General features: G+C 44.3%; 1 protein-coding gene across 3 annotated transcripts; it reads right to left on the reverse strand.

Annotated features, from left to right (window-relative positions):
• Positions 1 to 10,305: 10,305 nt before the first annotated feature.
• Positions 10,306 to 105,369, reverse strand: Cyria (CYFIP related Rac1 interactor A). Of its 3 annotated transcripts, XM_026400321.2 has the most exons (12): positions 105,304 to 105,369; positions 64,010 to 64,143; positions 40,508 to 40,587; positions 26,303 to 26,424; positions 24,833 to 24,938; positions 22,688 to 22,824; positions 22,162 to 22,239; positions 21,871 to 21,987; positions 21,685 to 21,764; positions 20,168 to 20,294; positions 15,993 to 16,063; positions 10,306 to 13,930 (listed from the first exon to the last, which is right to left on the reverse strand). In XM_026400321.2, the coding sequence occupies exons 3-12, from the start codon at positions 40,575 to 40,577 to the stop codon at positions 13,867 to 13,869; spliced, it is 972 nt and encodes a 323-aa protein (XP_026256106.1). In that variant the 5' UTR covers positions 40,578 to 40,587; positions 64,010 to 64,143; positions 105,304 to 105,369; the 3' UTR covers positions 10,306 to 13,866. The 3 variants fall into 3 exon arrangements, with proteins under 3 accessions (XP_026256106.1, XP_026256262.1, XP_026256335.1); XM_026400477.2 differs by lacking the exons at positions 22,688 to 22,824; positions 26,303 to 26,424; positions 40,508 to 40,587; positions 64,010 to 64,143; positions 105,304 to 105,369 and adding an exon at positions 22,877 to 22,956 and having other exon boundaries at positions 24,833 to 24,908; XM_026400550.2 differs by lacking the exons at positions 24,833 to 24,938; positions 26,303 to 26,424; positions 40,508 to 40,587; positions 64,010 to 64,143; positions 105,304 to 105,369 and having other exon boundaries at positions 22,678 to 22,689.
• Positions 105,370 to 144,179: the final 38,810 nt, after the last annotated feature.

Here is a 144,179-nt window from a genome sequence, read left to right on the forward strand (position 1 = left end):
CTACCATCTGTAACATCTTATGTAACATAAGATCCCCAATTACCAGTAGCTGTGTTAATCCATCATCTGTCTTAAATATTTTTAGATGTTCTTTATATACTCTATTTAGTTCCCCTTTCTGCTTTTTTGAGTCTATGCTCTCTACTTGCCACAATTAATTTTGTTCTGGATTTATCATATTATGGGACTATCCAAAATCTGTTGGGAATGGTTTTCAGAAGTAGAATGGTATGTAATAATTTATATTGAAGCCACAAAAAATCACAAGTCTGTTAATTAAGAAGAGACAATCAAATTTTCTTCTCTCAATATGTTACACATAGAATTCTTTCTATCAGAATAAGAAGTTGCTCTATTAGATCAGTTTTATTATTGATACTAATAGAAAAGAGTACAGTGAATTTTCAGGAAATTACTAATGATGATATTTCAGAATGCATCTATTCTACCTAATCTTAATTAATTTTTAATTATCTTGTTTTAATACTAAGGACTCATTTACTCTTCAAGTAAATGAAGTTTACATAAAGAACTCTTAGACCAATAAATATGAACAATTATTTACCATTTGTTAAATAAAAAGAAGATATAGAACTATTCTTTTATTTATAATGGAATAGCAATACTATTATTTTGGCCTAAATAGAATTATGTACCTTGTGACTTACTGAGTTTCCCCTCAGTGCAAGATTAGAATCAAAGACTAAAAATCATGCCCCAAAGATCCTTTAAAAAAAATGAAACATTGTCATTGACACACTTGGAATTGGAGGTGATTTCACATGTAACATGCAGTACAGATTCCTACTCCTTTTGGGCTATTGATGGTGTCAGCTGTAGCTGTGGTGGACAGTCCTCATATGCATGGCCAGTGGCCTCCTGCTACAGAATGAACATCCCCCAAAATCCATAGGTTGAATTCCTAACCCCAGTGAGATGGTATTAGGAGGGGAACTTAGAGTGATTAAGTCATGAGACTAGAGCTCTCAGAATGGAATTAGTGTCCTTATGAAAGAGACAAACCAGATAGTGGGCCCTCCCTTTACCCTGCTGCTTTGATATTGGACTTCTTAGCCTCTAGAACGGTGAGAAATAAAATTCTATTGTTTGCAGACCACCCAGCTGCAGCATTATGTTATAGCTGCCTGCATGAACCAAGACACCTACTCACTCCACTTTTCTGTTTCCCTGCTTTCTCTGAAACCAGGGAAGGCTGCTCTGCCCACACCCAGGTGCCACACAGGAGGACTGGGTGGGTATGCACCCCTGGGACAAAGGCCGGCAAACAGTGGTACACGCCTACACTCCAGCCTTTCAAAGAGACAACACTTAGGAGCTCTCTAAAGGGTTCTCGAGGGTTTGGAGAAGGCTGAGCTCCAGGTGCCCACAAAGGTAGCCTGCTCCAGGCACATAGTCGTCAGGAGTCCTCCTCACCTGTCTTCTCTCTGTCCTCCTGCCTCTGCTTCCTGCGTTCACCACTGAGTTCTGTTGCTAGGTTCTGCTTTGGGGGGAATCTGAGCTAAGATATTAGGCTACAAAGAAAAAATGTGCTGAATTCCAAAATGATAACCATACTGGGAGACACAGCCTAACCATGATTCCATTCTAGTGACATTAATGGCAAAATTAGAATGAAAACCTCAACAAACTTTTAATATTTAAAATTACTCTTAAATAATACTTACAGAGATGGAACACTATGCACACCCTAGTAAGATTGGAAGAGCCTAGTAAAAATGATAATGACATTTACCTGCAGAAAAATGCATGTCCTGAAAGAGATTTTGTATGAGTAGAAAAAAAGTACTAAGCAGTCCACATGAGAAAGTATAAAAATAAGAAGTAGGAATGTTAATAAAGAGAATTTTAAGAAGGTAAGACATAATAAAGATAAGAATTACTACAGTAGACACCATTTATAACTAACAAGTATTGATTGGTTACTATATGCAAGGCCCTTTATTAAATTTTTATAATTAACATCATTATACAGATGATTAAATTGATGTGAAAATAAAGTTGCCCAAGTTTATACATATAATAAATTATGAGACCTGAATGAAACCCCAGAGTGTCTGAATCTAGAAGCCTCTCCCTTTCTTAAGCCATTTACTGTACACACACACACACACACACACACACACACACACACAAATTGATAAATCCTGTGTTTGTCAAATCAAGGTAAAGTGGAAGAATCACAGATTCAAAAAATTAGTTTCAAGGAAGTGGATATTTAACTACAGATTAAATAAGTTGCAAAAGTATTGCTAAATATTTTCAATGAGGACAAAGCACTTAATTTTCCTATCAAAATATAAACCACTAACTGTCAAAAGAAATGGATAAACTGCATGAAGAAGGCTCAAAAATATGGGAACAATTGAGAATACTGAGACTACCTCAGTTTATAAAGGGGATAAAACAGTTTCTTGTTTCAGATCTTCAAACAGCATAGATTCTATGATTTTAAAAAAGTTTTGTAATTAAGAAAAAGGAAAAAAAATCTGTTTCTTAAAGAAGCTAGGAAAAACTGTGACAGAACTATAGTCTTGCACACATGCACACATAAACATACAAGAGATTAATATCACTGTTAATTTGGATAAAAATCATAGAGAAGCCAACAGTATACACTATCACTCTGTAAAAGCTTACACAGATGGCTATGTAGAATGCATCTCAGGACATATAAATGGTACAATATCCAGGAACTTGTTCAACATTTCTTGATAACATTTTATCTTGCAAAAACAACATGATTTCATCAGATACTTATAAGAGTATTTGGCTAAATAAACTGTTAATCTTACAAAGAAATTTCCCAGGCCTACCATGCACCAGGTTTGTTAGCAATGATGAGGGAGTGGTGAGAAAAATAGAGATGGACTCTGACTTTATGAAGTTTATAGTCTGGCACAGAAACTAATAATTATAACAAAGCAATTACGAATGTGTGCTAATGATGGGAGAATATTGTGGTTTATTATAATGCATACCTAGGAAAGAAGTAAAAATATAAGGACTCAAGGTGGGGCTTCCCAAGAAAATTTTATTTAATCTGACACGAGAAGATTTCAAAGGAGTTAAATAGGTCAGTGATTTTGGTGGAAGGTGAATTCTACTCAAAATCTTCCAGAAAATGGAAAAGGAGAGTAAGTTCCTAACTCATTCTGTGGGGCCAGTATTGCTCTGCTATCAAAACCAGAGAAAGTCAGTACAAAAAAAAGCAACTACAGACCAGTATACCTCATAGGCAGATATAAGAATTATTGAGATATTTCTAGAAAATCAAATACAAAAATGTATAAAAGGGTAATAAGTCATAACAAATTGGAGTTTTCCTCAGTAATGAAAGGTTGGTTTAACATTAAAAAAATTAATCAATGAAATTCTTCATATTAATAGACTAAGAAAGAAAAATATAATTATTTGAATAGATTAATAAAAATCACTTGACAAAACTCAACATGTATTCCTGATTAATAAAATTTTTTTCAGCAAAATAAAAAAGAGATTTCTCAACCTACCAGATGGCAACTGTATTAGTCAGCTTTTAGTCTCCGAGACAAAAATACCCAAGAAGAAAACTTAAAGGAGAAAAAGATGATTTTATCTCACGGTTTCAGAGGTTTAGTTCATGGTGGGTTGACTCCATTGCTCTGGGCCCTAAATGAGGCAGAACATCAAGGCAGAAGGTGTGTTGGAGGAAAGTCACTCTGCTCAATATGGCCAGGACACAGGAGTGCATGTTGGGTTCAGGGAGGATGTACCCTTCCAGGGCACTCCCCCAGTGACCCACTTCTATAAGTCATTTCCACCTACCTGCCTGAAGTTACCTCCCAGTTAGTCCATTCAAACTAAAATGGACTGATTAGGTTACAGCTCTCACAATCCAATCATTTCAACTCCAAACTTTCCTACATTAATACAGGAGCTTGTAGGAGTTACCTCACATCCAAACCATAATAGCATCTCCTTAAAACCTGCCACTAACATCATTCTTACTGATAAAAACTGAAGTTTCCCCACACTTAAGATAAGGAACTAGATAGGAATGTATGCTTCTATTCAATGTCACACTGGAGTTTTAGTGTTGCAGGTCGAGAAAGATAAAAAAAAAAAGGCGGAGGGGGGGGATTCAGATTGAAAAAATACCATTATTCACAGATTATCTATTCAACAACATCTTATTATTATTATTCAATAACATCTTATTATTATTATTCAAGATTATTCTATTAAACAACATCTTATTAAATAAGATCTGAACAAATGGAGAGATTTACTATATTTATGAATCAGAAGACTCAATATGGCTAACATGTTGATTCTCTCTAAATTGATAAATATATTCTAAGAAACCTCATTAAAAATCTTGGTAAGACTTCTTTTTTGGTAGAAATTGAAATTAACTAGATGATTCTAAGATTCATATGGGACTGGGAAATCTAAAACATCCAAAACTACTATGAGAAAAAAACAAAATTGGAGACTTGGTATTATCTGAGTTAAATATTTAGTATGAAGCTACATCAATCAAGACAGTATTAGTGGTAAGTTAGACTAATAAGTAAATGGCCTTGGATAGAATCTAGCATTAGGTGCTCATTTATGTGGTCAATTTGTATTCAATGGAGGCACAAAGGCACTTCAGAGGAGACAGGGTAATCTTTTGAACTATTATGCAGGAAACGTTGGGATACATATACAAATACAGAAGTTCAAGCTATACCTAACACCATATACGAACAGTATTTCAAAACAATTATAATTTTAAATGTAAAATCTACATTTCCTCTAAAATGTTCAAACTTTTAGAAGGAAACCTCAGAGGATATTTGTGGCTTTGGATTAGACAAAAAAATTTCTTAGTCACAACACAAGAAGTACAATCTATAGCAGAAGGAGAATTGATAAATTGGACTTCCACAAAATCAAGTTATGCTTTTCTAAAGCTACTGTAAAGGAGAATGAAATGACAACCATAGACTGGGAGAAAATATTTAAAAACTATATAACTGATAAAGTACTTATGTTCATAACACATAAATAACTCTCAGAACCCAATAATAGGAAAATAAGACAATAAGCAAGCAAAAGATATGATTACACCTTTCACCAAACAAGACATATGGATGGAAACTAAAAAACATGAAAGTATTCTTTATGTCATTAGTCTTCAGGGAAATGCAAAATAAAACCACAGTGAGATATTACTCCAATTTATTAGAATGCCTAAATTTTTAAAGGCTGTTTGTATCATTTGTTGGCAAGGTTTTGCAGGCATCTGAAACAATCATACACCACTGGTGCAAATTTAAAATGATACAATAAACTTAGAAAACAATTTGATAGCTTCTTAGAAAGCTAAACTATGTAAACCAGACATTCTTCTCATAGGTAAATGAAGCATAAGTTAATAAAAATGCTTGTGAATTGATGCTTTATTTGTGATAGGCAAAAAAAATAAAATGTTTAAAGAATGTATTAACAGACTGCATTCTACGTATATAGTAGAATTCTATTCAGCAATGAAAAGAGACAGCTTATTGGAAGCATGAGCAAATAGATGAATTTCAAGGTATTTATGATGAGTGAACAAAGTCAGGGAAAAAAAAAACACCCACATGCATACTGTCTGATTCTATGTATAAGATTCTGGTCAATACAGATGGATCTATAGTGACAGCATCAGACCAGTAGTTGTTGGAGAATGGCAGGTCTGGTTGTGGGGAAGGGTGACAAAGGGCCTGAAGAATGCTATGGGAGTACTGGCCATGTCTATTACAATGATCATGGTGATGGGTTTGTGGTGTGTGTGTGTGTGTGTGTGTGTGTGTGTGTGTGTGTGTATGAGTATTTTAAAACTAACAAATATATAGTTTAAATAGGTTCAGTCTTTTGTATATCAAAAAACCTCAATAAAACTATTTAAAAAGGAAACTGAAGTAATTTGGGTTCATAATTTGAAAAAAAACAAATTTTATGTATTTGTATATATACAGACACTCACTTCCATTCCACCTACATACACATACATATACACATTGGCCTGGAGGTATGCCCATTATATATTTTAAATGAAAAATCAGTTTACAAATTATTTATAGTATGACTCTATTTTCATAAAAATTAAATTCTTACTAGTCTATGTAGACAACAAAATAATGAATACCAAGATGCCAAAATATTAGAAGTAGTTTTATAAAAGTGGTGTATTGTGGGAAACACTATTTTTTAAAAGATATTTTCCATATGTCCCTTGTATCAAGGCTGAAGCTAAGCTAGTAGAGTGGAATCATTTCTCAAAAGTGCTTTTAGTCACAGCTCACTCTGGCTAATTGGCTAACTCTCTGTTCTCTTATTTAGTGTACTAGTCTTGAAGGCATTTGGGTTTCATAACCCAGCAACCATCCTCCAGGTAAGCATACCTGCCTATGACCAGCATGTTTACATTTCTCTCTCATATCGATGACAATCTTGTCCCTCCTGGCCACCATTGTAAATGCTATGCTCCTGCTGATTGTGTCTCTATGGCATGTAACAATGTTGGCATTGAACTGGGACACCGTGAAACATCAGCTTTGTGGAGGTATGTCACTCCTGGCCCTCTGAAAGTCTTGCCATAGCCTAGGTAGCTTTCAGCATTTAACATGGCTCATGTTTGCCTCCTCCTCCCCATGCTTGGGTTTGGGTAGTATCAAGCAGTTTGGTAATAAACATTTGTGATTACATCTCCTAATTCTCCTTTGCCCAAATGTGTCATTGAATAATAACTCATACCTGAGGCTTGCTTTTTGAATAATAACTCACACCTGAGGCTTGTTTTAGATTGACCATTTGGGGGAAATGTTCCTACTGGAATGTTCTATTGACGTTTTATTGAAAGATTCTGGGGTGATTTGTCTATCTGAGAGTAGCAGACCTAATGAGAACCAAAGGTCCTGGCAGGAGTAACAGGCTCTGGTGGCTGTGGCTGGCCTGGATATCATGGTTCACACTTGCTATTGTGAGAACACAAAAAGGTTCTCTTTCTCCCAGGCTCACAGCCCATACCATGAACATGGCTTGAACCCAAATCCTTTGCAAAGTGGAGCTCCAAACGGTGGGAGTCCAGCAGGTAGGGCTGCAGTTGTATATAAGAACCCGAAGTTGCTCTGCTTTGGGTGGCAGCAGGACCTAGGCTTCAGGTCTGGGTTGAGGAGGGCATTTATTTAAATATGGCCCACTAAACATGCTCCAGGAATACATTGAGGCATGTCATGTACACTGTCTATTAGGGGATGCAAATAGGGAGATTAGAGATTTGAAAATTGAAACCTCTCCCTCATGGAACACTGCATTAACATCTCTGCGAATGTACCTCAAGAAAATTTCTAAGGACACCATTATGGTCAGATGCATGAAAAGCTGAGTACTGGCTGTGTGGAAACTGAATCAGTGATCTGGCAAAGAGGAGAAGAAGTGGGGTAACCAAAGCAAACCAGACTGGGAGTTGTTGGTATTTTGAGAACTCTCTAGAAAGTCTATGTGTTAGGACTTAATGATCAACTAGAGGTGCGGGGCTTAAAAATGATGAGCCATTTCTATAAATTAAGCTTGAATCTAAAAATACCATGATACCCCCAAACATGATTCCTGCATCTTCCTAAAACTACTTTCTGCCCTTTTTGTGTGATATCCCAAAGCCTCAGGAAGAAGGTGAAACGATTTTCCAGCTACTTAGCAACTTCCTTTTAAAGGAACATATTATCTTTGATAACCAGGACTCTAGAGACAAAGTTGAATCAACTAATAAGGTTGCAAATTCTAGACAAATGGCCATGCTCTGTTAGGGACGCGTAGACTGCTATCCAAGGTGCTGAATCAATTTGTCTAGTCATTGAAACATTGTTTCTGTTGCCCTTCTGCTTTTGACTGTGTGAAACTTGGTTCTCTGACAGAGCAGCAGTCTTGTCCCAGACTGAGCAAGACATTGTATGATTAGCATGTTGGCTGCCTGCCCTTGCCAGGACCAGCTGACTCTGACTTTGGATCAAGAACAGCCTGATTTCTCATCTGGACTTCTGGCATATCAGCCACAGTCTGCATGCTCTCTGTCCACAGAGGTTAAATATATGCTGAGCGATAAGTAAATATTTCTTCCAAGAATAAAATTGACCATATGAGGGAGCAGATAATTTGTTATTATGAATGATTGCTGAGCTGGAGAAATTAATTCTGAAAGTTTCATTTCAACACACCCAAGTTTCAGGACCCCAGAGTTTGACCTTTGCAGGAAGCCTCAATTGGCCCCTGGCCTATATTGAACTCAGCCCTTTAAAAGGCACATTCTCTGTCCCCAGAAACTCAAAATCTAATGGAGAAAAAAATACATATTTCCAAGTACTGTGAAGTGACCTATATTTTGGAAAAAATGAACTAAATGCAGTAGGGACCCCAAAGAGAGAATTTGAGCCTGGGTTGGGGTTAGGCAGAAAAAGCCCCATGGAGAAAATGGGAGAATGACCTTGACATTGATGAGCAGGTAGATTTCAGATAGCGAGGAAGATGGTGTGCATATATGCTCCTGGAGGTGGAAATGCCTGTGGCATTTATTTATTTATTTGGGAGACAGTAAATGTCAGATTCCACCTAGTGCTCATTATGCTTTCTGTGCATGGGTCATGTCATTCTCACATTCACATACAACACCACTTGCTCTGTACCCTTTCCATGGATATTATTTAATACAAAAGGAATAAATATCTTTTTCAAAGATATTGGCATCGGAGGAAAATACTTAGGTAAGCTCCCCCAACTACTTTTGACCTTCTCCACGGTATAAGGAGGCTCTTAAGTCTTCTGGTCTTCAAACCCCAGCACCAATACCTTCAGCTCACAGGTAGCTTAGGAATGGTTAACAAAATGTAGCTCCTGACTTAAAACAAAGCCTGTCATGGTGCAAACAAGTTCAATTTGTAAATGAACAGAAAGAGAAGGCAGAGAGAAGGAAACCAAGAAGTGTGAGGTTCAATGGGGAAGACTGGAAAACTTCGCAGAGAAAAGACTTCAAAGTGTTTACAAGAACTGTTCACCTGAGACTGCTCTAGAACTATATTCCGAAACATAAAATCCTATCACAATTTCAAGTGCATTCTGTGGAAGCATTCTGAATGCAGAATGTATTTTCATAGCACCACTTCCCAGCCATGATAGGATCCCAGATTTTTGTGCAAGAGAAACAGGCAAGGAAAGAAGTAGAAGAAGAAGAAAGTCACAGAGACCTGACATGGCTAAGGTACATGCTCTCATCTCTTGAGTTGACATATGAGCAGAAGCAGGAGCACCTAGGACTCCCCTTTACTTACTGCATCCGAGGGGGTCACATCAGTGAAGTTCTAGACTCATTTACACCAGGACTTTGATATTGAATGGATTAATGTATTTAATGAATATGAATAGTTTAAATAAATTCATCAAAAATATTTAGTAGTATTTAACAGCCACTGAGGTTTTGATGCCATGTATAATACAAACCCTTCAAATAGCAAACACCTAGCAATTCTATCTGCATACTGATAAGTCAAAGGGTGAAATTTTGTGTGAATACAGATTGCAAATATTCACATTTCATTCAAAGTTGTGCCCCTCATCCCCATCCTGTGGAGAGAACCCTGAATTACAACCAACTTTCAAACTGTTATTAAAGATTCTCTGAATCTCATATCCCTCAGTTCTTCAGTAGCTATATTTGTCTTGACAGTCTCTCATATACCTTACTCCTTTACATATTTCTTGCCTCTCAACACTCATTTAATTAGGTCTTCCTCCCTCCCTCCCTCCCTCTCCCTCTCTCTCTCTCTTTCTCCAAAACCTCAGTCCTTCTTGCTCCTTTCAGTTTTTTTTTTCTTTTACACAATTTGGCCATTTGTCAATTTACAGAAAGTTTAATATTCTCATTCATCTCCCTTTGTGCCCCCAAATCATCCTAAGTGCCTTTGAATTTTGCACAGAGCACCATAGCACCATAGCAGGTCTCTCTTGGAGGTCCCTGACCCACTGAATGCACACATAATTAGGTATCAGGTGATCATCTTCAGAAATGCAGGGATTAAAAGGAATGCCCTAGGAATGATTCCATGCTTAAGAGCTAAAAGAATTGTTTTAGTGCATTATCTGAAAAATGTATCGAGATGGAATACTTTTTTTTTTTTTTTTTTTTTTTTTGCTGATGTTGCCAAATCCATAAAGTGCCAGTGCACTCAAAAGAAAGAGAAAAGGACTTCTTGGCATTCTGGACAAGGAGGTCTCATGTGACTCTAGATAGTAATCTTGTCTTTTTTGTAATGAAAGGTTCTTGCTGAAATAAATAAGGGATAGATGACACCATGAGTAGCACAATTTTGGAACTGAATTTTGTACTTGAAGACACTGAGGTGTAGAGAGATAAAGGGCAGCTGGTGTAATTTCTTCAGAGCAGGTTTAGCAACGATCTATGTGGGCCAGTCATCATAAACTTATCACACACTTAACCTCGAATGTCATATAACATAAAGGTGTATTTTTTTTAAATATATGTATGTACCAAACTTTAATTTTCACTTCACACTCAAAACTTCTGTACAAAAAGAGGCAAAGCAGGCAAAAAAAAAATTACAATGACTTCAGCAAACAACATATAACAACTTTAAAACAGCTTTGGGTATGCAACAGCCTTTACAGATGTGCTGGAAAAACTGGGATCTAAAGTTTTATGCTCTTGAAATAAAATTCCTGTAGCTATCTAGCATACAAGAATGAATGAGAAGTCCCCGAACTCCATTGCACAAGTGAATCCCAAGATTTGTGGTCCTTATTTTTCTTTTGAAAAAGAATGAGATTCTTTTTCCTTAAATATGATGATGTATCAAAATCCTAGGTTTATCCTCAATGTCTTGATATAATGGTGATGACTAAGAGCAAATATTGATGGAGCATGATATTAACTAATAATTAAAAGATAATATCCATGGTCTTCTTTCTGGGTAATATTCCAGACCCAATGGGTCAGTACTATTCAAAACATCTATTTCTACCTTTTTTTTTTTTTTAAACATTCATTCCTCGTGGCACATAAAAGTTTTCTTAGAACAGAGTTAAAATGCCAGGACAGGAATGTATATAAGAAACATAATTTTTATGTTGTTGTTTGCCCCAAAATAAATATCCGAGTCATGGAAAACACTGTTTATTTGAAAACTATGAGACATCAAATATGAAAGATAGTTCACATTGACATTGACACTGTCGCTAGCATTTTCCCCTAACCCACCCACAAGTCTTGGACGTGTGTGCATGCAGCACAAACAAACTGATTGTTCAAGGGCTCCTGATGCCTGGAGGACAGTCTGTTAAGACAATTTGTCTCCCACAGCAGCTCTGGGGTGGACCCGAGGCCCATCTCCAGGTAGTGATCACAGACATTTAGCCTGTCCTCCTGATGATCAGAGGCAACAATTCAGACCCTGGACATCCCAGAATCCATGTGCTGAGTCTCAACTGTGAGACAAGGTGGCCCGGCTAGACTGAAGCAGGCCAGCAGCCCATACATATGTTTGGTCCCATTTGATAGAAAGTCTAATTAAAAATTATAAATGTGCTCAACTATTTATATATATATAAATATAATATTTGACAGATAATCCCTAACATTTTTTTTCATTTAGCTGGCTGAGGCAGCTGTGGTGTGGACACATGGCTTGGGTTCAAGTCCCTGGGTCTGTGCCTCAAGAGCCCCATGGTGACGGGCAAGTCCTTTCTTCTCTTCAAACTTTAATCTGCTCATAGTCATAATAAGCACTGCAAGCTCTGTACAGTATCTGTCCACACAAAGCCCTGGCTGCCATGCAGGATGGCACTTAGGCTAAATATTTAAGGACTTTGCTCATCCTGCATTACCACATTCTCTGGCTTCCTCCGGGGTCTTAGAATTCCTAGGTTTTGAAAAGCTCTTGAAGTCCATCTAGTATTTTTCTGTTTTGATGAGAGAAGCTCCATCCAAGCAGCCATGCTTATTGAACAACTCTAAGGAAAAGGGCCTTGTCTCCATCGGTTGACTGACATTGACCCATAGACCAGGGACTATTTCCTGCCACTTGACTGCATTTCTTTGTTAAGATAAAACAAAACAGGCATTTGTCCCCGCTTCTTGGACAACATAAATGTATGTATGTACCAAATATACAAGGGAAAGTCAGCTGGGCACTAAAGTCCAGAAAGCAAACGTATCTCATTCCTTGGAATGTTGCAAAGGATGCCAAACCCTGATGGACCCGGGCCCAACATCCAGGATTATCATTCACTTCCTGTTTAGGCAATTCTTCTTCTGGCGGAAATAGGCCAGACTGAGTACTTCTCTACAATGGTCCAGTCCCATCCCATAGAATAAACTCACAGGCCACACGGTGAAAAGGAAGACTGTGGACTCAGGAGGGAAGCATCCTGGTATCCAGCCCCACCTGGAGCCATCCTGGATGACCACCTACGCTGGGTCTCATTTTCCCACTGGAGGTCAGGATAGGCTTCCAAGATTCTGTTCTAACTTAGCTCTGCTCTGCAGAAGAATGACTATAGGCCTCGTAACGTTGGCAGGCAGTGGGGCAGTGCTGACTGGTATCTACTCAGGAAGAAGGATGGCAGAGCCAGCCATTTTATCAGCTTCTAGACTAACAGGATTCTTGGAGATTGTCTGTTTTAATTGCCCACTTTAGAGATGAGGAAGCTGAGATGTAGAGAGCTAAGAAAACTTCCCACTATCATACTATGTTTCATTAGTAAACCAAAGACTAAATCCAGGTACTTGGACCAGAGTTTTCCCACTGCAACAATCTGGCAATTGTGAGCAAGAAGGAGTTGTCTCTTAAAAACCAGGTAACCAGAAAGGTGGATTTTCTTCCTCTAAATTCCCCCAGTTTTTTGATAACTAAAAACACATCCTAGACTTCTGTTCCCACATGAATGGTCCACGTGGGTAGAAGACAGGGAGCCCCTAACAGGAGGAACTGTGTCCTCAGACCTGGAGACAACAGAGATCAGCTCATTTACCTATGACTTCAAAGTCAGAGCTTATGTTTCTATCCCTGTATGCAGAGGGTCTATGCAGACTGGTGCCACCTCTCATGAATATTCTAAAGACAACCACCTTTCTCAGACCAGCTGTAAGAACGCATCTCTCTACCCCCATGCTCCTTCACTATCCAATTAAAATACAGGTGATTTTCCTCTTGCAAAAGTAAAAGGGTATGTTAGAGGGACACAAACCCAGACAGAAAGTGAATATTCTGATTAATAAAACATGTGCAAATGGAAGAGTTGCACATGTAGTTTGCAGGCTGAGGAGAGGGGGCATGCTGAGTTCAGAACACTTGGGTTTGATTCTCCACATGCATTTTTTTTCTTTTCCTGGATTTCTCTCTTCCTCTGTCAGGATAACAGTTGTATTTCTTGTAGCTGATCGGACAAAGGAAATCAAATGCTTTGTGTTTCTATAAGCTCTACTTCCCAGAGAGATAACACATCTAGAATTATAACACTACCACAAACTATTAGGAATTTCTGATTTTTACAGGTGTCATTAAAGGACTCCAGTAGCAAAGATCAAAATCTCCAAATTGGCCTTTGGAGAAGGGGGTTTCATTGCAGACATCAAAGGTAAGGCTCTCAAGTCAATTTATGCTCTGCTAGGTTGAGTCAGTCTGGATACAAATTAAGGTCCATATATTTCAGTGACAGGAAGGAAACGGTTATGTAAATACACAAGTATTAACATCAATCTGTATTAAATTATGTAAACATATACATCTTCTGAGGTCAGCACATAGATCCTCTTCTTTGAGCAGTGTTCTACTGAAGCATTGCTCGAATCTGTTTGGAAGTCGACTCATCATTCAAGTGCTTTGTAGTGAACCTGAGTGGGGACAGAAAGGTGGAGATCAGTGTGCAATAAGGAGTTCAAGAAAGTTTCCCTAATGACATCCCCGTCCTTACCTTGGGAAGCTCACTGAGATAAATCAAACACGAGGGCTCACCTCTTTAGACAGAGAATACACTTCCTGGCATCCTCAGGCAGTTTTAATATCTATCTGATCCTTCCTTCCAAAGGGATTTTGTATGACAGTTATTAAACTAAGTAGATCTTCTGCCTAATCAAGTAATTACAAAAGGAAATGCAATCCACCTCATTTCTCAAGGGCATAAATTTTTACCTGACGAGTGTGGAATCTTGACCACTGAGTTATCCCCATTTTCTTTTTTTCAATTAATTTTATTGGTGCATTATTATTATGCAAAAGAGTGGAATTCATTGGGACATATTTTTACATATCCTTGTTGTCACAAATTTCAAAATATGGATTTCCCCAAACTGAAAATGTTGACGGTTGTCCTCATTCCCACCACCAGGGGGCACACACGCAGATGAACAAACCCTGGGGGCGGGTGAGGGGGGTTTCAATGTACAGTTTCCCCATAACCTTATGTAGAGATTGTCTGTGCAAAGGTAAAAAAAATTAACAAGATTAAGTCTCAACCATGTCCTAGGCATCCCATAGAAGTTTCTATGTAGTCACAATAACTTTGTAGATGAGATAATGGCCTTAATATGATGAGAAAACAGATCTCAAAGCTAATGATTTTGATTTGTGAACAGTTTGCTACTTTTAAGTTGAACTTGGGTCTGGCTACCCTGGCAGCCTGTGCTCCTTTCATCTCATCATGTGTCTGCAGGAGACACAGTTCCAGCACTCAGATGGGACTCCCAACCTAGCACAGCACCCTGCTCTTGAGAAAGTTCTGCTTGATTGAATGAAACTGAAAAGTTCAGGAAATTCAGAAGTTAAAGTCTTCTTACTGTGTACAGAAAGCCAGCCTGGTGTGAAGTGGGCACCAACGGAGAAAGCCTTGGCTAACTCGTGGAATTGGAAGGGCTCTCTATCAATACATGTACTTTGAAGAATGATGGGTTCTGACTGAGCAACTCAGAAAAACAGCACCAACATGAGTGTCGTTGTAAGTGTGTCTCAGTTTGCTCATTTATTAAATGAGGAGAATAGGTCAGCCTTGTGTCTTTTGAGTTGGGATGATTAAATGGCACAATGTGATGGGGGCATAAAACATGAGCACTGTACACAGATGGAAGAGCCCTGATCCCTTCCACTTGGGCTTCTGAACACTTGCTGTATGTACGTAAGTGGAACTAGGGAAATTGAAGAAAAGGCAGCAGGGAGCATAAGCCTTCCTGATGGCAATCCGGGACTGGGATGATTTGTACGTAGAGGTCCCACAGCTAAAAAATGAGACTCCCCTCCCTGAAGGATACTAAACAGACGTGTCCTTGGGAGAGAAGAGGTGTTGGGGCATTACTTGTTAGCAGTGAGCAGCTGGAATGAGCTACAGCTGGGCAAATACTTAGTGGTGTTCTCAGTTCTGCAGCTGCACATTGTCAACCACCTGGGGAGCTTTAGAAGAAGCAAGCAAACAAACACAAATAAACAAAAGAGATGCCTGAGCCTCTGGCCCAGAGATCTGAGTCATGCAGTCTGGCTCAGATGGGGAGCATCAGAGTTTTCAGACACAACCCACAGCAGCCTTGTCTGCAGCCAGGTGGGGGAACCGCTGGAGAGGAGGGAAGAGGGACCCAGAGACTCTCCCTCTGAGGAGCCCCACTAACCATAAGGTGGACAGCCAAGAGTCAGGCCCATGACCTGTGGGGTCACCCAGACCTGGGTTTAGAGCCTAGCTTGTTCACGTGCTGTGAGACATTTGCAAGTAATTTGACTCCTCTAAATCTCATTTTCCCCTCCAAAAAGGGAATGATAAAATGGTGCTGCCCAAGAGGTTGTTGTTGGGAAGATTAAATGTGTTAAAATATGCAAGCTGTGCTCCAGCTCTTTGTCCCCAGCAGCGTCCACATTTGAAACAGATCTGGAGGGGTGGCTGCCCCGTGTCAGTCCTCCCCAGGGCGGGCTCACCTGAGGGCGTTCAGCAGCCCCTCCACACTGTCTGGGGCCTGTTCCTTCAACACCTTTATGCAGCCTTTCATCTAGGAGAAAGCACAGTGCATTGTTAATATCCTAGTAACTCTGCCCATCCATCATCATCTCACAGAAATCAAACAAAAATGATCAACAGGCTTCCCAACCCCTAGTGCTGGTGAGTTAGTTGCTCCTGGGCTTCTAGAGAGTTCTGCAGGATTGTAGCCATTATTAACTTTTACACTATACTGCAGTTGTACATTTTCCTTACTTTGGGGGACAAATACTCAAGACTTTGGTTTTTCTTTTTGTCTTATATTCATAGCCAAGTGCAAGGATACAAGTGCCTCTACTCAGTTCTCAGTGGAGATTTGCTAATTGATTTTATAAACCTAATTTAATGTCTCTAGAATGCTTTCTCCCCAGTTGTTTAACTGGCAAAACCTTAACATTTTTTTTTGGGGGGGTGGGGGATGTCAACTGAAATTCTCCAACCCCAAGAAGCTTCTTCTGACCTTACTGTCCTTACCAGGTAGTGAGAACCACGGCCCATGCAGTCCCAATCACAGAACCTTGGAGGATTTAGGGACCAAGTTAAATTGTCTCCTTCACTAAACAGGGAGCTTCACTAAACAAGTCTCTGTCTTAATCACATTTGAGAAGACGGTTACGGCTGATTGTTCAGATTATCAACCGATGAAGGTGGACACTTGGATTTCTGCCATTCTTGGTTGTTTAGTATTTGCATGAACTTGGGCAAGTTTCTTCAGTTTTTGTGCCCTTGGAATAAGTTATTTATAATTTGGGCAGTGCATGAAAACTAAATCTCTATAGGTCATCTTAAATTATGCATATCCTGTAGCTTCTTCTTTATTTGGCAAAAAAAGAATCTATCTGCAAAAACAATCACTCAGTTTAAACTCCTAAGTTTGTGCCCTATATGTACCAGATTTGGTTATTATCCAAGTTCTTTTTTTTTTTTTTAAATGAAAGGTCACTTGTAAACTTTTTCGGTGGGCATAATCCTGGCGTGTTAAACGTTTTATCATAAAGGACTGATCGGCCATATAAATTGATGGAGGCAGTCAGGACACAGGATTGGAGTCATTTGGGGGTCACTTACAGGTTCATCAAGAAAAAAATGTCATGGTTAATTAGAGATGTGTGCCAGGGTTACAGGACTGGCTGTAATCATGCCAGTTATGTGCCACTCCAATCCTGGAGACAAGACATTTGGTCTCTCTGTTAAAGCTCAGGGTCTATGGGAAGACAGAGAGATAGCCCATCGTCATGGTGTGAGGAGTGTTCTTGTAAACCCACCCAGCGGCAGTGACAAAACAGATGTAGAAAGCGGTGGATACTCTTGAGAAATTTCTAGGTCTGTTTCAGGATGATGAGAGCTGAGGGTGTGAAGAACAAGATGCTGTTGGAGACACAGAGCAAGACGCAGGGTGGGTTCGGAGTACATTAGGAACCCCGGGGGCTTTTACTTGTGGAAAATATCATTTTAGCAGAAATGTGGTCAATATGGAAAAGGACCAGAGAGAAGCAGGAACGAGAACCTCTGAGAGTCTGAAGTTGGACATAGCAGCAGGCCTGGAGAGCAGACGGAGATGGACAGGAGGACCAACCTGACTGACCACATGGGAGGGTGAAGACCAGGGAAGAAGACAATTCCAGGGATGACAGTTCTAGGCTAATGGCTACACTGGGCGGGAGAATGAGGAAACACGTGGCAGGAACTCAGAACGGGGAACAGGCTTGTTAGTTAGGAAATGAGAATCTTTGGTTTTGGACTGGCCACGTTTCAGATGTCCCTGGGAAGAACAAGATGCTGTTCTGGAATTATGCTGTTCTGGGATTATGGGTGAAACCTGGCTAGGGATGGGGTTAGGAGTGATTTCTTATGGGTTTGCATCACAAGATCCTAAGGAAATCATTTGAAAACACCATTTCACCTCAACCACCTTTCCTAGCACCTGATTAACATTTATTCTCTAACTGGTTCATCCCCTTGGGGTCTTGGTGATTTTGTTCTGATGATTTCCCTCCCTGGAGGAACTTTCCTCCCCGCTGTCCATTGGGAAAATCCTACATCTCTTTCAAGGACCACCTCAAATGTTACCCTCTTCTTTGCCCCCACACAGAATGGGTTTCTCCCCCACCTGGGCTTCTGAAACTCTCTGCACATCTATTCTGCAAATAGGGGCATGCTCTTTATGCGTACACACACAGGACCTCTTCCAGGGCCTCAGACTTGATGCCGATACACTAGAACTTATAAACCCAGTCCCTATAACTGCTGAGTTAAAAACAGATTGGTGCCTAGAATAAGGACCTTTTATGTCGTCAAAGAAAATGACCCACTCAAGTATGTGCTCTGCTCAGTAAACCTGAAACTTTCTTAGAGGCACATACAAAGTTCATTCTGAACGAGGCTTTCTTAACCTGCATGAACAGATAGACTTCACCAAGACTAACTGTAAAGATCGACATTACACACTGTTTACAACCTCGACAGAAGGACTCAGTAAGACATGTAAAGCCAAGCCTTTCAAAGGTTAGGGATACAAGGCATAATTGTAGCCAGCATATTTGTAACTGTTGACTCTCTGACAAGTTAACAAATGGCTAGGGAAGAATGTCTTATAAGTATCAGGTAATAAACTCAGTCCATAGTCAGATGATATCTATAGAGTTATTCAGAGAGTTATTTATATTCAATATGTAGTATGAAAATATTAAGGCTTTACAAAGAACATATTTATTGGTATAAAAATGCCCATAATATACTGTTATACAGATTGAATATGGTTTAAAATTGTGTATCCAAGTTCTAATTTACAAAGAACATATTTATTGGTATAAAAATGCCCATAATATACTGTTATACAGATTGAATATGGTTTAAAATTGTGTATCCAAGTTCTAATTTGCTAAGTTTACACACACACACAAAGAAGGGACATATGTATGCTAACATATTAACAATGGTCTCCTGTCTATGGTGTAATTATTACAGATACATTAAATTTTCTATATTTTGGTTTCCAATATTTTAAATTTCTTGTATTAAATATTTATTTTCTTATCAAATAGTTATGACTATAATAAGTATCATGAAAGTTTTATAAAGAACCATGCCTAGGAACCCAGACCTGTAAGTGAGTAATCCAAGTTCCATATTTTGTTGACGATTTTCCTTGTATTCTTCAGACTTGTGGCCCCTCTGGGCTGCAAGCTTTCTCTCGACAGTGCCATGCAGTAAACAGGCCATTTTGTGTAGATGGGTGAACACCAGGAGCCACCCACATCACAGTACGTTAGGACCAACAGGATGTACTCTGCACTTAAACACCTGCACACCCATTTAAATCAATGATCATTCATTCATTCAGTAAAAACCGGAGGAACATCTATTTGAGTGGCAGGTGCTATGTGCCAGATACAGTGCAAGACAATGAAGCAGATTTTAGGTATATAGATCATGAGCCCTGTCCTTGCCCCCAAATGTGGAGTTTGTGGGAGGGTCAGAAAATACAAACTGGTGAGTGCTCTGAGGACCACTGGAGAAGGCAGACTCTATCCACACAGGGCATACGAAATGTGTCCCTGGATAAGGGGAGAGTTAAAGAGTACCTGAATGGAATCCACCAAGCAAAGAGGGGAAGAAGGGTCCTCTTGCAAGGAAAATGGATGATGCATATTGAAATAACTAGAAACGGCAGGGAATTTGGGAGGGGCCGCAGGTAGGGAGTGAGTGATGGGAGACGAAACTGGGCCATTTGGCATTTAACCATGAGCTCTTGCAATCCAGCATCTCCCAATTCTTTTCACATTAGTGCACATGCAATAGAAAAAAATTGTATTGGTGGGGCACATGGGGTCAGTGAAGGGGCAGCATCCAGATAGGACAGGTCACCTGTGTCCTTAGCGTGCTTTTAGTCAAGGGACTGATCAACATCTCAGCATCCTTGCTCCACTTTTGAGATTGTCCTAAACACATGAGCATGAGCAAGAGTGGCCTCTTGCTCTGAGGGGAACCACCCCAAGGGCTTGGAACTCGGAGAGGCCACTCTCCTTGGGGGATGGAGGCCAGAAGGAGAGATCAGAGTCTGTCTGGGAACACTCGTGGGCTCTTATTGGAAAAGAACATTGCCAGCTATTCTTACATCGATCTTGGATGTCTTGCAGAAGGCTCCCACGGGGTGCACGTGGTCATAGAGGATGATGACCCCCACCATCACCCTCATGCAGAACATCAGTGTTTCTTCGCTCGTAAACCTACTCCTGTACTCCCTGCAAGAGAGAAGACGTGGCAATGGCGTCACTTCCTCAGGGAGCCTGAGCCCTTTGGACTTCACCACTGGCTACTCCACTAATGCTCTATGGAGAACAACCCCAGGCCTGCAACAAGCAGTTAGCATGCTCTCGAAAGAGACTCTGATGATAATTCTTGAATATATCCAACTGGCAATTCAGTACAAAAATAAGGGAAATTGGAGAACAGTAAATTCTCTTCTCTTCTGCCCTTCAGCAGCCAGCTCACCAGTTATGCCGCTCCCTCATCCATTCATCTTGAATATTTTAGAGCAGGTCCCTCTGGCTGTTCAAGGTTATAGAGAATCATAGCTTCATCACAGGGCAAAAGGGTCAAGCTCATTTCTACAGAGCAGATCTTGTGTCCCCCGTCAGAGTAACTTCCTTTGTTAAGACGCAGGCTGCAGATTGAACAGGACTGGCAAAGATATCTCAAAGAAATTATGTGCTACTTATTGATCTGAGAGTATTTGTGGAGTCTGAATTTTGTTCACTTATTTTGATAGGGTCCCTGGTGAGTGAAAGGATTCAGGCCAATTCTAGAGACTTCCTTAACATCTATTGCATTATGAATTGGCCCCACTATGAGAACGATTACTACTTCTGTCTTGAAAAAAATCTCAACTTTGATATAAGTGAAATATACGAAATGAATGCTCTCTTACATTTGAACAGACATCAAATTTGATAAAGGAGCCTTGACACCTTTGGCCTCCCAAACACTCTGCACAGTACATGATGTTTGGTCTTCATTAGATGAGGAAACCAAGGAAGGCCCCGGGAGGTCAGGTCATAGGCACAGCATGGGGTACAGACGTAAGTGTACTACAGAATTTTAAGTACAGATTTCCCCACACCTTTGTTTCTTCATCCTCAATAACTCAACCATTTTTAAGCCTAGCACCTAGTAACTAGCTTAGATACCAAGAAATTGAGGGGATAGAGGGAGAGTAAAAGAGAGAGACAGAGACAGAGTCAGGGAGAGGGTGAGATCTATTACCGCTGTTAGGACAACCTTACTTCTATTCTTGCTTCTCATATCTCTGCAGTGTTTAGGACGGCTATCTCTCTAGCCCTCCATTAATTTGGTGCTTACATATCATCTACAGCATCTTTGAGTGGTGGTTCTGCCTTCTAAGAAGGAATGCCACCTTGGGGAAGTCAATCAAGCAATTTGGGCCTCAGTTGCTTCCTCTGCAAAAGGTACAAGATTACATGTACCACCGAGTTCTCTATGAAATTGAAGCAGATAATATGCCCATAAATTGTAACATGCTGACTCAAGTGGTACACGTCCTCATCAGCATCATCTCAACAGGCCCCAGCTCTGCAAACGGTCAACCACGAAGTGACCTCTGATTTCACTTACGGAGTTTCCAGCATGACTTTACAAACACTTGTCATAGTGCTGAGGCAGTCTGTGGTGTTCTCTATTGGCAGGGTTTTGTTCTAAAGAAAGACACAAATGTATGTCAGCCCTGTTAGCAGCTTTATGCACAATGAAGAAAGAAAGAAAGAAAGAAAAAAAAAACACCTGTGGCTGAACTTCACTTACTTCGGAGACAAAGTGCATTGTGGCATTGCTAAGGGTTTTCAGCATTGGGGTAGCTTCTGCATAGAAGAGGGACATTCGATTGGCCATCTCGTTATTAACTTCATTCTCAATGTCTAGCTGATGAAAATAAGAAGAGAAGATGCAATGATAAAGATAAAGTCGAAATCCTCCAACACTCTCTTCTGGAAGTGGAATGACAGGCAAGGATCCTCTTCTCTCCTGCCCTCCCTGATGAGGAAAGCCAAGATGCTCAGATCAGGTGGCAAAGGCCAGGGAGGCCCAAGGACTCACATGCATGTTGTTGATGCGGTTGCGACTTATGGTCCTTCTGTAGTAGCTAAAGTCATTCTGAATGGCTGGGTTTCTCATCTGAAATTCAGAAGAGAGGAAAGATGGTCATCCCTTGGCATCAGGCAGGGATGAGTGTCAGGAGCCCAGACACTGGGTTTCCTAAATGTGCCAGGAATTCTCTTTGTTATTCAAGAGTCAGAACTTCTGGTTAAAATAAGGACCAGGAACTTCATTATTCTAAAATCCACCCTGTTTGTACTGTGGGCTAGATTTCAGGGAAAGTATATTTGTTCTCAATAAGGAACAGACACTTGAAAAGGTTTTCTCTTATTTCATTTGGCAGATTTTGAGTTTCCATATATAAATCATCATCTTAAATTACTTTTACCACATGGAATGCAAACACTTGCCACAGCACATGTCTCTGGGGAAGGAGCTGTGTTTCACTCCCCACCCCACCCCCGCCAGCAGAAGTGGCAGGTACTCAGTGTGAGCCTGTGTCCCTATCACACACACTTGGCCTAACCTTCAGCTCATCAAATCGAAGGGTAAAATGTAAAATTTCTGCAAACTCCTTTGCCAGGGCCTGTTCCCGTTCCAGGTGCTGGGTTGGTGTGTAGGGCGGACAAGTCAGGGATTCCAATAAACTCTGAAGAGCTTTTTCTGAAAGTCAAAGGGATAAATATAAATATTTTTTGGTGGCCCAGAGATATACCTCAAAAAAGCACAATTGTCATCCCCAGCTGACAGTCTCAGAGACAGCCTGGGTGGGTGCTTCCTCTCCATGTCTTCCCCCTGTCAGTGTGAGATGAGATGCATGTGATGACACAGAGGGACCTTCCGTGGCTCAGCAGGCCACCTGCACTCAGAACGCCCACGGCCACACAGGTTGTAAGAGTCTCTCTAAGCTCAGCTCACATATTTAATGCTTCCATTTCCTGACGCTGTTAGAAGACCACAGATATGTGTTTTCAGGTCATGCTCATGAGAACCATTTGTGACACGGGATGCAATGTGACAGCAGCTTTGAACACATGGGTTAGATTTACCTGCTCTACAGAGAAAGAATTCTGTGCATATTCTAGCTTTTTTCTGCACCTATATTCTAGCTTATTCACAAGAATTTTATTCACACATACACACATACAACATATGTACATGTATGTGTATATATGCATATACATACATATGTAAAACTATATATATCAGCATAAAGACATTTAAAAATCAATCCTCTGTAGCAGGGATTGAAAACTATGGTCTAAATGCTGAATCTAGTTCATTGCTTGTTTTTGTGAAAAAAAAAAAAAACTTTGATTACAAGATAGATATGGTCATACCTTCCTGAGTTGACTAAGGCTACTTTGTGTTATAAATTAAGAGTTTAAGCTGGGCATGGTGGCACACACTTGTAATCCTAGTGACATGGGAGGCTAAGGCAGGAGGATCACAAGTTCAAAGCCAGCCTGAGCAACTTAGTGAGACCGTAAGCAACTTAGCAAGACACTGTCTTAGAAAAAAAAAAGGGCTGGGGATGTGGTTCAGTGGTTAAGTGCCCCTTGGATAAATCACTGGTACCAAAAAAAAAAAAAAAAAAAAAAGGCAGAGTTTAAGTAGTTGCAAAAACACAAGACTCAAATGTTTACTATTTGGCATTTTACAGAAGAATTTGACAGCGCTGTCTCTACATAGTCCTTACATGTCTTTTACAGCCTCTTTACAGGGATGCCTCTAGCCTTTCCTAAATATTCCCTGCCATGGAAATACACTGTTTGGGGAAGCAGCCAGTTATGCCATGGCCTGGTCTAACTGATGGACCTTTTTCCTTCTCTTGAGCCGAAACTGGGCTCCTTGGGATTCAGTTCATTGGATCTAAATATATGTGTTAAGAAAACAGAAAAAAAAAAAATTTGAGAGTCTATGGAAATCTCTCCCTGGGTCTCAGCTTCTAGTCCTCTCAACACCATGACCATTATTTCCCCAGAATGTTTCAATTTCTAACTTCTGCTTGAAATGTAGCATTCATTTTATAGCAAAAGTAAAGTAGAACATGCTTACTGCCCTTTTCATTCTAGAAATACTATATTAACTAATGAAACCTCATACAACTTTACTGTTGGGGACCATGATGACATCATATTGTTGGTCACCCTGAGCCTTCTATCAATCAGAACTTGGTCTTACTCTTGTTCTGCAGAGCCAGGTACCCATTCAGGGGTGTGTGTGTGTGTGTGTGTGTGTGTATGTTTGTTTGCTTTTAATGCTAAAGGACAGGACTACATGTTTGTTTCCTTGTATTTTACTTATTAAACTTTTAACATGAGTCTAGGCAATTAAGTTCTTTTGGGGTTAGCAGAGAACCTGTATCTTCCAACTTCACCGCTATTCAAAGATGAGATTATCCAACAGGAAACTATGAAAAGTTGGACATAGACGATCACAGACAATGCAAAGTCCACTTTAATGTGCCAGTAGAGAAAGACACACTCTCTAGGTGCGAATGTTTAGGGGAAGAAACTCTGGGGTACGTTAAAAGACATGACCAGAGTCGTAGTTCATGAATGACTTTCATAAGACCTAGTAGGTGGTTGAATATGAAAAGCTATTCCTGTTAAGTTTTCAAGTAGCAAAATAGAACTTCACACGTGGGACATGAAAAAGAAACACTCACCTAGGCGTATAGAAAACTCATAAAATCTCTTTAGTCTCACAACCAGAGGACACACTGCATTCCAAGCTTTTTCTTGAAGCTGAATGTCGTTGGGGTTTTGAATTGCCTACCAAAAGACATAGTAGAAAAGTTTGTTAAAAAAAAAAAAGAAGTAATAAGCACCACATCAAAATGCCATAATATGGAAAAATGTTTTAATCTAAAAAAAATGCAATCCCTGCTGTACTTTGTGAATGTGTACTCCTAAGTTGACAATGACTCAATGGACTATCCCCCAAGACACTCATTTTGAAAGAAAATTTTAGCACTTGAACATAAAACAAATGGTTCTACAGGTAGATCTTGCTTCATTCTTTTTTTGTTGTTATTTTGAATTAAATTTAAAAAGTATATCTGAATTGGATCAGCCCTCTCCAGTATCACTGATTCTTCTAAAGTAGAGTTAGTATTTACTATAGAGTACAAATTCTTGGGTATTTTCTTTTCTCTATAATATGCATTTTCTTCCTGCCAGACTGTAACATTACCTAGATCACCTAAATTAAATGGTGACCCCTAAGTAGGAAAACCCTATCTTAATAGCCTGTTGCTTTCTGAGCAAGGCTATCTTGTCTGAGTTTCAGCAGCTTGAGGATTATGAGGACAATGGAGTTCTCTTCAGAGGAATGGTGGCAGTGGCAGTAATATATGTGTGTGTGCACATGCGTGGGTGTGCATATGTGTGTGTGCACACATGTTGATGTTTCCACAAAACTAACGTGGTGGTGCACACCTGTGTCCCAGCTACTCTAGAGACTGGGGTGGGAGGACCACTTGAGCCCAGGAGTCCGTGGCCAGCCTGGGCAACACAGTGAGACCCCAGGTCAAACAAAACAAAGCAAAGGCCCAAATCTCTGATGCTTTCAAGTAAAAGGATTAGAAGCTCCTTGCCTTGGAGGCATTATGAAGTCTGAAAATCCACACTGGTTATTTTCTTTTTTACTTTGTTGTTTTGTTTCTCATTAAAAAAAAAAAAAAACAGCAATTCCTAAGACGACAGACCTTCGGTCCACTTCCACATGGTGTTTTGTGGCTGCTGTGTGTGACACTGATGAAACCTGCCAAAATCATTCCAAAATGTTGAAAGTCCATAGAGTCTCAGACCTCCTAATGTGCAATTCAAGTGTCTTCATAGACTTTATGTGTACGTTTCCCTTACATGGAGTCATCCACTGATGTTACTGCCCAAGTGTGAGTCCTGCCATACCAACTGTAGGTTTGGGTAGAGAATGGCTAAAATTGCACATGGTCCCCAGCACTGTGCGCAACTGTGAATGGACTGGAATCAAAGGAACAAGTACCTTGTTCCTCTGGTACTCTAGGAAATATTAGGGTTATTACTTAACCTGTGCATGTGCGCATGTGTGTGTGCTGCATGTGGTTCCCCTCCCCTCCCCGGGTGTCATCCGTTCTACATTATCGTTGGCATACGTCTCGGATCTCCGGCCCTGCGCCTTTGTAAGCCTGCAGGTCTGCGAGGATGCTCTCGGAATCCTGGAGGACAGCGCTGATCTGGTTCCATATTTCTCTCTCTCCTTCCGTGGGCTGGGCATCTACACAGCAAGGAAAGGAAGAGACACAGAGGGCTGGTGGTTACAAACAGCTGTGAAAGAGGGTCGGAGGTCAGTGTACCCACTGGGCTCTTGTGCCTCATTCCTGCAGGTCTGATGGTTACTCCTACCACAGAAAGTGCTAGAATGGACAAGTAGCACCATGTTGGCCCAGACCGAGTTCACAACATCACCATCTTTCTGCACCAGTTAACCCTAGCATGCTGAATCCAGTGGGTATTCACTTGTCTGTTTACCTGTATAGAATACATGTTTTGCACACCTGTTATAGGTACTGAGTAGTAGAAGCAGTGACATTGTCTTTTAGGGCTAAGTTTCTTATTGTCTTTTTATTATTTTTTTCATTAAAACTATTTTTTAAATTGTGGCAAGATGATATACAATTTACCACTTGATCATGTCCAAGTGTACAGCTCAGTGGTATTTGTAACATTACACAGCCTTCACCACCACCCAATGCCATGACTCTTTCATCTTGTCAAACTAAAATGCTAACTTGGGTCTGCTTTTAACAGGAGAAGCTACAGGATATTTCTTTTATGATTAAACATCTATGAATCTGAGCAGAGAAAGAAAAAACATTCTCCTTCCTACTTTCATAGAAACAAATTAACAAATTGGGTAATTAACCCTTCGGGGTCACGTCCACAGCACATCATTCCAGAACAGACTGACATGGAGAAAGCACTGAGACGTCCCATTGAATGTGAACAAGAGTTTTGGCAAAGACACGCAGGGAGTTCATTTTAAAGACACCTGCTCTCTTTCCAGGTGTGGTAGCACGTGCCTGTATTCCCAGCAGCTTGGTAGACTGAGGCAGGAGAATAGTGAGTTCAAAGTCAGCCTTAGAGGCTTAGCAAGGCCCCAAGTAACTCAGTGAGACCCTAACTCTAAACAAAATGCAAAAAAATGGCTGGGATGTGCCTCAGTGGTCACACACCCTTGGACTCAGTCCCCAGTAGTCCCTGTCCACCCCCCCCGCCCCCCCGCAAAAAAAGGCACCTGCTCTCTTTATCTTTGTCTTGATTGTGACTGTTACAAAAAATGTGACACCTTCAAGCTTATCTAATCGAAGGTCATATTCTAATAGCACCAAGCACTCCACCGCTCTTTATTGATTTCCCACTTGATTGTGTCTCCAGAACCTATAGGTTTTTCTCCCAGGGGCACTTCGTTCGGGCTGGTGGGTAGGGGATGAAAGGCAGGCAACACTGGGTTTTATTTCTCTCCGAAGATGCTATAAAACAGGTTAGCTACCAAGGCTGGTGAGGAAGTTAGTCTCTCCACGGAAAGCAGAGACGGTGCTGAGGATAGTCTATTTTCAAGTGTTCAAATGCTAAGAGGCTGACTGCTCTCAGCAGATGTCACTAGTGGAGGGCTGAGACTAGAACTGTAGGGCGGAGCCTCCTCAGATCCAACCCCTGTTTTCACTAATCTTTGTGGGAGTACAAAGGGCTGATCCCACAAAAGGGTGTGTGACCAGTCGCTAGTGTTCTTCTGGGGGGTAAAGGGTGGAATCCACAAACCATGAGCACTGGTGTACTGACAGGGGGCTCAGAGGCCTGGTCCTCAGCAGGGCTGATCTAGGGTGGCACTCCTGTCACCATCTGCCACACCCACAGGCTCCAAGCCAGACCCTTAAGGAGTAACGTCTACCTAGAGTTTTAGACTCTCTTACTCACCAGATCCTGCCTAAAACCTAAGAAATTGATAAACTCTCCTGGGAAATGAAAGGTGACAGTCATCAATGTATGGTAGCTCTCTTAAAACAAAACAAGACAATAATAGGCTTTCACAGGCGTCTAGACACTTTGCAAACCATGCTTTCTAGGAATAAGAGGATTTTTAGCCAGCAAATAAGGAGGCACTAAAGTTCACGTCAGGGTTCAGAGAAGGAAGAGATGCAAGTGGCTGGAGAGAGTGGAAAGGAAAATGTCGGGGAAGGACTAAAGCAGGGGCCACAGGAAGAAGTTCTCCATGATGAGGTCACTGTGTGGAAAGAGGGTTGTGGCTGTATTCATGCAGCTAGGCCAGGAGGGAGACCAGCCAGGATAGAAAGCAGAGACTTCCCAGGGCACAGAAAGGAAAATGAAATGTATCAACCCTTTTATCTCTGTATCCTTCCTTCCTTTCCACACACACTTGGTAAGTTTTTTCAGGAATGATGTTATCCCCCTATATGAATCATTTTATATTGTATCTTTTTCTTTCTTTCTTTTTTGGTGCCAGGGATTGAACTCAGGGGCACTTGACCACTGAGCCACATCCCCAGCCCTATTTTGTATTTTATTTAGAGACGGGGCCTCACTGAGTTGCTTGGTGCTGCACTTTTGCAGAAGCTGGCTTTGAACTCATGATCCTCCTGCCTCAGCTTCCCAAGCCACTGGGATTACAGGCAGGAGCCACTGCGCCCAGCTATTTTATTTTTTTTTTTCTGATTTCTCAAAGTTATATGGATGTCTTAAACAGAAAACTAAAAATCCATAAGCTAAGAAGACTATAGCTAGAGAATTCCAGAACTCCAGCTTCCAAGCGGGGAAAATGTTAGAAAGAAAACACAAGAAAAATGTGCACAATCTAGAAGATAAACAAAAATCAAACACCCATTAATTCCATTCTTCTTCTTTTTGATGAATGTATCAAAAATCATAAGCTAAATGAATTTCTTATGGAGATATTTATTTGGAGAAGAGGAGAAGCACAAGTCTGTAACCAAGATTCTGAGAACCCAGACTACTGAGTGTAGGTATAAAACGGTGGCCAGGAAAGAAGGCTTCTCATCTCAGCTGTCACATGGCCCCATCTTAGCAAATCTTAGGAAAACAGAGTTAAAACTAAGTGGGCTAAAAGAGCTCAGCTGGAAAAACCAAAATACATCCCGTTGGTGGTTACTTAAAAACAAAAAAAAAAAAGAGAAAGAGAAAGATTTCACATCAATTTTTTTTTTTAAAATAGAGAAATTTCTTAGGTACTTAAAAATAAATTTTTCCAACAGTGTGGCCTCAAAGTGGTGCTGAGTTAGAGACGGTCAGCTCCTCCCTCCACACAGTTGAAGTGACCTTGTTTGATACAAATAGACTGGACTTTGATGTGACCACAGAGAGTTGGAGGGCCGTGGTGAGCACCTTCCTTCCGACAGCAACACGGCCCTGGTGCTGTGAAACAGGACCCTCAGCCCCTGTCTCGCTCTCTGGGAACTGTTTCTCTTGGCAGGGTTCCTAGCCTCCCATGAGAAATGTCTCTTGTGTGGTCCTGTTTAGCGGTGATGGAACGGGGTGGGAGAAACCAAATCCGTCATGCTCCCTTTCATCCAGGCTTAGAAATGGGTTGGCTCATTTTCTTCCATAATTTGTTGTTCTTAATGGATATGTGATTTCTCCCTCCTTCCCTGTCACAGAACTGAAGTCACTTCCTCTTCCAGACAATAATCAGACCCTTAGTGCTGGGAGCACAGTTCTGCCTTCTCAGCCAGAATGCGGACGATTTCAGGGGATTAAAAAACCAGAAGCATCAGCTTCGCAGGTGGAGAGTGACAGCTGGGAGAAGCTCACGTAGGTCTGTCTGTCTGTCTTGCTTTTCAAATGGGAAAAGGAATGCTTGACCCTAGGTCACATTTAAAATTGGCCCAAATCTCTATAGAAGTCCATGATTCATCCCCCTTTCAACTAAAGAACCAGATAATCAGAACTAACTAATGAGAAATTTATTGACTAGATGTAAGACTTTGGTCATATTTATTGCATTTTGACATCATATTTCCAGGGTCTAGAACAGTACCTGGTACGTAGGACATGTTCAAGAAAATTCTGCTGAATGGATGATTTAAATGTACTCCTCACTTTGTGTTTTGGGATGGTTTTCCTGCTTGGCTTTTAACTCTGAGATATTTGGAGAAAAGATCTGTGTTCTTATCCTCCACAGCCACACAATGCCTCTCCCACTGGAGACACAATCAACGTGTTGATGAATCAATGACTCAGTGAGGAAACTGACCAGCTGGCTGAGAAGGGTGGGCGCTGAGAGGCAGGGAGGTAAAGAAGTCAAAGAAGGTGCTGTTGCTTCCAGATCCTCTTGTCTCTTCTCCCCAAGAAATGCTTCTATACTATCACATCTCTTACCATTAAGATACATGCCTTGACCTGCAGTTAAATTGGCTATTCACACCTTCATTAAACACACATGTTAATTATCCACCTACAGCCTTCATGTCTCCTTGGTGTGGTTTGCATATCATGGGTGTTTCTTCTGTCTGGTAGAATGAAAAACTGCCCTGTGTTTACTCCTCCAATCCTAAAACATTTTGCTTTCTGGAGAATTCCTGTGAGAGGCTTTGGAGGTCTAAACTTCTGGCATTTTCCATATTCAGATGTAACTGGTGATCACATTTTAAAAATTTATTGTATTTTCAGATGTCATGAAATGACATCTTGAAAAGGACCCTGAAGAATTAGTGGTTGAAAAGGTCACCTATATTTAGTCCACCTATAACCCCTTAAAGCATTTGCTGAACGAGCAGAACTCTAACCACGGGCTCTGTTTTTCTATTTTTAACACTAAGAATGACCTTTCATTAATGAAGGTACGCACACATGCGCTCTCGCTCTCTCGCTCTCTCTCTCTCTCTCTCTCTCTCTCTCTCTCTCTCTCACACACACACACACACACACACACACACACGGGGATGCACACCAATACTCAAGATGGAAATGATCTCTGTTTCCAGTGGCAGCCAGTGAAATCTTTGATGGTGTTTCCTCTAAGAACCACATTCTAAACTTCAAATCACCGTCAATTATTTCATCAAAATTGAGCAGAACAGTTAAACAAAGCTGGCTTACTCCTGCTTCACAACGAAGCTGTTAAAATCCCTGTGATTTACACAGGCAATTTCAGAAACCGATACTAGGAGGAGCCCTGAAGCGAGTGTCCCCCAGCTGGCCATTATCTACGCAATGATTTAAGGCCGTTCTGGACTTGCTGTTGTGCAAAGCAGAAAAAGGATCACGGGCGCTGTGACCTTGCACACACACCTATTATCAAGAACACACAAGGGCCACGGTTGTAGCTCAGTGGTAGAGTACTTGCCTAGCATGAGTGAGGCACTGGGTTCAATCCCCAGCACCACATAAAAAAATAAAAACAAATAAAATAAAGTACTGTGTCCATCTACAACTAAAAAATATTTTTTTAAAAAAGAACATATGAAAGTCCAAGTGTCTGGGATTTTTAATGGAAAAGAAATGATCTTGCTGATTAAGATAAGGAGTCTTGCTGGCAGGGGATGTATCCATCCTCCTGTGGTTGGATTCCCTGATGATGGGGAATGGTTAACCTCATGGTTTTGGTGTCACCAGGTGAGGGGGAAGGTCTGTGGAGGACCCTGAATCTTATTTAAGCCAAATGCTTGGCACTCCACTGTGCTAACGGAGAAGAAGGTGGCCAGGTACTCTGTTTGTCAGGAAGGTCTTTGGGGAACCTCCCAGGGGAGCATGAGCAGGCCTCAAACTGGAGAAGGGCTGCCAAACCAAAGTGTTCTTATCTTTGTACATCAGCCCAGGGCTCATCCTGTCTTCAAAAGCACCAGGAGCCCACAAACCTTCTCCTAACAGTCTACTTAGGACTGGATGGAGAATTTGACAGTGAATCAAATTAACCTAAAATAATATGAGGAGAAGACTCAATTTATGAGGAAATGCCTCTGGTTTTGATGGAAGCCCTGGCATTTCATCAATGGGATATATATATAGCTCTCCCTGTGCCCAGATGACTGCTGGATAAACAATGAAGAAAGTACAGCAAGAAGGATTTGCCAACGCCATAAATTAAATCTACAGCCCTTCTCCCCCACCCACTTCCTCAGTCCTCATCCCTTTCCCCTTCAAGAGGAACTAAGAATGCAAATAATTATCTATTATTAACATTTGAGGATGTGAAATGGTAATGATTTATAGCAGAGTACCAACTGCTTAGGGACACAGCATGAAGTTGCAAGAGTCCATTGGAAAATATAAGTGAGAAGTGAGACGTGGTTGACATATTTATTTGCACAGGACATTAGTCAGCACACACCAAAACCAAAGCCCTTCCCATGGAAGCAGCACCCCAGGGAATGAAAAGAGGTGGATATTCTGGAAGTACTGGCTGTTTCCTTCACGCGACTGGGATCCCCGGGTCAGGGCAGCACTCCAAGGATGGAATTTTGAGATGTGGACTACAGCCAGCCAGCGTGCCACTCAGCTCCCAGCCCCCAGGGCAAAGAAGTGAACTCCCTGGGCCCAGATCAGATCTTGGTCAAGGAGAGACAAGCTACAACAGCCCTCTCTCCTCCCTACCTGTAGGGTCATAGTGAGAATTATTATATACATTGAAAATAGGAAAAAACAAAAGTGCTCGAAATTGCCATAAACTGTTTCCCTGGTGATTTTTGTTTTTTCTTTTGTCAAGTGAGGATACTGGACCAAATGGCCACTGACCATCTGATATTTTCCCCTTCTCCCCTTCCAAGGTCTCTAGCCTTCTCTGATGAACTTCAGCAGATGCAAGTGTGTCTGAGGACAGGTGAAAGAAGAGTTCAGTGGTGGCACGAAGTGGGCCTGAGTGAACCATATCAGGCCAGCCTGCCTCTTGACACCTCATTTTATAGAACTGGATGCTGCAGGCCTTTTGTGGAGATTGCAGCATTTCCTGACCACCACCCTGCTGCTGCTGATGTTCTTAGTAGTCCTATGATGTTAATAAATATGGGTTTGTCTCATGAGAAAACCATATGTGTAGCCACTAACTTCTGAAGAACATTTTTTTCAGCCCAGTCAAACATCTGCAACTCTTGCTAGCGCAGCACCTGCTATCCGTTCCAGCTAGCAGACTTTCTTCCCTAACACCTGTACCACTTATCTGTCTTATTTCCTCGTTAACGTGGAAAACTCCTTGAAGAAGAGGTCCTGTTCTTCTAATGCTCCTCTTCCATGTGCGGTATCTTATCCCTCCAGAGCTCCCTGCCCACTGAGAACCCACCTTCACTGTTGCTGCTTCTACCTGGAGAATGCAAAGGATTCTTTGCGTATCGTCACTTAATTAACATCTATCAAAACCAGTAGTCCTAAGATTATCTTTCATGTCCAGTCTTATGTTGCTGGATAAGACACATAAAAATATAAGTATGTGATACCATCCAATTCCTCACCTCCAGAAGATGTATACTAGTGAGGAGATGAATATACACTTGCAGAAGAAAACTAACTATGCTTGATTGCTGATAGTACCTCAGAAAATGGCTGATGTCCCTGCTAGAGCAATTATCGCCATTGCATTTAGACGCCGGCTTTGTCTTCCTCCCCAAGGAGACTGAGAGCTCTGCAGCTGTTCACACCCAACTAACAGGGTGGCTGGTACACAGAACAACCTTCAGGATAACATGAACGATGGGATCATAGTGACTGTAGTCAGGTGATCCATTTCCACAGATAAAGAAAATTATATTGCAATCATCTGTACTTTGTTTTTTTTTTTGTATTTTTGTACAGATGTGCAATACACACAGGCACACACATCCCACACAACATGTTAGTCAGTTTTTTATTGTTGTGAACAAAATATCAGCAAGAAAAACTTAGAGAAGAAAGGTTTATTCTGTGTCATGGTTTCAGAGGTTCAGACTATTGTGGGCCAAATCCATCACGCTGGGCCTCAGATGAGGCAGAATATCAGGTGAAAGAGTGGAGGGCTGCTGCTCACCCCATGGCGACCAGGAAGCAGAGAGTGAGTGGGGAGGACAAAGCAAGAATAAGCACCCTTGCAGGGCATGGCCCCCATGACCCACTTCCTCTAGCCCCACCCACCTGCCTATAGTTACCACCCAGTCAGTCCATTCAAACCGGGGGGAACTGAGTAGGTTACAACTCTCACCATCCAATCATTTCACGTTGAAAAATTCTTGCATTTACACAAGAGCTTTTGGGGGACACCTCATATCCAATTTATAACACACACGAAGGAATATTATTCAGTCTTAAAAACAAAGAAATTCTTGCCAACAATAATAGGAATGATGTTATGCTAACTAAAATAACCCAGTCACAGAAGGACACACACTGCTTGATCTCACAAAATGTATCTAAAAAGTGCAACTCATAAATGGAAAGTGTAAAAGGGTGGTTGCCAGAGACCTAGGGGAGGGGAAATGGGGAGCTGCTAACTAACAGGTCGTAAGTTTCCTTGGTGCAAGATGAGGAAGTTTTAGAAATCCTGTGTCCAATGTTTGCCTATAGTTAATAAAACTGTTGTGCATTCAAAAATCTGATAAGAGGATAGATCTCATGGTAAGTGTTCTTGTCACAATTCAAAAAAAAAAAGGGAAAAAGCAATAAAGCAATCAAAATATATCATATGAATTTGTTTCAACCCCGTGAAGTGGTTTCAATCTTCCATCTCATTTGGAAAAGTTCAGGGAAATTTCAATATGTGTTGTATATTAGATGATATAAAAGAACTAGTATTAATTTTGTCAGGGGTAAATCTGAATCCATGCAATAAAATTTCATACTATTAAGATGTAAAAAAAAAAAAAAAATCCACAGAGAATATTGCCCTCCTACTAACAGAGAACAAGTTAGATAATCTACAAAATCTTTGTTATATTTAACCTACAAGAGAGCTGAGGTTGCAAAACACTGAATGAAATACCATCCAGACAGTAGGCAGACTGTCCTAGGAGGTGGGGCCACAGGCACTTTCACATTTGGCGGAGAAGGGGCAGGGGTGGGAAGCTTTAATAAATGTAGGCCATGTTCTTCCAGTCTGAAGGATGTGTGCAGACCGGCCTGGAAGCTGAGCAGTCTGGGAGTCCTGGCAGAAAGGGAAGCTGTGTCTATCTGCCAGGGTTTTTCCACGGACCTTCACCCAAGGCTAACAGGATAAATGGAGAGCAGGAAGGAAGAGAACACACAGACAGTGTGGGTCCAGGGCCCTGGCTCTGCCTTGAGGGATCTCAGATCAGTGATCCCACTCTTGGTGCCACTTGAGCATGAAGCAGGGGCCACCTCTCTGAGGGACAAGAGGAGCACCGAGGGAAATGCCCTCGAAGGCTCAGGTGGCCAGAGCTGCTGTAGTAGCCCAAGCAGGAAAGCAAAGTCGTTCCTGTTGAGTTGAGGGAACCACTCTCTGCGAGGCTCGGGGACAATCAATCTACTGCTTGTCTCTACCCATCAGCCTATTCTAGATTTCTCAGGGGAACGTGGTCTTTGTGACAGGCTTCTTTCACTTAGCGTAGAATAGCACTCTGTAGCACTTCATTGCTTTTAGCTCAATAATATTACATTAAAAGGATGTATCTATCACATTCTACTTGCCCATTTATCAGTTGATGGGCATTTACTTTGTTTTTAACTTTTTAAAATCTATTTTTCAGCTAATATAGATAATGCTGTTATCATACACAAGTTTCTGTGTGGACAAATATTTTTATTTTTCTTGGGGGTTTATGCATAGGAGTGGAATAGCTGAGTCATATGTTAACTTGATATTTAGACTTTTGATGGAACTTCAGACTGCTTTCTAAAGCAGAAGTACCACTGTGCTTTCTGACTAGCCAGTGTATCAGATTCCGATTTCTCCATATCCTCACTGGCATGTTTTATCCTCTCCCTTTTGATGAGAACAGTCCCAGTGGGTGTGCAGTCGCACCTCATCGAGGTTTTCATTTGCATTTCTCTCATGGCTAATGACAGTGAACGTCTTTTCATGTGTTTATCGGACATTTGTTTGTCTTTGGAAAAACGTCTACTCAGATCTCAAAGGAATCTTTGATAGAGCAAATTGCTTACTGATTGGGGGGAAAAAAAGCTTCTCTGAAGTGAGGTGGTTGTGCATAGATTTTAATCTACTTGAACCTCTACTGTCTCGGAGAGCCTTCACTCCAGGCTGTGGCTCTGAGAACTCCAAAGGTGGCTTGGTGTGGCTCCCCTGTCCTAATCACTCGTGGGTAGGTGTGTCACTCCATGCATTAGATAAAGGCAGGCCCCAAGGTGGCTGATCCGCAGAAGCACCTGGAAAGGTGGAGAAAAGCAGATTCTTGGGACTGGACCACAGAATCAGAATGTGGGGGTGAGGTTCAGGTAACTATATCAGAAGAGATCCACCAGATGTTTCTAATAATCATTTTGGCCTGGGCACCACTGGTGCCACTTCACTGGAGGGCCCATGCTTTCCCGTGGCGCACTGGGTGCCATCTTGGAGGGTCTGACTGGGCTCTTCTGCTATGATGGACATGCTTTCTCCTCACTCTGTCCCTCCAGCTACCATTCACCAGAGAGACAGGGAGCCTTGCTTATCTCTGAGCCTTCAAAAGGAAGTAGAACAATGACCAGAATGTAGAGAAAGGAAAAGAAAAAAAAAGCAGAGGGATAGAAAAAAATAACAAAAAAAGACGTTAAGTGTTGTGGAGAAATACAAGTCCAAGGTGCAGGAGTAACCGCCAAGGTCAGCAGGAATTTCAATCAGATCTTTGCAACTCAAAAACCCAAGGACAGATGTGTCTAATTTTATATTACGTTTTGACCCAACCTAATTATATCTATTTGACCCAGTTCAATTATATTCCATTGCTGACTTCAAAAAGAATATTCAATGCTCAAAGCAGAAGTGCCAAAGTCATTTAAGCTGTCACTACATGCTGTGCAGCCTCACCCTTAACTCTTTCCCATGCACCCTTCACACACAAAGCCACACATCTTCCATCTGCTTTCCTGGGGGCCACCAGTGTCAGCTCACTGCCCATTTGATCATCCCCTTCATGCTCTGTCTTTTCTGACCACCCTGTAGCACCTGAGTCGTCTGCACTCCTCCTGAGCATGGTGTTCTCCTGCCTGCTTGGGCTGAGCTGGCTCTGAACCTTCTTCACAAGACCAGCCTCTATTACCCAGGCTCACGTGTGTGCCACACCCCTGTTCAACACAGGCTAAGTGGTGGGTCACAAAACTGAGCGAGGCTCAGGCTCTGTCCTCAGGAATCTCAGTTCAGTAAGCTGTCCCCTAATCTCTACAGTGTGGCCTCTTCCCAGGACCCTCTACCTACTCAAGCCCCCTCCCAGCATGAGCATGCCTAAAGTTCCCATCTGCTCACGTCTTGTCTGCTTCCTTGTTTTCCCACGGATTTCCACTCTTCTCTTTGAAGAAGAGAGCTACAGCCTTCAGCTCCTCAGGTTGGCAACTGTACTCTCACGGTCTAACCCAAGCTAGCCTTCCATTTCAGCCCCCAGTTCTTTCCAAAAGGCACTTGGTGGCTCTGTCTAAATTGGACTTCTTGCTGTTCTTCAAACATACCCTTCCTATTCCAGTCCCCATGCCTTTAATCACACTGTCCCATCTGTTGGAAGACTCCTCACCCCATCTGTGCCTTCAAAAACAACTCATCTTCGGAAGCCTTTTCCAAATGCCACCTCTTGCAAGAAGAGACCTCCTGGTCATTCCGCAGCCTCCCATTAGTTGTGTGTTCTTTTCCCTTCTTTACTCCCATGGCACACTGGGTCTCTCTCCTTAGATGGTCTTCACCTCTGTGCCTACAGCATTCTCCACTCTTGCCAGAGGCTTCATTAGACAATGACTGTTCCCAGTTGCATGGCTCATATGAATAGTCACAGCTACACCCAACCTTCCTAAACAAGATTGACCTGAAATCTACAGACTCAAGGGCAAATCATGCCTGCAGCCCATCTTTCCTATCCCTCTAATTTATTTATTTTAGGATAAAAAATACCCAAATTAATATTTTTCTACGGGATGTCTTAGTTTGTGGATCCGTCTCTAATTAGGAATAGATTATGACGGCTGTGGAGTTCCAGGAAGCTGCTCGTGATGAGCACTTAAAGAAGGAGGAGAGCTAAAGAGGCCTGTGTCCCCATTTCAGGTCCCTAATCAGCCTCCACGTGACTTCGGCCCAGTTAGTTATCTTCCCAGACTCTTGGCAGAATAAAGTTAATTTTCTCCTTGGGACTGATGAGAAAAATAGACTTTTACACATTTTTCTAAATTTACAGTTTTATATTTTCCTTAAATCTTGTAACTCTAGCCTCAGTGGTGAGCCACCAGACGTGGGATCCCAGTCTATTCTTACTTCTCTTGAGGATATTCAAATCTCCACGAATGGAGGTTTTGTACCAGGAACAGCATCGAAACTTGATTTCTAAATGCTGCATTTTGCCCCCATGACCTTTCCTTAGATGAAATGTTCAGAGAATGCCCAGAGTACAAGAGTGAGCAGATCACAGTGCTTGGCTAGCAGGGAGCAGGGGCACAGTCCCTCTCAGTGCCGCTTGCCTGCTTTCCAAGTGGGGAGGGGATTCCTGAGGCAGAGCCTCAGAGCTCCAGGGACCACCAGTTGAAAACCCCTGCTTTCTCCCTGCAGCCTTGACATGTTTCACTTTAAATGTTTTTATAATCAGACTTGAAAAGAACTGGTCTTTTTTTTGGTACTGGGGATTGAACTCAGGGGCACTCGAATTCAAAGAGCCACATTCCCAGCCCTGTTTTGTATTTTATTTAGACACAGGGTCTCACTGAGTTGCTTGGCACCTTGCTTTTGCTGAGGCTGGCTTCGAACTCGTGATCCTCCTGTCTCAGCCTCCTGAGCTGCTGAGATTACAGGCGTGCTCCCCTGCGCCCGCCCGGCAACACTGGTCTTTATGGGAGCGTGGAAAGCCAGAGGTCCAAGAACAACCAAACAGGCAAGTGGGATCACTGACCTGTGGCAGGTGCATATGGAATTTAGGGCTTCCAGAAAGGCTACTCTGGGTGCTGATATGCCCCAGAGTTGCCAGTGAACAGAGTATTTCCTTGCTGTTTTTAGCCTTGGTGTGCTGAATCCAACAATGCAGAATGCACATGGTAAGAAATGGATGGGTGCAATTAAAAATGTAAATAATAAAAAGGGCGGTAAGACTGTCCACAATTTGTTTTGTAAAAATTCTTTAAAGTTATTAATATATAATGAATGACTCATTCATCCATCCACCCATCCCAAGCCAAAGAGCAACAACAACAATAAAAGACTGGGTGAAACCAGAAGAAACCTGTAGGTGAACATAATCCAGATTATGTTTTCAGATATATGGGTTTTGGGGACACTTTTCCTTTTCAAGTAACCTTTTAAACACACCAAACATCGTGAAAAGATACACCTAAGGAGCTTTTACCTTTTGTTTTAGTGCCCCTTGGAAATGTTTTCTAGCACTTAATAAATCTGGTTAATCTATATATAAGGAGGTTTAATCTAAACGTAAGGAAGTTCCAACTATTTTCATTAGTATTGATAAAATGCTTGAAAAATCAAAACTTAAAGTAGATTAAAGCACAACAATGTTAATACTGAAGAAGAGACATTCAACTGTGCTTGCTATTGTGAAATTATAATTTTAAAGTGGGTAACACAAGTCAAAGGCAGAAACTTGAGCTAAGTTGGAATAAACATAAACATTTGCACATGTTTACCATCAATAAAATAAACTAAGAATCTGTCATGATTCTTAACAATTTTTACCTGAGGGAAAAAAATAATGCTTTTGATAAAAAGACATCAACTTTTTTCATAAAATGTTTATTCCAAATCCTAAAATAATTTTATACAATCAAAAAATCCATAAAGAACAGATGGATATGACTAACAAAAAATAATCTGTATGCCTTATTTATGGTATTGATCACTTTTTTCTTCTAGTGATATTTGTTTTATATTTTTCTACATAAATGAATATGCTTACTTTTTTGGACTATGACACAGTAATTCATACCAAGTTTTAGAAAAGGTGCATGATGATTTATGCTACACCTGTAAAAGCTCATCACTTCTAAAATCAAAGAAAACCAAGGACATTCTAAAAATGTTTTCTACTAGGCTTCCAAAAAACAGGAAGAAAGAGAAATAAACTGATTTTAGAAATGATTTCAGAAAGAAATGCAGAATACCATTTGGATTTGGTTTAAGTATCATATAAAACCTTACTGTTAATTTCCTTACCAACAAGCTATAAAAAGCGAAAAGTTTCCATTATTATGCTATAATTTTTGGAACTTACTTTCAAAATCCAGGAAAAAATGGGGATAGTTTTCAATTTCCCTGGTAAGGACTTTGAGCAGGTTTCCCATCCCAGCAAACCTAGAAAGGCAACACAAAAACAAAGACACTTAGAGATATAAAAAATAGACCTTTAGCTACCTCTGAAGACCAAAAAGAAGACACCTCCATGCCTTAAGATGAGTAACTCATTCCTGAATTGGTTACAGATAAACATCTCTGAGGTGCTGTATCTCCAAAATATAGGTACATCTGGACTAAACCATGACAATGATTTTAAAAAAAAAAAAAGTGTCATAATGTCTCTCAGGAGAATACACTTGCACCTTGTATCTCTTTCACTACATATAAAAAAATTAACCAGAACATCCTATTAAAAGAATTAGGTATTTCAATTTTAGGAAGTAGAGTTTTGTGTATTCTGCACAGTGCTTCCTTTCCCCTTCACGGATCCTCTGAATCCTCACAGTTAATACTCCAGCTCTGCCTCATTTCCATTGCATGGTCATTTCCATTGCTGGGGAACATACCATGTCAATGGATAAGCAGAAAAAAAGAGGGTATTTCTAAAACATCTGTCTAGAAAGGTAAGTTTCTTAAAATTCATGGGAAACAATTCAGAAAACACAGACTAGGGGTTCCAGGGACTTGCCAGTAGGTATAAGAGACAAAACTTCTCAGAATGTAACTATAGACAAATCAAAGGTCTCATAATGGGACATTTCAATGGTAAAGAGACTGGACACTTAATGAAGAGTAAAAATTAAAAGGCTAATATCCAAAACTTACCAATGAAGCATCAGTCTAAGACATTTAAAAAGTGTTTCAAATCAACAGAGAAATAGAAATTTGTTACATATTTTTTGGGGAACTGGATATTGAGCCCAGGGGTGCTTTACCCCTGAGCTACATGTCCAGCCCTTGTGGTGATTTTTAAACAGTAAAATTTCCACTATTCTTAGATGTAGACATTAAACTGTCGTCTACACCGCTCCAGACTAAACTCACCCATTCATTCACTCATTCATTCAACAAGTGTTTTTGGAGCAGTATGCAGGCTCTGGGTCTGAGCTACTTAGAAAGCAATCTTCTAACTCTGCTATAAGTGACCCTTGTGACTTCCATACCCCATTTTTTTGAAGGATCAATATTAAAAAATCATGGCCAGTGAACTGCTGGGCTGCAATTTTGTATGCTTATGGCTTCTGAGAGTAATAATGTTGATATGGAAATTTTTAAAAATACACCACTACATGAGAAAGACGTATCAAGAGAAAAATGCACTTAAAAGATGACTCTATGTGAGAGAAGATGCAGCAAATATAATCTGGCCTCCTTGCTCTTCCACTGAGAAACCACTCACACATCTGCAGACCTCCCTCATGGGAAAACCTACTGCCACGAAAACAGAAAAGAGACCATTGAGAGAGTCTAGCGTTGTTGGATAGATCAGCTCTCTTTTCTGGGGAGTCAGTCTTAGAGCTTCCATCAGATCCTAAAGGTCTGCTCTCCATGAGCATGCTCAGGGCAGGTACGGGGAAGTGTGTGTCGCTGAATTCAGAAAAGAGGAGACTGCAGAAGTCTGAAGTGAAGGACACAAGCTCAGGGTGCTGAGCGAGCGCCTGCAGCTGGGGGACATGAGAAGTGAGAAGGAAGGGAGGCCAGGGCCTGGGCAGGTTCCCCCAAAGAAGGTTTATTTCTCCAGGCTGTAAGATTATTTCCAAACAGGACTTTAATTTTGTTTTTCTTTTCCAGAGTCCAGACGGAGGGTGTTTCTCTCGTCACTTTAGGCTGCCGGCACGACTCTGCCAAGGGAGGCACCCATCTTCACGGGGTGACACTTTTGGACGTACTCGTGGTATTTCCTGTGACCACTGCTTTGGCTCTCGGCTCAAAGGCACATGTACGGGGCAGGCTGTGGCACTACTGGGTGAAACACTGACTCTAAAAAAAATCATCCTTTGCTAATATTTCCAATTTCCCAAAAGAGGAGAGAATTAATATCCCTCCCCCGACATTTTGGATGAAAAGAATGAAATGACACTATCAGCTGCATTCCCCGAGCATAAAACCCAATGAAGGCAACCAGGCCTTGTTTAAAAAAGATGTGAGAGTAGTTTGCAGGGAAGGTTTTGTTTTCTGTGAACAAGATACAACAAAGGGCACAAGCTCAGGGTGCAGAGCAATGTGCATGATTACCTTTGCCCGGGCACACCAAGATTTCGGTGATCAGTTTTCATGATTAAAGATCTTATAGAAACACCCAGAAGATTTATTTATTTTTTTTTAGCTATGACTAAGTGGAAGAAGAATTCCTAAGTCAACACCACCTTCTTCTACAACAAAGAGCAGAAGGTAAGAAAATAAATAAAATAGTAGCCCTACCAGTTTTGTTTTCTAATATTTTTTTCTTAAGGTCCAAGATGACAATCTCAATCCCTCTATCAGAAGGGGTCAGTTTGTTAGCTTTTTCCTTCAGCAAGTACCTTCCAGATCCTAGGATAGTTAGTGTCCCTGGTGCAAGAACTTTTAGAAAGCAGACTTGGATGATTTATAACTCAACATTTTGGGGATGAAGAAAGACCAGTTCACTCAACTTTTTTTCTGGACAATGCATTATATAAACAATAATAACATGCATCTGTAATATCACATCTTTGCTAAAAATGTGTTGGCCACGTTTATCCTCAACGTAAGCATGGGTAGGGGAGGTTTTATTAGAGCCATTTACAGACAGGAGCTCCATGACCAGGTACAGTAACTGTCCTTCCCAGATGGCTCCTGGACTCCTGATCTGTAGTCCGAGAGCATCCCCACATTTCATCAGAATGCACCCCACAGCAGAGGAACTAGGAGACTCTTTTTAAAGCTTTAATTTATAAAAACAAAAACAAAACACACAAATACTGGTCCATGGATCTACAGCACACTACAGCCAAGGAATCAGAGAGACATGTGTTGGCTCTCACAGCCACACTGTCCCTACTGACATATCAAATCCATCTTTAAGACATAAAGCCACTGTCTCAGCCGGGAACAGTGGCGCAGGGCTGTGATCACAGTGGCTCGGGAGGATCATGAGTTCAAAGCCAGCCTCAGCAACTCAGCAAGGTGCTCAGTAACTCAGTGAGACCCTGTCTCTAAATAAAATATAAAACAGGGCTGGGGATGTGGCTCAGTGGTTAAGTGTTATTTTTTAACAAAAAGTGCCCTTGGGTTCAATTCTCTCTACCCCAACCCCCTAAAAAAATAACAAACCATTGTCTCTGGAGGGTCCCTGCTCCCTGGCAGGAGGCTCTGGCTGGAGCATGCCAACACAGGGTGCCCAGGCTCCAGCAAGTGCAGCCCCCTGCTGGTTCCCAGCGGTTGTGCACCCTTCTCTCACCTTGGGTCGTATCACCCCAATCCAGACCCCAGCAGAGCCTGTCCATGTCCTGCCAACAGCTTGCAGATCGGGCCTTCCTGACCGAGTCCTGTCACTCTCCCACTCATTCCATGCTGCTGGCAACACCATCTTTCTAAACATAAAATTGATTCCTTTCCTAAAACGCTCCCCAGTGCCTGCAGGGTCTGTACATGCAAAGTCACACCCTGGGCACACAAAGTCTGTCCTCTGCTCACCTTTTGTCCCTGCTTTCTCTCCACCTATCCCTGCCTCGTCCACTCTGGACATACCTTGCACTTCCCTCACTGCCTCCTTAGGGCCACAGGGCCCTTGAACATGTGGCTTCTTCTGCTTAATACTCTCCGTGACCTGCAGGCCACAGTAACGACACCATCCCAAGTATTATCATATTTTTAATGTTCACAACAACCATATGAAATAGGAACTGTCAGTATCTTATTTTTAGAGACATAGTTAATCTTAGGGATTTAGAACCTTGCTGATGCTGGTACAGGATAGAGCAGGGCCTGACCTCTTAGCACCAGCAACCACCCTCCCCACATGTTCCTCTAAGTATGGCTGTGGAAGTCCGGAAAGAAACTCATGAGCCCTCCCTACTCTTTTGCTCCATTCTAACAAAAACAAAGCCCACCCCTGCTTACTTAACACACAGGGTGTACTCTGCGAAGGCACCCATCAGAAAATACCGTAATTACAGGCTGACCCCTATGTCTCCCTGGACGTGGGGTCCTGCTGTTTACACCTCATTGCATCTACAGCACCAAGAGCAGGGCCTCATCTGTAGTAAGCACTGGGAGAGAAATCCTGAAGACTTCTCTGTCCGGCGGTTCCCAAGCACCAGTCCAAAGCAAATGAGAAAAACCAATGGCTTCCTCATGAATCTTAGAAAGTTAACGGTGGCCAGCCACTTCCATGTTACAGTGTGGTCCTTTATCTTACAGAGTGAGGCCAGTGGTCATATCCAAAGTCCCCAAAGTCTACTTGGAAATTGGACTGGCTTATGGAATCCAGAAGTTGAGGATTGTACAGTCAGTGACCTGCCCAGGGTTGGAGGCAGAGCCGAGTGGGACGTGGGTTCTTCTCTCCCAGATGAGTGCACCTGCGACCTGCTCACCTAGCTCTGTCATAAGTCGAACCTCCTAACTACAAGGGGGCTCCACAATTTGCTGAGGATCAGGAAACAATACCTCACGGTACGTGTGACACTTGGACATGTGGAGTGCGTTTGCTGCTGGAGAAGAAGTGACTCTCTGGCCTTCCCCACACCCCTGTCTCTCACCCCTCTTTCCCTCCTGAAGTGAAGGAAGGGGCTTTCTCTCAAGATCCCCCTCTACCTAGGGCCAGGTCTGCCAGAGGATTCACTTGCAGGAAGGAAGACTAGAGTGGACCCCAGCCTCGGGGAATGCTGTTGTGGCTCTTCTGTCCTTCAGGTCCTTCTAGCTTCCAGGAAAATCATTTACTCTTTCTCCAAAATGCCCTCCAGCCCCCACTTCCTGCTCCTCTGTGAAGAGGGTACTGAAGCTCAAATACCTGGTCCTTCTCCGAGTTCCACACTTGTGTGACTCGGGGCACCTGCATGATGGTAAGTTTGTAGGCCTTTTCTCCTGTTGGTCTGTGCATTGCTGGTTTATTGCAGGCCCAAACCTTGAGAGCTGGAGAAACCCCTCCTCCTTCCCCAGCAGATCAGAGAAAAGCAGTCCGGTCTGGGTTTCAGGCAAGTTTCTGGGGACTGCATGTGATCTGGGGAGAGTGATGACACCAATGTACTGAGGCTGATAGACAAGATTCAGGTTGGAGTGATCATGAGAGGAAGCCCCTACGGTGGCCACCGCCAGTGACACTCCCCATACTGTCCTGGAAGGTCAAGGACCCCTCTGGTTCCTCCCATGAACCATTAGCTTGCTTGCATCCTGCATGTTGTCCCCACAGAAAGGGACCCAGCTGACATTAAATAATATCCGCACGGCTCAGGGATACGTCCTCCTGGTACCTGCAGAACCCACTTAGACAACCTTTACACTACCTGTTTTGAATTAGAAGCAAACCAAATTACCAGCTTCTAGTTAACCGTGAGTCTATGTTGTATAGGATGGAAAATCAGCAGTTTTAAGGAAACACTTCTCAATTGAAAGAGAGTCGCACTTAAAAACGAGGCAACTAGCTGCTTTTTGGTGTTGGGGGCGGGGTGGGACAGACCAATGGAATGAAGCAGCTTATCTTCCCAATTCCAGGACATGGACTCGACTGAGCCAGATTAGCAATGTTACATAGCTGGGTGGGTGTTCCGTGGTCCAATGTGTGGCCCAGAATCCAGAGACGTTTTCATTCCAAGATGAAGGAAGGAAACTGCAGTGGAGTGAGTCTATTAAGCACTTTCATCTGACAATAAAAATGAGTTAATGGCTCAAATGTGTTTTCAAAACGTTTTAACACCACCAGTAATGGCACTCAAATGGGAAAACGCTTTGAATATTCTCATCGATCATTAATACCACGGTGTCCCTCAGAAGGGCTTGGTGTTCTCGGTGGAATACAAGCTGCTGGAGTCCAGTTGTAAGGTAATCCATGGGAATTCTCCAAAAAAACACCACCGAGAGACCATTATGGAATTGAACAATTAAGTGCAGGTTTAAAATAGCCCTTTCCATATCTGAGTTCAGTTTTTCTAAAATAGACTATTACCTCATCATAGCTAATTTTCCCATAAACACCAACATCACAGCAGCAAAAAGTCTCCAAGAAATGAGGGCAAATTAGGTTCCTTTTTCAGGGAAGGAAAGTCAACCAAAGAGTCCCTCAATTTCAAATGCCAGAGTATGGAAGCCATCAGGCTGGGCTGGGCTCCGGAGCAGCCCACCACCGAGAAATTCTGAGTGAATTGGTTCACTTTCACTTGTGAACTCCCAAGGACACTGCTTGGAATGCCGGTTGCTTACCTGGGAGGCTGACGTCCCCGCACACCCTGGCCGGTCCTGCTGAACTGCCAAGGGAAAGAGATGCCCAGGCAGAGCCAGGGGCCCAGAGACCAGGCGCCTGTTTCAGAAATGCCGTTCGCCCCTGTGTTACGTTGGGCAGGAGGCTCAGGCTGTCTTAATGGCTGAGCTTCAGTCTAGACGCTGGCAGGGCATGCTCGAAGCCACCTAGGGCTTGGGCTGCTCGGAAGCCCGCTCTTATGACAAGAAAACCTTTCTTCTTTCTCAGTGGTTTACAAAAATGACAGTCAGGACCCTCTTGCTGGGAGAGCGGACCTGCAAGAGGGACCTCACCAGACCCTCCCCGGATGAGATGCCTGCTCACCTGTCTCCTGACTCATCTCCCCGCAGGTGCTGCCATCGGTCTCCACTTCCTCCAACAGCCTTCACATGTCAGGGTTTCTTTCTTAACCCCCTCTCACCCTCTCTGGCAACACCCTCCTGTGTCCAAATTCTACCCATCTGCGGAGGATTTCGCAAACCAACGGTCCTCAGCTGCAGGCCCACACCTCCGGATGAATTCCCCATAGGCACAGCAATTTGGGGGTGGCCCTAACACTCTGGCTTTCCACCCTCCCCAGTGTGACAAAAGGCATCCGCCTTCATCTGATTATATCACCCAGGAGCCTGGGCACCATCTGCAGTCCCTCCATCGGCCTCATCTTCTGGATGATTCCCCCAGTGAGCCCTCTCAGTGTAACGCCCCCCACCTCCACACCTCCTCCTCTCTGGGCCTTCTCCCTCCTGCAGTCATTCCTTATTGTCAGTACCCTCTTCCCTCTCTCGCTTCCCACCTGGGACAATTTAGGCCCCTCCGATCATTCATCAGGATCAGGACATACAGGAATTTCATGTATGAAATAAATGCTGGTGAATTAAGCCTCTTCCGTTCCTGTTATCTTACAATACGGTTTTTACAATGTTTTCTCCTTCTCTCTCCTGGCTGCTGCACCATCGGCAGCTGCTGCTTACATGTGTTCTTCCAGTTCCTCTGCCTCCACCCACAGTTCTTTGTCAGGCGGTGAAATCTGACCCAGGTTAAGGCATCGGGAGCTCAGGTACTACTGGAAGGCATCCTGCGGAGGAAAGGCCCCCTGAGGAGTCCAGAAGCCCCTGGGCCACAGCCTGACCTGCCCATGGCTTTCAGATGCCTGGTTTTCTTAAACGGGGGTCCACCTGAGTACCACAGGCATCTTTGGAATTGACATGTGAACACATTAGGGAATTAGTTCCTAGTTCAGATGTAGTTGGGAAATGTGGGATGTCAAAATTCTGTAAGCATTAAAAAAAAAATTACCAAAAGCCATTTCACATGCTAAAATCCTGAAGAATTTGAGGCCAAGGGAAGTTGGCATGCTCCATTAAATCTCCAGCTTCAAGCATGTCCAAAGTGCCCAAACTCATTTGAAATCCCAGAGACAGGTGTGGCTCTGCCTTTGTTCCCAGTCTCTGAGGGAACAGTCGCTTTGGTTTCAAACGACGTTCACTGCAAATAAACCCAATGTTTTAAAGCAAAAGCCCTGGCTGGAGGCCCAGGCCCACCGTGAAGATCCTGGACCTCAGTCTGGGACAAGAAGACGGTCACAGGGACAGTTTGCTGTAGGATGCCCGGAGCTGCCTGGGTGCCGGGCTGCTTCTGAGTCAGACCTCAGGAGGAAGCACATGGAGTCAGCAGGGCAGAAGGAAGACCTGCTTCGGTATTGGGGTATTCAAGGCTGTAAAGTCCGGCCTGATGCTCCCTTTCAAGTTTCCAGCAGGCTGCTGAAGCTCCTCTGTTCTTCAGACAGACGGCAGACCTGCCAGCGCCTCCGCCTCCTTCCTGCTTCCACTTTCTCACTGGTGTCTCCTTGGCCTGGAATACCCTTTCTCCCTCCAACCAAACAGCATTTCCTCCCCAGAACCTCCTTCCCGACCCCCGGGAATAATTAACAGCCTTTTCTGCTGCCGATTCTTTGAAGAGCTATGTCTTACTCATTTGCAGAATGTCACCAATTCAGCTACTCCCTTCCCCACCCCACCCTAGCTCCCAGCACGGAGCCAAATCTCTTCATTAATGTGCTCTGAAATGGAACCCAAGTCTGGATAAACTGCTGGGCAGTGGCCACAAAGATGTCAACTACAAATTGAGAAAACAGGTGTGGATAAGAACAGGTGAAGAAAATAAGCCTGTCCCCAAATCTAGGCACTTTTTCTGAGAGCTTTGACCCTTTTGTTTCAGGATCCTATAGGACTTTCATCAGCCTTCTAATAAAAACACATATACATGCCGACTGATACATTTTCTGGAGGTGCAATAAAGACCCTGAAGTCTAGGAATGGAAATCCCTCATGTAACCTAAAATCATGAATTTCAGTTCATAGGCAGCCACGTCAAAGGAGGAGGGTGTGGATCATGGAGTCCACCATTCCAAAAGAAAGAAAAGGAATCCTGAGGAATCAAAAGGAATCAGGATGAGCGTTGGGGGCCTTGAAAGAGTCATTCTACTCTTCAGAATCTAAGTTTTCCTTGTTGGTAAAACACAAAGCATAATACTTCCATTTCCGTTGTTAATAATTCAGAGGCTGTATGTAAAAAGTACCTAGGGTGGTATCTGGTGTGCCGCAGGATCCTCACACCCATGACTAGGTAACACTACTTACTTACGCCCCCTGCCTGGCATTTAAAAAACTGCAGTCATTTTCCTTTCAGCAGTCTATTCTGCACCGTGGCTTTGGAGTGGGGGAAGAGAGCCCAAGCAAACCACCACGTCAGTGAAGACGGGAAGCTGGGTGCCCAACAGCTGCTGTGGGCTCCTTCACATGGTTATTAATCATACAAGAGCTCATTTATGACAAACACAGATCACTCCCTTTGCATGACAAGGAGCAGGGGTCCACAGAGCCCCATTATCCAAAAAAAAAAAAAAAAAAAACAGCATTGTGGGCGACATGGGAGAAGCCGAGTGCACACACACAAGCAGACATTGTAAGGCTGTTTGCACAACCCCGTCGTGCTCCTCGCGGATTTCCTGCCAAGGAGACATTCAGATCTCATGGAGTCGGGTGCAGACATTTGCTCATTCAACATGGCTTCAGGCAGTGGGCTGCAGAAACCCAGTGCATAATGCCCTCTGCTGGCCATCTCTAGAACTGCATGCCCAGGACACTGATGACAAAGCACTCAAGATTCCAGGCTCAAACTTTGTAGAGTGCAATGTGGTAGGAAGGCCTTATGTGGTCTAGAATCCCTATTAGCTTTGGGACCTTGGGCAGGTCATCTCAGATTTTAATTTCCAGATGGAAGTCTACAGCACTCATTTGACTGATCAAATACAGAGCGTGCCTGCCCCCAGGCTTCCAGTAGGTGGGCATTGTCAGAGTTCCTCTGGAACCAGGAAAGGCAGCCAACAAGTGCCTATTGGTACTGTGTCCAGGGCGGCAGGTGTTTAGAGCTGACCCAAGATCGCATCTTCCTGGTGCCATCTCCCTCACTGTTGTCATCTTGGCTTTAGACGTGAGTGTCACTGCTGTGTGTTGGCACAGGCAGAGTCACAGTTCCTCCTGGCATCTGACAGGCTTCACCTCACAACAGGCTCAACTTGAGGCTGCAGGTGAGCTGGCAGAAATGCCCAGACAAGCTGCATGCTTTCAAACGGAGAAAAGGCCACTCCATTGATCAAAACCGAGCTGTGATCTGGCTGTTGGTGTTCAGCACAGCCACCTCACCCCCAATCTATAGTTCTTTTTTTGATCTCTATCACCATTGATTGATGTAACCACTCAACTTCTAGAACAGGGCCTGACCCATAGGAGGAACTCCACATGCACATGTGTACACACACACAGTGTGGAATAATTGAAAACTCGGTAAGACACCGTGGCCACCTATAACACCCCCTCTTTAAACAGAACGGGTTTCCTCCTCCATCTCCCAGGAGAGAGGAGGTTCTGAGGTCCTCCTGATATGAGGGGTGTGCTCTCTCTCTCTCTCTCTCTCTCTCTCTCTCTCTCTCACACACTGTTCTAAGGACACCTCTAGCATCGTGTGGGATCCAGAACCCACTCCAGCCCCAGTGTGGTCTGAGCAGCAGGCCTCCATAGTCTTCCATCTGGACCCTGCATCTCCACTGGTGCTGCCCAAGATGGTGCTGAGAGTTTTGGCAGACAGAGCACACTGCTCATATGTATTGAGCTACAGCCAAAAAACCATGGAATTGAATGAGTACTGATCCTTCACTTAGCTGGATAATACCGACCGCTTCCATGGAGTGTGCATGTGTTCTGTGGTGGACACTGGGCTAAACACCTCAGAGATTGTCAAATTCAACCCACAAATCACCCTCCCAAATGCATGCACTGTTCTTGTGTCTGGTGTACTAACGCAAGCTGAGTATGTTGCCAGGAAGCTGCTCATTCTTCTGAGTCAGTCCCCAGAAGAATGGGGACTAGAACCCAGAAGACCCACATTCTAGGCTACCAGGCTCATTTGCTTATCTGGTAGCCATTAGTAGATGCTTTCACAAACAGAAAACAGAACTCATGGCTGTGGCCTCGAGTCAGGGCAGGAGGGCGGTGCCGCAGCAGTCACCCTGTGGAACCACTAAGCAGCTGGGCCTTGAGTTGTGCAGCACTGACTCAGGTTTCTAAGAGCAAATCGGTGCAGGTGACGCTGGGGAAAGCTTCCTAGATGAGTGAGAACAGGATCCGGCATTTAAAAAAAGTAACAGGAGGCTCATGTGGACAAGAATGAAGAGAAGTGGTGGATCCGGGGGAAGGGAAATACACAGCCAGCAGGCCTGGTCCTCACGAGGGGCAGTGTACAGCCATAAACAGAAGGTGAGCTGGGGAGGCTCAGCAAAGGAAGAAAAAGTCAGAAAATACTGGCTATTGATTATCTAGGAACTTGCAGCCCAGTAAGCAGGAGCCGAGAGCCTATGGCATATAAATGGGGCTTGGCCCTTGGGCAGGTCAGAAAAGGTTCTTGTGTGGCCCTGGCCTGAGGGACACAGAAGACACCAGTGGTTATAACACTAGCAAGTGCCAGAGTCACAAGCTCTGCGTGGAAGTCCCCAGCCCCGAGTCTCATCTTTAGCATCTGTAACCCAACAGCACCAGGTTGATCAAGGAAACACTCCCTGTTCCAACAAGCCACGGTTTTATCCAAGGAGAACGTCAACAGTTCCCGAGTTTGAATTCAGGCCTCCTGATGTTAGACCTTGAGCTGAGTTAATGCGAACGAGACGCCCACTGGATTGAAGAAACAGAACTGCACACCAGCAGCCCTTCCACGGGGCACCTGTGGACTTGTTTCCAGAAACCCCCTGGATTTCTAGTTTCTTAGGAAAGACAGTGCCTCCAAGGGTGCCGTATTATGTCAAAGTGAGCCATGCCGTCATCCCAGAGTGCCAGAGTTGATCTCTGTGAAGAAGCGGTCATTCAGAAATCATGTGGAATGGATAAACTGCTCTCAAGAGAAGTTGCTCGAAAGTCCTTTTATCCATTTAGAACAAAAGGTCACGAGAAGTCTGCCGTGCTCACCACAAGTCATTTCTGTGTATTCAACACAGCAGGCCCAGTACCTGGACAGCCTGGCTTCATCTAGTACCCAGAGGTCTCCTGTGCTCCTTCTGTAACTCGTATTCTTTCCCTTTGGAATTCTGGAAGCAAATGAGGTCTTGTCACATTCCCAGGCCCAGGAGTTCAAACTAGGTCTCACTGAAAGTGTAACAACATCCAACTGTCATATTAAGGCACTGGCTTGAGGACAGTTTCCAAATACTGAAGCCATGTCCAATTGGCTTTTTCAAAAATTCCATGAAACTAAAAACAAAATTATATATATATATATATATATATATATATATATATATATATATTTAAAAAGGGGGTGCTGGGGTTGTGGCTCAGTGGTAGAGCACTTGCCTAGCATGTGTGAAGCCCTGGGTTTGATCCTCAGCACCACATAAAAACAAATAAACTAAAGATATTGTGTCTAACTACAATATGTATGTATGTGTGTGTGTGTGTGTGTGTGTGTGTGTGTGTGTATATATATATATATATATATATATATATATATATATATATATAAACTGAATGGTGCTATTAATACAGATTCCAAGGCTTTGGAAACCCATCAAACATTGCCCAAGGAATGGAAGACTACAGTTGGAATAAGTCATAAATTTTGTCAAAAATTCTAGAAATCATAAATCTAATTAAAAAAATCATTCTGAACTGGCTCTGCTCTGTTATAGATCTTATATTTCACCTCACATTTAATTCATCCATCTGATCCTTGCTTCCACCCCAATCCAGCACCCCTCCTTGCCCTTTCATTTGTACCCAAGGCAGACCTGACCTCTCATTTCTTAAGACCCCAGCACATGGCATATTATCCTGTACATATTTCTATAAAAAATACAGAATATTCACAGGCACACTGAGTGCAGGTCTTAATCAGAGCTCCACCCTCCATTCCTAACCTGATTCTTGACACAGTCTAGAAAGCTGTTGGACAGCTGCTGTACACACCTGCTCTTCCCAGAGACTACAGCTACATGAACCATGGTCCCTGTGGCCTGGGAGCACCAGCTGGTAAGAGCAAGAAGCCATGTTCAGAGACCACTGTGACGGGCAGCTCCAGAGTGGACCGCAGCCTCGGTCAAGGCAGAGTGTTTGGGGAAAGGGGTGCAGAAGAGGAGGAGACACGTCTGGGCTGGAATGATCTGGAGAGGTTTCATGCAGAGAGGAGCTGTGGGTCAGATGGCGGAGAGGGAGATGCTCCTATAAACGCCCGCCATCCACGAAGCCCAAGAGCTTCGAGGAGGAGTCCAGGCCCTTCCCTTGGGCTCTGCTGGGATCTCACACTGGGTGGGGCACGTGGAGATGAGGGTCCTTGGAACAACAGCGGAGGCAGGCTGGGCGGTGAGACCTGGTGACAGATGGTCTTCTGGTGAGGATGAAGTGTCCGGACCAGTTTTCCCCTGTGGCTATTAAACCTCTTCTGAGGAGATCACTGCAGGCCCTGATGCCTGTCCCAGCCCTGTCCTCTGTCCTCTGGGGTCAATCCCACAGTCCTCTCTCACAGCACATTCCCACGTTCCTAGCCACTCCTGCTTTCCCGCCTGATTCTCCTTCTAGAAGGACAGGGACTGGGACGGGACAGGAACTGGGACTCCACTACATCGGTGTCCGCAGCAGGCTGTCCAGGGAATGTGTTTTGGGACAAATTAAAGAATGAGTGGATGAGGAATGGCGTGGCGCCACAGCTGGATCCAAACGCCTCCTGTCTGAGGTCCTTATCGTCAAGGACAATCATTTAGAAAGAGAGAAAAAGGGAAGGAGGGGGAGGGAGGATGTGCCGGAGAGGGAAGGAGAGGACAGGACAGGAGCAAAGAAAGAAGGAAGGAGAAAGGAAACAGGAAGGAAGGAAGAAGGAATGAGGGGTGGGAAGGGAGGAAGAAACTCGTTCTATCACAGTCACACCCTGCTTAACAGCTGGGCGGCTAGAGTCGGCTGGGAAGCAGCTGTCTGGATCCCGTGCTACGCTAGAAAATTCAAAGAGAGAAAACTTGAGTCATGAGAAAAGCAAATGATGTCCTCCATGATGCTCAAATCAACTTCTGAACATGGAGCAGGGTTTGAGAAGAGCCTGTTTCCCACCATCCAGATGAGATGGCCAGCCACCCCTGGGCTCATCCTGCCTGTGGGCTTTACAAGGCTGAGCTGGGAGAAGTTCCACATCAGGAAAGGCAGAACGGACACCTCCTCAAAGTGCAAGTGGACACAAATTCTGTGGATGCTCCTTGAAATAAACATGTGCATACAGGGAGAAGGTGTGAGCTGGGAGAGCCCGTGGAGCTTCAGAAATGGTGTCTGCTGCTGCCTCTCCAGGGCAGGGGGCAGCAGGGAGGGTCCTCTTATGGTGAAGATATGCACTCTCGGTCCCCTTTCCTAGTACACGGCAGAGCTGACACAGAGGCCCCGATACTGAAGTCCCAGAGACTCAAAGGGTAACTTCACCTCTTTCCACCCAGGCCTCCACTTCAGTCAAATGCTCAGGATCAGATAACCAGCCCCCGAGGGTGGAGCCTGCACCCACAGCCTCTGTGGAGCGCTACACAAAGGTCTCTCATTTCCTCCTCACCACGGGCCTCCAACACAGGGGCCTCCAGGGTCTTCAGGTGTTTTTTTGCTAAAATGGAGCTTCGGCGAAAGAGCTTGCAGTTAGGCCCTTTGTCCACTAAGGGGCAGAATCCTCTCGCACGAAAAATGCCAGACCTTGTCAGGAAGGTTCTTGGCACAAAAGCAGAAGTCAGCAAAAGACAGAGAAGCAGAGAGATCCATCCTAAGGTCCTGAATCTGTACTAAAGAACACTCCTCTCGGGAAAAAGTGTTTGAACTCACAATCGAGAGCAATGTTGTCTTCCTGTAGACAAACTCACTCCCTCGTTCAAAGTCATTTCAAAAACATTAATCTTATAACCAGTTTGCCAGAAATGGAGCCGATGCATTTGAAAAGGAAAAACAATAATGGATTCGGCCATGGGGCTTAAAATTATCCTCTCAAGCTCCTTTGACTAATTATTCTTAAGACACGTTTTCCAGCAAAGGAAACGGCTGTCTTCTGCCTGGACCAACCAGACTCCAGCTGTGATGTCTAAAGAGGTTGAAGAGTTTATGGATGCATATGAACGTGGGTCTGTGCAGTTTGCTGTGGTGAAGCCTCCATTTAAAATTTTATTTCAGATCTGGAAAATACTCTGGAATTGCCAAGCAGGAGAGGTGGCAGTCCTCAGCAGGTCACCTGTACCCTCAGCCTGCACTCCTGGATAGACAGGCAGACAGAAATATGAGCTGCTTTCACAGAGGAGGCCCTGCAGGAAACTTGCAGTACACAAGGAGATGCAGCAAAGTCCCAGTGGAACTTCCCTGTTTAGACTAATAAACCCAGACCACAATCAAACCAAGCAAACAAACTCCCAAAGTTTATCTCTGAATTTCTGGGGGTGGGGAAGCCCTGCTGCTGATGACTTGACCGTGCTCCATCCTGACTTGAACTTCCTCTGCAGCCCGGGATCCCAGGCTAGCGTCTGCATCCTACAGGATGGAATTTGGAAAGCTTTGCCCTTCATCCTCTGCAGGGCTTGCAGGCTGCACAGACAGACCCAGTGCCCTCTGGGCTCTTCCTTAAATCCACTTGCAAATTGCTGGTCAAACACCAGGTCCCAAGCTGCTCCTGAGCTCACTCCCTCTGAGAGCCCAATGCAGGATAGAGGAGGGAGTGGGGAGACAGGGTGACTTGTCCAGCAGCCTTGGCAGGGTGCCTCATCCCTCTTCAGCTGACTCTCCCAGAAAGCCCCCTGGGGGCTGAGCCCACCGATGCCTTTTCCTAATCCCCCAAATCCCCCTGCAAAGTAATTTTTCAGATAAGGTAACTGTGTCATAGTAAATTCTGGAACTCCCTCAAGGTCACACCCCCTGGGTGTCTCCAGTAGAGTCTCCAGTGCTCTGCACAGGCAAGAGCCGCTCTTAACCCTGAAGGTGCTTCAGCAATGAATTTCCCAAAATTTATTTATTTCCAACCATGAAGTGAAAAATGGCTGTCTTTTCTTTGAGCTTTCTGGGCTCTTGCCACCCTCAGCATGTCAGGCGTGTCTGTCAGCAAGGCAGAATTGCAAGCCCCACCTCAGACCTACTGAGTCGGCCGGCCAGCCGTTCGGCAGGCCCCAGGTGCTTCAAGTTTGGGAACCACCACACTCGACTATGAATTTGAATTTGAAGTTCCAGCATCAAATCCCTTTTCATCCTCTATCTCCCAAGTGCACGGTTGTTTTAGAAGTGGCCAGGACCTCATGTTGGTTTCATATCCATTGTGTCTAATAAATGGGTTATTTAATTGATCCAACTTGGCACATAAAAATCATGTAACCAGGGATAGGATCTGTGGAGTCCCCATGTGGGCCAGACCTTGTGCTAGGTCTTTACACACAGCGTCTCCACCCTTGAGCCTGGACCAGGAGGCTAGAAAGCCTTCACCCCTTCTATGCTCAACCTTGCCTCCGCTCTCCTCGCCCCGGTTTACTCACAGGAGAAAAAAAAAGCATGAGATAGAACCAGAGTAGACCAGATGATCTCTCATTTCCCTCTGAATAAGCTTGGATGAAATTTCCAAGGCAAAACTCTCCATATAAATCTTTGTTGTAACAGAAAATCCAGGTGGTTAAGTGCAATGCATGCTCACAAAAAAATCAAACCAAAACAAAATAGAAAAGAATCAGCCCCTTGTCTGCAGCAATTAATTAGTCTGACCCTAATATTTTGTTGCTCACTGACCAGGCAAGGCAGCTAGCAACTCTCTGAACTGTACCAGCGGCTCAGCACCGGGGCCTGGCCCAGTGTGAACTGGTGCAGAAGTGCCCACCGCAGGCGCCATGTTCCACCCTCCACACAGCCAGCGCGTTGGCATGGTGACGCCGGAGGCAGTCTTCGCTTGATTCATCTCTTCCCTTGCGCTTTATTATCACTGTGTGAGATCTTGCCCCAGAAGGACAGAGAAATCCTGAGGGTGAGGTCTGATGTCAGGGGAGAACAAGCGGGTCTTTGTCGGGCCCTTCAAGGGGACTGGGCCAGCCCTGCACAGGCCGTGCACAGAGGAAGCCTGTGCTCGCTCAGCCTGGAAGCAGCCGAGAGACGGGCTCTGTCCCCTGCAGTGGGGACCCTCCACTTGCACCTCCTAACTCCTCTTCTTCCTCTGACACCAGGACCTCCCCTGAGGCTTGCAAGCGTTGACGCTGGGAAGACTTCGAGCAGGATCCCTGCCCTCACCAGCACCAACAATCATTATCAAACATTCCCCTTCTCGTTTATAATGGCACCCTGTGCCTGAGTCCCTTAGATCAACTCTGCCACCTCCCCTGCCTCCTGATTCCACGCTGACTCTCGACCTCTTTGTGTCCTCTTCAAACCTCCCTGATCAGAAAATGCCCCTGCTCTGGTCTGCTAATGGCCTTCTTGGGTTGTCCCTACGGCAGACATGGCGTCACACACCAGTGAAGTCTGAGTGTGCACACCACTCTTGCTAATGTCAGCTGTGGAAGCCCATCTAAGACTCACTCTGCACCCAGGAGCTGATGAATAAGGCAGGCTTTCAGTGACTGGACCACACCTTACCCCAGGACCTCATTTGCAGGGAGAATTCAACAGAGGCTGGAGGTCAAAATAAAACTAGCAAATGCAAATTGAGTCCTTACTATGTGCCAGCCCCCATTCTGATGCTCACAAGTACTAACTCAACTAATCATCACAGTAACCTGTGAGGGTGGCGCTGTCTGGTTTCTCATTAAACAGTCGAGGAAACTGTCAGATGGAGAGGTTCTAGAACATGCTCAACATACCAGCCAGCAGGAGTCAAACCCAGGCAGTCTGGCCCCAGAGGCTGTGCTCCTAAAGACACTGCACAGAATTGTAGAGTGGCCACACTTTGAATCAATTTTGCCGGATGCACTAAGATGCCCAATATTCGTTGTGTAGGATTCAAATAACTAGATCCGTGTGGTGCTGTCTCTGAAAATGTCATCCAATTTCCAGGCTCCTCACATCCGCATTATGGCTGATAACTGATCTCCCTTCCTCCTTGATTAGCAGCATAGTCAAAGCTCCAGGACAGAAGAGGAGAAAGAGCCAACATGCTGGGAAGGGGTCCTTCCAGGGGCACCCTGTCCTTACAGGAGGCTCTGGCCAAGCTGCTCTCAGCTGTGACAATTCTGCATGACTCCTCTGCCAGTTTGCACCAAGTCCCAACTCTGGGTCTCTTCTTACCAGGTTCAGGGAAGTCTCCATGCTGGGACCAGTGGGCTGGCAGCTTACGTAATCCAACAGAGAAAGGCAAGCTCACCCTCAGGGCTCGGCTGAATACCCCAAACTTGTTCTCGGAGTCTCCAGCCCAGAGCAAGAACAAAGAGCCACAGGAAGCCAGAGGCCTGAAAGAAAGGAGTGGCCCAGGGATGGCATGCACCTGGGGCTCCCAGAAGAGCCTTATTTTCTGACTATCTTTCTCCTTTTTTTTCTGCTCCCTTCCTGCCTCCTTTCCTGAGGGCACAGTGGTCTACAGGAGGGCAGATCAGAAGGGAGAGCCTGGGGAAACCAGAGAAGATGCTGCTGCCCTTGAGGACAGTGCCACCCTTTCTCTAGGCCACCCCCTCTTCCCTACATCTTCTCTTCCTCTTGTAAAAAATCTTTGTGAAGTTCACTTTACATGAAAGGAAATGCTTCCTTCCCCTGGGTTCAGAGGGCGTAAGAGAAAGTTCCAGTCGAGGTCCTTCCTTAGAGAGAGAGGAGGAGAAACCCAGGTCCTGGGTCTTTCCCCGAGCCCAGCCCAACAGAGGCACTAAGAGGTTCCTAAGAGCAAGAGACCAGATGGTTCTGGCTATGGAGAGAGCAACTGGACCTGCCCTCAGGATGGAAGGGGAGAAGGAAGGGGAAGGCATGTCTTGGGCTTAGAGATGACTCTGTATCCAGGGAGAGCTGCACCAGGCCGGAACTAGAACCAGCTTCCTTGTAAGGTTGGGGTTCCCTGTCCCCGCTGCATTCAGAGGGCTTCCAGACAGGAGCCTCCAGACTCCAGCCGGATGCCTCTGCTCTGCCCCATGTGCATCTGGGAGTTCTATGTGAGGAGCCAGCCAGGGTGGAAGGTCAATCACAGCAGGCTCTGTGCTAGATTATAGAGTAAATCTAAAGTGATACGTTCATATAAACACATTCACATATATACAGGTGTGTGCATGTGTGTATGCACAATCACAAACCCAGACGTGTCTCTGCAGGTGTGTGTGCTGTGCACTCTCCCAAGAGGAAGGCAGAGGGCAGGCAGTTTTCACTGGGGCGAGACTTGGTTTTTCCATGGAGCTGCCTTTGCCACCAGGAAGCCACAGTGCAATCCAGGCTGTTAATCAGCATTTCTGGAAGATGGAGATGGATTCCTCCTCCTCCTCTTTCTACTTGTTTCTTGGTCCCCCTTATCTTATTCCGTTCCTTAACACCTCCATGGGGTCAGAGAAGAGACCAAACTCATATTAGTCAATTGGCTTCTTTTTAGTCACTATTGGGAACAGGGTGGGAGGATGAGGAGGCGGCGACTAATGGATTTTTAAACAGCAGAGTTGAGGCAGTATCTGCGCCTGCTGAGCTCTCTGGCTACTTCCTCCTCACCACCATCACAGAGGACTGAGTGCTGTCCCCTATTTATAGAGTGTAGTTCTGTACCAGGAGTCTGTCTTCCAGCTCCCAGCTCCTACTCATCCTTCCGTGCCCAGCTCGGTGTCCCTGACATCCCAGGGCAGAGAGCATGCTCCAGGGAGTCTCTGGGTCCACACCACCTCGCTCATCCGCTGTGTGATCCTGACCCTCAGCTCCTCTGTCTCTGAAGACGATGAATTCTGTGAGGACGGGGCTGCGTCCCATCTGTCTCGCTCACAGGTTCAGCGGCATCTGGCATGTGAAAGGTACTGAGGGATTGTCTATTGAATGAACAAGCGCTTTCTAGAGAGGAAACTCCTATTTTTAGTACTGAACGGAAAGAAGGTGAAAAGGTGGAATTCACCCATGTGTTTTCTGACAGGAAGAAAATGTGAAGGCCCTCACCTCCCTCAGTTCTCCTGGAAGAGCCCGGCTTTTGCCAGCCGTCTCCTCCTACCGGAAGAGAAGCTCAGGTTCCAGCACTTTCCCACAATCTGTGCACGTGCAACCCTGGCCAGCCCGGCACTGGCTGGGGCGCTCCACGGTGGTCACTACTACTGACAACCACCTTGCTCCATTCCCCTTCAGGGGGACGAGGATCTCAACACAGGGAAGAGGAGGAAAATGAGCATTTAAAGGAACTGGAGGGCAATGAAATCAGGCCCTTCGTGTTCTCAAACACCAGTCTTCCCAGGGTATCCACTTCTGCTTAAAAACTGACTGATCTCTGCTGTCCTTGGCACAGGCTCAAACCTCCTGGCCTGGCCAGCAGAGCCCCTTGCTGACACCTTCAGCTTCCTCTCTGGGAGTCCCTTGGTCTCAGACCTCCCTCACCTCCCAGTGCACAACCTCCAGGAAACAACATGTGCCCAGGGAGCTTCCCTGCTCCGGGTCAGGAGTTCCTCCTCAGGGCCCCCTGGGACCAGCCATTCATACCATTGAGAAGTGTGTGTCGTTTGGTCACTGGCACATCACCCGGTGAAATCATTAACAACTCAAGAGCAGGGGCGAAATCCAGCCATTCATCTCCAGGACTTGGCACCAGCACTGACGTGTAGGAGGCACCCCCAAATGTCTGCTGAATGAATTGATCCTCCCTCTACCCTTAAGGCAAGCCTTAGCTCTCTTATGTAACTGAATTCCAAAAGAAAGGGTGGAAATGACCTGCGGGAGGTTCCAGTGGAAGCTTTCTACTCTAGCGAATAGGCTCTACGATGATCAGATGAGGACAACTGTTTCCTTCGACCTAATTTATTGATGAACTTCTCCAAGGAGCTTTGAACAAGCACCAGGCCAGATCCTAAGCACTGGGCCAAGACTCATTCGTCTCCAGAGTCCAGCAGCCAGGGACCAATAAAGGTTGCTGAATGAACGACTCACGCACCATTGGGTCAGAGCAACCATGGTCATGGGATGCTTTAAGAACTGAGTCTTTACGATGCGCTGGGGAGGAGAGAGGAAGGACAGAATCTCTGGAAAGAAAAGCCAACCAGAACATAAACACCCGAGTCCTTACAGAGGCCCTCAAGGCTCTGTACCATCTGCCCACTCCTTCCTGTCCTCTCCTCCTTCCACCGTCCCCGTCCCCTGTCCCTTCTGCTCTGCTCCCATGGGCTTCTTTCCATTTCACCAAGGCCAAGAACTCTCCCTTAGAACCTTGGTCCCAGGATTCCTTCTCACCTTGTCCCTCACTTTCCTCAGATCTGCTCAAATGGGTACCCTAGTCAACACAACCATGCCCAGTTACCCAACTCCCTAGCTCCCTGGCCCGGCCTTAGTCATTTATTTTTGTCTGCTTGACTTTTTTCCACAGCACTGACCACTGCCTACTGTAACATAGCTATGTCTACTACTTGCTGGTGATCCCTGACCCTATGTGGACACAGTTCCCTGAGAACAGAAACTTTGTTTTGTTCTGTTCTGAATCTCCAGCACCAAGCAGAACCTGTCAGGTGCCATAAACCCGTGCTCCACGACCAGATGGAAGATGCCCTGGAAAACGAACAAACAAGGAGGAAGGCCCCAATGAGAAGGTGCTTGAACTGACCTGTCTACTGAGTCCCAGACCAGGACACCTGCCCCAGGTCAACTGACCTCCTCCGCTGGGCCTTGGAACTATGCCGGTTCAAAGCAAATCTGTGGGAAGGGAGTGAGCTCTCGACCAACACCCCAGTGGACCAAGTATAGAGTCAGGGCGAGCAGAGTGTGGGTCCTGAAGTTGACAATGACAGAAGACCGGTGACCTGATAAGGGCACTCGGGTTAAAACCCTGGAGCAGGAAGGCACTATGGAGGGCAAGCTCTGAAATCAAAGCCTGGTGACACCTTCTCTCTCCTTTAACAGGCTGGGACTTAATGGTATTGTGGACAAGTCCCACTCCAAGATTCTAGGCATAGGATTCTAATGGAATCCAGTATGGGATCAGAGGTGTGTTTAAGTCACTCTATAAAAGCTGGGTGGGGAAAGGAACAACATTTTCTGTGGTTTACTAGAAGCAACAAACCACGCTACTTCAGGATCTCCTTTAACCCTCCCCACCAGCCTACAACACAGAATGTACTGTCCACCAGCTTCTAGGTGGGGACACGGAACAATCTCAGCAAGACCACTGAGCCAATAAATAGCAGAGCTGAGCGTGAAGTTAGATCTAGTTGCAAAAGCTCTTCTTCTTTTGAATGAAGCCAGAGCTAACAGACCACTGTAGAGAAAGAACCACAAGAGGAAGAACGGAAGGGAACAGGAGCTCACCCTGTTCACCCAAGAAGGGGAATCGGGTATAAGGGGCGAGTCTCAAGCTAAAGAGTCTGGGAAGTCAGGAGTGGAAGATGCTTTAGAAGTCACCTTGACCTACCTTCTGTCCTAGCTCAGCTTCATGAAATGTTTCGGGTTTTAACTTTCAAGGAAACTCAAGATCGTCACTGAAAAAGAGCTTCAGGACAGAAGACTGGAGCAGGTAGAACCAGCAGCCAATAAACAAGGAGAGGTATGTGGCATATGCCTGGGCATTCCCTACGTGCGTCCTGACATTGGCATTGTGGGCCCTGGGGTCTGCCTGAGGGAGACAGGTTAACATGCCAGAGCCCAGAGAGCTGAACCCCCAACAAACCTGACCAGAGAGCTGTCAGCCCACATCAGGTGCAAAACCAATGAAGAAGTTCAAGCAGATGGGACCATGTCCTTGCACATAAGAAGAAAAATGTCTCTGACTGGTTGCGGGGAGCTGAGAGAGGAGAGGGTAACCAGAGACAGCCAGTGTGCTGGTCTCAGGAGGAGGGTGATGGGGGGCAGAGAGCCACAGCCTGTCGGTCACAGAGGCTCTTGGGTCATAACTTCATGAACTGAAATTGTGTCTAAAAATGTCATAGCAAGCGCGGTGCAAGTCAGGTCTCTCACATGAGACCTAAGCCCTGTCTTGGGTTGGCTGCTAAAGGACTTCTTCTCCTGCTTGTCTAAATTTGGTTGGCCCAGAGGGGCAGAAAGGCACCTCAAGGGTGCTGAAGTTCACTCTTGCACAGACAGTACATGACAAAGTCATCACAACTGTGGCTCCAGTCAGCTCTTACCCTACAAGTCCCCCTGTGTTTCACGCCTGAACACCCAAAAGACTGAAAATAGCACAAAATCCCACTGAGAATACAGCTGAAGAACTCAAGAGTCCTCTGACCACTCCAAATGACAGCCTCTTCGAAATGCATAATGCCAATTATTATTGACATCCTCGTTGTTTTTCTTTAGATGTATGTGGTGTTGGGAAGCACAGCTTCTAATCAAAGATGACCAATCTGGTGAGATGACCATCCTTTGTACTTTCAGGTGTTCTTATAAGCATGTGTGTGACACCCAGCCTCCATGAACACGTTGGCGGTCACAGTGTTGTCTGCTAAAATGAAAGCCAGTGGTTAATTACCTGGAAATCTCTCCTGTGACTCCGGTTCACCAAGCCAGGCTGATGGGACGAATCAGCTGAGCAGCTGTCAGGCCTCGCAGGTGGGGCTTCCCAAATCAGGAGTGGGTCCTCGGAGTCCTTAGTGGAGTGATACCCTGCCACGGGGGAATACAAGTGATGTTACTATGAGACGCAACCTCTGTCCTCCTCTGGTCACTTTTTTTTTTTGTTTTTTAAAAGAAGGGCAGAGAGAGTCAAAGGATCAGAAATGACCAGGACTGGGTAACATCTTTGAGATAATCTTCACCAATTCTTTCATTTTCTCCTTGGGGGGAAGTGGAAGCCCTCGGAGAAGAAAATAGCCTCATTCAAGGATCAGCAATTTGGGGGTAGAATCCAGATTGGAACACATCTCTGACTCTCTGACCTTTGGAATTTTCTGAAAAGCAGCCCCATGGGCAGGCTGACTTCTCAAACAAGTGGTCATTGACCCGGAATGGGAAGCCTTATTTTTTAAACAGACGGTCAGAAAGGGAGGTGGCCCTTGATCCAGAGTGCTGTTTTTGTAGTTTTACCACAAGGAGCTAAATTAGCAAAACAGCCCACCTCAGGCATGTGGTGGGGTGGTTCTTCTTGTTTGTCATCAGAAAAATATTGTTATGGAATACCGTGACCCATGGACACAGCGGTGGGTGGGCTCCACTTTTCCACGACAGCCAGTAGGACTTTCTCTCCATGTTTGAGGAAAAACACAGTAACAGACATGGACTGTCCTCCCAGGAGTGCCATTTCTTATGGGATATTTCTGGCTGCCGTACATTTGAACGGCCACTCTTCTGTGCGGAAAAGCAAATCATGGGGAAAAAAAAAATAGGGAGCTTTCACTTATTAAGTAAATCAGATCTGCCAGGCATAGCATGTGAATTTTATAGATTTGTCCTCAGAAAATTCTTGTGAGGTACCATTGATTCCGTTCTCCCAAAGAACTAGGACACCGAGCTTTCCAGAGCTGCCATGGTCAGAGGAATCATAAAGAGAACACAGGGCAGAACCAGAAAGGAGCCTGCCTCTAACTTCTAAATTCACTTTCTGTCCATGGGAACTGGACTGTATTTATGGGACCCAAACACCAGGATTGTCTGTTTCTTTCAAATGCATGAAAAAAACGTTCTTGGGAGGCTGTGGTGGTCCCAAGGACTTAAAGGATGAGTCTTATTTCATTAGGTTTCAGATTTGGGAACCCTGATGACCATAGCTTCCTGCTGGGTTCCCCCAGGGGGCTCTGGTGCCCCAGAGAGGCTGGGCTGGCCCCAGCTTTGAGCAGCCACAGCCGGAGGGCACCACAGGAAATCATGATTATCAATGCTCTGGGCTTTGTTCCTGTTCTCAGACAGCGGGGACATGCCAGGAGAGATGGGGTGGGGGTGGAGAAAGAGGAAGAAAAAAACAGGAAGTGAAGGGGGGAGGAGGGAAGGAAATGATAGAGAAAACACAGCAACTTTGAAATGTCCTTGGCCTGATGAGAAAGTGAAGGCTGAGCGGACTGTGGGGCCGGGCCTTGTGTTTGGGGAAACCTGGCTGGGACGACGGGAATGGAGGGTCCCCCAGGAGGCAGCCCTTGGAGTGCATTTCCCATCACAGAGCTGGGCCTGACACAGGTGTAGTCACTGAGGGCTGGGGTAAGGCCATGGCCCTCACCTCTTGGCTGAGTGGCCAGGTGTGCGGCAAAGGCTCTGGGGACCAGAGAGAAGCTCCTGCAGTGGCCAGGTGTCAGGGAGCTCAGGGAGAGCTAGCCCATGCCCACTGCTTTCTTTCTCAAATGTTCCTGAAACTGTAACCCATTCTGGGCATGCCTGGTCCAGCTACCTGGGGCCAGAGTCCTGCTACCTTCTTCCCCCAAACCACCAGCGCCAGTAGGTGCAGCTGAGCCTTCCCCATGTCATGATTTGAAGATGCGGCCAAATGTTTTCCTTTCCATTTCGTCCACTCTACTAACCTGTAGAGGCTTACAGAAGTCCCCAACTGCCAGAGAAGAGGGCCCAGAGACTCAGATACTTAAAAATCGTCTGTTGTCACTGACGTGTCTCTGGCCTTTAGGTGAGCACTTGGATAACAGGGACACCAGTTCAGCTCTCTCCAGCTCCAACCCATCCCCTCTTAGAGACAGATCACAAAGGCAGTCTCAGGGTCCCATATCTTCCAGGGATCTGCCCGGGCTCTGTAAATCATTCCCTCACTATCCAAACAAACAGAGCCATAAGAAGAAAGTGTGTCTTTGAGAGGAGTCCAAGCTGTTTGAAGTGACTGCCCAGGGTTCACTGTGGAGGCCACCCCTGGCCCCAAGTCCACAAGGGAGAACAGGGAAGAGGAGGGAAGAAAACGTCTCATGGGTCTTGCCTCCATAGGGCACCACCTGGCCCCCTCCAGCACCATGTGCTTCCACCATGTGGCTGTGGATGCCAGTGTGGCCTCCTTGTGCCTCTCCTCCAAGCCTGGCAGGGATGGGCACCCCCAGAGACAAGCAGAAGGACTGGCTGCTGTGGCTCTAGTGACAGCAAAGTGCTTTTCAACGTAACCACCCTTGCTCGTCTTATGAGAGGCGCAAAGCCAAGGGGGAATTACCCCATTCTAAAGATGGGGAAGCTAAAAACCCAGAGGCCTGGGGTGACTTCTTCAGAACCACAGAACCAAGCCTAGAACAGCATCTCCTGACAAACTCCGGTGCAGAGGTCTTCTCACTACATCAGGCCCCAGTCACTGAGCAGGCTGAGGCATTCCACCAACAGGTGGAGGCACAATTTGGGACAGTTGTGTGGCTTCAAATCTGAGCGGTTCTGAAAGTGGGAGGACAGGGCAGGTAGGTCCGAAATACCCACCCCACACCATCCAGGTTGGGCAGATGAAGGATCCAAGGCCCAGCGTGGGAGCTGATTCAGTGCCCCCAGCTTCCCAGAGCAGAGTGTAGTCTCTGAGTCAGAAGCTCTTTGGGTGGCCTCTCTCCCACAACACCAAAAGCACACACCAGCCAAGAGAAGGAGGAAGGGCAGGTTTCTAGGCTGACGGGCATCAGGCGCCTACTATGAATTGGGACAACCACGCTAGGATGGCACCATTTTTGCCCCTTCCCAGATGTGGGAACTGGGACAAAGAATGGTGGAATCACTCACTAGTGCAGGAACTCGGGGTTTGAGGGGCAGCTGGCTCCAGTTCTAGTCTCAGCTACTGGGTAAGACTCCCAGAGCGGTTACAGGAAAAGGCAAAATAGTGGAAAGAAAGAGAATAAAGCAAATGCACTAAAAACAGATGACACTTTGTTCAGAAAGAGAGGAGGAGGTGAGAAGGTCTCCATGCATGGTACATTGAGAGGTGCTCTGTGGGCAGGGCCAGGAGTTGATCCCTGGCTTCTCTCCAATGGCAGTTCAATAAGGTCAGCCAGCACCAGCAAATTACAGCCTTGTGCTGAGTATCACTGACTCCCCAACTCATGAAGGAGGAATTTGCCAGGCCAGGGAAGGAACAGAGAAGACCTGAGAGATTCAGGGTGAGCAGAAGAGACAGTGCCTTGGGAACCCAGTTTCCATGTTCCAGAAAGACACAAGAGCTGGATTGGCAGGGAAACAACTCCACTCACACACAGTCCCTGGACTCAGAGCATGCCCTCCCCTGGGCTCCGGGCTCCTGGGGAGTGGACCAGTTTCAGTCTCACAAAGCTGAGAGGCAGGGCAGGATAGGGTCATGCCTCACCATTTCACAGATGGTGACTAAAGCCCCGACAACAATAGTTTGGGAATAATTAATGATAATAACAATAATGCAGCTACCATTTGTCTGCGTCTATTATGGGTCAGGCAGTAGGCTGGACGCCTGACACAGATGATTAATGACTATGCAAACTCTGTGAGATCCCTAAGAGAACTCCTAAGTTATAGCAGAGATAAGCTAAATAATTTCATGAAGGTCAAAGGTGACCAGCTATGAGAAAGGATCTGAACCACAGTTCATATGACATTTGGGGCCATGATCTCACCTCGAGGCCACACTGTTGTGAAACAGTGAGGTGGCTTACCCACGGCTGTGATGGTGCTAACCCACAGCCAGCTTCTGAGCTGCCAAAGCACCCAGGTACAAGGCTTTACTTAAATATATTGTCCACACTGCCATTAACCCCTTCCACTAATGTCGTCACGTATAATTAGGGTGACCTTAAAACTTACCATCCAAACCTGGATACTCCTGAGAGTACAAAGACATCCAATGAATAGGATGGCTAGGACAAGAGGAGCAAACTGGGCCTGTCCCAGACACACAATGACATACTGTCACCTAGTGTGATCCTTAGTTTCTCCTTATTCTGTGTGCAGTTGTGCTGGAACTCTCCTGGACACTTCCCCACTTTCCAATCCACACAAACACTCCTTAGCCACAGCTCATCCTCCCTGTGCACACTGACTGTCTTCCAAGTTCCTTGAGCTCACAGGCCTCTCGCAGGAGACTGGCTAAGCACCTTGATTACAGGGTGGTCATGCTGCGATTGAAGTGGGTTGGGGCTAGCTTTAGCAAGACATTTGAAAATGACTGATAGGCTCCTTTTGTCCTGGTAGCCCATAAACTGAACTCCTAGTTGTTCTGATGATCTGCCCCATGGCCCTCCTATCTGGGGAAGCCTAAGGCCACTGGTTGGGCCACCAGCACAAGGAATGGCAGTTGCCACCGCTGCCCAGACCCTCAACAGAGTGCAGGCTACTGCAGGGATGCAAACCCCGGTATCCTCAGGTGCCAGTGCCTGGCTCCACATAGCCCACCCTGCTCCACTGCCTCCTGTCTGAGAGTGGGCAGCTGGAGCCTCTTTGGCCCCACTGGGCCTGGGGAGGACAAAGGCAGCAGTTGAAACCAGCTTTTGTTTTGCTTCTACCCTAAGAATCTGCATTCTTAGGAATCTCAGGCCAAGAGGAAGAAAAAAATCTGCTGTTCTTTTGAAACCAGGAAATCAATCTTGAATTCAACTTGCACATCAATACAGGTAAAGTAAAATACAGGTAAAGTAAAATACTAACAAGAATGGGTCGGGCATCTGTCTGTCCTCTGAAGGGGCTGTTCCTCACTTGTATGTAGTCACCGGCTATCACAGGACTCAGGCTGAGGCACTGGAAGAGCCTAGCAGCTCTGAACAGCCCTAATGCTCAGTGGCAGCACCCAGCAGGGCTCAGGTCTTACCTGGGGTCATACAAACAGCAAGGCTTTTTGTTTGTTTGTTTATTAGTCGAGGAACTTCTGCAAATGATGAGTTCCAGGAAACAGACCAGACACTTCTCCAAAGCAGGCACAAGTGTAGGGTGCAGGAGGCAGTCATGGACTTACCTTTGAATGGAGGTTGTCATTTGACTCACTATAGCTATTACTATTATTGCTATTAATATTTGCATTGAAATCTTAGAGTAGTTTGATTTTCATTTCTCTAACTGCTAGAGATGTTGAACACTTTTTCATATATTTGTTGGTGATAGGGCTTACTCAGTGAGCACTGGCTGTGTGCTGAGCACTAGGCAGATGCACTCCTGGTGATCCTATTATAAACATCTTACAGATGAGGAAGCAGAGAGCCCCTCAGAGAGGCTGAGACGGACTACCCAGTGCCCACCATGAGCAGTGAAGCATGCATATGGAGCCACATCTGGTGGACATGCCCAGGCCATGACCTCTGTGATATACCCCAAGGAGGAGGATGCACACCATTTTTCATATATTTGTTGATCAGTTGTATTTCTTCTTCTGTGAAGTGTCTGTTCAGTTCCTTAGCCCATTTATTGATTGGGTTATTTGGGGGTTTTTTTGGTGTTAAGTTTTTTGAGTTCTTTATATATCCTAGAGATGAATACTTTATCGGAGGTGCATGGGGTAAAGATTTTCTCCCAAACTATAGGCTCTCTCCACATGTTATGAATTGTCTCCTCTGCTCAGAAGAAGCTTTTTAATTTGCATCCATCCCATTTATTGATTCTTGATTTTACTTCTTGCGTTTTAGGAGTCTTGTTAAGGAAGTCAGATCCTAGGCCTACGTGGTGAAGACTGGGTCTATTTTTTTCTTCTATTAGGCAAAGGGTCTCTGTTCCAGTGCCTTAGTCTTTGATCCACTTTGTGTTGATTTTTGTGCAGGGTGAGAGGTTTAATTTCAAACTACTCTAAGATTTCATCTCACTCCTGTCAGAATGGCAATCATCAAGAATACAAGGATGTGGTGAAAAAGGTACACTCATACATTGCTGATGAGACTATAAATTGGTGCATCCACTATGGAAAGCAGTATGGAGATTCCTCAGAAAATTGGGAATGGAACCACCATTTGATCCAGTTATCCCACTCCTTGGTTCATACCTGATGCAGCCACATCAATGTTTATAGCAGCTCAATTCACAATAGCTAAACTATGGAACCAACCTAGGTATCCCTCATTAGATGGATGAATAAAGAAAATGTCATATATATATATATATATATATATATATTTTTTTTTTTTCAATGGAATATTACTCAGCTTTAAAGAAGAGTGAAATTATGGCATTTACCCAGTAAATGGTTGAAGTTGGAGAATATCATGCTAAGTGAAATAAGCCAATCCCACAAAACCAAAGGCCGAATGTTTTCTCTAATATGTGGATGCTAATTCACAATAAGGCAGGGGGTGGGGGGACAAGGGAAGAATAGCGTTACCTTAGATTAGGTAGAGGGAAGCGATGGGAGGGGAGGAGAGGGGATGTGGGGAATAGAAAAGATAATAGAATGAAACAGACATTATTAATGTATGTATATATATGTGACTACATGACCAATATGATTTTGCAACATGTACACTCAGAAAAATGAGAAATTATATCCCATCTATGTATGATATATTGAAGTACATAAATGCATTCTAATGTCATGTATAACTAATTAAAACAAATAAAGAAATTTTTACAAAGATCACAAATAATTTCTTGCGTACTACACAGATCAGAAACTACATATGGACATTTTTAATACTGAAATACAAGTTTTTAAACATTTTTAAACTTTTTCTAGTTAATTATACATGACAGTAGAATGTATTTTGACACATTGTACACAAATGGAGCAATTTGGTTAAATTTCAGCTGTCAGGGGGTCTTTTTTCCCAGAATCGCCCTTCCAGAATCTAATGACAGAATATGTAAAACTGAATTAAATTAAATTTAATCTTCACTGGATGATAGAAAAAAGTTAACATGGTAAAGGGAAAAGAGATCTTACCATAAAAATAAAGCTTAAATATAATAATAATGATAATAATAATAGATAGGAGGACAAGGAGGAGTAATGACACAAGGAAGGTAGCCTGTCACATGCTATGATACAGCTGAATGTCGAGGACATAATGCTTTCAAGGTAGAAGTTCCATGGGTATTTTATAACATTTAGACCTCTTTTTTTTCCCCCAACACTACTATGATATTGTTTTTTCATTTCACTTTCTGTTAATGCCTGGAAATACTATTAATTTCTGATGTGATATATATCCAGCAACTTTGTCAAATTCATTTATAAACTTGTTGGTTTATTTGTTAATTCAAGTTTTCTCTATTATTTATATGTTTATTCTATTATGTTACCTACAATATGACTTTTTTTGTCTTCATATTTAATATCACTTCTTTCATTTTTGCATTATTTTAGAAATTAAAACAAATTTTGAATTTAAGCATTAATTGCAGACATGCTTTTCTGAAACTACTTTAAGCATAATATAGCCTTTTAATTTGGGGGAGGTGTCTCTGTGGGTCAGGTTCTATATTTTATTGTTTGATCAATAACATTATCTTTTATTTTATCTAGGTGACAGTTGCATCCATTAGTTGAGTTCTTAAATACTGTTAGAATAGTTTTTCAGTACTAGAATTTCATTGTGTGTGTATGTATTCCAATTATATGGTGAAGTTCTACATTTTTAGATATTTTATTTAACTTTCCTGTAGTTATTTTGTAATTATAGATTTTTAAATCACTTCATCATAGCTATAAAGCCTAAATCATCTGTAAATGTCTTTCTATACCTTGTTTTGGTTTGGAATGATATGCTCATGTGTCTTGATGTGTCTAGTAACTTTTTACTTAATACAAGATATTTATAAAAAATTTACCAAGGCATACCTTATGGTCAGGAAAAAACCATATAATATTGCTCATAATAGTAATCTTTATAAAACTTCAACTCTAGATACTTTACAGTGTTATCCAATATGGGATAGATAAATTATGATTCTTTCATTAAAAAAAAAGAAATATTTGCACTGATGTTATTCAGGAGGCACCTGAGAGTGAAAGACAGGACAGGACTTGTCCAGTGCTGCCCAGCAAGCAGGAAGAAAAGCTGGGGCTGGAACAATTCTCTGATTCCCTGTCAAGCTTCTCAGATTCTCGCGCTGGGAAATTTGTGGTGGCATCCCAGGGCGGGAGCATGCTAGGGAGCAGAGAGTGACTGATGGAGGTGGTCCTGGCTCAGGGAATCCTGGTTGGTCAGAGGTCCACCAGCTGATGACGGTCATGACGGTGATAGGGCAGGACTCTGACTTACTCAGTGAGCACTGGCTGTGTGCTGAGCACTAGGCGGATGCCTTCCTGGTGAGCCTATTATTCACATCTTGCAGAGGAGGAAGCAGAGAGGCCCTCAGAGAGGCTGAGACCGACTACCCAGTGCCCACCGTGAGCAGTGAAGCATGCATGTGGAGCCACATCTGATGGACACTCCTGCCTCGACCATGACCTCTGTGCTATATTCCAAGGAGGAGGATGCTCGCCATCCTCATGAATGTCATTCTGAGTCACAGGATGGACAGGGCAGTTGCAAATGGCCAGGGGGAACAGAACAAGAACAAGAGCAAGGTCTCCACTCTCAGGCTCATATCTCCTCCATTTTCTAGGTTTAACGTCTGTCAGATCTCTGTCAACCCTGAATGGCCATTAAGGTGAGTGTCCCCTTTCAAATGGAGCCATCAGGAAACGCCACCAGCTCTTCAGCGAGTGCACATCTCCCTCCCCAAACACAATGCAGGGGTGGATCCTTCTCCTGGGCACTGCATCTCAGAGTGCTCCTTACTCTGGTGGGCAGCAGGGGATCCATTTGAAACCTGATGAGATCAGCTTCCCCTTCTCTGACACTCTGAGAGTCCTGAGCAAAAGAACACTTAAATGCCAGACACTAGACATTTATGCCATCACATTTGCAGGATGGTAAGGGGTACAACGTAAGCAGGTTTGAGACATCAGCAGCTTACAAGACGCCTTGTCCCCATCAGCTGTGCAGCAATAAGACAGAAACAAACAGTGCAGACTGGAGTCTGTGCCCATCCCCAGGCGACACAAGCCAGGAGGATGCCCACAGCGGAGCATGTTACAGGAGGGCAAGGAGACTGATCTATCCCGAAGTTGGTCTTGGCTGGACTTTGTGACCCTTAGTCACTATTCTCTGATCTTCAGATAAAAGTTTGGTTAAATGCAGATTATATGGAGATATATGCCCACAAGCCTTTCTGGGCTACTTTGAAGTTCAAATGAACTTGGTCTTCCAAAGTACCATAGCTATTTTTGTTAATGTTTCAAGTCCACCTGGATGAAAAATTCCCTAGGAGGACAGGCCATGTCTTCTTCATCTTTACAGGCTACTGTAAGTAGCCCAGAGTCCTGCACAAATGAGAAGTGCTGATGGTTTAATTTGTAAAATTCAGCTCCTTTGAGAGCAGTGAGCAGCTCGTTGTGGCCAGAGAGGGAAGAAAGAGGAGATGGAGATACAGTAACTAGTAAAAGAGGCTGGTGTCAGGGTGCAGAGGACGGCACAGTATCAGAGCAGCAACCTGGTATATCAAATGTATTCGTAAGCAGCAGTGGGACCCCAGGGCTGGTGAAAGAGCCCCGGGACCACCCCCAATAGTTTTGTACTTCAATGTCAGCACCTATTTGAACTTCAGCAAATAGGATGTCTCTAAATTAATGGAGCAAAGGTGCCCTGGACTATCAGTATGCAAATAAATGCCACAGCAGTTCAAGGGCAGTGTCACCTCGGAGTAAGCAAGTGAGAAACCGTGCATGGCTACATGCACTGAGCCAGTCTGGCAGGAGACATTGGTTCTCCAAGTTTCCAACAACTCAGATGTGTTCCTGCATATCCCGCACAGGCCTGCAGGACCTACATACCCGAAAGTCACATGGGGGTCACATGACAACACCAACTGGGCCCCACAAGCCACCCCAGAATCCTTTGTGGTCCTGGGCCTCAGCACAGTCTCCAAAGGGCATGATCGGGGGGCTCATGTCAGGTGTGTTATGTAAACAACTTATGCCACAGGGCCAGGGGGAAGGTCAAGCATACCAGGCTGAGAAACAGGGTACCTGGGCTCCTACCGCTTCTTTGACCCCAAATCTCTTCTAAACACAGTGCCAAACCACTCACTGCCATCTGAATAATGTGTTTAGGTTGTGTCATCTTTGAAGCTTGGGACTCTCCATGACTAGAACAGCCCTTTGGTGGAGCGCTTCTGACGCTTTGATCTAGGATACACCCTGCCATGTGAGAACAAAATCCTCCTATGAAGCACCATAAAAATGAGTCCTCCTATAGAATGCCCCAGTTCAAAGCCAATAGGGGCATGCTGAAGTCCAGGGCATCTCGTCTGGCCAGTTTCTATCTGTACTGTCTCAGGGGAGTTGCTTTACACGTCTGAGCCTCAGTTTCCTCATGTGAACCTCAAAGGCAAGGATACCCAGCTCATCCCATTGTCCAGCAAACTCTGTTCCCTAAGACATCACAGAAAGCGGGAATCTCACTTCACTTGGCCACTCCTGGGCTGGCCATCCTTCACTTTCATGGACAGAGACTGTCCCACTTCCACAGAGCAGGCAGGGGAAATGGGATCCTCCCATCATCACTCCTGGTAAGGGGGAGAGATTCAGGGATAATGCACCTGCGACAGCTGGGAGCCGGCTTATCTGTGGTGCTGACAAGGGTCACCCCTGGCCTCACAAACAAACACTGCGATCATGTTCCAGACAATAGCACAGCTGCTCCGGTTCCTGAGCTCCCTGCTGCGAGGCAAATCGGGAGTCATATGACCAGCTTCAGTGCTTCACTCCTCAGGACCTGAGGGGAGTCTGCCTCCCCGCAGCACAGGGCTACAGGACGTGAGCATGCACCCTGCACATCAGACCCTCCACACCTTGCCATGGGAAGAAGCAAAGTGGGAGTGGTGGACAGAAGGCCTAGGATCCCCAGAGAACCTGAAGACAGGAAAATGCACTTCCCAAGTGTGACCCCCACCTTCTAACAAAACCCACATTCCCAAACCTCCATTCAAGTCCCTGCATAAATGAGTCCATACGAGTAGGGACCCAGCCTCTGTATGAACTCTCAGCTTAAGCCCAAAGGTGACTTACTGTGGCTTTGTGTTCTCACACCTGTTCTAGAGCCTAGACTTTCACCTCCACCCTGTGGGCCTCCTTCAAGGCCACAGCAGGCCTTCCTCCATGAAGTCTGCTCTGATAGCCCCCTGATTCTGTGGCCCACACAAGTTCCTCCCCTTCTAAGGTCTCCTAGCACCTGCTAACTGTGCCACTGAGAATCTGGCACCCACGAGCTCCCTCATCCCTCGCTGACTCTCACATCAACCTCTTAACTGGTTACATTCCCACCTGGGCGGTGGCCCTGCCCTCTGTGGAAAGAACTTTCCAAAGCACACGTCTGATGATGGATCTGAGACCTCTCAAGTACATGCTATCACCTGCAGGATAAAATCCAAATGCACACTCCAGCCCTTTCCCTGGTCTACCCACATCCCAGCCTTCAAGGCATGACCCGTTATTCCCCAAGGTGATGTATTAGGTGTCACAAAGACAGGATGAGAATACAGACCTCCTGATGACAAGCTGCAGGTTCCTCCCCGATCGGGAGCTCTCCCAGGATAGATGCATACAGAAGATGACCAGGAACAGAGCACCTGGCACCAAGAAAGCCAGGACCAACCAAGTCCCGGTGAGCTCATGTTATTATGACAACCAGCCAGTCTGTCAAGCAGCAAGTGGCCAAGTAAGCGTCTGAGCCCCAGGGGTGAGGTGGTTTCCTTGTTCTTCACATCCACAGAGGAGGGGATTACAGTTCTCCTTTCAGTCATGGACATGAAGTTTCCCAAAGTCCCGGCTCAGATCTGGACTGAAACTCCAGCCAACACCCTTCTCCTTTGCTGGGGAGTGGTCCACCCATTGGCCTTCCCCATGCGGATTCCTCCCACGCCTCTCCTACTCAACACATCTGGCCCTCAGTTTCTGCCCAGGAATCCATTCTGTCCAGTCCTACACCACAGCGGACACTGTACACTTTCTCCTCTAGAACCACAGCTGTCCCACTGGGCCTTGAACTCCTTCAATGGCAAGTCTGTGAAAAAAAAAAAATTCCACTTAATAGACCAGAGGGAAAATTCTACTCTAACTGCTCTATAGTCACCCAAAGAGGGGATCTAAGACCCTTGCAGGGCAACTGCCTTCCCCACGGCACATTGCCACAGTAAGTAGGTAGATGGGGGTGGAAGAATGAGGTCCATCAGAGAACCTGGATGAGCAGCAGCACCCGTGAGTCCAGTGGCTTCCTGCAGCCGGTCAGCACCAGCTCACCCGAGCCAACAGAAAGCTTCTCCTTCCGAGTTCTGTTCACTGAGGTCATTGCAAACACCCTGACGCCAGCCTCAGGGGGAGTATTTACACCAGGGAAAGTGGCATATTCCACTTTCAGTGGAATCAGTTTTGTTTTGCTTTTGTTTATCCCACAGAATCAACTATTAAACTTTTACCAGCACACCACCTACTGGATCTACGAGGAGACGGCAGATTTCAATCATAGCCACTGCTCCGTCCCCAGCTCACTGTTTGAATTGGACAAGGTCTGCCTGGTCTTAAGTGTGCCTCTCTGCAAAGGATAGAAAGGAATTTTGGTAAACATAAATGACGATGAGACGTTGGGCAATGTCTGCAGACCTTTTTGGTCATACACAGCTGAAGTGTGTGGAGATTCTGCCAAATATCCCGCAACAGGGAGAAGAGCCCCACACAGCACAGACCTGATTGCCCAGAGGTTTTGAAGCACAGTGGCTCATTCGAGCTCCCTGAACACATTGGAATCAGAAGGAAATGAAAGGAACTGGGGTATGTTGACAGAAACCCTGGCAGGCCATTGGGGGCAGGACATGGTAATGTTTGCTACAGAGTAACAGGGTGTGCTACAGAACCTTGGCCTAGGTGCTGGGCACACTGCAGGCTCTGGGCAGTGGGTTGCAGGAAAGGCAATGGGTCTACTTAAAATCATGCTGCTCTCTCCAGCATGGTACAGTCACAGCCAGCTAGAACAAAGCTCAGGCACACCCCCAAGGTGACACAGGTAGAGGAATGTGAGGAGTGTGGCTGGTCACCTCTGGAAGGCAGGGTGTGAGCTCCCCACTCCCAGGGCTTCAGGTTGGCAACCCCAGGGGCAATTTTATTCCAGTCACTTTCTAAAGGGAGTTGAAACGTTTTGAAAGGTGCAGGTTTCCCCACACCTCAGACCATTGTTGAAGACACACAGCAGGCGGCTTGCTGTCCACACATTCAAACCCAATGAAAGGATTCAGACAATCCTTTTATTCCCTTTGCCACTGGAGACTGAAAATGCATTCAGCAGAAACCACCCAAAGTGGAAACCGCGTTGGGCAAGAAACACCACCCACCCTGCAGCAGGCAGAAGAGAATCCGATGGGACAGGCACAGCCCAGACCCTCACGGCCCAGACCCTCACTTCCCGAGGGCAAGAGCGATGACACACAATACACCTGAAGTGCCCGAGTCTCCAGGGCCTGGAGTGCGTGGTGCTGGGGGTAAAGCTTAGCCAGAGCCTTCCCGGGAAGGCCTGGCCAAACGATGGGGACCTCCCTGTGTGTCTGCCTGAAGATCTGAAGCTGACCATAAACCCTCTGACTCACAAAGCCTTTTAATTAAAAGCCCAGGGGCTCCGGAGCTAATTCTAGCTGTGGCAGGACCCACTGGCTTCTCGGGCACCGGAACTGCCAGCAGAATATTAAGGGGTAATTTTGCCCCTCCTGGCCCACAAATGACAGCTCCCTCCACTAGAAATTAGCCTCCCTGAATGCCAGAGCTGGGAGCCACCTGAGCAAGCGCCTGCCACCCTCCTCTTTGTGGATGAGGTCTGTGGCCTGGGCGGAAGCGGGGCAGACTGCCCCAGGCCCGGAAGGGACTTTCTCACTCTCTGCTAAATGCAGGTTTGCAGGTGTCCAGCTCTGAGGCTCCATCTTGTCAGACAGCACTCTCTCTCTCTTTTTTTTTTTCCTTTTTGTAAAATTCACTATGCTTTCTCTCCAAGGCTTACTTGGAGCTCAGAGAAAGCTGTTTACAAGGAGGTAGAGCCCAGAGTCACGAGAGGGAAGGAGGGCAGCTTTGGGAAAAGAAATTCCCATAAACACCATGTACCAAAAGCCAGCTCTGTCCTTGGTCGGACTTTGCCTCTTCCCTCCATCCCTCATCTCTTACTCATGCCCCACGTCCACCACTGGCCAGGTGGGTCTAATATGCCCAGGCTTAAAGAAATACAAAAGTATGCCTGCCCAACAGGCAAGTGGGTTTCTTTGATTCTAATGCTTGTGCCTCAAACAAACTCTTTTCTTTTTTTATTTAAAGTTGTAATATCTACAGCAACAATATGATTCCTGCTGGGGATTGAATGCTTGTGTTCCAAGTCCATATGCTAAAACCTAAATCCCCAGTGTGACAGTGTGTGGAGGTGGGGCTTTAGGGAGGAATTAGGTCACCAGAACGGAGGTTCATGAATGAAATTAGTAGCCCTATAAGAAGAGACCAAGAGAAATGACCCTCTCCCTCTCCCTCTCCCTCTCTCCCCACCCCTCCCTCCCTCCCTCTCTCTCTCCCTCTCCCTCTCTGTCTCTCTCCATTATGTGAGCATACTATGGGAAAATAACCATGGGCACTGGGAAGCAGCCCCTTACCAGACACCAGAGTTGCGGGCAACCTGATTTTGGACCCCAGAACTATAAGAAATACATTTCTGTTGTTTAAGCACTGGTCTGTGTGTTCTGTTATAGCACGTTAAAGTAAGACAATAGGTAAAGGGAAAAATAATTTTCTATATTTATAATAATCCCGATTACTAAATTGCAAGCTTTACATTTTTCATACTAACGATAGCCAATGTTTCTGTACGTTTTATGTGCCAAGCACTTTACAGAATAGTCTCTCCTTATCAAAATATCTTCATGTAGCCACTCTGCTTTTACTGATAGACATACAAAGGTTCAGAGTGTCTAGATGAATATTCTGAGATCACACAGCCAATCAGTGGCAGAGGGCATCTGTATCTGAACACTCTGTTCATTCTCCTGGGAAGATCTGCTCCCTCACCAAGGACTGTATTGACACAAGGTTGGATCAGATGCCACAGACTCCAGACACCATCTCCTGTTCAATACATCAGCTGAGAATGGTACTGAGAGCCCAGGCCACTGGGAATAGTGAATAGGGTGGTGGTTGTGAACTCATCCTGGGGTTTGGATGTAGCCACACACTGTATAGCACACAGGGCAGTGACAGAGCCCCACCTGGTGGGTTGGATCCATGTATAGGGGCATGGGGGACAGTGACAGGGAGGAAGGATCTCTCTGATGCCCACCCTGTGGACTCCCACTAGCTTCCTATGTTGCTTCCACCTCTGGACATGAAGATTCTTAAACCAAAGAGTGGTATGGTACTTCACCCTTGTTTGCTAACAGTTCATCAGCTACCAGCAAATAATACATCAAGTAATTAAATACAGTGTGGCAGTTGCTACAGTGGGAAGCAGAGGCTAATGTAGAAGCCCCAGTGGTGAGCACCAAACCCACTGGCATGGTGGGAATCTGGCCAGGAAGGGCTTCCTGGAAGGGCCAGTGCCCCAGCTGAGACTGGAATCCAAGTGGCACTGAGCCAGGCAAACGGGAGGGACATGTTCAGGCAGAATGCACCCGGCAACACAAAGGGACAGCACAATGAAACCCCCAGGGTGAGGAACTACATATCACCAGGTGTGGCAGCAGTGTCAGAATCACCAGAGGGGGACAGGATTGATGGTGACCAGAGGCAGGGGCTGAGAAGACCATGGAGGGCCTGGCAAACCCTCCTAAAGGATCTGAATGTAGGCTTTTGTCCTTCATTATGTGGCAGGGACAGGTTGGTCTTGTCAGTTCGTATTCATCCTGTGCCTAGGTCTGTCTCTATCACCAGCATCTACGCCCATATCCCTGCCCTAACAGAAGACAGCTCAGGCAAGTTTACTTCTCCTTTCTGATGGCCAGTCATTTCACCTCTAGAACAGGAACACAAAAGAACCACGAGAATAAAGTGAGACAAATGATGAACGATTACTAAAGATTAAAAAAGAAGCCCGGCAGCCAACATAAAGAATCATGCCTGGCTTCCCTCAAGGGTGCAGACAGGAGACCTCGGAACTCTCCAACATTTGCCTGAGCAGGGTGAACTGGGACAGGGAATCTGAGGCATGGGAAGGTGGCATCCAGCCACCGCCATGGCTGTCATTGCCTAGAAGGCCCCGCCCAGCTCTTCCCTGGTAACCACTGCTCTGCAGCAACTGTCTCTGGGTTAACTTTCTAATATATGCACAGCAATTAGGGAGAAAAACACCAGAACCCCCAAATCCACTGTTCCCATTTATCCAGTAAGTGTGTCCAATATCAAGTTCAAGGAGGATTTTCACAAAGTCTTTTTAGAATCCTAGTCAATAAAGAGGTGGGCAAAGAATATTTGATATTCAGATGATGGCAGGGTCTTTGCCCTAAAGGATGGGCACAGACTGCCCGGCTGCTTTCAGCCTCCCTCTCCATCAGCCCTCACTCTGGATTTCTTTGAATCCTGATGAATTAGGGCAAGTCAAGTAGCAGGTGGGAGACGCAGCCTCGGCCTGGGCACCTGGATCACAGGCAGTGTGTGGGGACAAAAGCCTTCTTTAAGTAGGGAAGGGTTTCCAGACATGGCACAACCACCTTTATTAGCATAACATCTCATTGTACATTTTGTAAAACACCCCTCTTCCAATGCAGGGACAGAAACTGCTGTCCCTAGGGGTGGGAGAAAGGTCTGTAAAATTTAAACCGTGGGGCCCAGGTTTGAGACGCCTAGGCAATGATCTTCCTTGATATATAATTCATGATAGCCTTAAAGCTTGGCCTACTTCTGACGCAGAGATCATATATTTTGGAGAAGCCAGAGCAGGGGAGAGAGAAAAATCACTTTGCCATCATTCTGTTGCATTTGATCTCTTGACGAAAGCCGGGCAATATTTTGGACCACTCTTTTCTACCATAAGGGCCTCCCTTTAAGAGCCTTTTCATTTTATTTTATTTTTTTCTTTCTCTCTTAAATTGAAGAGGCAGCATGTCATCCAGTTTCAGTTTTATCTTCTGTAACACCGGATAAAAGATGAGGCTGAATCCATCTGTTAGCACATACAGGCTGCAAACTGTGCGGAATGAGGCGCTCACGCACACGCACACATGCCTTGCAAAAAGGGGGAAAAAAATTCAAGCTTTTAAAAAATTTATTATCAGCCATCCTACCCAATGCCGACCAGATAGCAGCACTTTTAGCCTTTTATGGGCAGATTCAGGAGGAAGCAGCCTGGCCTGCCACAGAGACTCCCCCTGCGCTGCCACAGGGATGGGGATGCTGGGGCTGGCTGCAGGCCAGGCCCTTCCCCCTCAGCGCAGGATGCCGACCTCCAGAAATCCCTGAGGATGCCCTTGGGGGCTGTTACCTGACCGTCCCAGCAGGCTCTGAGAATCCCAGGGCCCTGAGCGGGTTTCCATCCTCTGGCACCAAGGCCATTCTCCTGGGTCTGGATTTCTAAGTAAATGAGCAGGCAGGCAGGCTGGGCTGAGCTGTATGCAGTGGACAGAAAGCCCCACCTGCTCCCTTGGTCTTTTCTATGGCACTGCTGGCCGGGTGGCTCTGTGCACTGCACTCTCAGGGTCTCAAGAGCTGCTCAACAATTCCTGACAGTCCTGAAAATACTGCATCAGAGCAGGAGCAAGAGGTGACGGGAGGATGGGCCCACTGTCAGGCTCCACAATTGCCTGGTTCAAGCGGGCCTGGTGCAGGTGGGGAATCCTGACGTGCACAGGGCTCTTTGGTTTCTTTAACGCAGGAACTGTGCTAACCACAGAGTCCCCAGATAAGCAGACTTCACATCATCAACTGGGTGAAGCTTGATCACACAGGGGTCTGGGGTGAGGGTGACAAGTGGGTGTGATGCGGGACAGGCCAAGGTCTCTGCACTCAGAGGGCTTAAGTGAATTTCAGGAAGGGCCCTGAGCCCCTGGTCCCTGTGTAGGGTCTCCCATTGGCCCCCTCCTCTTTACTCCACCGTGGCTGCCCTAGTTTAGACCTTTATTATCTCTCTGCTGGCGGTTATGCACACACAGACAGATGGCTCTTCCTGCAGTGGTACGGCTATCACTCATCACTCCATGGCTCAAACCTTTAATGAGTCCCCCTTTGACCAAGAAAGAAAGCCCAGCCTCCCATTCCTAAGACTCTCTTTATAGGTCCTTAGCCAGATTTCTAGCCTCATCTCCCCACTCCTCTTTCTCCTCCCCACACCCTTCCCCAGGACCTTTCCACCTGCAAGCACTTGCTCATTCCTACCCTCTTCCTAAAATATTCCCTCCCCTCTGCCTCCTTAATTCCAAATCCAGTTCATCTTTCAGAATCAATCTCAGAGGTCACATCAGCCAGGGACTCAAATTTGATGCCCAAGAAAATGTCTTTTGTCCTCTGCATTCTCATCATTTCTGCTCCTCTAACACATTCTGTTCACCTTGGGTTTTTTTTTTTTTCTGTTTGTTTGTTTTGTTTTGTTTTTTCAGACTACAAAATATCCCAGGTGGAAGAGTATCCAGTTCATCTTTGTGGACTCACTCTACCTAGCACAGCTCCCAGTCCATAAGGGGTGACCACGATGGCATTTAGAACCATAAGCGAGTGTGTCTGCAGGGTTACAGAAGGTGCAGGCAGCCACATAAGCAGACCCTGTCAATGGAGCAGGTAGAACAGGCAGGCTGGACAGGTGGGGTCACAGCAGAGGACAAGATGATCTTCTAATGCTAAAATCCAATGGCCAACTCTGGTCTCTATCTTTATTAAGCCAATGGTAATATTTGACACCAGGGAGTCATCCCTGCTTCTCCTCGATCTCTAGGTCACAGTCTCTGACTTTCCTCCCAGGGAGTGGCTAGGGGTTCCTTCTCTTTTTTCCAAATTCTGAGCACTTCTTCTTCGGGAGTCAGTCCTTCAGTCTCTCTTCTCTGTCATGATTTGCTCCTGTAGTTTTGGGGGTTTCCATGTCACTATATAAGTCCCAAGCTTATATTTCCAGTTTTGCCCTCTCCCTTGCTTACAATAACTGAGAGTCAACCAGAAATGTGCACTTGGACATCTAAGTGCAGCTTCACATGGGCCCCATGGCCTCATCTTGCCTCCCAGTTCTGCTTTACCCACAAACTTTCTCCTCTTAGCTAATGACAATTCCATCCATCCAGTTTCTCAGGTCAAAGTACGGAGTCATCTTAGCCTCCTTTTCATGTCACGCCCCACTTCCAATCATTCGGGTGTTTCTTCTGGTTTTACTTTTAAGATATATCCAGTGTCCCTCCCTACCGTTGACTCCTGAGTCTAGCAGGGACATCCTCCCCCTCCCCAGGCCTCTGTGATTTTGTCCTTGACCTCTGGGTCTACTTCTCCTACAGCAGCCAGAGGAACACCACTAACAACCAGATGCCATCTGGACTCTCCTCTGTTTAAACAATCCAGTAGCTCATCTTTTGCTCCATTTAAGGGTATAAATCCTGGCTCACTTGACCTACTGCTCTTCCTCTGTTCTTGGGTTTGACCACACTGGTCTCCTTGTTGGGCCTCAAGTGCCTCAGCCACACAGTGTTCTCTCTGCCCAGGACACTTTCCCCCAGACACAGATACGCCACACTCACCTTTAATAATTTGTGCTCAAGTGTTGTCTTTTAAATGAGAACCATCCTGCCCACCCTTTTAGACTGCAACCTCCCCCCACCTTATTTTGTTGCGTTTCTTTCCCACGGGCCTTTTGACCTCTAATAGACGAGAAAGTAGCGAACATTACTTTATTACCTTTGCCTTAAAAATTTTACTGTTTATATTATAGATCATTACTTTATATAATAAGTATTCATAAATAACAAGTTTATATATTACATTCTTGCTTTTTATCTTAGTTATGATTAACATAATATTATTATTATTTTTTAAATATTTATTTTTTTAGTTGTGGTTGGACACAATCTTTATTTATTTATTATTATGTGGGGCTGAGGATCGAACCCAGGGCCCTGCAGTTGCTAGGCGAGGGCTCTACCACTGAGCCTTAACCCCAGCCCTAACATAATCTTATTAACATAACTTTAATGTCACTAATATGATTCATTTTCTACTTTCTTTCACTGGTGTTTCACACCCCAAGGCCTAGCAAAAAGTAGGCACCTGGTAAACATTTGCCAAACACATGAATTAATGATTCTAGTTCAAGATCTCTCACCGTAGCTTGAACAATGCAGAGCCAGAGTGAAAGGTGGCGGAAAAACACCTGTAGGCAGGTGAACTTAAGAAACAAGTGCCTGGGGACATGATCTTCTTCAACCTCTTAAGACTTGATAGTCTTGCCAAAGTCCACCTGAATAATCCAATACCACTAAAGAAGGACCACCAAGCAGTTTCAGACTTTCTCAGATCAAGCAAGGAATGTTTTCAGGGACTTCAACGTACAGCTCTGCTTTTTATATAAACGAAATACATCAAAGTTGATAAACAGCTGTGTGTCCACATCCCCTCTACAATTCCGTTTATATTACACATTTTTCTCACACATTTCTTTTCCCTGAAATCTTACTAAGACCATATCCTTAGTTCTATCTCGATTCTCCCACAACTAGACACCCTGCAAGCATGCTTTCAGGGCCAGTCCCTTGTCAGTCTTGCTCACTGTCACAGGCTCAGTTCCCATCTGAACACAATGTTTTTAAAAGTATCTGGTGGATGAGCAAACGAATGAATGCCCTGGGAACATCTTCCAGGACCCACTCCACAAAAGCCAACTATGTTCTGAGACGCAACCCCCCACCAGACTGGTCACCAGAGCAGAAAGCACATAAACGGGGACTCCTCCCAGTGCCTGGCATGGTTTCTGGCTGCAAGAGACATGTGACCAGCCTTTGATGGCAAGAAGTCAAGTTCAGCTACCTGCAGGCCTGGACATGGTCAAGGGCACTTCTAGATACACATGCTGGACTCTTGGGACTCTCTACTCTGATGCTGTGGTGGGACCCTAATTAGAGAGCTCATGTGGGGCAGGTCAAACACCCCATTTACTGCAGTGTCCACCTGTCAGACAAGGGGGTTACTGTGGGAATCAGACAGACTCCACTCTCACGCAGGTCCCTCCCTTTAGAGCAGGGGCTGAGGCATGGAGGACGTTTGTTGGTGTGGGATGGTCATCACAGCAGCAAGCCCCCGGGCTGTGGGAGGATCTGTAAGACCCTCGAGGACGGACTTCACCATGGTCTGGCCTCAGATGACCATTTATACTGAGGATATTCTCTGCCACATCCTCCTGTGAGCTAGGTGGAGCTCATCATGTTGATCCAGGCATCTGTCAAAGGGCTGCTGGGCTAACTACCACTGTCTATCAAAAGCTTCCTTTAACCGGGTTTTCATCCCAGATGTTTGCGAAAGACTTGCCATTACCAAGTTCAGAAGCATGATTAGGGGCTTTCGGGCTCTGATTAAAGTCAGGAATTAACTGAGCTTCAGAAGTAACTGCCTTGGAGGCCACGCATAGATAATCATATGGAAGATGATTCCAGGGTCAGTGCATGCTTTCTTCTACCTTTGGGGAGTCTTTAATATGGAAAGGGGTCAATAATTGCTATGGGAAATAAGAGCAAAGTAGAGCATAAAAACAAAGCAGGATGCATGTAGCCTTTACACACACACACACACAAACACACACACACACACACACACAGAGGCACAACCACTGAGTTTCCTAGACATCAGCAGCTGATTGGATATACCTCATAAATACAAAACTTCTCAAGAAAAACTGGTTAACACCAAAATGAAAAAGTATTAGGTCCTGTTTTCATTGTGGTAGAAATCAGGGGAGAAAGACTTGGACAGTGACAGCATTCTTTCATCTGAAAGTCATACTTCAACTGAACTGGCAGGCATTCCAGGGGACAGCAAGAGAACAGAATTGATCCACGAGCACCAACATTCTTTTCATTTTTTTCCCCAGTATTTTTGTAACCTCAAACAAATATCGCAAATGCCTCAGGTTTTTGCATGAACTCACCTATTCTTAGCTTGTATATTTACTCCACCAACATTTGCTAAGTAAGTGAGGGAGTGTCCTGGGCTTGTGCAAAGTGTGGCATTTGAAACCAGAGGTCTTGGCTTCAGCTAAGTGTTGCCCTGAAAATGGAGAGGGCTCCAACAGACCAATGCAAGAATCTCAGGAATCAACACAAAGTACACAATCCCTGGGGCTCTCCCACTTTCTTCCCTTCTGCAGATCTTGTAACTTCTGAGCTTCCGTAACCATGTGAATTAATTCCTTACATTAATCTCTTTATATGTACCTATGTCTACATATATCTCTTATTGGTTTTATTTCTCTGAAGATCCCAGAGTAATACATACCAGATAATAGGAGATGTGTTCATGTTCAAACAACACAACCGCATCTGGTACATCCCTCCTTCCAAATACAATTATCAGTTGGGTTAATGCAAATTAGCAACTGGAAATTTCATTTCCCTGTATCATATCAGTTGCTACAAAACAGAGAAATGAGCAAATGTATTCAGATATTACATAATCAACAAATGTCTAAGTTTGATGCAGGTCTTGAGTAAGCTCTGAAATCCAAAAGACTGTCTAAGTCATGATTTTGCCATTTATGAGCTATCTGGTCACAGACAGGTACACAAGCTCTGCTTTCTTACCTCTACCAACTGTACCAGATACCCTGGTCAGCTTATTAGAAAGATTATACCCAGAACAGAATCTAGCACACTCTGTGTCCTCATGTTGTTTTTTCTCTCTCTTTTCAACACCTGTCCTACAAAGCCTACCAGGTCCCATCCACCCTCCGCCCGAAACACACTGCCCTCTTCTGTAAAATTTTGAATTAGCAAAGTACACAATCCCTGGGGCTCTCCCACTTTCTTCCCTTCTGCCTTGGACAATCAACACTTTTCCTTCAGATATTAGCACCCCAACTTCTTTTGGGTGCCTGGTCATCAGACTGTCTTCTCTAGGCCAATAGGTCACTCCCACCTCGTTGCCCAGCATTATGTCTTCTCAATATACTCTGAGCTCCAGACACCACACTGCCCAACACAACATATATATGATATGTATACATGCATAAGTAGGTAGTGGCTGGATACCTAGGCACACATACAGAAAAGCAGGAGCCTTGTTTTGTTCAGTGCCAGGAGAACAGTAGGTATACAATACATATTTTTAAATTGAGAAAATGAACGAACAAACCAGACCCAGATGTCCCAGTCCCTGCAAATGCTCAGAAGTGTCAAGGGGTGGACATTCAGTCTCCGGTAGAAGCTGATGACAGCATAGGTAGGAAGAACTCACCTACTGGGGGGCCAGGTGGTAGGAGCCCCGAGTTGTTCCTGTTCTCCATACAGCACTGCATGGTTTAAACGGGTCCAGGACCCTCTCCTGACCACCAGGAGCCTTCTGACACAATCTCCTGGAGCCACATTATAAAGGTGTTCATAAACACTGACCCTTTTCCACTCTGGCAGAGGCAGCTGGGGAAATGAAAGTGCCCTTGGAAGGTTGCTCAGGCCATCAGGCCACTGATCACCTATGCAAGGCCAAGATCATTATGCCACTGACCGCTACCCTATGCAAGGCTGGAGCACACGCCCTGGCTTGGACACACTCAGCACTCAGGGTTCCCCTGAACCCTCCATTTGCTAGTAGTGTGATCTGAGCCAAATGTCTTTGCCACAAGCTACAGCTCCTCTTCCATAAAATGGGATAAACAGTGAGATATGATTCCCAGGATAGTTATGACGATCAAGGGAGGCAGTGTGGGTGGGTAACAAACTCAAAAATCTGTCTTCATGTCCTCAGAGCTGTATAGAATGCTTACCACTAACGCTAACAGAAGGGGAAATGGTTAATACATAAATAAAGCCTATATTTGTCTACTTATTACTAAAACACACCGTTTTATTTTATTCACTTATTTATTTATGAAACACAACATTTCAAATGAGCTCTTCTGTCTTGCTCAAACTTGTTAATCCTGGTAAGAAAAGGTTTAGAGGTTGAAAGGGATTTTGAAAGGTCTGGATGCTCGGGAGGAACTTATTTCAATGCAATATGCTATAATCGCAATTACAGCATGAAAAGCAGAACAAGATTTTACTATTTTCCAGTTCACACTGGCCTTTGAGGACACTATCAATCAAGGTCTTAGAGAGAAACAGACAGTGATAGGGCACTCGGTGGCCTTATCTGTCTGGGAGACACTCCACCGCGAGGAGAGCCTCTGCCACACCCACTGCACCAGCTTGGCTCCTGCCCTCGCATCTCTGTGCCTTCGTTTCTTTCTCTAAACTAAAGAGTCACTATTGCTTCCCAGAAAGGCAGGGTAAGGATCAACCACAATTAAACAAGATACGGTGAGGTGCAAGAATTCTGAACAGCCCCAAAGAAAGACACAACAATGGTCAAAAAGTCCTGTGTGATTACCGTCCCTGTCAAGGACATCGCTCATCAACAAGGCTGGGGACCTTGAGTTAAGTTTGCACCACAAGAGCTCTTTGATACAGGGTACGAGTTTCAGCAGAAGGGGAAGAAAGGGCTTCAGAGATGCGATCACCATAAATTTAAGAAATAAATTGATAAACCCATATATCACTCTAGAGCACAGTTGAAATCATGCTTTTGCCAAATTTTCTAATCTTAAATAGACTGCAGAGACTTTAATTATACAGTCATGCCTCAATATCCTCTAAGGATTGGATCCAGAACTCCCCTCCCCCACAGACACCACAGATGCTCAAATCCCTTCTGCAAAATGGCTTAGTATGCGCAAAAGCCTATGCATACTTCCCTATTACTTTAAATCATCTCTAGATTCCTGATAATACATGAAAGCCATGTGCATAGTTGTTACAGTGTATTGTTCAGGGAATACTGATAAAGAAAATATCCATACATGTCCAATGCAGCTGCACCCACCATAGACCTAACACAGTAGTACTAGCAAAGTGCAGACAGTAGCAGTATAACAGTTTTCCCAACATATACCTTTTTTTTGTACCAGGGATTGAACGCAGGGACACTTAACCACTGAGCCACGTCTCTAGCCCTTTTTATGTTTTATTTTGAGACAGGGTCTCACTAAGTTGCTTAGGCTTTGCTAAGTTTCTAAGTCTGGCTTTGAACTTTTGATCCTCCTGCCTCAGCCTCCCAAGCCACTGGGACTACAGGTGTGGGCCACCACGCCCAGTTTTTTCCACTATCTTCCATCTGCATTTGGTAGGATCTATGGTAAGGGCTGACTCTATTTGACTTTCTTGGGTTCCCAGAGTATTGGAGCAGCTATGATCTCATATATCTTTTTAAGACAACTAGTGTGTATTAATTACCTATTGTTTGCCAGGCAGAATGCTGGGTTTTACCCCTAAGATCCAGGAGTAAATGGTACAAAATTTCTTCCATCACAGAGCTGCTACTTTCTAATATGACAGCTTCCACTAAAATATCCACACCTGCAGTAAACTCCATTCCCAGGATGCCATCAAATGTTATCTTACTAAGAACACAATGTTCACATCTTCTTCAGTAAGTTGCCAGTTTGTGGATTAGACTGTATTCTTTTCCCAACTGCAAAAGATTATAGGGCTTGAAGAGTTGCTGTGTAACCTGCATGTACACCTCCTCTTCCATGGAAGGGGATGCAATTTGTAGAAGAGGACTTGGACAATGGACATGTTTAAAAAAACAGAATGTGAGCAGAATAAAGAATGCCACTTCCCAGAAGAAGCTTTGAAAGGCACCTCATCTCAATTTTCTGCCACCTTGCTCACTCTTTTTACCATAATGAACACAACACATTCCAAGAAGCAACAGCTCCTTCAGCTCAGGTCTCAGAATAAGAAGACATGTGGACAAGGTCAAGAGTCCCCCTACAACACTTTACATGTGATGTAAACAAAATGCTTGTTACTCCCAACCATTGAGGTTGGAAGACTTATTTGTTATTGCAGCAAAACTGACTGATACACCACATCTTCCCAAGTTAAGTGGTTTTCTATGCTTAGGTATTATATATGAGAAGAAACTATGTCCCTGTGTAGATAAGGTTCCTAGGACCGCACAGTGGGCAAGCCACAGCCCAGAATCAAACAGCAAAGATGAAAGCAGCAGGAACAAAACCATGTATTTATCACAGCCTACTGCAAAGAAAAGCAGGCCTGGCTCACCTTTCATCAAGAAATCTCTTCTGCAAACTGCAGATCGGTTAAATCACTAGCAACTATAAAGGTTTCATTGGTCTCTGGATCAGTTCCTGATATCAAGGACAATGGAGTGAAAGACCTACAGGCAACAAAAGCTGCACAGAACCAGAGGACAGAGCTTCTGTCCCCAGTAAACTTACAGGCTGGCAGCCTCAGTGCCTCCCCCAAGACTGAGCAGCTCCAAGAAGGGTGGTTGTTCCTCCCTGGCCACGAGAAGGTTGCCTGAGCTCAAGAGAAGAGCAACCTAGCACTCCAGGTGCCCGTCACGTGCCTGGAGGCAGCGCCAGGAAAGGCAACAATCAGAAGGTGTGTGATTTCACCAGGAAACCAACATAAAGAGCCCCTGACCTTAGGTCTAGGGAAAGGGGCCGGCATCCAAGACTGACGCTCCAAGGATGATGGGACTGGGTGACTAAAGCAACTGACTTCTTCCTGTTGCTTTCTTTTCAAGTGTTCTTTTCCTTTATTTTCCTTTCCTTTTTACTTTCACTTTAATAGGACGAGTCACCTTGATCACTAATTCAGACACACTTTGGACAGATTCCGCCCAGCCCGGCCTGCTGGTCGATGTGGAAGGGTTCCGCAGCAGCTGAGTTATTTGCCAGGAAGTTCAGTTCTGACAGCTATTTCTGGGGAGTTTGAGAGAGTTGGCACCCTGCGTGTGGCTTCCCATGACAATTCACACCTCTGCGGACCCAGCTGGGCTGCTCCTGACACCTCCCTCCCCTTTCTGCCTACAGATGTCTTTTCCATATAGCACCAGGACCCCTCTGGGCTTCCTTCACTATGGTAATAGTAATTCAATAAAACAACGGCCCCTTGTCAGCAGGTACACATGCATGTGTGTGCTTTAAAGGACGGCACTGAAGCACAAATAGAATACGAATATAAATCAGGAAAGTAATTTTGGAAGCCCAGTAAAGCCCAAACAGGCAGCTGTGGACACATCAGGAGGAGCAAAGAAAGCTGATAAAAACCTAGTTGTGAAGAAATGTCAGACTTTATCCCAAACCTCTCACCAGGTATCATGTGTGAACAGAGGTCCCTAACCGGCATGCGATTCACACCCTGTAATCTGTACCGAGCTTTTCGCTAGTTTCCAAGCTTGTTATTTCACAATATCCCTTCGAGGAAGGGAAGATGAGCTCCACTGGAGGATCAGGAGAGGAAGAGGGGCTCTGGGTCCTGGCCTAGAAGGACCACTCCTTTCCTCTAACATCAGGGGCCCGAGGGCGGTGGTGTTGCTGTGAATATCACCATTTTAAAAACTTGAACATGCATTTAAACCTGGGAAGTTCAAGTGATCTTCTCACAGGTGCTTTGGGCCCACCATCATGAAGGCCCCAAGAGTTAAAGTTGATCTGACCCGAGCACCCAGTGGTGCCTGTGCACAGACTGTTCAGTTCTCAAAACAGCTGTTGAATTGGGGGCTGAGGGGGAAAAAAACCATCAGCTGAAAGAGAATAACTTTGCTCCCAGCTGCTCTGTTTTGTAACTGGCATGCCCTCCTGGGTACGCACCCTCCGACCAGAAGTCCAGTTGGTTCATCCCTCCCTCCTGAAGATGCCCTAATGGCTCCCTACAGACTTCAGGACTTCAGGATGTCCTCTAGCTCCCATCTTCACCCACACTATCCCTCAAGCTGCTCTAAGTTGCTGCGCGTTGCTAGAAGCCCCTTTGCTCAAGGACGTGTGATTCCGACCGGAAGGGATGTGGAGTGGAGCAGGCCGCCTAGAGGCTCCTGAGCCTGGGGTTCCTCTCTCCCCCTCTTTAGCCCTCTGCACTCCCTGGTACTTCCTGCCTGAGAAGAAGCTCAAGCCTCTCAGGGACTCGTGCTCTGTCTGCAAGGGGAAGGGCCCTGCCAGGGGACCAGGAGTTTTTCTTTCTGGAAAGGTCTCCAGAGACAAGGCCTTCCAGGTCCTGTGGGTTCCCCCTGCTCCCCTCTGAGTCACAGAGTGGTGAGTGGAAAGTCCTGGCTGAAATCCCGACACGCTTTAGGGTTTCTGCAGAGCCTCCTGGTTCCAGCCTGCGGTCACTCTTTATAAACACAAGTCCCCAGCAGCTGTTCATCCCTGGGGCTTCTGGAGATGTCCTCTTTCTCCAGTTAACCCTCTCCTCACCATGCCCTTTATTCCTCCTTCCTCTCCTCTCCTTCACTGTTCTACCTGTCTGGTGGCTGTCCCCCAGAGAACTGGCTGAGTGGAGCTTAGAGCCCACATTCTTCCAAAATTCCCAGGTTTCAAATTTAACTAGGACTTGCAGCCTTTAAAAGGGAAAGAAAAAAAAAAAAAAAGGAGTAGAGGCATTAATAAGAGCTGAGCTCTCTCTCTATCCCAGGCCTTGAGCTATGTGCTGGGGTTGTGACAATTAAGGACAAGCCCAGGCCTGCTGTCTGGATGCTCAAGTTAGTGTGCAACAGACAGCGAACCAGAGACAGGAAACATAAAGTAAATGCTCTTGGTCAGAGAGAGCAGCAGGAAACACAGCCCCCTCCACCCACCACTGGCCACTTGGCCACTCAGCTATAGCCCCAGGCCTCCTTGCCGTCCTCTTGACAGGCCAAGCAGCCTCCACTCCTGGCTTGGCACCGGCTGAGGCTCTGCTGAACACAGTTTCCCCTGATTGTCCCCAAAGTTCATTCTCTTACTTCCTTCAGGTCTCTACTCAATACCACCTGCCCCTGAGGCCTCCCAGGCCACCTTGCTTAAAAGAGCATCCCTTCCCCACTCTCCACCTTTACTCCTCCTCACCTCGACACCCAGCTCTGCTTTGAAACTTATCATCATCAAACATAATACTCATTTGGCTTGTTTATACATTTATGGTCCATATTTTCCTATCAGCTCCAGGGGGCCAGGGAAGGACCTGACTCATTGTGGGTACTCAATAACGATGTGTTGAATGAGTACTTGGATGGATGGATGAATGGATGGATGAATTTGGTGACCTGCTGGGGAAGGTTTCCAGGAGAAGGGAACTCTGGAGTGAATCTGAGAAATCTGTCTCAGTAAAGAAAGAGCATTTTAAAAAGAGGATGCAGCTCGTGTGTGGTTTGGGATAAATAACATTACCATTTTCTCTTCTGTAATATGAAGCTAATGTACAATATTTGCAAATCTATGATAAGCTATGAAACCAAACAAAAGAGAGTTTGAGCCAGTAACAGTGAGCTACCAATGGTGCAGGCTGATGCATCCTGGGGAAAGACAGGGGAAGCCTGTCATGCTCCACAACCTTGGGCTTGACTCATGAGCAGCCGACGGAAACTGGGAAGCCCAGCACAGCGAGGGGGACGCTGGTGGGCCAGTGAGACTTGATCTTGTGTTGACAAGGGTGCCTCAGTTCCAGGCCAAGGCAAAATCCCAAGCACCCTGTGGAACTGCGCTCTGTGAATTGTTCATTCACAAAGCAAACCCAGCGCCTGGCATGCGATCTGCCTTTGAGTGAAGGATTCCATGGCTCTGAGTCCTGGTTTTGCTCTCTGTGCCATGAAGGCCACATCTTCTCCCATTAATCGATACGTGGGAAAGTTTCCAGAACAGTGTCTGGCACTTCCGAAACACGCAGCAAGAGTTCATTAGATGGAAACAGACGTTATTTGCACAAAGCTTACATCTAGGCGGGGAGAGTCCTGCAACTCCATGCTGGAAAAAGGCAAAGGAACCAATCTGATGGTTTTCTGAGGCTCAAGGGACTCTAATCATGGCAGAAAGGATTTTATTACCTAAAAAAAAAAGTATGTCCTGGAAGCAGCGTGAGCTGTATGGTGCAGGAACATGGAGGACTTCACCCAAACCCTGGTGCCCTGTGTTCACTGCCATGTCTTAAGGAAAAATTTTAAAAAATGTTCTTAGCATCAACGTCTTTATCTTCAGAAAAGGAATAAAAATATGTGCCTTGCAAGGTGGTCTGTGGGCGCAGAAATGTCTACAAAAAGACTGGCAATACAGTGTCAACGGGTGTTAACTGCATTCTGAATTCCATGATTCATTTTTATTAATGTAATTGAAAATTTGAGAATACTTTGAAAAATTAGGGGCCACATTGGGTCTGAGTAACCTGTAAATTGTTGGTTAGAAAAAAAAAAAAAAACTACGTGCATAAGCCACAAAATAACAAGCACACTGTAGCTATTTTAGTTTATATAAGCCACTCAAACTATTTCCTGAATCTGAGGTTTAACAGATAAACTTACACAACCCTCTACCTTACCAGTGAGTAGCAGAGTATACAGTAGAGAGGGAACAGGGGGTACAGGGCCTCTGGCACATGGCTGATTTAAAGGGGGATACGAGGGGGGCATGTGGAAACCTCAATCTGTACTCATGGGGAAGAGGACTCCTGGTTACGGTCATTGCAGCCACCACACCACAAGAGAGCCTCTGGCCTAGCTTTAGAGGGCACCTTGTTCTACCCACTCATAGAGACAGGGGAACTGAGGCTCAGCAAGGGGCGTAAACACAGATCCAGTCTCAGTGCCTCCTCCCACACTGGACAGTGCTCTCTCCTCCACCCGTGGGGTCTTCCTAATGGTCACCAGCTCAGGAAGCAAAGCTGTACAGCTACGGTAATCCTGCTCTGCTCCTTTTCCCCGACGTCTACTCTGCTAAGCCCCATGTCTGAGAAGATTGACAGGAGCATAGGCACAGCAGATCAGGCGTGTTCTGGTCCCAGGGGCTGAGGCAACTCAACACTTTCTCCCTCTGAGTTTCCCTTTCTCCGTTTCTTTTTCTCTTTCTTTATCTTTTCCTACCCTCCTGCAGCTGACGATATTAAATAAAACTAAATATATTTTTGTCCCTTATTTTTTGAAAACTTGTGTGAGATTTTTCTTTCATCTACTTTTATTTTTAAAGTAGCATATCAAGTGATCTGAGTTATATTTAATACATCTAGAAAAGAGTTTATAGGGTTCTATGTTTCTGAAGCAGAAGAATCCAAAATTTCTTCCTAACGAGTGTAGTTTAGTTGCTTCCTGATACTTAACTTGATCTCTCCATGGTCATGGATCCCTGAAAAACAAAAGGTCCTTCAGCCTCAACCTGCAGGAGCACTTGAGAAGTCAGCTGTGTTCAGGAGCCACACTGGCCAGGGGCTGGCCTGAGCCAGAGCCTGGTGCAGACAGCTCCCCACAGGGCCTTGCTTGAGAAGCTCCCTCTGGATCTAAAAGGACCTCCAACCCACACACGCTCATGCCCACAGCACCCCCATACACATGCTCACACTCATGCACACGCACCATACACCACCCACACTCAACAGCATGCTGGCTCACATACACCCACAGCAGAGTCACACACTCTCAAACCACACACACGCTCACCCCTGCCCCACACAACACATCCATACAGTCTCTCACACACCCCACACCTGCCACACATTCACACTCACACCCACTCAACACACAGTCAAACCATGCACACACACACCCCGTACTACATCACCCACAGTGCAAGCACACTCACACTCCTACACTAGGCCTCTCCGATTGATGAGGGCCACCCCACAGCAATCTTCATCTCCTTATGCCCTGATGTGACATAGTTAACGCCTCAGTGCCTCCAGCTGTCTGCGCAAACGGAAGGCCTTAAAGATGCTACTCTCCCCTGTCATTTCCAACGTGGAAATCACCCTCTGTGGTCAGACCCCTGGTTCCTGTTCTACTTGCTGATGGGGAGAACCTTCCAGAGAAGCAGGGTGGAACCTCAGAGACATGCAGAGCCACTGACTTGTCAAACCTCATCAAATTCTGGAGGAAAGTCAAGCTTCCAACAGGGCGAAAGTCAGGCAAAGGAATTGAAGGGGAATGGGAGGGGGTGGAGGTTGTCCACTGTTTGTTCTCCAGTCTCTTTACCTAAATTCTCCATAGTTCAATGCCATACAGAACAGCACATGCCTCCATTTCCTTGGGCAGATGTTGGACTGGTCCTGTGTTCTCCACTAAGGAACTCTGACACTCCTCTGATCCCCTGAGCAGTGCTTAGCCATAGCCTTAATTATAGGCCCAGAACACAGGGCAACCACTGGTGAAGCCATTACCCTCACGGCTATGGTCATCCTCCTGCTGGGTCCAGTGGCCCACAGGCGCTTGCTGGCCTCAGAAATATGAATGGCAGCAGAGGTGCCATCAGACACACACAGCCAAAGGCAATGAGAGATCCATCTCATGAAAGAAACAAAGAGCCTGGTGGAAACCAGGGCTGAGCCCCGGAGCCTGTCCTCAGCCCCCTGCAGTAGTCTGCCTGGGACGCAGCAGGCAGCTCTGTGCTCCAGGTCCCCTTTCCCCCTGACCTCCGCTCTCGACTCTCAGAGAGGGAGGGAGAGGTCATCTGCTTAGAAACTCAGTTCCCAGGGGAAAGAGAAGTGGCCACGCAAGACCACTCAACAGAAGCAGACCCAAGGGCCAAGGCCTCCTCGCACCCTGTGGGACCGGGGCTCCTCACTTCCCCATGCTTGCTCTTCACGCCCCGGTTCCTCCTCACAAAGCCGAAATGATGAGTCAGAACGAGAAAGTCCCGTCTACCTTCCCCTAAGGCCAACGGTGAAACTTGGTTATAGGCCACACACTCGATCAGAAATTCCCAGCTTATTTTTACTTCTAAGGACGCTTTAAATATATATATATATATATATATATATATATATATATATATATATATATATATATATATATTTGTACTGGTGAAACTTTGGAGCCCATGTTTTAACATATTCTTTTTGTTTTGGTTTAGGGTCAAGAATGGTCATTTTGATCATTTATTATTGTTTAAGTTGATAAAATATAAAACTGGCCACGTTTGGTTTTGATCAGCACAATATGAACCATGTCATCACACTCTAAATCGCCTAAGGTGAGATTCTCGCCTCTAACTCTAACTCTAGGGGCACCAGGACCACCTTAGGCACTCTGCAATGGATGCCTCAATTTTTTTAAAAAACCCTTTGTCCCCAAATGCTTCAGAATACAGAATCCTTTACCCTCTGAAAAGGCGGCAGAATGCATCAGCCAGGTATTCCATTCACCCCAGGAGGGTCTGGGACACCGTCTTTCTGTCGAAACGCTCATTCATCCCAAGTGGGCTAAATGAGAGCTATAAATAGTCGCGCGTAAGATGGAGCCAGCTTTTGCTTTCAAATGACTGATGAAAAGCATTTCCATTTTCAGAGCTTTTGAGATTTTTGTACGTCACAATAAGAGAACACGTATGCGTCAGAAAACAGCTTCCAAAACCCATGATTCAAGGGCCCAGATTTGAAACCTCAAAACTTCAGAAAAAAAACACATTTCAGAAATAAAGGAGCAGAAGATCACTAACAGGGTACCTACAGAGCTTGATTCTTAGCCAACCATGTCACAATCCAGTGAACACTGCAGCGGGGTTTATTTCAAGTGTTGAGTGGAGACTCCCAGGCTAGAGACAGGAGTCTGCAGGGATGGGCTTTGGGGGGCACTACCTGAGGTGACTCAGAAAAGCATTATGAGAGGAAGGAGAAGGAGAAGCTCCAAGTCATTTCCCACTCAGAGCAATAAAGAGGAACCTCAAGGACATGGTCAGAACTTTTAAAACAAATTTTATTCATAGGTCAGGCAAAAGGGGAGGCTGATCAATATTTAATTCATTCATCCTTCACCATATTCCTGAGACACAAACATTACAAACATCAGTCCACAAATTGGAAAACTTGGCAAATGTAGGGAATTTGCCCAAAGAATGAGCCAAGATTGCATCCCAGGTCTGCTCTCTGCACAACTCGTGGCTCAGCAACTTCAAGGTCCACAAGCCATTTGTCTAGATTTCAGAGCTGTAGGAAGTTAGCGCCCCCAGCCTGCGAAAAGGCACTGGTCTCAGACTCCCTCTTATTCTCTCCCCACCCCTTTCATTCATCTGTTTCTTTCTTTCTCTCTTTCCCTTTCTTCTTTCTCCTTCCTTTCCTCCCTCCCTCCGTCTCTCCTGGCCTTTCCATCTATACATCTGTCCATCCGTCCTTCTATCCAATGACCCTCAATTTCTGCAGCACAAAGGGGTTACACCCAGGGGTTCACCACATGTCACTCTGTCCTTCTGTAAGCTGAGAACACAGCTGTTTTGTGATCCCATGATCACAAGCTGTCCCAGGAAGCATCTGAAAAACAAGTTATCTAGCACCTGCCTCAACGGGGAGGATTCACAGCTCAGCAAGGCCGTATGCTTCAGGCGCTCCAGCACAGATCCTTACAGCTGGACAGCATCTTCTGACAAACTGGCCCAAGCAAAGGACACCCTGAAGGATGCCAGTCAGCCACAGAGTAACACTTAAAACTCGAGCCGTATGTTATTTGACTTCAATTTGAAGGCATGGAGGCACTATGGCTACCATGAACTTCCACCACTTGGAGATGAGCATTTTACCACATCTTGGAACCCCATGCTCCTCATGAACATGTGGCCTTTGTTGTAGTGTGGCTGGTGGAGGAGCAGGCTGTGAAGGTGCACACCATGGTTTCATACACCAGCTTGAAACCTCGGGTGGGCCTTTGTATCTAGGCAATGTCATGCATCTTCCTTAGAGTGGGGATAATATCTGTTTTGAACACTCTTCAGAAGATGGCTAAAAGTGGGTACTAAATGCTTGCCACTGTCATCCTGGTGGCAAGACCCTATATTGTTCTGTAGGTACTGCTGCCCATGTTTTACCAAAGGGGACATGACATTCAGCAAGATGAGACACCAGCCAAAGGCCAAGCTGCTTGTGAATAGGCAGCGTGGGCATAAGATCCTGGCCTTCTCTGACTCTCTGGCCCCACCCCCAGTATGCTGCCTCTCTATACTGGGTGATTGGAACCAGGGCTCCTCACTGCTAGCCAGCATCTGGTTGCTAGTAGAAATAAGAACTTGCAGAGTGCTCTGATAGGTGTGTTGGTCACTGATCCTCATGATCAGGTTGTGCATTTTATTTAAAACACAAGAACATCAAAACAATTTTGTAAAAGACATTAATTTAAAAGAGAAGAGCACATCACAGTCAGAGAGGCATCTGTGAAGTTGACTCCCTTTCCTATTCATGTGAGTGAAGATTCTGGAATATGGGAATACCTTGGTGCCTCTGCTGGGCTCCTGCATACTTTCTGGACTCTTCTTGTTAACATCAGCCTAGATGTAATCATTTATTGGGATGTTCAATTGGAAAGTGGTTCCCTTTTTGGGAAGGAGAGCAAGGTTTCTCTGCTCTTGGAGAGGATTCTGTGAGAACATACGTGGTTCTCCCCATCCCCAGCTCTCTCAACAACCTTGCTTATGAAGGCTGCCACATTTTCCTTCTTCACCTGTCACTCAGAAAAATGAGCCCAAGAGTTTATTAAAATCATCAGGCTAGATGCAGAAAGGTCCTTTTAATTCATTGACTCCAACCTTCCCATTTTACCAACACTGAAACAGCACAGAAGCCTTTTCTTCCCTTACCTGGGAAGTGAGGCACAGAATTAAGAGCCCAGATGATCAGCCCTCCACGACACATGCTTTTTAGTTTCATGCACTTTGTGCAAAAAAAGCAGAGAAACCTTGGTCTCCCTCCCAGAAAGGAAACCACTTCCTAATTGAGCATCCTGATAAATGAAAGTCAAGGCTGATGTCAACAGGACGAGTCCAGAAAGGATGGCCACGATCCACTTGGGCATGTCCTTCCTCTGCTGAGTCCCCTATGGAGAGAGGGCCACCTGAGGGCAGGCAGGGCAATGCCACATTGACCACTGCACGCTTACCTTCTAGCGCGGCATAGGACAAGGAGCCACGCCATACACATTTGTTATACGAATGACTGATTCCATTTTTATGCTTGATCCATCATAAAACTGCAATTAAACTCTTTGGGGCACTCTATTTCCCTAGTTTCATTTTAAAAATCTAATTATCTATGCCATACAGAATTTTTATTAGAAAGTGAAGTCATTAAATAAGCAGACATCAGACTCAGGCCCTGAGATAATTGCAAATAGAAACACATCTGTCTGCTGCGCTGAGCTGAACCTGGTAAACACACTGCTAGGAAACACGGTGCCTCCTTTCAGCACTTGGGTTGGTTAAGGCAACAGGATTCTTAAGCAAAGGAAATTAGACTCCAAATTATCCAAGAAAGGCTAGGGAGAAAATCGGTAATCTTCCTAGACACGAACCCTCATCATCCTTGCACTTGAAGAGTCAACCACTCCCATGGTCTAACCTTGTTGAGTCTCCTCCTGTCTCTGTATCTCAGGGAAGCACCTGTCAAGCTTTCCATTCAAATGTTCAATTACAAAATCTTGGGCTCTTCAGAGGCTCAGGTCATTTCAATGACAAACTAGCAATCCATTCTTGGGCTAAGGAAACTACTTCCAGAATCCTCAAATGTTTTCTCTTAACGCAGACATGTCAAACTCCTCTTCTATTCACTTATAGGAATAAATCCTCAGCTAACTGCAGAAAGTCTCGTTAATGTTGTGCTGAGAGCAAAACCCTAATAAAGTCTCTAAATATTTACTATGAGTCTGAGTTACAGCACTGACCAGTTCCACCCCTATTAAAATCCGCTTGCATTCTCCAAACACAATTATTTTAGGTCACTGACATGCCAGCCAAGGAAATGACAAGACTGTGTACTTCAGCACAAAGAGCAAGCAGGACCTAGTTTTAAATTCTGGCCCTGCCACTTCTAGCTGCCAGACGCCATGCAAGTGACTTTTACCTTTTTCCCAGTTTCTTTAACTGTAAAATGGGGACAATGATACTGATGTCACAGAATTAAAATGATGATTATGGAAAATGCATACACATATATGCTAACTTAAAAGGGGAGGTGGTGAAGCTAAATATGTCCATAATGAAAAAAACATGAAGCCTTCATTTTAAACTGTGCTCACAGACAAAGCAGGTTTCTGAAATTTAGTGGGTCTGCTGCCATTTCCAATTTCTTCCTCTCTGAGAAAACAAGTGTTGGAGATTTTGCAGCATTGTGAAAATAAACACTGTTTATCTGGTAAGAGAGGACTCGACTAACCATTAGTGGTCGTGGCCTGAGCATGAGCACTTTGTAACCTTCCCAGATAATGAATGGAGTGCCAAAGGCCAGAATTCACCCAAAGAGCTTTCTCTACCAGGGTTCTACAAGGACCCAGGGTGTCAATAACTGAGAACGTTTTTCTAATCAATAGAACTAAAAAACAGCAAGTCTACTGTGAGGTGGGCACCATGCCAGACCCTACAAACATGACATTTAATTCCAAAAAGGCAAGTATAATTATTGCCATTTTACAGATACAAGCATTGAGGTCCAAAGAGATTAGATGTACCTGTTGAGGATCTCAGAGCCAGAACAGAGCAGGAGGGGAGTTTCCACTCATGTCTGACTCCAAAACCCTCTTTCTTTCCAATCACCATGTTGCCTTGACAGGAAATTCATTCAGCTCCATTGAAGTAGAACCAGAGGCTACTAGGAGTGGATGAATGAAAACCCAGAATCAGTCAGGACGGGCTCCCTGCCACCTGCTCCTCTCCTGCTCTGCTCAACAGAGCTGAATGAGGGGTTCTCCAGCAATCACCCCACTTCCATGAGGGCTGGACCAAGTTTCTCATGTGGGCAGTAGAACTACTATGCTTCACAAAGCACTGGCCACCTAATTCAACCCTAAGGGGTGACCTGGTCAAGAGGCCATCATTGGGCCCAGTATCATCCTTCCACTTATCATGCCACCTTTCTGACTGTATTGCAAGGACTTCTTTTTCAGTTCTATCTTTTACACCCAACTATATTCTTTGAAACCAGAAATGGTGTTCATATTTATAATCCCCAGTATTTGGTAGACAGAATAGGAGCTTCACACATGTGAGGTGTGTAAATGAAGTGTGGATTGAATATCAAGGCCAGAAGAGATGACTTTAGAGGATGCCTCTGACTCTGAGGTTTAATGGCTTAATTATTTTAAGTCAGTTATGGACCTCCAGACAATCGTTCAGGGGTCTCTTTAACACTCTGCTCTCCCAACAGAACCAGACATTATGGGTCCTTTAGCATTTCAACCGTCCAAAGCACTCCCTGCAGGCTCTTCCATTTCACCCCCATAGCAAACAGCCGGCAGGACAGACGCTCTCAACTCTTTCAGAAACTGAGGTCCACATGAGTGAACTGACTTCCTCATGGCCAACATTTGACAATGAGGCTTCTGATCCCCTTTAATTTTCAAGCTGCCATCATGCATTTTCAGCCTTTGATTACCAAGCCCGGAGCATGTCGGTAGAAAGAAGGAGAGGGACAGGGGTGGAACAGAAGAGAGTGCAATGGAGAGAAAAATAACCAGGAAGGGAGGAGGCAGCTTCACTGGAGTGTCATTGACAGGGGACAGTGGGTGACCCTATGGCCCTGGTGAGCTCAGAGCCCTCACCCAGGGCTGGCTCTGTGTCCCTGACTCATCCGGTTGCATGGAGGCCCTGGGAGTAGAAGCAAACTGAATTCTTCTCAGTGCTGAGTAAAAAACAGGAAGTCACAAGTGGCTTCCCTCTGCAGTCTGCCTTCAACCTGGGTTTCCAAAAGTTGGGGTCAAGGGTAAACAAAGGACATGACAGGCAGCTCCTGGTGGCATGCCTCCACAGGGGACCAACATTTCACCTGAGGAATTGGGGAACTGGAGGAATTCACCAGGAGCCTCTAGAAGCATGGGTTTAGGGGGCTGAGGCCCCGGGAGCAGAACCTGGGAACCCAGCAGGGTGGGAACTAAGGACATCCACATACCAGTTTCACTTTCCCTTTGTTCAATAAAAGTTGAGGGCTGACTCTGCTAACATCAGTTGACCACAGGGAAAAATTCCCTTGATCTGAGCTTAGTTTCTCCATCTGCAAAGTGGGGATAGTCCCTCCCCAACAGCACTATTTTGAAGATGAATGGAAAGCACATCAGTGAGCTGCCAGCCACTGTGCACCATTTGGGATCTATTATTACCACCCAGGCAGTGTGCTACCCACTGTGAACTCCAGCCCAGGATGCTCTTGAGAGCAGGAGGGAGTGCGGGCAGATCTGACCCCACCTCGCTCCCCTACTCTCCCCTCACAGGATAACAGGAGCCTGGGCAGCAGGAGGTGAAATTCTGCCAGCCCCCAGGCAGGGCCCAGTGCCCATGTTTATGACTGTTTATTTCAGAGCAAGTAGAAAGGAGAAATTAGAGCCATAAAAGACAGGACAACAGACCAATAAAAACCAGCTCCCAGAAGAGTCAGAGGGAGGAAGAGAGGCAAAACTGTCACCATAGCAACACAAGACAGTCAGAAACACGCAGGAAAAACAGCCGCTGCTCTGCCTCTTCTCTTCCCTGCAAAGAAGCCATAGAACCCCACTTGGAGCCATGTGAAAGACAGCAAGATCCACCCTAAGACCTCTGGCCTCCAAGCCCAGACCTGGCCAGTGGCCACTCTCCTCTTGCTGCCCAGCACAGGTCCCAGCCCTGTACAGTCCCAATCCAGCTCTCTGTGCCCTGGGAACACAACACTGTGCAGATGGCCAGGCCCATCCAGAGAAGGTGGTGGCCAGTGACAGTGGGGAAAGTTTCTAACAGGGAAAGGAGGGAGGGCTGCAAAGCTGTGGGGGAAGCCAAGACTTTGAACTCCAGTCCCATGACCCTGCCCTGGGTTCCCTAGGGAGCAGAGAGGAAAAATAAAAAGATATGGGAGGGGAGACCAGGCAGACCCAGACTCCAAAAAGGTGTCTCTGTCAGTACTGGGCCCTGTATCCCCAATAGTGCCTGGGGGAGTTCTGGGGATCAGAATTCTCGGTGGGTGAGCAAATGGCTTTGGAAACCTTAAATAACAAAGCTCTTGGCCCTGGCATCTAGGGACACTGACAGCAAGTCTAAGCGGGTTGGAGAAGGACCCAGGACTGGCTGGCTCCTTTTGATAGAGGTGTTCTTTAACTGGCAGACAAGACAGGTGTCTTCAGCAAAAAGCGTGACTGGCCAGAGAGAGAACAGCCTCTTGGGAAGTGGGTCAAATTGTTCCTGGAGCTTAGGATCAGAAAATCTCTCTTTCCAGCCTAGAGTTCTGCGTTCTGAAGAAAGGGGGAGGGCACAGATGGCAAGCAGGTTGGGTCCTAGGCACAGCAGCTTGCACGCTGGCTGAGAACCTCTGCGGCAGGTGGCAGCAGAAGGGTCCAGGTGTACAGGGGCTGGGAAGGGGGGGGTCTTCTCTGCCTCTGGGGCTGTAGAGAGTGATAAGGAGCAGAGCTGAGCCCCTGGTGATGGGAATGGGGAGGCAGAAGATTGGGGTCTCCTGGAAGAATGGCTTTGGAGCTGAAGATACCTGGGGGGGTGGGGTGGGAGTGGCTGACGGGTGAAGGGGGTGATCTGGAAAAGGAACACATCAGGGACAGCCCTTGAAGACTGGGAGCAGAGCGTGCACAGAAAGATCTCTGGCGGGCAACCGCTGGAGAGGGGCTCAGGACCCCGTCCTCCACGCCCGCTCGCTCCCTCCCCCAAGGCTGCAGGGGCGTCGGGAACCGGGCAAGGGTGGCGAGGTCGCCTGCACCCGCCTCGCCCGCAGCTGCCCGGCGCCGCCCGAGCACTCTGCCTGGGATCCCGCCCGCGCTCCCCGCTGCGCCCCGGGCCGCGTCCGGGCCGCGCTCACCGAGTCGCCGCCGCCCTGCTCCACCGCCCGCTCCGCCGCCGCTGTGGAAGCCTCTCTCCGCGGCCGCCGCAGCCTGCGAGATGGCCCGGGAGCCCCGCCCCGCCCCGCCCCGCCCCGCCCCCAGCCCTGCCCGCCGCGGCCGCCCCGCCCCGGCCCGGACCCCACCCCCGTTGTCACCCGCGTCCCCACACTCGCTCGCGCGACTCCTTCTCCTCCCAGGCTCTGCCCGGGGCGCTCCAGGGCTGGTGATGACCCTTCTCGTTCCCTCTCTTAGCTTTGGACACTTGGCCTTGCCCTTCAGGAGGAAGCCTGCACCAGCCCTATGCCCACACCCGGAATTCCTTCATACCCATTATTCCCCCGCATAAAAAGAGAAATCCCCGCAATCCATGCCCGCACACCCATCTTCAAAGGCATCCAACCTCTAGCCCTGCTCTAAAATTACTTTGGATTCTGAAGGCAGCTTTGCTCCCAGACCTTTGCTGCATATCTTACTAACAGAGTCTCAGTCTCTTTCCAGGGTCGCAGTTATCTGATGGAATCACCAAAAAAAGTATTTCCAAATGCTTAATATAAGTAAGTAAGTAAGTAAGTAAATACATAAATAAATAAATGTGATTATCCTAAAGAGTAAGTCTGCAAAAACACTTTTTAAAATCCTATGAGGTGAGGAGAAAGTGGATCACGCATCATTGTCATGATCATTGTTTTAAAACATCTGCTATAGAGGTTTTTTGCAATACAGAGAGGGAGATTCAGGAAACCAGAAAGGTCTAAACTGAGCCAAACAGGTTGTGAGTCAGAGCTCCTGTTTGGGGGTGGGTGCAGACCCCAGCCTTGCAGCTTCCTTTCCCAATCAATCAACTAGAGCACCATCCAGCTCTTATTAAACCTTCATGGTGTGCTCAGCAGTGTGTTGTGCCAGTAGCTGAATTCCTTGGGAAGTATGTGGGCTGGGACCAGAAGGAGGCAAAGCTCAGGTCAGGAGCGTAGGAAGCATCAGGAGAATTTCATCAGTCCCTTGACTTCCTAAGTTTCAGTGTGTGACCCATGGAAGACTTGCTCTGCCCAAGCCTCCACAGGGTCTTGACAATTCATATGTCTAAAAGGCTTTCATGAACTGACTGGGGAGGCTCCTACTCAGATTTTGGTAGGAATTCACAGACAAGGAGCATGAAGTCACAGCCTAGTTAGAATAAAAAAGCTTACCAGTTGGAAGGGGTCCTTGGGATCCAAATGAATACTTTCCCCTTCCTCTTTTGAGTCTCTCAAGGCCCTCCTTCCCTGGCTCCGCTTCTGTTGTCAATTCTTGCAAAGATAATTTATAAACACACACACACACACACACACACACACACACACACACACGAATTTCTCACTGGGTTCACCTTGAACTTGCAGGACTTCGGAAAGGGTAAACTCAAACCAGTCACAGTTGCCACTCATCCCTGCAAAACACTATCATTTCAGAACATGGCCAGACTTTACACGGTCTGTCTCTAATAATATAGCTTATGTTGGAAAGCGGAGACTATTTGTTGTATGAGATTTCACTTCCACACACTTAGAGATGGCTTCTGTTTCTATAATTGAGGGATACCTGCCAGGTAAGGCCTAGCCCATTGTGAAATAATAGGGTTTTCTAATTATTGGTGTGGAATTTAATAATTAAGTGTTTCCTAAGACACAATAATCAGATGAAATAGTCTTTCAACTTCATCAGTAATGCTAATAACAAGTTTAGAAGTTATTATAATAAAGATTACAGTGAAATTAAACTGTCATTTAGGGGGACAGGTAAGTTCAGATTGAATTCTGAAGGTTTTCATTCACATTATAAGTTGGCTAAAATGAACCTTACTATCTCAATTAAATGATGTTTAAATAGAACTGTTCTAGTTGCAAGGACATTTTCCTTGTAAACTTATTTTTCTTTTCTTTTTAAATTTTCTTGCTTCATTCTAGGCAAATTCTCCACCGCTGAGCTACATCCTCAACCCTGTGAATTTATTTTTCAGGAGAGATCTATTGAGCATTAACCAAGTGCCAGACACCATGTTAAATGATGGAATAAGGACACATGTCCCTGGCCTTGAGGACACAGACAGGCTGCCAGCCTGGCTATGGCAAGGCAGAATAAGAAACAAGCTAAAATGGAGGTATTTTCTGGGTGGGTCCAGAAACAGAAGGAACTCATTGTGCCTGGGGAAACTAGGAGCAGGTTCTGAAGAAGACAGCTTTTAAGCTCAACCCTGAGAGGTGAGCAAGACTTCAACAGGTAGGAAATGAAACACGGGCACTGCAGGACAAGGTGGAGGCCACAGTCCAGGGGACTACACAAAGGGTGCAGGACCAGAGTTTCCTGAGAAAGCCTGGGAGCCTGGGTGGCCCCAAGTCATGAAAAATGGGCATCTTCTCTAGAGACAGAGCCACAGAAGCTGATCCTGTCTGCATACCCTCTGAGACCCAGCCTAGGGCAAGGAGAAGATGTCCTCTAAACCTCATAACAAATCAGATCTGCCTTTCTCAGCATGGTACCTTTGTTCCCTGCGGGATCATTTCTGTTCCTGAACCTTTACGTGCATACCCACCAGGGATGGCTTCCTCCCTCATCTCTAGCTATCAAGGATCATCTGTTCCCAGGCTAATGATTCTTTGGGGACAGAGCAGCACTATGAGCTCAGACTTCTGTCCTCTGAGTATTCCTAATAAAACTCACAGTCTGGGCCACTAACTCCTCTGACACTTCACATGCCACCATATGCACTGGCATTGGGACTTTTCACATATGCAACTTTCTGAGGTCAGGGATCTTTTCCAAGGCAAGCCTTGGAGTCAAAGCTGAACACACATTGTGATTCTGCCAGTCAGTGGCTATGTGAACTCAGAAAGGTTACTTAATCACTTGGAGTTTGGGTGTTTCTTTTCCATAAAATGAGAGTGAAAAAGCTGTGTAAAATCTTCCACACCCTAGTATGTGTGTGTCACCTTGGGATGCCTTAAACTGTGCAGGGCATACAGTAAGTGCTCATTTCAGACTTGCTAGTAGGCAGGTTCATTCATAGATGAGGACAGGGTGTGGACAGCAAGGGCTCCCGTGTCCTGCTGTGCTATGAGAAAAGAATCTATTTTTGTCCTCCCACCTTGATGATCTTTAGCAAAAATTATATAGTATTTTTTCTCTGGCTTTACTAGAGTGGCCTCCCAAGATGGTGGGTTTTCTTGCCAATCACTGTTCAGGGACACTTTTCATAACTGGGGGTTTCTACAGAAACATGGGCCCAGCTTCAGGAGAACATAATGGATTTGATTATGAATATTGAGCCAATTTTCACAGCAGATATTCTGCATCCTTCTTTATGGCAAAAGCCACTGCCTGAACTATGTAGGGAAACTTCATATGGTTGAAAATTCTTGCCTGCAACCAAGTCAATGCATGGGTCTGAATTGCACTAACTATCACTCCGTCTGATCCCTCAGCATGTCAGGTATTTCAGATCTCTCTTCCTTTGCATGTGGTTCCCCTCTGCATTGGATGTCCTTCCAAGCCTGTCTACTCGTTGAGTTTCTCCTCATTTTAAAAAACCTGTCTCCAAAGCATTCCTTCCATACTAATGCCTTTAATTCTCCAAAACCAAGTCAGTTGCTCTTTCCTGTGTGCTTCTGTAGAATCACATTCACACTCTTACAGTAGGTCTCACCAAGCTGTGCTGATTGGATTAGTCCATGCAGTTGATTCTTTTTTGCAGTGGCTGTGTGCTCTAGAGTCACCATGAACACAGAATAAGTATATTCCGAACCACAGCTTCCATGAGAAATATAGGGTTACTTTCTTGTGAGTCTCTTGTTACATTTTGCATCAACTAATCAACTGGGAGGCTTGCTCTTTATATGTGCTTCTGTTTCAAGACACCGTACTTAACATATATTGTTGATTCATTTGCATGGAGCTCACGGTCAACAGCGCCGTCACTCCTGCCTGAAGGAAGATCTTCCAAAACATGTATTTTCCCTGTAAGGAGCATCCCAGCCTCCTTGTGTTTAGGAACACTGAAAACCCTTCAGCACTGTGCTTTTGAGTGGTAAAAACATGACTAAAAAGCACAAAAATGAGAAAAGATGTGGCACAAAAACAATCACACCGTATGAGAGCTGAAAGAAGAAGGAAGAACAGCGGCTTGCTCAGCCTCACTAGGAACATGTGCACCAGGGTGACTGAAGTGTTCCCTGCATGCTGCATAACAGCAGAAGACCCCCCCCCACCCACCAAAGTGCTGAGATTATTGGTTCAGGGGTACTTATAATTTTCAGCAAGTAGGCAAATTCACAAATATGGAATCCTCTGATAATGAACATCAACTTATGTGCCTTCCCATGAGATCATGAACTCTGTGAGGCCAAGATCTCTGCTTTATCGGTCTTTGTATCTTCCCAGAACCTCGGAGAGGTCCTGTCACATAAAAAGTTAAGAGTCAATAAAGGCTGGTTGAATGAGTGAATCGACCTGGCCTTGCTTTTCTCGACATATTTACAAACAATTTACAAGCTGACATGAATAAAGAAGAACAGGCTTGTCAGTTCTCCCACAGGAAAGCCAGAGACCTGCTTTTCTCCTCTCCCTCTACCCATTATTTGACAAGAGCCCTGAACTCTGAATGTCAGGGGCATGGAGTAGAGATTTCTTACGTGTGACACATCTGAGTAGTACACGTGGTGGCTCCCAGTCAGGTGGGTAGTATAAGCACCATCCACCCACGTGCCCTGAAGAGAAGAGTGGATCTGGAAAAACGGGGTCTAAAGACAGTCAATGTTAGAGAAAAATCACATAGCTTAGGAACAGAGAGGGACACGATTGACAGGGTGTTAACAGGGAAGGAGAGTGGACTCCTGGAGACAGAGAAGTCAGGGGACTAAGCCGGAAGTTTGCTGTAAGGCAAGATGGGCTCTTCTCCCGCACTCAAAGTAGCAGGGCTTTGGATGGGTTTCTCAACTTCACTTGGCTTGGTTTCTTACATGTACGAAATGTCAATCACAGTACTTGCCACAAAGGGTTATCTATGCAACTGATGCTTACTGAGTGCCTACTGTATGCTAGACAGAAACCATGAGATAATAAATGGGCAGGTAAAGAATAAGTACTGAGTACAGTGTCTGAAATTACCTAGCTACTAAATCTGTAAAGTGATTGTAGACATTTTCACCCATAAATTTATTTTTGCTCTTTTTCTATTTAGCAAGTTTCCAAAATATGAATTCTCTCTTCTAAGTACAGATCCTCTCTTAATTTTTCAGAAGTCAGTTGATTTCAATCTTTGGCTGGCCAGGTAAATCCAGAAATGACTGATTGCATCAATTTAGGGTGCCTTTGACGGATGAGTCATTCCTCTAAGACTCAGCCTCACCACCCGCTAAGCTCACAGTCTCCCAAATCACTACCAACAAAGTAATGACACATCTAGGAAAGCCTTTGAGCAAAGGCTTAGAGCAAAGGCTTAGAGCATTTTACGGGCATATCTACACAGTGTCATGAATAGGTAAGTAGGTGTCTCTTTCGACTATACCCATTTTATAGCTATGGAAATTAAGGTTTAAAGTAACTTGAGTTCATGTCATCAAGTGGATCAGAGCCCTAGCCGAGAAAATAAAACAAAGCTGTCATGACTCACAGTTGAGGACCATGTCTTCAATCCCTCGGATAACCACATGTTCTTCCTTTTCTTTGCAAATAGTTTATTTGCTTTTCAGGAAATATTAATGAGCAATTAGGCAGGTTTGGTTCAGGCACAGGCCAGCAGGTTCTTTCTTGATATCAGGGATATTTTCAAACTTAAGCAACTGAAAAGAGTGCACTGCAAAGACAATGCTAAAATCCTCATCTAAGTGAATGGTTGTCACCACAGAGCTTCTTTGCAACCCATGTTACCAATATATTTCACATTTACATGCTCATAGCCCTTGGTGACAACTACATAAATGGTTATGTAAGTGGTTTTCAACCTTTTGTGTTTGCCTTCTAACCCTTTATCCCGTTGGGAAATGCCTTAGCATCGTGAGGCTCACAGGGAACACACTATGTTTACAAGTCATATTTATCTTCTTCTTCACCCCCAGTCAGTGCCCAGGTCAACCCCTTATCAACTCTTGCCTGAATCATTTCAAAGCGTTCTGATAGGTCTCCCTGCCTACATATTAGACCATCCATGCTGCCTCTCCAGTGATCTTTCTAAAAGACACATGTGATTATGGAAGCCCTACTCACTCCTCAGGGGCCCCACGTCGTACTAGGACAGCCTTGCATTGTCTGTGGAACTCACATCGCCATTTATAATCTGCCTTTGCAGGTTAATTCTGCTGCATTTCTTTCCAATCTTAAAATCAAAATATTACATCATTCCTGCCTGCTTTTGTACCTTGTGATTTCTCTTCTGGGAACCACCCCTCCTTCTATTATCAAATGAATAAACTCCAACTTGTCCTTCAGGCTACTGAAATATCACCTTGCAATGAAGTCTTTGCTGAACTCTGGTCCCCAATACACCTCCTGGTGTTTAACTCTGTCTATTACTTCCTGAGCTCTAGGAATTTAGAAAACACACACACACACACACACACACACACACACACATGCATACACACACAATGGCCTCAGTACTTGACATCTAATATGCACTTAATAAATACCCACTGATGAATCCTCAAGATCCAGACATTAGTAAAGTTTTTTCATTCAAATTATTTCTGGAAAAATAAAGGATAATCAAGCCTGGAAGAGCATGCAAAAACCTCCTAGCAGAAGAGAGATGTTAACTTGGTGTATTTCTTTTCTCCACTACTGGTGAATAAAACAATACTCCCACAATGTCGTATGATCCGAAAATAAAATCCACATTAGTGATAATTAATCAAATCCAACAAAGAGTTCTCAGCTTCTGATGTCGACGCTTCCTGTTCTCATATGCCAACACCTCTACATTTTCTTTGTTTTAATTATACGAAGCGTCCTTTTGTTCTCCCTGGGACATTTGCCTAGGAGACTGAGGCAGTCTATAAATAATAATCATCATCATTAGAAGATATATTATTTACATGGCCTATTTTTAGAGCTGATGACTAACCCATAAATAAGCCCACTGTGACCCTGGCAGAGCCGTGGTGGTTTCTTGAGGCGAGTCTTGGGCTTTTGAATATTTCACCTGTCTCATTAGTGTCACTCATGTGGTGTGACTGCTAAGATGACAGCTGCTTCATCTGATCAACTCCATCAAACTGCGTCCCATCTGTTAATGGGAGAAGAAGTGGAAGATGGTAGAAAAATCTGGCAGTTTTTATGTTTTTATATACAAGTGCCATTTTCTAATTTACATTCCATCTATACCCAGGATTCAGTGAATCTATTGAATGAGGTGTGTGTATGTGTGTGTGTGTGTGTGTGTGTGTGTGTGCGTGTTTTCTAGAAGGAAAGGGGACATTACCTTTTATTGCACATATTTAAGCATTTTGAGGTCTTTAAAGAATCTGAGAGAGCAGAAAGGGCTTTGCAGATAATCTAACTCAATTTATTCATTTCACAAATGGATAAGCTGAGGCCCAGAGAGGGAAGGTGAGGTCCCATGATCAGGAAAAAAATGGCAGAGCTGAGCTACAAAACCTGCTCAGCTGGATCAGGGCTGCTGATTTTTGCCCTCCTTGACTCTGAACACATGTTCACTCTGTCTCTGATTTGAAGGAATACAGCTTGTTGCGAATCTAGCATTCTTGTCTTCTGTTTGTAAATCACCAAGTTTATGCCACAGTTTCTTAAATATTTCCAAACTACTCCATGGGCCTGCATTGGCTCTTGTCTCCAAAAGGGATATGTGTCCAGAGTGAAAGGATCAGGACAATTCTAGAGATAAGAATCTGAGACTGCCATCACCAATGGCAGAGCAATCTGGTAGGAAAAGCTTATCACTCCAAAACCTGGATTCCCAGAGCAGCTCTGCTTGGAATTTGTTGTATGATTTGGGCAGGTCAGCAAACTTCTCGTCTCAATGTCTTCATTTATTCACCATGGGTAATAGGTACCTGTCCTCTGTCCTCACATCTCACAGGAATGTCAAGAGAATCAAATGAAGTGACAGATGCGAAGAGACTGAGAAAAACTGCTTGAAAAACCATTTTTCCTGTAACAACAGAAACACAGAGTATTTTGCCTTTATCTGTTGTCAAAGTGGCATGCATACAAATTCGATGCTAATTTTCTGCAGGTGGTCAATTTTTCTCTTCTGGCCATTATTTTTATTGCCAATATATCTTTGACATTGGGGACAAGTTCTATATTTTCACATGTGTAGGTTGAATATTGAGTGATCCAGGGGGAAACAGGGGCTATAGGAATAATAACAAATGTATCAGGATGTTAGTTTATTCAGGACAGTAAGAATAATTCTGACCGAAGCAATAGGAAATGAGATTGTTGATTTAGACAGTGGTCATTACAGATAATTTGTTTAGTATATTCTAAGGATCTTATCCCGATTTTTCAAAGCAATGAGTAATTTTTCAGTAACAAAAGTTTGAATTCAGCATGCATCTACTTGTTTTCTATTTCATGTCCTGATCTAACAAGACTGATAATCTAATTCATACTAAAGAGTAATGATTTAGAGAAGAGCTTTCTTTCCCTAGTATAGGAAATATATAGACAAAGATGAATATAGCAGGCACCCCTGTTCCCATCACACAGAATATTAATATTTTGTTATTTGTGCTTCAATATTTTTCTATTAAATAGTAGAATATTAATGATCAACTGAAAATCCTAATGCCCCCCATGGCAACCCCATACTAGTACCTTCTAATACTAGAACACATTCTGGGTGCTGGGAAGATTGTATTTCCTTGCTACCTTTTCAAGATCATGTGACCAGTCCTGACCTGTGGCAGGGGGCAGTCCTAAGTTACTCCTGGGCTGCAACATGTGCAACCCTCTCATTGCATTTTGGAGTTGTTGTTACCGCATAGCCTTACCTAATCCAACTGGCCCATCCTCCAACCCTGTTCCCATTCTTCCCATCTATAACAGCTGCTCTGAAGAAGTTGACGGTGGCAATCTTTCCATTTTCTAAACATTCCCTGAATAAGAATGCACACTTAATATATAGCATAACATTGTATAGATTTAACATGTACATGAATCCTGTCTTTTTATTTCATCATAAATCCCATTCTTTTTTTTAATGTTTCTTCATTCTCAGGTATGGATTTTTACAACTATCCATTATGATAACTATATAAATCTGTAGACTATGTACATATTCAGTTTTACCAGATATTGACAGATTTCCTTTTCAAAATAATCTTGATTTTAGTACTCATAGTCCCAATATTTGATGAAATTAATTAAATTAAATTAAATATCAGGGTCCTGACTCACTCATTTTCCAATAAGAAGTTTTTCTATTGTCAAACATTTGAGTACTTTTTAATTTTTGAAGCATCGTTTTATTGTTTTCATTGACCCTTTCTTGATTACTAATGAGACTGTCTTAGTCTGTTTTCAGCTGCTATAATGGAATACCCAAGACTTGGTAATTTATAAAGAAAATAAATTCACTGGGTTCAAGATACTGGAGGCTGGGAAGTCCAAGTGTACAACTCTGGCATCTGGAAAATGCTTTTGTGCCACATCATTCATGATGGAAGGTGAAAGGGAAAAGAAGGCTAAATTTGTGTTTACAACAACCCACTTTCACAATAACTAACCCAAACTTGAAAGAGCAACATTAACCAATTCATGAGGGCAGAGCTCTTCTGATCTGATCATTATTAGATTCTACCATCCCTCTGCTGCATTGGGGATTGCACTTCCACACATGATCTTTAGAGAACACGTTCAAGTTATGGCAGAAATTAAGCATCTTTTCAAGCGTATTTATTTTTCAAGTTTTCTCTTCTGTATAACATCTACCTGTCTTCTGCAATTGTGTCTATTGTATGATATATGATTTATAACTCAATTGTTTATTATTGCCTTTGCAAGAGTGAGAAAGTGGCATCCTGAATATTTATCCATTGTCTAGTATATTCTTCATCTAAGCTCTGGCTTCTCTTAGAACTTTGTGGTATCTTTTATCGTACAGAAGGAATTAATTTTGATGAAATCAGCTTACATTCTTTTTATAATTTTTTTTCTAGTTTCTTTCTCAAGAAAGCATTTCTTGAAATATTTTCCAATATTTTTCTGTAATAGTGCTAAAGTTTATTTTTCACTTTGGTACATGTGAGATAAACACTTGGGAGAATGGTGGAGAAAATGGACCTAATTATTTTCCTGTAGGAAAAGGCATTTATTCCAACACCATTCTTTCTACTATTTTTTATAATACCTCTCCTAGAATAGCTGGAGTCCACATCTCCCCCTGTGTTATCTGCTGCTGGTTTGCTGTGATTACTTGGATCCACCCGTGTCTCTGATTCTTAACCCTGTGACCTCATTCTCTGATGACTTATCAAGGACAGAAAGATTGTCCGGTTTGTTCAACGTTTCCTTGTCATGTGGATGCTCATGAAGACTTCTAAGATCTTGCCTGTTGAACTACAAACTGAAAAATCTCTGACTTCAGAACATTTTTTTTAAAAAAAAATGTTTAAATTTCAACTTACTTGCATCTCAGTCAAAGAAGATATTCTCATTCGTGTCTTCATACATAATTCTAGACATGATTCTTGTGTACTTGAAAAGAGAGGATAGTCTTCCATTTTTGTTTTGATTTCTGACTTTGAATTCCAGAATTTATTTTCCTTTCTTCACATTAGCTTTTTCTTACATGATTTCTATACACTCCTGTATTTCTGCAAATACAGGATGTATTTAATAATAAAATATTATTTTATGGTCTTCAAAATCTGTGCAGTTTTCTTCAGGATTATTTATTGTTCTTCTTGATAGTTCTCCATGGTCATTCTTTTTTTGAGAGAGGAGAGAGAGAGAGAATTTTTTTTAATATTTATTGTTTAGTTTTCGGCAGACACAACATCTTTGTTTGTGTGTGGTGCTGAGGATCGAACCTGGGCCTCATGCATGCCAGGCGAGCGCGCTACTGCTTGAGCCCCACATCCCCAACCCCTGTGATCATTCTTTATATGGCTAATAATCTTGGTGTGGGCTCCTTGACAGGAGGGCATTTTTCTTTGGAAAACCATGTGATTTGCTTTGGATGATAGTTTCTTATTTATATCTGCAGGGACTTTATGAGCTTAATTGTATTGGACAAATATTTATGTTAATTTATTAATTTCCGGTCCTGAATTATGCAGTGGCTTACATTTGGCCTCTTCCCGGGTTCCTATTTCTTGTAGGTGTGTCTGTTTTCATCCTCTTGGCCTGGATGGATGGGAAGCTTCATGTGCCTTTCTTGGGTTAATTAGGTGTGATTTTCTTACAAAGGCAGTGCTAGTGGCTGCAGAATTAATTCAGGCCACTCGGTTCCAGCTGTCCACCCACCTGGGGCTGCTGACTGGATTTCACCCTCTGTGTGGCACTAATCCCTAATCCCAGCTGTGCTGGCCTAGAACAGATTCCAATTCCACTGTAACATTCTCTAGTTTTAACTCCCATTTTCTTTTTTTGAAAGTCCCTCATTTTTTTTATTTTTAATGTGGAATTTTCCTTTCTTGATCGCAAGTTAGTCTAGGAATGTGCAGTTGCATTTCTGTTTTTAACTCAGCATTTCTCTGGTGTTTCAAGTAAGGGGAACATCAGCTCGGTTTGCCTTACTTTCCAGAGGACCCAAGAACACACATACCGTGGAAGGAACACACAGAAAGATTCTCTCGCGGGCAGGTCAGACATTTGGAAGGTCCCCGGAAAACACTGGGCTGACGCTGGGTTATTTTTGACTCTTCAGTTATTTCATATATTTAGCAGAGGGGCAGTCCTGCCTGGTTACACAAGTCCTTCCCATGACATCTTTCTTCTGGCTGCTGAAGTCACTGAAGTTTGTCTCTCTGGGCCAGTCCAGCTCAGGACTTCTCTGGGAAGTGCCCATTTTGGCTTGTGGGAGACTCCTCAGTCTCCTGGGTGTGCCTAGCCATTCACCCTCCAGGAAAACTCAATGTCCTATGGAGCTGTGGCCATCGTCATTATCCTAAATGGACCTGCCTTTTGAATTGATATCCTCTTTTTCTCAAATCAGGTTCAATCCCTGGGCTTAATGACTTGAGCAAGAACATGTAATTGAAGTTAAAGATAGCTGAAGATATAGAATAGACTGGTTTTCTACTGCAGAATTCATAAACTTGAAAAAAAATTTATCGCTCTGGTTTGATAACTTCAGGCTTTTAAGCATATGTGTCCCTTAAGTCCACATTTTAAAAATTTGTTTGAAAAATTATCCATACCCTGAGGTTACTAAGTAATGAAAATAACACTGTGTGAGTTCATTAGTTTCTAATATGATTTTTCTTCTCATTTTATTTTCCAGTAAGGGAAGCTTTTCAAATGATGTATTTCAGAGGTCGAAGAGGAGGAATTACATTTTTCTCTTCATGGCTATTGCCAACCATAAGGGAAAATTTCAGCTAGTTTGCAATTTTCAAAGAAGTGCAGAGATTACTTTGTTAATGCCTATTCAGTTCATTTTCTATTTGGGGAATTGAAATTTTGAATGTGGTTGCAGAGAATGGCTGGATAAAGCTTCAATTGCAATATCCTGGTGTTGCTCCCTCTGCAGAATTTGTCTGCAGTTGCTTGCAGTGGATAGGAGGATGTGAGGAAGAATGGCAGTCTTGCTCCCTAGAGTTTTACAACTATCTTAAATGAAGGTTTTTGGTAGTAATGATTATCTTTAAAAATTGCATTAATTGATCATCTGTGCACAGTTCTTTACAAAGGTAAAAATAATAAAGGCTTAATTAGAGAAGATGTATGCATTTTCTAATGCTATTAAAGGTAGACGTGGTGATCATGTTACTCAAGGGACATACAGACAACTGAACAAGCAAATAATTTACATAATAAACGGGAGTATTGAAATTCTATATAGGTCAATGGGATGTGCTGGGAAAACCATGTGAGTGGGAGTCAGGAGACCTGGGGTTCTTCCTGGCGGTGATAGTAGTTAGCTGAGGGAACTTGGGAATCACCCAACCTCTTCGAGCTTTATTTTCCTCGTGTGATTTTTTTAGGCACAATTAGGAAGTTGTTATTAAAGAAAAATTCAAATATTGGTTCTTCACACATGCACAACAAAACATGTATCCCTGCCTCCATGAAACACAGTCTACTCAAGAAAAACAGAGATCCCAAAGTATCTTGACTAAGATCATGACAAAGGTAGAAAGAATTCTTGTCAACTTTACTGAACTGCTACAAAATAAAGTAGACATTGGAGAAGATGGTTGAGATATGGCCTCTAGAAGACGTATTGGAAATTGTGTCTGGAGCTAGGAGAAAGTTCTCCAGGCTGAGTGACAGCATCCATGGAGCCTGCAAGGTACTGGGTTATTACGGGTCAATCAGAGGGCACTGATCCTAAAGAAGGGAAGGGAAGTCTGGGGACCCATGAAAACAGCTTTGTAAAGTACCCTGCGGAGGACATCCATGGACCAGAGATAGACATTAAAAGCAGCTCAGCAAGACCTACGGGAGACTGCCATGACATGCTCATTGATTGGAGGATAGTGGAGCTATTCTAGGCCTCAATTTGTCCTGACTTGTTGAGTGATTTTGCATGGTTCATTGTAGCTTTATGGTATCATCCATGAAGCATGATAAATTTGCATTCTATAAACTTTACAATGCCTTTTCAAATTATATTGACTTTGAGAAAGAACTTTCTTTTAGAATTGCACAAATTCAGAAGAAGAGTTGACAGGTAGCCGGCTGTCACAGGACACAGTCTGCCATGGCTGCATGGACATGCAAGAGTGCCGCAGGGAGCAATTTCTATACATCTGGTCAGCTTCTTTGGTTCTTGAGGTCCTCTGCCTTAGAGTCAGAGAAAGTGGGCAGGTTAGAGAGGGCTGGCGCAGAGAGGAGTTGGATCGCGTGGGAGCCAGGTCTGAAAAGACATCATTGGCAGCCGCCCGGGATCAAAGAGGTCAAAGTGGTGTGGGAGGAAGCCGCAGCTGCCTGGCTGGTAAGGACCTGGGATGGGGAGGCAGGTTCTGGGAAGCTCTGGGAAGAGCAGAGCCAACTGGCGGAGAACTCACGTATAGAGAGAAGGGGAAAGAATGACGGGCGTTCCAGGAATGGGAGGAGAGCTCCTAGTGGGAGACTCGGTACAGGGAAGATGAGCAGGGTCCCTGCCAAGTTCTCTGGCAGTGGGATGGAGCTCTGGGCTTCTGATTCCATTTCAGAGGCTGTAAAAGCCTGTTCGGGGCATTACTGTCAGGGCACAGACACAGCCCACCCAGTACTGCCACACAGAGCTCAGTCCTGTGAAGGAAGACAGCCCACACACTCAGGGCCAGAACACGAGGCCACCAGGGACCAGGCCTAGCTGAAGACTGAAGTAGTATATTTTGATGCCGCCAACTTGGTATACCCTGCAGGCCTAAAAAATGTATACCTGGATTCTGATGTCAACCCTCAAGCCTTCCCTGAAGGGTCAGGAAAGCGTCATTACCAGGGAGAGAAGAAACTGAAGGATGATGGAAAGGGCTTGTGCGGCCATTCCTGGGGAAGGAAAAGAACTTTAACTTCAACAGTTTTCAAAACAGCTCTTAGGGTACCACATTAATATTCTCAAGAATCCTGAGAATTGTCTCATAATCCTCCTGGCAATGTAACAAGGACCCTGTGGATGAGTGAATGCTGTTCTGGAGGGGCACAGAGCAAGGCAGGGCTGGGAGTTGCGGGGCTGGAGCAGTGCATGCACAGCATGAGCTGGGCTAGATTCAATTTCACAATTCAGTGGAAGTTTCCTGGAGATTCATTGCTGACCCTGCCATTTGCAGCACCCACAGTGGCATCGATGCCATCGATTGTGGTATAAACACTCTCCTGCCCGCATGCACATTGGTATAGGGGCCTTTAATGAAAACCTCCTTCTGCCCACGCTGCAGCCAACAGTCCACAGAAGTTTCTTGAGTTGCCGATAATGAAACTTGCTCTCAGTCACATACACCTGCTGCCGAGATCCAACGTTGTACCAGCCCAAAGCCTAATGCCTGGAAAGAGAGAAAGATGAGAAGCAATTGGGGAGAGGCACCATGGATAGAACATTCTGGACTTCCTGAAAACAGTCCCAGTCGGTCTACTTCCTCAACTCCCAGCTGTGACTGTTCTGCACAAAGGCCCTTGAAGTGAGTCCCTTCTCTTGCTCCTGCTCCCTGGTTCTTATCTGATCCCATGTCTGCCCGGCTGGCGCTCCAGTTTCTCTTCATCTCCCCTTTCAGTTCTCATTCTTTGTGCCCATTGAGGCTCGAGGCTCGGCCCTGGACATGCAGAGTCCCTAAACTGGGAACCGTGAGGGGGAGAAAAAGGGACTCCAGCGAGGTGCTCAGAGAGGGGGAGGAGGTAGGCCTCGCTTCAGGTAGAGAGTAATTTTCTAATTACAAAGCCAGAGTGCGTTTTCAGAGAGAGTCTAAATTTAGAGGAACTGATCCTTGGGGAAGGGGTTGGGTAGATGAAGAGAGGTTCAGACAGGTCTCAGTCAGTTAGACCTCAGGTCACATCATTTCTGGGGATGGTATTCCAGTTTTCGCAGGTCTTACTCTCTCCTTTCTCCAATTTTTTGAAAGGCAACTGTGGGACAAAGTCACAGAGCTACTCTCCCAATGACTTGTATCTGCAGAGAAAATGGTAATTAATTTTAAAGATTTATGTGTCATTTCGGGGCCCAAATCTTTATGTGCTGCTCAGTCAGAAGACAACAGAACACACACACTCATGAGTACACACACAAGAACACAACAAAACACACCTTCATACCAAACACAAGTGTGTCTATGCCCACAATATAAAGCAAAGCAAAAAAGTACCAAAGCCTAGGTTTCATTTGGGTATAAAGCTTAGTCTGATCCAAAAATTTAAATAATCTTTGAATATATTTTTTCAGTCTCTCAGTGAATAAAAACTGCTTCATTATTTGGGGACCCCTTACCAGTGGCCCCACTCCTCTGTCCATCCTCAGCATTGCCCTGGGTGGTACCTTTGGTATTGCCTCCTTGGCTTCCGGGAACTCCGGTGTCTCCATGTGCGGCCACACCTGATGGGCTGTCCACACTTAAGCTTCAGCAGTGCTCCCGGGGAGACAGTGGTCATTCCTTTTTGCAGAATTAACCTCCCTGGCCCTCACAGATGGCTTTCCTGTGGACCTCCGCTTTCCTCTGTCAAGGCTCCATTCAGTAGTCCTTCGTCCCCGGCTCCTTCTGAGATTTAATCTTTTTCTACAATCATTGGTCCCTGACTCTGAAGCCACCAGCCCCCTGGAACAAGGAGCTGCCTGGAAATGTTAAACTGGGTGGGGCTCCTCTTCTCTGTGTCATAGGCTTCTTCTTTCTGACTGCAGGAAAAATTAGAGGTGGAAAAGAGCGTTTTCCTCCACCCTTTGGAAGAAATGTATTAAAAAAAAGTTATGTGAATTTGGTTCTCAATATGCCAATGTGAAAGAAATGCACATTTAGAAATTTCTCTGAAGGTAGTGGTCTGGTTGGGGGACCATTGTCTTCCTTCATATTTCTGTTTCCATTGCAATATGCCACAAATTCTAATCTCCAAACTATCTTTCTGCCTGTCTCTTTCTCTCTTACACACACACACACACACACACACACACACACACACACACACTGCAATCCCTAGAATACATTCAAGTGCTCATATTTGATAAAGCCAAAGAACAAGCACATTTTTAAATGTTCAGAACAATACCTTTGCCTTTCCTAGGGCCTGGAGCTGAACTAACATGGTACCTGGTCTCATTGAATCTTTTTGAAGCACAAGGGAATAGTTTTGTCCATCTTACTGGACTGAAAGGGTTCAAGTACCACTCGAAGTGTGTAGACAAGAGAATGAAGTTCTCCAGCCTGTAAGGGAACAAGGATGGAGACCAGGAATCCAGGGCAGAGTCTATGGCAATAACTGAAGCCCCTCTGAGAGGTTCAGACCTTGGCTCAGGGCTGGGACTGGAGAGGAGGTTTAGGGGTGCTGGGGGCAGGAAGGGAGCTTCCCAGATTCACAATTGTGGTGCCCTAATAACTGGTGCCTTGGAGAGGACGGGGGGATAATTAAGGGAAGAGGGGAAAGGAGACACTTGGGATGAAGGCACAGCTGTGAGTGTGTGGGCCTGGCTGGATTGTGGGGGGACAGAAGGCAGAGAGAACAGGCTGGGGGGAAAGGGATGAGGTTGGTCTCTGCATAGATTCCTCCTAGGATGCAGAGGAAAAACAACATAAATGTTTGAAGAGACAGTGTATAAACAAGTAGACTTTAACAACTCTGCAATAAAGAAATTGCATTCAGTGATAATGCACTGTAACACTAGCAGTGCATAATTAATAACCAGGCATATTCTATTCCCAAATCAGCAATCCTAAGAGAGGTGATAGGAGCAACAGCAACGACAGCTTTTTGCATTTCTAAAGCATGAACTGGTTCCTCTTTCTGGAATTCCCTGCCTGCCGTGGACTGGTCCATTTCCTACTGGTCTATTAAAATTCAGTCCGGTCGGGCATGGTGGCGCATGCCCGTAATCTCAGCAACTTGGGAGACAGAAGTACTGCAAATTCAAGGCTTGCTCAGAAACTTAGTGAGGCTCTAAGCAACTTAATGAGAATCAGTCTCAAAGTAAAAAGGGCTAAGGATGTAACTTAGTGGTAAAAGCATCCTTGGGTTAAATTCCTGATACAAAAAAAAAAAAAAAAAGTTAGAGTCAGCATTCACCCCTCTTGGGGATGTCTCTGGTTTCATCTTCTAACATCCAGCCTCCCCTAGCCTGAGGAAAGGACTCTGCTTTGTGTGTTTCACCCCCTGCTAAGTCTCAACAACCCTCCTCACACATTTCAAGGGCTGGTCTTCAGTGTTAGACCAAGAATTTCTTGCGAATAACAGAGTCGGGCTTTCTCAGAATCCCCCATGCCTTGTACATCACAGATGTGCACAAAATGCTGTGTCTGTGGTAAGTGAATGAGTGAGTCAAGCACGTATGAGTTTCCAAATCTTTAGTGCGCAGTTGTTACGCTCACTTCTCATTTCTAAGAAATTCCTCTTTTACCATCTCCATTTAACCAGTGAAGAACCATGGAGCCACAGGTCGGCACACTTGGCCTCCTGAGGTTTCCCCTGTCGTGACACCCTTGTGTTAAAGGGTGGTCTAGTTTTGATACAGAGCTAGTATTCTCAAAATCAGTCTTCTGTCATTTAAATTGGGGTGTTTTCAAATTTTTAATAACTAATATTCTGGGTGGAGACATCTAGATCAAAAAGAGCAAAGGGCCAGCTCTAGGGGGGCCAGTTCCGGCCTCTTCATTGTTATGTCCCCCAGTCCCAGCCAGGGACCCCCACTGGCCAGCTCCCCCAGTCATTGTGGCTGATGGTCCAGGCATCCTGTGTATGGAAGGAGCCTCATGACCCAGGCCAGCCAGCAGCCTGCCAAGGAGAGGAAAGCTCAGGGAGTGCAGTGCCCAGCTGTTAGCAAGCAAAGCACGTGCAGATGTAAATGAGGGGGACTCCAGGGCAGTTAGAAACGCACAGAGAGCTTCCGCAGAGAACAGATCGCTTACTGCTCATGGCTCCTCCTGATGTGGAATGTCTCACCTAGCCATGTATCATCCCTTCCCCCTTCCCCACCCATGGCTTATTTACTTAATCATCCCTCATTAGTTTCAGATTAATGTATTTATTCCCTATTGGAGAGATTCCTCTTTGTCAGACTATTACACAGTTCTGAGGATATGGAGAAGACCCCCTCTCACCCACCCTCACTAAGACATGGCCTCAGAGATGTAGGGAGACCCTTTTATATTAAAACTGAAACGGAAGGTTTTGGGGTGAGTGGTTTCTCATCAGGAAGACAGTGGACGAAGGCTAATATTACCCCAGCCAAGGGAAGTAGGGGAGAGGAATGGAAGAGTAGTTAATTTGGGATCATTTGACCCCTTGGCCTAAGGAGATAGATGCCCGTAATATTACATGTCGAATTTTTTTATGTATGCCTACTTTTATGAGAATGTAAAGCACAATTTGTATCAGATTTTCAAAGGAGTTATTTGCCACTTGCCCCACTCTCTCAAAAAGCCTTGGTCAAGGGAAGAGAAGGAAGCAGTGGGTACAAAAGCCCAGGCCAGGCCTGACACCACGTAGCCACACAGACTGTGGCTTCTACCTAGTTTTCTTTAATGCAAGGGAACTGATAAACCTTCTCCCAAGTTGACGATGGATTATTATGTTCTTGATAGAAAAGGTTGCATGTACATTGACCCACGTGACACTAATTTTAAAATGTTCACATTCCCATTCCAAAATCTGCTACTTAGGCTACTAACACCATTTACTTAACTTTCCTAACTAAATATTTTTCCTCCTCAACCTCCGAGAGTAAGAAGCAAGGGCTCATTTCCCACTTGACGGAGGCTGGCCTTCTGCAGCTTTCCATGGCACAGAACAAAACACTACACATTTGACAGCTTATAACAAACTTGTTTATTATCTCGCAGTTCTTCAGATCAGACATCTGGGTGTGCTTGGCTGTGTTTTCTGTCTAGAGTCTCACAAGGTCAAAATTAAGGCATGTGAGCTGGCTGGCGTCTTATCATGAGGCTCATTTGTGGACTGTCAGAATCCAGGGGCCTGTGGTTTGGGTCTGAGGTGTCTCTTCTTGCTCACTGGCAGCCTGGTCATCTTCAGACCCTCCAGGCTTTCACAGTCCTTTGCTTGTGGCCTCCTCATCTTCAAAGTAGCAGTGCTCCATTGAGTCCTTCCCTTGGCTCCAGAGTTTCCGACTTCCCCTCCTTTGTCAGCCAGAGAGAGCTCTATCCATTTAAGGAGTCACGAGACTGGGCCAGACCCACGTAAAGAGTTTCTTAAGTTTAACTGTAGCATGTAGTATACCCTGGTTATGGCAGTGATGAGTGACACCTTTGGGGGCCACTCTGCCTACTCACTTCTAAGTCTCCATTTCTTACCCAATAACTTGCCTCCTCTCCAGGTGATGGAAAGCAGGACTGTCCATCATTTCAGAAGAAATAGGACACATCACTCCCTTCAGAAGCTAAAGGAGGGACAGAGTTCTCAAACCTAAAACTCAAGAAGTATTGCATGGGGAAGGAGGGGGGTGGATGTGGGAGGAAGGAGGGGGAAGGGGGAGGGAAGCGGGGGGGGGGGAGGGGGAGAGAAAGAGAAAGAGAGGTGTATGAGGGAAGGAGACATCCAGACTTATGCTGGTAAACATCAGAACAAAAGAACAGAGAGCAATCCTTCAAACCTCACAAAGATAGAAAAAAGAAATCAGAACACTTACAAAGGTTGAAGATTAGATTATCACTGTCTAAAAGTCCGTGATTCATGTGGATTACATGATTCTCTTTGGCAATGTTGGATGCTAAAAAAGAATGGAACAAGTTTTTTCGGAGTTATGAAATAAAATTGTTTTGAAACAGGTATCCTAGATCTGACCCAAACATTCAAATGAGAGGGCAAGGCAGATGGTTTTGGTAATACAAAGCCTCACAAAATTTACAACTTAAGAGAAGCTTCCAAAAGACTTGTCTAAACACAGATTCTGGCAAAATAAATAATAAATTAAAATAAGAGGAAGATTAAAAAAAAGGCCTTTTTTTAAAAAAAAAAAAAAGACAAAATCATAGCAAACAAAAGTGCAGCATGCAAACCCCAGCAACCAACCAAGTAATTTCTTTGGCATAATATAAAAGTATTTTAGCACCAATCTGAATCTTAATACAGAAGGAGGTTAGGATTAGAGAGAAGCAGAAAACAAACGTTTACTGAGGTTATGAATAATGACTGTTTCTAGAGATTGGTGCATGGTAGAGAGTGATTTAAGAGTTTTTACCAGCAAAGTTTAAGTAGGACATACAAACATTAAAATACTAGGGGACTGAAACGAATAAAAAAAAGCTGCTTTGAAGAAAAAATGGGACAGTGAAATAAAAATAAGTACTCAGAAAGTTTATTAAATAGAAAATGAGTACAAAAATATGTCTAAAAGATAAAAGCACGAAGAATATGAGAGAAACCAATCCTCAGGTGGGCTAATAGCTCCGTGCTGTTTCCTAGTGAAACAACTGAAACAGAACAAAACATAAAAGGCAAAACTTAAATGGAATCTTTTTTACCTCTCGCACACAGACCAAAATAGCAAAGCTAATTTTAGTGAAGAGAGAATTTGAAGTGAGAATTTCTATGGAAAATTAAAAGATTTTTATCTTAATATTAATAAAATGATAATCTATAAGAGTCACGGAATCCATAGAAATTACAGATGTTTAGCAAAATATGGAAAGAAAACATTAACGAATTATAAGGAAATGGACAAACCCACCTTCCTGTGTGACATTTAATGTATGTATTTTCTGAGTCGAGCAGGTTAAGGAAACAACTAAAGAGGGCTGAGAGCACAGCTTCCCAAGCCTGCCCACAGCGGTACACCACAGATAGCTCACAGAGGTGCTGAGATATCGATCCATGTGGCCAGGGTTGGCCTGGTGGGGCTGCGACAACCACAGCCTACAAACAATGACTTTTGGCTCCCAGCAGCATGGATGGTGTCCTCACAAGTCTGTGTGAGCTGTGTTCCAATTTGAACCAATTTTGGAACAACCAAAGCCAATTAAATATGGCTTGATACCTGATACGGTGGAGGTGTATGTGTGAAATCATGCATATATTTGTATTATATGTGTTTGCATATATTTTCTATGAAACTGTGCCAGTAAGAAGAAAAACATTTTCTCTTAAAAATGTGACTATTTAAAAAAATGACAATCTTAACAAGAGTCTTAATAAGAGATATAAAAATAAAATATCATATAGATCTAATTCTCTTACTATGATGTAACAAAATCAGAAAACACATCAAAGGATGGCTAATACTAAAAAGTTAGTAATTTGAAATTTAAAAATTTCTAAACACAGTCCTGAAAATTTTTGTGCACTTTTCTGTAAGTATAAATAAAAATGTAAAGGGTGCTAAATAAGTTTTGAATTAAAGAGGAAATTAAAATGTACTTAGCAATAAGTTACAATGAGCAACTACATTTTAAAAGATATAGAATGTTGACTGAGTATTCATGGACAATATTGCTATTAGTTAAGAGAAAAAAGAGGAAAAGAATGAGCTGAGAATACAATTAAACCCATCAGAACAAGTCCAAAGAAAATAAAAATTTGACAAAGATAATTAAAAAAAAAAAAAGAAAAGTAACCAAAAAAATTTGAACAATGAAATTAAGAGACCAGTTTTTTTTTTTTTTTGGAAACCAATCAACAAAAATAGAAAATCTATGACAAATTAATCCACAAAACTCCTAAAAATTAGAAAAATGAAAAAGAATAAATATGGAGATTATAAAATAATAATAATAAATGATTAAAAATAACAAGGAAATGATAGATTCCTTTTTGGCAAAAGCAGAAAAACTTGAAAACAGGGAATTTTCTAGTAGCATATAATTTAGCAAAACCAAATCAATAAAAGGTAGCACACAGATCTATTAATGCAGGAGAAATGGAAAAAAGCAGACAAGATCCAGCCTTATACAAGACTCCTACCCTGGTTGCTTTTTAAAATGAGGTCATTTCTGTGTTATATTAACTGTTCTAGAGCACAGAAAAAGATGGACATTACATAGCCAGTGTGTGTGTGTGTGGGGGGGGTACTGGGGATTGAACCTACGGGTGCTCTGATACTGAGCCAACCCCCAGTCCTTTTTTTATTTCTGTTTTGAGACAGGGTCTCCCTGATTAGATCCTCGCTAAATCACTGAGGCTTTCCTGGAACTTCCGGAATCTCTGGGATGACAGGTGTGCACCATCGTGCCTGGCTCACAGAGCGATTTTAATGATACCCTGGGACCCTTGATCAACCTCCCTCCCCACAACACACTCACACACACATACTCACAGGTCTTGGGCAATCTCACAAACACGGATACAAAACTCAGAAGTTACACACTTATAAAATTGAATTTTGCAGTGAGTTAAAAGCATAATGCATTATAAATATCTAAGATTTCTCCCTACCTACGCTTGCTATGAAATAATGGTTTCCTCTCAGGAAAACAACTAATGAAAGGCACTCTTGAGTACACATGAAGACAAGAGTCATGAGACCACCTTAATAGATTTCCTACAAGATTCCTTATCCCCGCCCCTCTCTCCCTGCCGTGTGTGTGTGTGTGTGTGTGTGTGTGTGTGTGTGTGTGTGTGTGTGTGTCTCTCACATGCACTTAAGCACACACAGTTTCAGTAAGCTAATATAAGGAAATAGTCTCATAGTCTCACTCCATAAGTTCAATCTACATAGTTACATGGTTCTGTGAATGTCTTTAAAAATCAAAGAATAAGAAGCATAAATGTTACAAAAGAAAAGTAATATTAGCAGAAAATTTATTTATTTAAATGTTAAGATTAATATAACAATTAAAAATTTTGTTACATGACTAGGCTCCAGATCAACAAAAATAAATCCACTATGAGGCAAGTATTGTTTGCAAATTAAAGTAAAAGAACGAATGCATTCTGGTGACTACAAAAGTGAATTAAAAATTAGGCAGGGGAAATCTTAGCAATAGCATCCATCGCCTGTGAGAAGTCGATTAGAAAATGATCGAAGGATGTCGAAAGAACACTTGAATATTAAAGGACAATATTACGGGAATTCAACTTCTCCACAGACCAGTTTATAAATTGAGTGTGTCTCTACTTGGAATCCAGCAGCACTGGGAATTTAATTTTGACTTTCCTGGGCTGTTATCTCACTCCTCCTTACTTGGTAGTTCACTTGTTTTCAATTTTTCTTGCTTTTTAAAAATGTTTTTATTGGGGCATTATAGTTACATACAATAGTTGGGTTCGTGCTGACATAATCATGGAGTGTAATTTACTCCATTTCAGTCCCTGGTGCCTCCTCTTTCCCTCCCCCTCCCCTCCCATATTCCCTTCCTATGCTCTCCTGGTCTTTTCTTTCTTTGTTTTGAATTGGTGCTTTGTAGATAGACATAAAGGTGGAATTCACTGTGGTGTATTTACACCACGCACAGAGCATAGTTTTTTTCAAATTCTGATTAATATACTTGGCCTGGTATTCCTGAGTACTATTTTAACTACATCTTAAAATTTTAATTTTGAATCTATTCATTTATCACTATTAAGGAACTTCAACTTTTATTTTCCTTTTGATCCATCAATTATTTAAAAATGAGTTAATAGTATCCAATTTTATATATTTTCACATACAGTTTGTTTTAATATTTACCATCAGTAAAATTTAGACTTTCTAAAATGTTTCCTCATCTTAACTCACTTTCTTCCTAATCCACTTGTCCCGTTGGCACTCAGAGAAAGGATTCTGAAGTGATAATTAAGGGTGGCTTTGTTTGGGTCTAGCAATGCTCCCAGAAAACTGTCTGAAGAGGAAGGAAGGAGAGCAGCTTCCCTTCACCTAGCTCCTCCTTCTGAGCCGCATTTGCACCTGTGCTGGTTACAAAGAACATCTCAAGGTCTTGATTCTCTGTGCTTCCTGCATCAGTGAGGGTTCGGGCAATTCTGGTAATTAGTGGGTCTGATCAGTGTCTGGGGAGCCATCAGATGGCCTGCAGCCCAGGAAGAGCCTGAAGTATAGGCTTTTAATGTGGAGAAACCAGAATCAATAAGTCAGCCAGGTCTCTTCTTTCTTGTCTGTGTGTGCGTGCCTGTGTGTGGTCATCACTGTTATGACAGTTGACATAGGCAGTAAAGTTAGAGCCTCCTGGTCCATGTGGGATTGTCTGAGTATACTCAAGCCTCAGTCTGTCTCTAAGTGGACATTATGGACTTTGCAGTTTGGAAATGGCCATAGAGATGAACTCATTTCATAGTTTCTTCATAGAGATGGGGAAACTAAGGCACAGAGGAGCAACATCTAAGTTTGGTTGTTCTGAAAGAAAAGAGAATGCCTTCTCCAGTGCTTAGACTTTTTTTTTTTCCTTTGAGTCTCTGCAGATTAACTCCTGTCTTCACTACTCACCCAGAGAAAGTAAAGCAAACCCTAGTTCTGACTCCCTGGCCTTGCAAGGAGACCAGGTGAAATACAATAGCTGCTTGGAAACCATAGCTGCTTCTGTTTAGGAAGCTGGTGTTGATCAAGGAAAGGGGAGAGAGTCTGAGAGCGCTGTCAGGCAGTGGGTCCCCTGGCAGAGCCCAGCAATTGCAGACCCTTCCTCACAGTGCCCCCCACCACCCCACCTAGTCTGGCAGGCCTCTTTAGACTTGTACTGACTTTATGTCTTGACCAACTCTTGAAAAAATATACCCTCAATTTGTTTTAAACAGGTATGTTGGACATGCAGATATGGAAATGACTGTCATGAAGAAATAAGTTTTTCTTTCAGTTCTCTGGAAACAGGAAGCACAGACACCACACATGGTAGGTTTGAGGTGGAAGGATCAAGGTAGAGAAGAACCAGAGCTTTATTGTGGTTTCTGCTGGGAAGGCAAAGCGCAAGGCCAGCAGATGTGGGATTGGCTGCTCTGAATCATTTCAGTGGGCTCTGGGGTCTAGAGGCTGCCCCTCATTATTGCAGAGGTGGGAGAGAGACAAAGGCATTAAATAAATTAATTAATGTCAAGGAAGAGGGTAGGGTGGAGGTAGTATTCACTCCACTTTCTTCTTTCTCTCAAGAGAACATCGTGCTTCATTAAAAGATCTCAGAGTCATTCCAGTAAAGCAAACTTATGTAGCTCCAGTTCGTTTTTTGTAAAGTTTTCCTTGCACACGAGTATTAAGTGGACTGAGTATGCATTCTCTCCAGCACAAGTCCTGGCACAGAATAGGTTCTGGGTAATTATTTTTTGTTCGTTTCCAAAGAATTGAATTTTCAAGAAAATTCATCTCTTTTTCTTGGGTGGCATCCAAAATGGAAACAATTCTAGCCACTGCAGCAACCCTATACCCCAAGTTCCCAGGCAGAAGCCTGGATGTTTCCAAACCAAGCAGTCTCAGTCCTGGTAAGTCAGTTTGCTAATGAAATTTCCATCATTCTCCTGCTGTTCCAGCATTTCCACTCACTCTAGGGCTTTCAGAATTGAAGATGTGCTGCTCACACAGCGGAGGGTGTTAGAGGCTGCTGGATCAAGGACATTGTGGGACTGTGCAGTTGTCTTGGTCTAGAATAAGCTCTGGCTAGACGAACAGGAATTGGCATTAAAATGAGTTAATTAAGGAAACAACTTTATTTTTACATTGTTCTTACAGGAATGCATCACTACTGTAAAGATTTCAACAAGGCAGAAGTGTGCGGAGTTAAAAGCAAAAGACCAACATATTCATGACTGTATGCAACCTATTTTATTCCCCAGGGGTAATCACAAACACCTGTTTGATAATTGAGAACTTGTGCTGTGCATTTTCATTCATATATATATAAAATACACATATATACATATATAATATACATCTATATTATATATACACAAAGATACAGTGGTATTAAAATATGTATATATGATTATATGTAATGTTTTGTAACTTCTTTAATAAGTTGACTTTTTCATGTTAGTGCAAATACACATATCTAAATATTTTTAAATATTAACCATTTATTCCATGGTAGAGATCTGTCATTCATAGTTTAATTTCTTTTAGAGGAAAAAATTAGATCTGCTTCCAAATTCCTCCTATTGCAAAAAAAAAAAAAAAAAAAAAAAGCTTTAAAAGATATACACATTTCTTTGTGCAATTATTATTATTTTTTCTCTAGGAGATTGTTTACATAAGTTTCTCATGGCTTCCATTAAAAAAAATACCACAGGCCATGTGGCTTAAACAATAGAAATTAATTTTCTCACAGTTTGGAAGCCCCAAGAAGTCCAAGATTAAGATGCCTGAAGCATTTGGTTTTTGAGAAGTCTCTCTCCTTGGCTTGGAGATGGCTGGCTTATCTCAAATATGAACAGATTCTTAGGTATACTGGGAATTAGTACTTTAATATATGTTGGATACAATGCAGCCCATAATAATGTTTTGGTTACCATGGCTGATTAATGAATTGCTATAAAATGCAGCATCTTAAAGTATCCAGGAACTTAATCTCACTAATAGCTAAGTGTCCATCAGGGATAGCTTCTCTGTGTTCCATGATGTCTGAGGCTGAGGCTGAAATTGGAATTAAACTCCTGTGTTAGATTTTTCTTCCAGACCCTTGACTTTCCCCAGAAAGAAACAGAATCTATTTCCCATCCCCATGAAGCTGATCAGGACATTGTGACCACCTCTGTAGAATAAAATATGGTTGAAGTGACATGGCATAACTTTTGAAGCCATCTCAGAAAGACAGTATGACTTCGACATTTCCCTTTCCCTTATACTCTCTCAGGAATCTTCTCCCTGGAACCCAGTCAACCCCGTATAAGGAAGCCCAGAGTATCCCAGATGGAGAGGAACGGAGGCTTTCAACCCATAGCCAGACTTAATCTGGAGACATGAAGGCAATGGGCCTCCAGATCACTCCAGTTCAGCTCTGCTGGGGCATGACTGCATTCACGAACCAGAAAATCTGTGATCATATGGATTGTTGCTGTATGCCATTAAGTTTTGGAATATTTGTTACAATTCTAGTAGCAGGAGCAGCTGGTTTTCTCCTGTGGCTGATTTGCAGACTAAGAATTCTGACAGTACCTGCATGTGGCCTCTCTATGGGAGCTTGCCTTGCTCCCACTCCCACAACAGAAGCCTCAGGGTTATTGGATCTTCCACATAGATTTTTAGGGCTTTACCATGGGTGTCTCAGTGAAATGGGAAGAAGCCACATTGACTTTTATGACTTTGCCTTAAAATTAACATAGAGCCACTTACACTGAGCTTTCTTGATTATAAGCAAATCTAAGGCCTTGCTTCAAAGGGAGCAGGCAGAAAAATCACCTCTCAGTGACATGGAGTGTCAAAAAGGTGGTAGCAGTGTTCTAGAACTCCTACCCAGTGCATGCCAGAGTTGGCCCATTTTTTTCTTCTGGACCATTTTTCAAAAGTCTACAGGCTGAGCATTTTCTTAGCTTTCCCTACTGCTCACTAATTTGGGAATTGTCCACATCCACTCTTTGACATTACTCCATCCGTATACTTGACTTAATTTCAGGAATCATGTTTTTATGTTTTTAATGTCCCCCAAACCCTGCCTTATTTTCTAAATGGCTCCTTTGCATAGGAACTTTTACTTACTTTAGGAATACAGGGTTCTCTCATATTTCTCTGAAGATAAAATTTTTCTTTTTTTTAAAAAAAGTTCTCTTTCTTTAATCATCAGGTTTTTTTTTTTTTTCCTGGAGTAAATTACCACTTGCTTGCTCTTAGACTTTCTTTCTCATGCTGCCCACCATCTGCAGCTTCGGTTTGCCTTTTTAAGGTATGAATGGAAGCCCAGGTTCTCTGGTTTGGTTTCCTTTGCAGATTGGGCGTAGGTCTGTTTCTCTAATGGGCTTCTTCCATGCTCAGAGGCTTGGCTTCAGGCCATGTGTGGTAGAGAGTATTAACCCACAGTCTTGGTTTGGGAGGTCTGGGCATCCTCAGTGCCTGGGAATTCAAATTAAGGATGACTTTCCTCTGGCAAAGCATTGGTAATTTCACTGAAATTGAGGTTGACCAGTTTATTTTCCCTCCTTCCCTAAATGTTTGTTTGGGCTAAGAATTTGAGGTTGAAAACAATTTTTTTTCCTCCTAATGTTAAAGACATTTGTGTCTTTCTTCCTATCTTCCTTCCTTCTCTCTCTCTCTCTCTCTCTCTTCCTCCCTCCCTCCCTCCCTCCCTCTCTTTCTTTCTTTCTTCTTGTGTGGTCTTTTTTTCTAGTGAGTTTGTCATAACATTTTGTATCTCAAACTTAGGTGAAACATATTCTCTCCTATTTCTCTCCCTTTCTTGATGTTTTTCTGTTTTGAAATGCCCCCAACCCTTTTGTATTTTCCAACTTTTTCTTTTTCATATGAGCTTGTTTTATGAATGCAAAGTCCTCTCATATTTCTCTGAAGATTCAGTGTATCTCTTCTTGAAAGTTCTCTTTCTTACTTGCTTCTCCAGTGTGGTGAAGTTCTATGATCCTTTACTTTGGTGTTGGATCACTTGCTTTATTGAGTTGGGTAAACTGTAAACCTTTTCAAAAGCCCAAGGATCTCAGTTCTGGGAAATTTTTTGAATTATATTTTGATGATTTTCCCCCCATCCAACTTTCTCTCAAACTCTTATATGCCATCTATTGAAATCCCTAAACTGATTCTCTGATATCTCTTATTATTCTTCTTTATGAAATCCTTTTTTTCCTAAGATTTTCCTTTAATTTTTCTTTTTTATTATTATGCTTTTAATTTCCAATATTTTTTGTTTGGATCATATTAATTTTATAACATTTTTATTATATTCCAAGAATATGGTATTTTTGAAATTGTTTTTCTGAGGATATTGTTAATCATAGATTTTTTTTTTTTGGATTCCATCTCCTACAGGTTGACTATTTCTATTTTTTTTTTTTTGCTTCGACACCTGCCTCCCTATTAGAAGCATCTACAAGTTATCTAGTGCTCCCTGCTCTCCATCATTACTGAGATATGAACAATGGCTCTACATGAATGGATGAGACTGGCTTACCTGAGCTTCATCAAGGGTAAAAGGTAAAGAGGAATCCCCATGATATTATATAAACCTGGAACTCATCCTGGGAACCAGATGGGGGTGATACCCATTAGTCCCAACATTCATTTTGTACATTTCAATTAGTCCCTTTTCAGTTTGGTAGCAATGTACTCATCTAAGCCTCATGTTCCCTCTCACTCAGGCATCTTCATCTTATCCTCTTTAAAAAAGGAACTTGTTTTATTCCGCCTTTCGGGAAAAAAAAGGAGGGATTCAGGGATTTAAGCGTTAAATAGGTTCTCAACCAATTTCTCCATTTGGGGCCCAGTTTGCACCCCCATTTCAAAAAGTACCTAGGGCTACAGGTTTTTAGCTTTTGAGTGTTCTTTATCATTTTCATAAGGATGTTCCTCAGCTCTCCCCATTTTTTTCAACAGATTTGCCTTTCTAGGTCTGCTGAGCCAGTTTGTATGCCTCAACCTCCTTTTCCGTTTCCATGTGTCTATTTGGATGTCTAGTCATTTTTTGTTTTCATCTCCTCTTCCACCCATTTCTTCCCTAGGGGTCACTGCCATTTTAAACAGGATCTCTTTGCTCTTGTTTTAGTTGTTTTGCTTGGGAACTAGCTTCATTGATTGATGCATATTTCACCTAACATCCTGAACTAGAAGATAATGTAAATTTTGTTTGTTTAATAGTTACAAGTGTGTTTCAGGAAACAGCTCTACATAACTTCATCACTTCTAACACTCTGATAGGGGAGGAAATCTTTGATCATCAAATAATTCTGACATCTAGAGTCGGTAGGGTTTGCTTGGTTATGGGAATGAATAAGGAGAGTTTGCCTGATGTTTATAATAAAAACTCTGTGGATGAGAGTGTGGTCTATTTTAGTGAACACATAGTGAACACATAGTGTACACTTTCTCTTTGACTTCTATAACAAATTATGACAAACTCGATAGCTTTGAATAATAAACAGTTATCCTAACCCTGTTCTGGAAGCAAGAAATCTGAAATCAGTATCACTGGGCAACAGCAAGTTATGACAGGGTGGTACCCACTCTGGAGCCTGCTGAGGACAGTCAGTGTTTACCTCTTCCTGCCTCTGGTGGCTTGTGACTGCTACACCACTGCCAACCCTTCCTCCAGGGTCATATTGCTTTCTCCTCTCCTATCTGAATTGAATTCCCCTCTGCATCATTTTTATAGGATACTTACAATTGCATTCAGAATACAGATGGATACAGAGTGATCTACCTATATCCTTAATCATACTTGTAAAGTCTGCCATATAAGGCAACATGTGCATGTTCTAAGAATTAGAATTTTATATTTTGGGGAACCATTGTTCAGCCTACTATCTACTGAACTCTGGTCCCCAGTGATTCACATCTGTCCCACCAGCAGCTTATATTTACCTTATCCTTATTCCCAACAGTAATAACCCATTGCAGCAAGAACCTGGAGTTCCAAAGTTTATGCAAATGTTATTAACTCAAAAGTTTCTAATCTTATTATCTATGTCATCTAAATCAGATATGGTGGGACTCTGGGTATGACCCAACCTGGGACAAAAGGTGTTTGGTTCTTGGGCCTGTGCACTAGAAAAGAAGTAATCTCTGCTTTCAAACTTCAGTGATGGGACAGGCATAGACAGACAGATTTAGATACTTCTATTTCAAAAAGGGGGAAAGGGGAAGAAAAAGACGGCTCCTGGTTCTAAATAATTCAAAAACCCTACAGGGAAGATTTCAAAAGGTTTCCAGGCCTGGAAATAATCCTGTGTAACTGAAGGCTCTGCCTTCCAAGTCTGCTGCTTCGTATGGCTTTTCCTAGACCAGGCATTGAGAACAAATGACCAATGTCCTCTGATCCTGTCTTATGGAAAAAATGCAGGGACTGTGAGTGGGAATTTACAAATAGCTAACAGAATGGACATGACCCAAGACACTGCCCTCCCCTCGATCCTTATGCTACTTTTAATTTAGCATCCAGAGAAAAATTTCAGAGATCTAGTGTCTAGCATTCATTCTTTCATGCACACATTCACTCATGAGAGATTTATGGAACAATTTCTGTGTGCCATACAGAGCAGTGTCCTGGGTAGGACCTGGAGTCCCGTGGTACAGACAATGAGGAAAGAATCATTGAACATGAAACAAAAACACAGTTTTAGATATTAATAAGTATTATGGAAAAATGGGAATATTGTAGAGTATTCTGGAGAACACTCTTTAGACTGGTGCATAAAACCTTTTCTGAGGACATTTGGTTTGATACCAGAGAGATAAGAAAAAGCCACTCTATGAAAATAAGACACAGTGGTTTGGCAAATGAAGGCACAATGAGTAAAAATACCTCGGAGTGCTTTAGGAAGGGACAGACGTTATTGTGACTGGAGACCAGGGGGTGACATAGAGAGCAGTTCAAACTGTCTTAAAGAGAGAAGCCAAGGAGAAATTCTGAGACTGATGAAGAAGTTCAGATTTTATTCAACTTCATTCAGAAGCCACCAGGGTTTTTTAGAGAATAGAATGACATCATCCGATTTACATTTTAGGAAAATCTTTCTGCTTGCTCTGTAGAGCAAGAGGGGAAATCAGGAGAACAGGGACAGGCTGCGAAGTGACCAGCAGCTCATCATGGTGGCTTGGCCAGGATGATTGTAGCATAAGTGGGGAAGCGTGGAGAGACTGAACAGGGGTTTCAGGGGTAGAACCACTAGGGCTTGCTGAGATGTCGGACTTGAGGACCAAGAAGAAGAGCCGAGTGTACCCAAGGTCAAGTGCAGTGTTTGGCTTTGATTGAGCCAGTTGGATGGACTGTGATGCCGTTAGATGGACACAGAGTCCTGTGTTTGAAGAATAAGAGAGAATGACAGGGTGTCATGAAGCAAAGATCTTGCAGCTTGTTTATTTATCCTATTTTCGATGTCCATTAGAAATTTAAGCAAAGATGTTGAACAGTTAGTTGGACAACTGAGTCTAGGGGTCAGGACCAGCAATATAAATTAGAAAGTGATTATTTAAATATTAAATACACATTATTTAAATATTAAGTATGTAAATATTTAATACACAAAGCCCTGAGTCTGGAAGAAACTAACCACAGGGAAAACGTAGCTAGAGAAGAAAATAGGGAGAACATAGGGTGCTTTAATGCTTGGAGGACAGAGAAAGGAGGGAGAAGATGCAAGAAGGAGATGGCAAGGAAAAGAAAATGATGGCATGCCATGACCTGGAAGGAGTTTCCAGAAGGAAGTCCTAGTAACTGTGGAAGCGCATTCTCACAACTCACATTAAACCTGACTCCAGCTTACTTCTATGCACTGGTCTCAGCTCTTAATTCTGGGAATCATACAAAAAAGGTCAAAGGAAATTTTACAAAAAATGTTTTCTGTTGAAGAGAGAATACATCTGTAGGTGTCCTGCTCCTGGTTTAAATCCTGGCCACTGGTGACCTGTGTTAACTGTGGACAGATGTCTCAGCCTCTGTGAGCTCCGTTTTCCTCACTTCTAAAGTGAGAGAGGGGCACTTACTTTGCAGGGTCATCTTGAGGCTTAGGAAAAATATATATTCCAGACCCCGTCTACAGGGCATGCTCAATACATGGAAGCGTCCTCGGTTGGTCCTCTTTCTGGTGCCAGAGCCCTCGCATTGAAGATTACCCCATGTTGCTCTTGAGGCCTGGGGTGACATTTTCCCACCATCTCTTCCTTTTCTTCAGTCTCCTCTCCCATGTGGGTCAGTTTTCCTGATGTTAAGGAACTCTAAAAACAAACAAGAGAGACCCGCGTTGCCAATACCCTTCTATAAATACAGTAAGCGGGGCCTGCTTTGGCAAGTAGGATGCCGCTTTCAGAAAACCGAATGCACTTGTCAAGAGCTCAGATCCTTGAGTCCTATTATATGGGATTTAATGCCATTTTAACACTTAGAGGCTACACGGATTTGGGTAATTTACTTAAAACTTTCTTGTGTCACTCTCCTCATTTGTGAAATGAGGATAATAGCGTCTATCTCGTTGGGTTGTCATAGGATTACATAAATTAAAAATCAAAATGGGCAAAATGCTAAAACGTGCCATGTGCTCGGCGCTGAGAAGGCATCAGGACTGCAGGCAGATGGCTGGTGCCCTCTCTTCCAGGACATGGTGCCAAGGGATTCGTGCTTCAAAGACGTGGGTGGGATGACTCCTGAGTCCCTTCTGGCTCTGAAGTTTAGGGTTTGATAACTAGTGAGACTGCATGGCTGGGAGGATAGGCCCCCTCCAAATATGAAGTGGGACAGGAGTCTCCTGACACTCGGGAAGTTGAGAGATGTCCAGGAAGCCCCCTGAAACTGGGTTAAAAAGTCAAAACCACTTCCATGTTGAATGATGCCTTTTTATTTTATGTTTTAAATGTCAGAACTAGGAACTGCTTTCCTGGCACATTTTTCCTATTCAGATTTCAAAATTTGCCATGATAATTCATCTTCACCTTCAGAAAGGGCTTGATACAGAGAAAAGACTGAGAATTCAGAGTCCACTCTAAATTCGACCTTCAGCGCCTCTGTTTACTACAGAATGGCCGACTGTCTCTGAGCCTCAGTAGCCCCGATTTTAAGAGAGAGGTTATAATAATAGCTGCCTTGTGGTGTTACTATGAGAGTTAAGTAAAATAATGTACATAAAAGACTCAGCAAGGTAGAAATTATATTATCTTTCTTTACCTGCCCTGTTGGACTATATAATCCCTGTCCCTACATATTTCCTGCCAAAGTCCAAAAATATCCATGCAGATGGCTCTTTTTGAAACTGGGGAAAGTATATCATCTGTACTTGCAGAAGTGCATCCTGTTATTATATGATATTTATATCCTTACTGAAGTCAGAAATCATCTGAATTAATAAAAAAAAAAAAGAGTAGTTTCCACAAGTTCTAAAAACATTAGTCAGAAATAATGCTCCTTCCAGACCCCTAATGCTGAGTATGGCAAACCTAAGCTCTCAGTTTATAGGCCACTGATAATTCCTGTTACGCCAATGGGGAAATTAGCCTAGTACCAAGATATTTTTAACTGGTCTGAACAAACACATCTTCATTTGCATCCAGCAAGACGTAACCTTAGCAACAGTGTGTATTTTTGGACTCCTTTTCATTTAATGCAAATGAAGCTCCTCTGATATGCCAGGAATCTGATGACAGAATTCAACGTGACCAATTCAAGTGTCTGAGGTCTGCAAGTCCCCTAGTCAGCCCCACCAGATTCTGATGTCCTGTCACCAGCATGAATTGTTATGACCCAAACAGAAATAATTTTAGAGCCCTGGATTTTTATGTTTACTTTCAAGTCACATTTGATCCTCACTTCTGTAATAAGTGGCCTAAAGTGTGGGGGAAACTGTATACTGTTGGGTAAAGAACTTAGGTTTTACATTGTGAGAGAGAATTAACAATGTGGTTATGCTTCTTCATACATGGATCTCAAAGCAATTCCCCTTCCTTCTCTGAGCCACAGTGTGCTCTGTAAAATAGAGGCAACCGCTGATTTGACATTTTTCCTTCCTTGTAAAGTTGTGAACACTAAATATAATATTTGAAAACTGATTTAGAATTTTTATTAGTATTTTTTAAATTTTTTACTTTGTTGTATGTATTTATGGGATATGACATGATGTTTTGATATTTACAATGTGGAATGATTAAATCGAGCTCATTAACCAAACTTCCCCCACAGGCTTACCTTTTTTTATTTCTTTCATTCTTTTTTTTTTTTTTAATAGTGAAAACATTTAAAATCTACTCAGCATTTTTGAAGATGTAAGAGGTACTTCAGTCCGAGGCATGCTTTGACAATATGCTTCCTTCTGTCCTGATGTCATGATCGGTACATAATATTGTTGGTACTCAGAGCTGAACCAATATGTCTTTTATAGGTTGGAAAGGGAGGTGGAAGAGTTAGATCTCCTTTAAGGACTGGTACCCTCCACTCTCTGTAGTAACTGCATAGTTTGCCCTGATGTTCTTGGGCAATTTTCATATGGATGCGCATGGAATTTTTGTATATGTTAATGAACAAGAAATTCTCATTTCCCACCCAAAGTAGAGAAACAAAACCCTGTGTGGTGGAGGCTTTACCAGTCCTGTTTGAATAGTGGGAGTTTCCTGGCACTTGCTCTCTCTTTCCCTACCATTACCATGCCGGCTCTTCAACCTTGTTTAATTATTGAGTGCCAGAATAATACATGAATGTATGGAAGGTATGATCAGGAATTTGTCATCATGACCCCTGGTTATAGGTCACACTTGATTAAACTGGCTCATAAACAATGGATTGAGGGCTCAAGAGTAGAAATTTCAGAGTGTGTGTGTGTGTGCATGTGTATGTGTGTGTGTGTGTATGTCTGAGAATGGGTGTGTTCATGTGTCTAGGTCTATGAGTCTGTGCCCATGTCACCTTGTGACTAGGGTTTGTAGGCATATGTGGAAGTCTGTGAGCTCATAAGACAGGTCTATCTAGGAGTGTGTTAGTACACTTATATGTTGTGTAGAAGGAGGGGAGCAGCAGCTGAAGATCAGGAGAGGATTCATTCATTTATTCATTCATTCAATAAATACTCATGGAGAGATGAGAGAGTCATACTCCAAGTCTTGGTGGTCTGGGTTCAGCCCTAGGAAGGATCACGCCTACTGTAGCTGGAGAAACGTGGTCTGGCATGTTGTACTTTGAGCAGCACCGTGGCCAGTTCCTTTAAGTGAAGGCCTAGGTAGAAGTCTGGGGTCCATGTAGCTCTCCAGTGATCTTCAGGGTCATGCACATTAAGGCAGAGAGGGTTCTGCCTCCCATCCTCTTTCCTTCTTGGCACATCCCTGTCCAGTTGGTGGAGCTTCTGCTCCCCCTGATGAAGGCCTAGGACATCTGTTGCAGCCCATGAAGTTAGACTCGTTTGACATTGTGCTTCTAATGCAAGGGTATGCAGAAACATTGGTACCATCACAACCGTCACTAAAGTGGCCTGTCTGAGCACTCCAGGGAACAGAAAACAAGCTCATTATTCCCACTGGTGTCAGAGGGAGCATCAGGCAGAGAGCCTGCCTTTGCGGTTCTTTCTGCATAGAAGAAAGGAGGTCAACACCTACCAGAAACAAAATGTGTCCCACCCAGGGCCTTCCGGGGGTGACCAGGGATGGAAACCCAGATCAGACAGGTTAATCTCTTTCAAAATCCCCCTTCTTCTGTGACGTCTCCTTGCTCTCTTTTCCAGAAGTTTTTAGGCAGATCAAACACATGCTGAGCTGCCTCTGTTTGCAGAAAGAGTACTTAAGGCTCAACTCCACATCCACCCTGCAGCAGCCCACAGCTCAGGAGCATTTTGGCCCGTGTCTGCTCTTTTGTATGCTCCTCACATCCACCATGAGGCTTAGTAAAAATATATATTCCAGACCCCATCTACAGGGCATGCTCAACACATGGAAGCGTCCTCAGTTGGTCCTCTTTCTGGTGCCAGAGCCCTCGCATTGATTACCCCATGTTCCTCTTGAGGCCCGGGATGACATTTTCCCACCATCTCTTCCTTTTCTTCAGTCTCCTCTCCCATGTGGGTCAGTTTTCCTGATGTCAAGGAACTCTAAAAACAAACAAGAGAGACCCGCGTTTGTTTTTAGAGGCTCCAAAAGATGGATGGCAAGATGCCAAGCTAGAACTGAAGGCTCACGTGGCATCTTTCCTGATGAGTGTGGTTACTTTTTCGGGTGCCCACCTCTCTGAAGATTGAATTACTGGAGAGCTGGGGTCACATCTTGTCTTGGTGCATTCTCACCATTGAGCTTGGGGCCTGGCTTTGGTGTCTAGGTGGTTTCCCCAGGAACCAGACTCTGAAACTGGAACAGGAAGCCCCTCGGGCATATGCCCAGGATCAATACCTGTGGGGGAGGGAGGGCAAAGGGAGTGGGCAGGAGAACTGCAGTGTAGAAGCATTTTACTGCAACCGTACTTGTAAAAAGCATCTCAGCAGGCCTGAGCTGGCCTTTCCGAGTTGTGCTAAGCAGAGGAAAAGGGTTGAGATGGCTTGGTTAAGTGTTACCACAGGGCTATATGTTAAAGACTATGTCCCTAGGGTGGGGCTCTTGGGAAGTGGTGGAACCTTTAGAAGGTTCGTTAGTGGGAGGTCCTTAGGTCTCTGGGAGTGTACCATTAATGAAGGCTGTGTGGCATTGGCCTTTTCTTCGCCCTTTAGCTTTCTGCCTCATGAGGTGAGCAGTTTGCTCTACTACAAGTTCCCCATCATTGCCACCTGGCATATCCACTAGAGGCCCAAAGCCATGGAGCTCACCTTCGCTTGGACTAGAACCTCCCAAACTGGGCCAAAATGTGTGTTTTCTTTTTAACAATGATTTATCTCAGGTATTTTATGATAGCCACAGAAAGCTGACTAATGGGGTCCAGACACCTACCTGTGATTGGCCAGCCATTCGGTATGGGCTGCCCCCAGGGAAGAGTATGGCCTTGGCTCAGGTGATTCTCCTTAAGAACAGGCAATTCAGGGATTCAGGGAGAGGGCCTCAGCTGAGTTGAAAGAACTCAGAATCTTCTGCTTTCAAAACTCTTGGTAGCTGGGCGAATGAGTGATTCCACCGCAAGGGGAGATGTGGGTGACACACCATGCAATGTCGCTCTGTGATTGTAAAATTGACTCTTCTGTGACATGCTTCTCTGTTCTCTTACCAGCAAACTATCAAATCTGATTTTTCTTGCACTGGAAGCCCTCGATCTTTGGACATTGCTGACTTCTATGCCTCAGTTCCTACTGTGATTGTGTTCTGCCTCTGTGTGTGTGTGTGTGTGTGTGTGTGTGTGTGTGTGTGTGTGTACAGGCGTGTGCACCCAGGCCTCTCTCCAGGCTCACTTCTGTGTCAGTCCCTCAGGCTGGACCCCCATTTCCCCCGCTGCCTTCCCTCCTGCAACAGTGGTGAAAGCCTCTGAGCCCAAGCTCTGCTTGGCTTCTGTGCTCAGGGCATCACCCCCAACACGACCTTGGGAGTCTGCCAATACTCTTGAGAGCAGAGCCCCACCAAGTGGGAGCGTGACCCCAGGCTCGCTGGGGTCAGGGCCCAAGGGAGGGGCCCAGA

Source organism: Urocitellus parryii, chromosome 12, assembly GCF_045843805.1.
Source record: "Urocitellus parryii isolate mUroPar1 chromosome 12, mUroPar1.hap1, whole genome shotgun sequence".
Classification (NCBI taxonomy): Eukaryota; Metazoa; Chordata; class Mammalia; order Rodentia; family Sciuridae; genus Urocitellus; species Urocitellus parryii.

Coding starts and splice junctions, on each gene's coding strand:
- Cyria (XM_026400321.2), bottom strand. CDS start 40,577: ATGGGAAACCTGCTCAAAGTCCTTACCAGGGAAATTGAAAACTATCCC. Junction 22,825..24,832: donor TGAGTTTTCTATACGCCTAG/GTGAGTGTTTCT, acceptor TTTGACTTTCAG/AAAAAGCTCTTCAGAGTTTA. Junction 21,765..21,870: donor CAATGCACTTTGTCTCCGAA/GTAAGTGAAGTT, acceptor GTCTTTCTTTAG/AACAAAACCCTGCCAATAGA.